Source organism: Trichomycterus rosablanca, chromosome 6, assembly GCF_030014385.1.
Source record: "Trichomycterus rosablanca isolate fTriRos1 chromosome 6, fTriRos1.hap1, whole genome shotgun sequence".
In the NCBI taxonomy this organism is placed as follows: Eukaryota; Metazoa; Chordata; class Actinopteri; order Siluriformes; family Trichomycteridae; genus Trichomycterus; species Trichomycterus rosablanca.
Window position 1 is genome coordinate 9,092,311 of NC_085993.1, and position 144,179 is coordinate 9,236,489.

At 40.2% G+C, this 144,179-nt stretch overlaps 2 protein-coding genes across 2 annotated transcripts; both read right to left on the reverse strand.

Moving 5' to 3' along the window:
* Positions 1–18,029: 18,029 nt before the first annotated feature.
* Positions 18,030–40,058, reverse strand: tgm2b (transglutaminase 2b). Its single transcript, XM_062997373.1, has 13 exons — positions 39,986–40,058; positions 33,398–33,577; positions 29,181–29,399; positions 28,971–29,089; positions 27,529–27,657; positions 26,032–26,212; positions 24,840–24,975; positions 24,409–24,512; positions 24,052–24,291; positions 22,470–22,745; positions 22,204–22,364; positions 21,355–21,491; positions 18,030–18,736 (listed from the first exon to the last, which is right to left on the reverse strand). The coding sequence occupies exons 1-13, from the start codon at positions 39,987–39,989 to the stop codon at positions 18,586–18,588; spliced, it is 2,037 nt and encodes a 678-aa protein (XP_062853443.1). The 5' UTR covers positions 39,990–40,058; the 3' UTR covers positions 18,030–18,585.
* Positions 40,059–43,920: 3,862 nt separating this feature from the next.
* Positions 43,921–95,066, reverse strand: quo (quattro). Its single transcript, XM_062997374.1, has 23 exons — positions 94,994–95,066; positions 78,035–78,232; positions 72,413–74,324; positions 70,130–70,318; positions 68,375–68,498; positions 65,003–65,096; positions 64,800–64,886; positions 63,937–64,053; positions 62,234–62,332; positions 61,996–62,144; positions 61,749–61,887; positions 59,570–59,692; positions 58,527–58,721; positions 57,377–58,407; positions 53,871–54,120; positions 53,153–53,242; positions 52,810–53,040; positions 49,889–50,059; positions 49,574–49,751; positions 49,062–49,178; positions 47,580–47,831; positions 45,957–46,186; positions 43,921–45,858 (listed from the first exon to the last, which is right to left on the reverse strand). The coding sequence occupies exons 1-23, from the start codon at positions 94,994–94,996 to the stop codon at positions 45,817–45,819; spliced, it is 6,021 nt and encodes a 2,006-aa protein (XP_062853444.1). The 5' UTR covers positions 94,997–95,066; the 3' UTR covers positions 43,921–45,816.
* Positions 95,067–144,179: the final 49,113 nt, after the last annotated feature.

The following is a 144,179-nucleotide window of genomic DNA, read 5'->3' on the forward strand; positions in this document are numbered from 1 at the left end:
GCTGCCACTGTAGCCCTAGCAGCTTTGCTTCCTAAAGATAAAGTACAGATAAACCCTAGGTGAATTAGTGATACGAAATTGTCCATGACTGACATTAAAACTTGAAAACCAGCTCTGCCTGCCGGCTAAAACTGAGCGGCCACATGAACAACGATTGGCCTGTTGTTCAGAAATGGGCAGGACTAAGCCGGATGGGGTCTCTCTCTCATAACTGGTGCAATTACGACCTCTGCTGGCTGATTGATGGCACCTGCACAGAGATGAGAAAAGAGTGCTCTCAGGGTGTGTCTCTCCGTACACAACGCTGAGCTGCACTGCACTCATCAAAGTGTAGGTGATAAGATGCATATGGCATGCATGTCGAAGGGGGCGTGGGTTAGCTTCGTTCTCCTCAATCAGAGCAGGGATCGGCATTGGTGGAGAGGAAGCATGACGCAATCGGGCAACTGCACGCGCTAAAAGGGTTGAAAATTCATTAAAAAAAAAATTTTTTATCCTAATAAACAAACAAACAAACATTTATGCCATATAGCAGATGCTTTTATCCAAAGCTTAGTCATGACCAAACAGAATTCAAGCAATTGAGGGCTAAGGGTTCTGCTCAGGGGCCCCAACAATGGCAACTTGGCCATTTTATTGCTTGAATCCGTAACCTCTGATTACTAGTCCAGTACCCTGGTGACTGGGAAGGCCATTAAAGTACACAAAACTTATCAGGGTGGACAAAAGGACACCAAATGGAACCAAGAGGGCAGTTTTCCTTAAGTTATTATGTACACATTTAAATTCAGTTTGCTCATTATCTTACATTTCACTTGACATGTTCATGACTAGCTGGTTTAAAAAGTAAACTATTGTTTGCTTTACACTGCAGGCACCTTTCTTTTATTTTATAAAAGAAAGTTTAACTTTTACTTATAACTTTCTGCTCCTCCTCCTTTCTTTCTTCTTTCTTCAGGTGGGTTTAAAAGAAGGCTGCACAGGTACGAGACATGTGAAGACAAGACACTGTTGCCTTCTAAATCACCCATAATGCTTGGATTTTTCTCTTCTATTCTTTAATGTAACTCACTCAGAATTCAGAGAATCAGACCATCTACAGGTAAGTACAACTTTTATTCCCATGGCTTTATGAGGAACGGAATCAGAAGTCAGTTTTTAGTGACTCAGTTTTTCTCTTATGTACTGTAGGATAGTTCACACACATTCATCTGTTCATATTTTCGTCAAAAAGTTACATATTTACTCACTCACTCACACCTGGGAGAAATTTTGAGCATGTAATGCATGATTCTTGAGAGACAGAAGAAAAAAAAGTACATAAAGAAAATCCAGAAGGACACAGGAAAAACAGTGACTCGAGGCAGGGATTATACCCAGGTCACACTTACTATTGCATAAATCATATAACATCCTAAATGGTTTTAAAAAGAAAAAAAACAATCATAAGTTGTATATATTACCTGTAAAGTATTATTTTACACCAAACATGAAATTAGTTTGGTCAGTTATAATAATATTTCATGTTTGCCTACTACACATTTACAGCATTTAGCAGACGCTTTTATCCAAAGCGACTTACACGGTGAGCAATTGAGGGTTAAGGGCCTTGCTCAGGGACCCAACAGTGGCAACTTGGTGGTGGTGGGGCTTGAACCGGCAACCTTCCGTTTACCAGTCCAGTATCTTAACCACTAAGCTATCACTACCTACTACACAACTGGGAAAATGTATTAATAATGTTTATTTGATGCTACAAATGAATGTTTTTTTAATATTTCAATCAAAATTTTGTTTGCACAGAGATTTTAGGAAGAAGAAACTACAATAAGCGATTCAACATGCAAGCAGTTTTGCTCTTTTTAACTTTGATCATCCTGGTCGTCTTAACTACAGGCAAGTGCTGACTTGTTAGATCTTCTGTTGGTCCTTTGTTAGATTTCACTTTAGTTATATATGCACAGTGCGTTTTAGTCACATCTAATGCTAACAAATCTACAAAATAACTTAGGACCAAGGACTACACTGAACTGAGAGACCTTAATTTTGCATGATTTATTCAATAGCAAATCCACAGTGCTATTTCTGTTTTGGCTCACTGTCTTGTAGATACACTCGGGTGCATGTTTACATACACAGATCAGCCATAACATTAAAACCACCTTGTTTCTACACTCACTGTCCATTTTATCGACTTCACTTCAAGTGCACTTATAGAAGCACTTCGTAGTTCTACAATTACTGACTGTAGTCCATCTGTTTCTCTGCACACTTTGTTAGCCCCCTTTCATGCTGTTCTTCAATAGTCAGAACCACCACAGAGCAGGTATTATTTGGATGTTGGCTCATTCTCAGCACTGCAGTGACACCGACATGATGGGTGTGTTAGTGTGTGTTGTGCTGGTATGAGTGGATAAGACAGCAGCAATGCTGATGGAGTTTTTAAACACCTCACTGTCACTGCTGGACTGAGAATAGTCCACCAACCCAAAATATATCCAGCCAACAACACCCCGTGGGCAGCATCCTGTGACCACTGATGAAGGTCTAGAAGATGACCAACTCAAACAGCAGCAATAGATGAGCGATCGTCTCTGACCTTACATCTACAAGGTGAACCAACTGGGTAGGAGCGTCTCATAGAGTGGACAGTGAGTGGACACGATATTAAAAAACTCATACCAGCACAACACACACTAACACACCACCACCATGTCATTGTCACTGCAGCGCTGAGAATCATCCACCACCTAAATAATACCTGCTCTGTGGTGGTCCTGACCATTGAAGAACAAAGTGAAAGCAGGCTAAAAAAAAGTATGTAGAGAAACAGATGGACTACAGTCAGTAACTGTAGAACTACAAAATGCTTCTATATGGTAAGTAAAGCTGATAAAATTGACAGTGATTGTAGAAACAAGGAGGTTGTTTAAACGTTATGGCTAATCGGTGTATATTTAAATAGTGAAATACAAACCTACCCATTACAAAAATCCCATAGATGTTTCATTTCAACCCCCTGATGACATTAAACAGTAGGAGGGCATCAAGCAATTACTATATACTCTAGTATTTAATTTATGCAGATAGGTTCAGAAATCTAGTTCATTTTATTTAGGCTTCAAAAATGATGACATCAGACCTTGAGATGGATTATGCATTTAGACACCGAGATAGATCAGTTTTGGTCAGACACAGTGGGTCCATGCCACCCAGAACCCCTAGACAGGGAGCCAGTCCATCACACTGCATCACAGAATCATCATTATACTTGGTCACTCAGGTGGCACAGCAGTAAAAACACACGCTGGAACACCAGAGCTGGGATCTCGAATACATCGTATAAAGTCTCAGCTCTGCCTGCCGACTGGGCTGAGCAGCCACATGAACAACGATTGACCCGTTGTTCAGATAGGGGTGGGATTAAGCCAGATAGGGTCTCTCTCATCTATTGCAATTACGACTTCTGCTGGCTGATTAATGGCGCCTGCACAGAGATGGGAAAAAGAGTGCTCTCAGGGTGCGTCTCTCCATACACAACGCTGAGCTGCACTGCACTCGTCAAAGTGTAGGTGACAGCATGTGTACAGCATGCTGCCCACGTGTCAGAGGGAGCGTGGGTTAGCTTTGTTCTCCTTAATCAGCGGGGATCGGCATTGGTGGAGAGGAAGCATGACGCAATCAGGCAATTGGACACGCTAAAAAGGAGGAAAAAGGGGAGAAAATGCATAAACAACAATATATAAAAAAATTAAAAAAAAAGAATCATTATATTCACATCCAAAAGCAGTTAGTTTTTAAAAGATGGGAGGAAACCAGAATACCCAGAGGAAACCAATGTAGACAGGTGAAGAACCTACAGACCTTACAGAGAATAACATAGGACAGGAACCCAAAAAAAAAAAACCCACAAATAAACCAAAAACTTTGTAGGATTCTATTCAGAAAGTGTGTGTAAATATTTCCAAGAATAAATTTAATTCAAAACAATCTCAACAATTTATTGTTATTATTAAAGCAATATTTGTAGTAACGTCATTGGTGTAAATATATTCAGGAAAATATCCTAATTTGCTCTTTTGACCCAACTGTTTCTTCGCAGGTACCAGTGAGGTGAATGTGAGTACTGACAGTTCAGTGATAGCACACTGCAATAAGAAAGTCACCCTGTACTGCAACATCATATTACAACATAAGAATTTTACAGTCGCCAAAATGGAGTGGATAAAACCTAATTCAACACTCTGTGAGCATAATAAAGCAAACACAGATGTTGATGATATCAGCTGCCATTACACAGATAAGCAACTGTTAGCGCTAACCATTCATCATGTGAAAGAAAGTCACAGTGGCATGTACATCTGCAAAATAATGACTGATTTTGGCCACAGCCGGACCACCACCACCCTGCAGGTCTCAGGTAAGTCAAAACTACATAAACTTGAACAGTGTGTTAAGTTTCAATGACTTCAATGATTTTTTTTTTTACTGTAACTGAATGACAACATACCGGACAACAAAAATATACATATGTAAATTAGATGAACTTGATGTAGAACTTGATGTAGAAAGTTCTATAATGTCTTAAATTTGTCACAAGATTACTTAATTCCTCATTGGTGATTATGATTGATTAAAGCTATGATTAATTATATTCTGCTAGCACACCAGCGCTGGGATTCTGAACTCTCAGAGTTCGGTTACCGATTGGCTAGGTGCCCCCTAGAAGGTACAATTGTAAGTGCCTACAGCAGACAAAATTGGCCACCAGTCTGCTGCAAATATACCCTCCTCAACAGCGGATGACTAATTAGCTATGCTACATTAGAAGGTGGCACAGCGGTAAAATACGCTAGCACACCAGCAATACATTGTATCGAATCTCAGTTCTGACATCCGGCTGGGCGGCTATATGAACAATGTTTGGCTGTTGTTCATACAGGGCGGGAGCCAGAGAGGGACCTTATAGCTGATGCAATTACGACCTCTGCTGGCTGATTGATGGCGTCTGCACAGAGTAGAGGAATAATGCTGATCAGGGTGTGGCTCTCTGTGCACAGAGCTGATGCGCATATGAACTCAGCTGGTGCAGGGCAGCACGGTGGCTAAGTGGTTAGCACTGTCACCTCACAGCAAGTAGGTCCTGGGTTCAATCCCCAGGTGGGGCGGTTCGGGTCCTTTCTGTGTGGAGTTTGCATGTTCTCCCTGTGTCCGCATGGGTTTCCTCCGGGAGCTCCAGTTTCCTCCCACAGTCTAAAGACATGCGAGTGAGGTGAATTGGAGACACTAAATTGTCCACTAAAAATGGTTTGATGTAACCTTGTGAACTGATGAATCTTGTGTAATGAGTAACTACTGTTCCTGTCATGAATGTAACCAAAGTGTAAAACAACGTTAAAATCCTAACAAACAACAAACAGCTGGTGCAGGTGAAAAAAATGCAGTTGGCTACTGCTCATGTGCCGGAGGGGACGGGTGTCAGTTCGCTCTCCTCAATCAGAGGCGGGGGTCAGCACCAGTAGAGAGGAAGCATAATGCAATCGGGTAAAAATTGGACACGCTAAAAATCATGAGAAAGACAAAGAAAATGCATTAAAAAAAATATATAATAATCACTGTAAGCTGTACTATAAAATTTTCTGTTCCTTTAAAATGTTGCAGCTATGACATTAGGGAAAAAAACACACCTTTATTTAATTAAGTGGTTTACAATGTAGCACAAGCCTGCAGTGATTTGTACCTCAGTTTACTGATACATTGTTTAACATTTTGAATCATTATATTTGAATTATGACCATGATAAAAAAAAAAAACATGTAATATTCCCATGTCTACAGTTTGCATTCAAATAAATATAACCTAATCTATGCTAAATATTGAACAATTAAATAATATTAAATAAGAAGTACAAAATTAAAAACATTGACATTAAATCATTCTTTTGCAGGCTGCGATGGAACCACTTTTGAACAATACAATGGAAATCAAATGAAAAGCAAAATCGAGAGGAATACATTTAACAAAGCCAGTGCTTCAGGAGGTCAGAGGGCATGGTTGCTGTTTTTACTAATGCCACTTTTGTTTACTTGATGAAAAATGACCCCAAAATGATAACAGTAAACCTGCTACTGAAATGGAAATGTGAGCAAAACATCTGGGTGTTTGAGGAACTTCAAAAACGGAAAATGAACAATGTTTACTTTTTCAGTTTTATACACAGATGTATCCTACTATTTTTTTGTTTTGTACTGGCTGCTCCGATATTAAGGGTTACCAAAGCAGCTCTGCATGCCTGACTTAACAGTTTTACACTGGTGCCCTTTGTGATGCAACCTATTCATTTTATCCATGCTTGGAAACAGCACTGACAAGTGCACTTACCAGTGGCTAGGCTGTTCGGCCATCCACCCCTCTCAGACACAGCCAATCATGTCTGAGAGGATTACATGGCAACCATTTGCTGGACTGAACAAAACAGCATCTAACTATTCAGAATTATCTGAACTCCTGACCATGAGCTTTTGGGAAGTTCCAAAACTTGGGCCATTGACAAAGTTGCCCCCTTTAAACCATGTCTTTATAGACAGCGGAACAAAAACGGCCTTTACTACACTGTAGCCACAAAATTGGACTGCTGCAGCATTGCCATATTGCTACATATAACTTTATGAAATGTTTTGCTTATAAAAGCACTACAGGCTGAGGTGAAAGAAATAAAAGGTTGTCAAACATTAACCTGGTAATATTTAATAAAGCACTGGTCTATAGATACTACAGCAGTTCATGTTAAATGCACTTGGATGCACACTGGGTTGGTTGGAGCCTGAATCAAGTGCATTATGCATTATTAACCAGTTGTTGGTGGCGGATTTTTCTCAATTCAATGTGTAGCTGTTTTTATTATTGAACATTGTGCATGTTCCTCTTTACCTTCACAGCTGCTATAGTATTCAGATACAATAATAATCATGATGCTAGATGGGATGAAACCAAGAACACTGTTAATTGCATCGGTTTAATTGACCTTTAATATTTACATTACATTGTAAATATAGTGATTATGTAAATACACTTGCTTCAAAAGTATTTTGATGAGTGACAGATTATCGGTTCTAGTTCTGTAAAATTGTGGATGTAACCTGTATGATGTCATGTTTATTGTAAATAGAGACACTGGCAATTACTGTGAAATAAATAATTGAAACACAGATTATCATGTTTATCATTTTTCACTATTTTGACTAAACTAATGCATTATATCCACATTTGTAGAATATTAACTGCATGCACAACACACATCTCACTCACCCACTCACTGTCTTAACCGCTTATCCAAATAGGGTTGCGGGGGGGGGGGGGGAACCTACTATGAAAGGTGCAAGGCTACTATGTGCCTTGCACCTTTTCAATAGGTGCAAGGCACATAGTAGCACCCTCCAGTTCATTGCAGGGCAGACACACAGACACACAGACACACAGACACACAGACACACAGACACACAGACACACAGACACACAGACACACAGACACACAGACACACACCTATAAGGCAATTCAGTGTCTCCTATTAACCTGACTGTTTTTGGACTGTGGGAAACCGAAGCTCCCGAAGGAAACCCACGCAGACACGGGGAGAACATGCAAACTCCACACAGAAAGAACCTGGACCACATTTTCCACAATACACATCTCAATTTACAAAAACAATTTAGATATGAATTAGTGTTGGCAAACTATCAAAATCTGGACAACATTTATCTCTAATTCTATCGAAATGCAGTCCACTCTTTGGAACAACCCAATGATCAGAAAGAACATGATGAGCTTGATTTCATCCTAAAATGTGAAAGAGGCAGAAAAATCAAGTGTTTGCACAGTATCCACAGTATCCCCCAAACATATATAACAAAATTAAATTCATCACACTTTACTTTTTGCTGCTCCAGGGTCCAGATTTTGTGCTTCTTTCATTAAATCTTTGAGCATCACGTCTGATATTCAGTTTCTGGATAGCAAATCCAGCTTTGTAAAACTTTCAATGTATCAAACAGGTTTTTAGTTATTTCTGTGTTCAGGTGTGGGAACCATGTAAGTTTGGTGAGCACCTACATTTATTTTGCCGTTCATTCAGTAGTTCAGACTTCAGTGTGATTTATACTGTGTAACACTGCCATCTCTTGGTAACATCATGCCAGCTGAACTCCAACACACACTTTCTTAACTGCTTATCCATTAGAGTCCCTGGGGGGTGCTGAAGCCTATCCCAGCTTTTCAATGGGCGCAAGGCACACAGTAACACCCTGGATGGGGCGCCAGTCCATCGCAGGGCAGACACACACACCCATTCACCTATAGGGCAATTCAATGTCTCCAATTAACCTGACTGCATGTCTTTGGACTGTGGGAGAAAACCAGAGCTTCCAGAAGAAACCCACGCAGACACAGGGAGAACATGCAAACTCCACACAGAAAGGATCCGGACCGCCCCACCTGGGGATCGAACCCAGGACCTTCTTGTTGTGAGTCGACAGTGCCACCACCGAGCTGCCCCAGCTAAACTCTAATTAGAGAAATGTAACAATATACCGTATTAAATATCAGAAAATTTTTTAAACAAAGGGGAAACTATTTAAACTCTCCCTCCAGGGAAAAAAACAGACAAACTAAAAACTTGGTTTCATTTTCTATATTAAAAAAAAAAAAAAAAAAAAAAAAAAAAAAAAAAAAAGGCCCACTGCACCACTCTCACTTCAAAGGGCACTATTACTTTAGACACTGCTTTAATTTGTTTTTTAACCAAAATATAATTGTAATAAAAAAATATTCAAAAGAAGGCTGTAGAGGAAGTAACCCAAAGATAATTATGTTGCCAGCTATTAAAATAGACAGGACTGATTAAATTACATGAATTACATCAAGTTTTTGGTTGTGTATACAGTTACTGACTGCAGCCCATTTGTTACTCTCTACACTATCACTCACCATCAATTAAATGAGACCTCAAAGGGACCCCCATTGACGAGATAATACTTGGAGATATGGTGATAACATGGTAGAGTGAGTTGTAATAGTGTTGGCACCCTGGCCAGTATATTCCTGCCTTGCATCCTGCGTTTCCCAGTGAAACTGGACCCAAATTGAACCTGACCAGGGTAATAAAATGAATGAATGATGGCTCATGTCTGGTTAAAATGTAGGTGCTGCACTGCTGCGAAATAACCCACATATTAAATTCCTAAACAGAATTCGACAATAAATAAGGAAACGCAGACTGTAGTTTTCTAAGTGTCCACTAGTCGGCAGCAGTTGCTTATTGCAAGTCGTACCTACTAACTGCTGCAGACATTCACTCTTGCCTGAGACACCTGAGTAAAAAGTGGAATTGCTACCCAACTTTAGAATAAAACACAAACATCAAGAGCTCTTTATTTAAAATATAAAGCTATGACCATGGGGTAATAGCATCAGGTATTTGTAACGCAAACAAATGAGATAAAAGCTGATTTTTTGAGTCATACAAATTTCAGAAGAGATGAGAGTATGTGAAATGTGAGTTGTCTGGCCCCTTGAACCAAGAAATGGTTCTTTCTGAGCTATACATCGACATGTAGCAAACATAATAATAAAGAAATAATTCAAAATTAACCAAACCCACAAAATGTCAATTAATCCTGAATTTGTTTAATCTACAGTATATAACCATCTCTTCTCAGTCAAACATGATCTGCAAATACAATCCAGCAATGTGTGTGTGCATTTTCAGTAGACATTTGGTATCTGGCTATTGTTTTAGGTCACAGTTTAAGATTCCCTGTTGTACTTCTTGTCCTTAAAAGGCAGTTCCAAAAATTCCAGACAGCTTGCCTGAGGTTCCAGTCCCACCCACTTCTGTCCCATTTTGTTCCACCTTTTAGTGCAGCTCTATTGCCTCATGGTGAGGACAGAAAAACACAAAGTTTAAAGCCAAACAAAGAGGAAAGAATGAAGGCTTGATTAGACTTGTATGTTTTGCTTTTTTAGGCATCCATCTCTAGGATGGTCCAGATTTAAGTACAACATGCTCCATTGCAAACATTCCATTGTGCAAGATGAGAGATTATCACTCACGGGTGGGTGCAGATTTACATGTATATCCCTGTAACTACAGCTGAAGTAAAAAGTTTGTCATATTGTAGTGTGTAATGTCAGTCTTGAACTTTTGATGATTGCTGCAACTGTTCTGGATATTAAAATATATACTTTGTGCCAAAAACAACTTACACAGATTTGCACCCCTAGATTTTGCAGACTTTAATACCAGACAAATTAAAATTGATGGTGCAAGCAATTGAGTGTTAAGGCCTTGCTTATGGGCCTATTAGTGTGAGCTTGGCAAGATTAAGGCTTGAACCAGCAGACTTCTGGTGAATAGTCCAATACAAAAACCACTGAGCTACCAGTGCCCATTTGACATTTTCTACAAAAGTGCTTGGTTCAAATGATAAATACAATACTTTTTAGAAATAAAGAAATGCATTGTTTTTATTTCAACAGCAGCTTGTGACTTCTCTGTGCTCATCTGAACAAGGTTAGTTTACCTGGGTCAAGATGAAATCTGACGAAGTACCATACTTCACGGACCACATCAACTCGGTGGACAAACACATCAAGTTCACAAGGGAGGATGCTAGTAACAACAGTTTAGCCTTCTTAGATTGTGAAATTGCTATTTGAGATGGGAGACATTTGAAAGTAAATGTGTATCGCAAACTGACACAGACGGACCAGTACTTAAGGTTTGACTTCCATCATCCATTGGAGCACAAACTAGGAGTCATTAGGATGCTGCACCACCAAGCAAACAGCATTCCCACAGACACTACAGCCAAGGAAAGAGAGAAATCTCATATCAAGAAGGCCCTGGGTGAATAAGGTCACAATGCCAGCGTGATGGGAGCTATTATTATACAAATCCTCTGCATATCAGGTTGAGGTATTCACCACCAGCTCAGACTGAAGAAGTCACTTGGATGAGTGACGAAATGTATCTCTACAACAAACTCTATCTTGTGTCCAGATGAACTGATTCAACTTTGTGGATGTGTACCTGGATTATTCAGCATGCATCAAGAGAAGGTTAGTTTAACTGTACCCTTCTTCAGTCAATGTCAGAGGAAAAAAAACTGTTAACTTACACTTAGAGGAAATTTGTCAGCATGTTCAAATGTTACCAAGAACCGAGGCAAAACCAGCACACCACAAAGTAAAACATGCACTGCAACTGAAACTCTATGGTCAGCTTTACAGAAGAAGGAACGCCGTCTTAAAGCTTGATAAAAGTTTGTTCTTTAATCATGACAATGTAAAGTGTAATGGTCCAACCGTGGCAGTCTGGTGTGGGGCTACAACCACACCACCTTCCAATTACTAGTCTCCTTAACCTAGAAGAAACTATTATTCTCTTACATTGTTCCAATTTCCAGTTTCCAGAGTCCTAATGTTTTGACTCATCAGTGTATATCCCAAAAGTTTCATTGGAGATAATGGTGTAATATGTTTTGCAGTTAAGTAAGTACAGAACAAGCTGCAAGTTACTTGTTTAAACTCAGTAAAAGTTCTCACCTTAGCAGTGTTACTACATTTCCTACACATTCATTTACAAGAGCTAATTCACTAAATGTTAGGTGATTTGTTTTGTTAAAGAGCTTGTCAATGTCTCTCAAACATTGGAGGTTAAGGTCAGTGTTCTGTGCAGGCCTGTCAAATTCCTACATTCCAAACTTGCAAAGTAATATCTATATGGATCTCACGTTGTCCACCAGACATAAGCAGAAAAAATGAATTCCCTGAACTGTTATCACAAACTTTCAAAAACTGCAGTTCTCTAGATTGTCAGTGTAAGATGTAGCATTGTGATTTATATCCCCCTAAAATGCAGAGAGATTCAAAGCATTACAAACAGTCCTTGAGCATTACTCAACCTCCATGGAACATTCTCCAGACTTCCACCAAGTCCTTTAGATGGTGAATTGTTATTGGTCACTCCAAAGCAGAGGTACCCAACCACTGGGCCACGTACCGGTCATTTATTACACCGGGCTGCACAGAAAGAATAAATAATTTGAGAATGCTACATCAGGCATGAAAACACTGCTTTTATTGTTTATCGTCTCATATCACACCCAGGTGGAAGCAGCAAAAAAAGCTCATTTGTGAGCAGTATAGTTATCCTATTTTAAGTCCCTCCACACATGCCAGCCCCTAAAATTACATTTTATACGAAACTGGTCCGTGGTGCAAAAACGGTGGGAAGCGCTGCTTCAAAGCACATGTTTCTACTGCTTCAGAATCCAATGGTAGCATGCTTTACACCTCTTAAGGCAATACTTGGCACGTTGTGTAGTGATAATGTTTGTGTACACAAGCAAAATAATTCATGAAGCTCCTGACAAACAATTTACTCAATACTGATTGCTGAAGCACTGAGCTACTGCTTGAGTGCTATTATTGCTTACTGATGTTTTCTAGCAGAAAACTGACAGGCTAAAATTGTGGAATTGTACAGCCATGTGCCACTAAATTCCCAGGAAATTCTTTACCTCTTCGGTAAGACCCATTCTGCTTTATTACTCGTCTACAATCTACAATGTTCTGTGCACATTCTAGTAGCAGGTTTGGCCTGTAGGTAGTTAAAACTGGTGTTCACATACTTTTGAACATGAAGTGCCCCTATTGTACTTCTACACACAGTAAGCATTGAAAAGAAGAAAGACAAAGTAAACATGACATACTTTTGTCTAAACATTACTTCATGCTCTTCAGCTCACAAGATCCTGTGCTATGGAAGTCAGAAAGCACGAGTGTGAAAATGATAAATGAAGGTTGACAACCAGAAGCACAATACAAATGAAAGGGCTATATAGCAGTTCAAACATGAGCAGACCTGCTTCATAATATTTGATCCTATTAGGGATAAGGGGTGGAAGTACTGATGAGGCAATCTCAGGTTGCTCAATGCTTTAACTGTAGGTACGAGGTGTGTCAGTGAAGAAATTGGAAATATAAAGCCTCAGTTTGGACAACGTGTGTACACAATGCATCAGGCTGTGTTTTTTATGGGGCAGAATTGAACTCTTATAAAACAATAGAATATTGTTAAACAGTAATGTGTTAATGAACCTCCAGTACACACGAAGACTGAACAAAATATACAGCTGATGAGAAATGAGTGGCATTAAAGTGAATAAAATCCACAATACATACTACATTTAATAGAAACTGACTGAATGTCTAAGCTATGAAAGAGTTCTTACAGAATATTAGGAAAAATATACCTAAGCATGTATCCTGGACAGAAAGCCAGTATTAAACGGCACTGCCCACTCACCGAGTGCATCAGAACATTATTTGATATGTTTGCTCATCTTCTAGAACAATGCACTCAGAAGAATCAAGGAGTTCTGAGTCTTACATAATGTGGAAGTCTTTTGCATCCTTGATGCAGCCTACCATGTAATAAAGTCTTCCTGCCTAGCGCTTATTTTTCAATTATTAACTGATTTAATTCAGACACCCCACAAGTCTCATTTAAACATCTTGGATTAAAGTCATGACTAGCTCACCTTTTGACTAGTATACATACTGCAATGGCAATCATCACTTCCTATATACACTGATCAGCCATAAAATTAAAACCACCTTCTTGTTTCTACACTCATTGTCCATTTTATAAGCTCCACCTATAATATAGAAGCACTTTGTAGTTCTACAATTACTGACTGTAGTCCATCTGTTTCTCTACATACTTTTTTAACCTGCCTTCACCCTGTTCTTCAATGGTCAGGACCCCCACATGACCACCACAGAGCAGGTATTATTTAGGTGGTGGATCATTCTCAGCACTGCAGTGACACTGACATGGTGGTGATGTGTTAGTGTGTGTTGTGCTGGTATGAGTGGATCAGACACCGCAGCGCTGCTGGAGGTTTTAAATGCCGTGTCCACTCACAGTCCACTCTATTAGACACTCCTACCTAGTTGGTCCACCTTGTAGATGTAAAGTCAGAGACGATTGCTCATCTATTGCTGCTGCTCGAGTTGGTCATCTTCTAGACCTTCATCAGTGGTCACAGGATGCTGCCCAAAGGGGCACTGTTGGCTGAATATTTTTGGTTGGTGGACTATTCTCAATCCAGCAGTGACAGTGAGGTGTTTAAAAAAACTCCATCATTGCTGCGGTGTCTTATCCACTCACAACATACACTAACACACCACCAACATGTATGTGTCACTGCAGTGCTGAGAATGATCCACAACCCAAATAATACAGGTCCTTCTCAAAAAATTAGCATATTATGATAAAGTTCATTATTTTCCATAATGTAATGATAAAAATTAAACTTTCATATATTTTAGATTCATTGCACACCAACTGAAATATTTCAGGTCTTTTATTGTTTTAATACTGATGATTTTGGCATACAGCTCATGAAAACCCAAAATTCCTATCTCAAAAAATTAGCATATCATGAAAAGGTTCTCTAAACGAGCTATTAACCTAATCATCTGAATCAACGAATTAACTCTAAACACCTGCAAAAGATTCCTGAGGCTTTTAAAAACTCCCAGCCTGGTTCATTACTCAAAACTGCAATCATGGGTAAGACTGCCGACCTGACTGCTGTCCAGAAGGCCATCATTGACACCCTCAAGCAAGAGGGTAAGACACAGAAAGAAATTTCTGAACTAATAGGCTGTTCCCAGAGTGCTGTATCAAGGCACCTCAGTGGGAAGTCTGTGGGAAGGAAAAAGTGTGGCAGAAAACGCTGCACAACGAGAAGAGGTGACCGGACCCTGAGGAAGATTGTGGAGAAGGGCCGATTCCAGACCTTGGGGGACCTGCGGAAGCAGTGGACTGAGTCTGGAGTAGAAACATCCAGAGCCACCGTGCACAGGCGTGTGCAGGAAATGGGCTACAGGTGCCACATTCCCCAGGTCAAGCCACTTTTGAACCAGAAACAGCGGCAGAAGCGCCTGACCTGGGCTACAGAGAAGCAGCACTGGACTGTTGCTCAGTGGTCCAAAGTACTGTTTTCGGAAATCAAGGTGCCAGAGTCTGGAGGAAGACTGGGGAGAAGGAAATGCCAAAATGCCTGAAGTCCAGTGTCAAGTACCCACAGTCAGTGATGGTCTGGGGTGCCATGTCAGCTGCTGGTGTTGGTCCACTGTGTTTTATCAAGGGCAGGGTCAATGCAGCTAGCTATCAGGAGATTTTGGAGCACTTCATGCTTCCATCTGCTGAAAAGCTTTATGGAGATGAAGATTTCATTTTTCAGCACGACCTGGCACCTGCTCACAGTGCCAAAACCACTGGTGAATGGTTTACTGACCATGGTATTACTGTGCTCAATTGGCCTGCCAACTCTCCTGACCTGAACCCCATAGAGAATCTGTGGGATATTGTGAAGAGAAAGTTGAGAGACACAAGACCCAACACTCTGGATGAGCTTAAGGCCGCTATCGAAGCATCCTGGGCCTCCATAACACCTCAGCAGTGCCACAGGCTGATTGCCTCCATGCCACGCCGCATTGAAGCAGTCATTTCTGCAAAAGGATTCCCGACCAAGTATTGAGCGCATAACTGAACATAATTATTTGAAGGTTGACTTTTTTTGTATTAAAAACACTTTTCTTTTATTGGTCAGATGAAATATGCTAATTTTTTGAGATAGGAATTTTGGGTTTTCATGAGCTGTATGCCAAAATCATCAGTATTAAAACAATAAAAGACCTGAAATATTTCAGTTGGTGTGCAATGAATCTAAAATATATGAAAGTTTAATTTTTATCATTACATTATGGAAAATAATGAACTTTATCACAATATGCTAATTTTTTGAGAAGGACCTGTATATACTCTGTAGTGGTCCTGACCATTGAAGAACAGCATAAAAGGGGCCAACAAAGCATGCAGAGAAACAGGTGGACTACAGTCAGTAATTGTAGAACTACAAAGTGCAGCTAATAAAATGGACAGTGAGTGTAGAAACAAGGAGGTGGTTTTAAATGTGATGGCTGATCGGTGTATTATTAAATGTTATTTTTAATAACAGTGATTTATGTTACATAAGATTCGCATCTCCAGTTTTACCTTTTGTTAGGACGACTCGATGAGGCGTTACAGGATGCAAGTGCAGGTATTGCTTACCTACAGATCTGCAGAAGCAAAGATAAGGACATTCCAAGTCATGGTCAGCAGTCTGAAGCACAAATCGGTCGGTCGACAAAAAACGCAATGAAAACAAGGCGACTCGTGTGGTCGTAGAACTATAACTGTGGTTAAAATGGGATATTCAGAAGATCTAGTAAACCCACTTGATGGCTTTGTATACACACTCATCTCACACACACTTGTCTGCAAGCACAAAGGGGCTTAAATACATGAGAAACACGACAAGTGTAATGCAAGACAGGTGAACACAATCAAGGTGAGCGCTAGAACTGAAAACGGATGTGAAAACAACACTAAACAGCATAGACGGAATACGGGTGGGAAAACAATCGTCGCACACAAATACGAGCACAAAATTTTTAAGCAATTTGGTTTGTTTAATGGTCTAATCATCCAGTGTGACTTTTGTTTACAAGTGTACAAGTGTATATTATAAAATAAAAAACGGCATGAAGTAACCTGTTCTGTAATAAAAGTGGAAGACTTTATGTTTCACATCAAACACACACAAAACTCTTACGTAGAAATATGTATGCAACAAACATGATTATAAAATGTGTGTACTAAGAAGGTACAAGCATTTTTATATAACTAAGCATGAATATTTTTTTATATTTTGGATTTACTAGTTGGCTAGCAAAAGGGCACAAAGCTTTCTTTTACAAATGCACCATTATTTTTTTACAGTCAGCAAAAGAAATAAAGCTAATGCTAAATCCAGAGCTGTAGATTAGCACCTTTTGTTATATGATAAAACAGTCACATTTTATGAGGTTACTGCAGTCTTCAAAACCTTATTATAGGCTGTGTAATATAGGCTGTGTCCAATAAACACAAAGATTTTACAGCCATGTTACAGTATATCTTGTTTTTACATTTCTATTTACCACATGTATACACTTTATGGACATGTGACACCCCTCCTAAATACTGAGTTCAGATATTTCACACTCATTCCTTTTAAATTTGTAAAATCAATTATGTTTAATAAGTTTTAGGCCTCCAAATATGTAGCAACTTCATATTTCATACTATTTGGGAGTTTTTTTCCCCCACCAGAACCATTACCACACTATAAAGTATAAACACCTGATCACCTCTATGTGATATTTTCAGCTATAACAACACTGAGAAGGCATTTCACAAGACTTTAAAGTATGTTTATGGGAAATTTGCCCATTCAGTCAAAAAAGCATTTGCATGTGTAGCATTTGCATTCAGCATTTGCCGGTCACTGATGTTGGTCAACAAAGCCTCAACTGATGTTCTGGTTTATTCCAAAGCTGTTCAGTGGGGTTGAGGTCAGGGCTCTAAGCAAGGTTTTCTTTATGTCTTAAAAGACTTCTGTGGCAGGAGCAAAGCCATGCTGAAATAGGAAAGGGGCTTCCCTAAATTGTTGCTGTAATGTTGGAAGCATATAATTTTCTTTATATAATTTACATTTACATTTTTAGCATTTAGCAGACGCTTTTATCAAAAGCAACTTACACAATGAGCAATTGAGGGTTAAGGGCCTTGCTCAGGGACCCAACAGTGGCAACTTGGTGGTGGCAGGGCTTGAACCGGCAACCTTCTGTTTACTAGTCCAGCACCTTAACCACTGAGCTATCACTGCCCTCCTAATTAATTTATTATACTTTTAGCAATTATTGTGGCTGAAACACAATCAAAAATGAGGAGGTGTCCCCAAATATTGTCCATATAGCGTATATTTATTCTGCATTAAAATGTTTGCTAGCCAGTGTTTAAATGCATAGCTGTATAGTTCCTAAAATATACCTTAATGGATACTCAAAATATACATAGATCTATTCCTAATACACTCACCAAACACTTTATTAGGGACACTTACCATACAGATTAACTTTGTAGCGACATAGATACTGACTGTAGTACATCAGCCACTTCACCCTCCTGTACCCTATTTATGAATCAAAATGGACCACAGGACCCCCACACGCTACGATGACACTAACATGAAAATGGTATGGCTGTGTGTGTTGTTCTGATAGGTTTAGGAGTGTTGTGTAGCTCATATCTAGAATGTGATTTGTCTACAGATAAAGAGCTGATATGGTCCCATTTTTCATCACTCGTTGAGTAGATGAAAGGAAGAAAGAGTCTGATTTGGGGTAGTGAAACAGACAGAAAGAAAATAGGAAGATCTATTGACAGTAGAAGGAAGTAGTGAAAGGTCATCCTAGCTATGCAGAATGTACAAAAACATTACAAATGCATGACAAAGAAATGACAAATTTGTCTTTCGACATCCTTGTGAAACAATGCACAATGTTTTCATCTTTATGTGTAAGTACAAACCATTTTCTTTATCAAAGCTTGAATAGTATTATTTGCATTTGCATATTATTGGCCATTATTTGCCAATTATTACATTTCTGAATCCCTTAACTGTTCCAAGTTTGTCGCTGTTGAAATCCACCAGCAGTTTGCGCATACCATAATGGTTGGGAGTGAAGTAGATTTTGACCTTAGCTTCCTGTCCGGGTGCAATACAGGTCGACAGCCTGAAAAAAATCCAAACATTTATGTAAATTAATCTTTCACTTAACAACAACTGCTCCAGAACACATGACTGTAATAAGTGCACATGGAGTTCAGGGTAAAAAAACTGTTTAATATTATCAATGAATAACTGTTTAACTGAAAATAAATTCTAGAAACACCATGTTTGTTAGAATCCTTTTTTACCAGGACATCAGCATGTAGCCTGTATGTCTAAGACTAGGCAAATTTTCAATAGCTGTGCAGCAATGTACAGGGCGGTCATATAAATGTAAGTCTTCTTTCGCACTTTGCTAGATTTCTCCAAGTTTAAAGCAATTAAAGCAAATTAAGCCCTCTGTGACATTTTCATGCAACATTTCGAGAAATTGGCTCTCAGCATTACTGACTAAAGACCAGAGGATGCTAATTTCACAAGAAAAATACATTTTCTATGTTACTGTGTTTTTCACAGCTCCAGGGCTATATAATGGAGCTCGAAGCTGACTCCGATCGGTGCTGAGTCATTGTTTTCACAAGACAGTAAGTCGGTAAGTTTATGGCCAGTGTTGCATATTCTTTAAATATCAAGAGCGTATTATTCTGAACAAAAAAAAACCTTTTCATCCAAGCATCACTCTAATTTCTCATTCTTGTTTAGTAATACAGTGTATATACACCATTCCGTTTTTGTTCTCTGCTGATGTCATATTCGTACTGTATCTGAGATCCAGATGTATAAAAACCACATGGTTAACACAGCGTTGTGGCTAATTGTTTTTGTCTGAAATCTTGCAGTATTTAAAGTGCTCTGTGGACATGAAACATGTACATGCCATGTTAATTAAGAGCTATAAAAGCTTTTATTTTCAGTCCAGGGGGTCGTTGGTTAATGTATTTATGTGCCTGCTGTGGTGATTGCGGATCCTGTGAAACACAACCTATACAAATACACAAAGTCATTATTGTAAACACTGTCTCTCATATGTACAGTGTATCACAAAAGTGAGTACACCCCTCACATTTCTGCAGATATTTAAGTATATCTTTTCATGGGACAACACTGACAAAATGACACTTTGACACAATGAAAAGTAGTCTGTGTGCAGCTTATATAACAGTGTAAATTTATTCTTCCCTCAAAAAAACTCAATATACAGCCATTAATGTCTAAACCACCGGCAACAAAAGTGAGTACACCCCTAAGAGACTACACCCCTAAATGTCCAAATTGAGCACTGCTTGTCATTTTCCCTCCAAAATGTCATGTGATTTGTTAGTGTTACTAGGTCTCAGGTGTGCATAGGGAGCAGGTGTGTTCAATTTAGTAGTACAGCTCTCACACTCTCTCATACTGGTCACTGAAAGTTCCAACATGGCACCTCATGGCAAAGAACTCTCTGAGGATCTTAAAAGACGAATTGTTGCGCTACATGAAGATGGCCAAGGCTACAAGAAGATTGCCAACACCCTGAAACTGAGCTGCAGCACAGTGGCCAAGATCATCCAGCGTTTTAAAAGAGCAGGGTCCACTCAGAAAAGACCTCACGTTGGTCGTCCAAAGAAGCTGAGTGCACGTGCTCAGCGTCACATCCAACTGCTGTCTTTGAAAGATAGGCGCAGGAGTGCTGTCAGCATTGGTGCAGAGATTGAAAAGGTGGGGGGTCAGCCTGTCAGTGCTCAGACCATACGCCGCACACTACATCAAATTGGTCTGCATGGCTGTCACCCCAGAAGGAAGCCTCTTCTGAAGTCTCTACACAAGAAAGCCCGCAAACAGTTTGCTGAAGACATGTCAACAAAGGACATGGATTACTGGAACCATGTCCTATGGTCTGATGAGACCAAGATTAATTTGTTTGGTTCAGATGGTCTCAAGCATGTGTGGCGGCAATCAGGTGAGGAGTACAAAGATAAGTGTGTCATGCCTACAGTCAAGCATGGTGGTGGGAATGCCATGGTCTGGGGCTGCATGAGTGCAGCAGGTGTTGGGGAGTTACATTTCATTGAGGGACACATGAACTCCAATATGTACTGTGAAATACTGAAGCAGAGCATGATCCCCTCCCTCCGGAAACTGGGTCGCAGGGCAGTGTTCCAGCATGATAATGACCCCAAACACACCTGTAAGACGACCACTGCTTTATTGAAGAGGCTGAGGGTAAAGGTGATGGACTGGCCAAGCATGTCTCCAGACCTAAACCCAATAGAACATCTTTGGGGCATCCTCAAGCGGAAGGTGGAGGAGCGCAAAGTCTCGAATATCCGCCAGCTCCGTGATGTCGTCATGGAGGAGTGGAAAAGCATTCCAGTGGCAACCTGTGAAGCTCTGGTAAACTCCATGCCCAGGAGAGTTAAGGCAGTTCTGGGAAATAATGGTGGCCACACAAAATATTGACACTTCAGGAACTTTCACTAAGGGGTGTACTCACTTTTGTTGCCGGTGGTTTAGACATTAATGGCTGTATATTGAGTTATTTTGAGGGAAGAATAAATTTACACTGTTATATAAGCTGCACACAGACTACTTTTCATTGTGTCAAAGTGTCATTTTGTCAGTGTTGTCCCATGAAAAGATATACTTAAATATCTGCAGAAATGTGAGGGGTGTACTCACTTTTGTGATACACTGTAAACACACCTCTCAGAGATGGTCTTGTTGCCAGTGAGGTTGGCTCCCTCAATGCTAAAGCAGCATGAATCTAATGGTTCCGGCAAGGTGTTCTGCACCGTCAGTTCTGCTGCCAGCTTACGGTTGACTTTAGGTTCTCCCAGGATCTAAGGAACATACATGTGTTAAAGATGTAATTAGTGTTCAGACACTCATGATATATTAAATGTTGTGTTGTTCTTGAACAGATGTTTTGTTTGTGTTTTTGGTGATCATGTGAACTTTTTGATCGATGAGTATCAATAACTGTCATTTATTACACACCATCACACTTTAGTTCTGGTACTACTATTTTTAAAATGCAGTTTTATCCCTTTTTCATTGTTGTATCTCTCTCTTACTCACAGTCTCTTTCTTTTTCATATTAAGACATGCAAAAAAATGCTATACTCAAGTCCCATCAGTACAAGAACAATGGACAGAATATTGATAAGATTGGTCTGTTTAAATCAGAATCATTACAGAACATTCTTACTCTCTAGCATTTATACTTTATACTTATTATATAGTTTATACTTTAAAAATAGACTTAAATAAAGGGTATTTTTCAAATATATTTGCTTGTTTTATAAATTATACCCATCTGACATCAAATTGTGTTGGTTTTAGAAGCCTGTTGATGTAGTTGCTTATAGCCAAGGTCGCTAATTCAAGCTCCACCTCTGCCAGGCTGCTGCTGTTGGGCCCTTAAACAAGGCCCTTAACCCTCAATTGCTTAGACTGTGTACTGTCACAGTACTGTAAGTCGCTTTGGATATGTAGTTTTTGATTTTGGTATTGTCAAGCTAGAGTAAAGCTGTACTGGCAGTGTGTCTGTACCCTTATCTTTATCTCTGGGTTATCAAGGACGATGGTGCGTATGGCCAGGGTGGCCTCTCTGGTGCTGTAGTCGATCAGCAGAGCACCCAGACGAATCAGGTTATCCTGGGTTATCCGGTCACAATATTTACTGTAGTTTAGTCTCAGTGGGACCTTCCGCTCTATAACAAACACATACAAGCAAAATTCATTGGTAAAGCGTCTGATGTACATTCATCACATCAGTTTCACATACAGATGCAGTGTACCCCTCGAACCCAACACACCTCCACCAGGCGGCAGCTGCACATTGAGCAGGTCTTTAAAACCACATTCTTCTCCAATAGCTCCGTCATAGGACACGGCACGAGAGGCAAACACCAGACGACAAGTCTTTTCCGCAGACGTGTTGTTGCTAACCACGGCAAAAACATCGAAGTCACAGCCCTTTCTCATCTCCAAGGAGACCTTAATGCAAACATGGAGGCCTGTGTTGTCCTTCTCCTTGACCAGTTTGTTTTGATGGTTGGCTTTTTCAAAAACCTTCCGCTCCTCTGCAGAACCTGGGGTGAACAATTAAATAACAGCTTCATTATTTATTGTTTATTTATTATGCAGTCACTGTTCAGTTCAACCCTCTTAAGCTCTGGGTTAGGATAACAGAATAAAACATATGAATTGTTGTTAATGAAAACCCACATATCAAATATTTAGAGTGATAAGCATTTGAGGTAACAGTGGAGAATCAGATCTACTTTGCAAAGGCTATGTTGATGCAGATTCCAAGTAAAGCAGTGGAATTGCATGTCTTTCACAATTCACATTTTACTAGTTTACATGGGACTCCTCATTAAAAAAAAAAACTTGTCACTGTTTGCATGAGCAAAACCAATAACGAATATAGATAATGGCATCTCAATTACTATTGTTCAAATGCTTTTAGTTATTCAAAACTACTAAAAGGCTTTTCTAAAAAAATTCTCCGCCTTCTTTTCTTTATTAGAATATCTTATTAAACCATGATGGTTCCCCCGACTTATATTGCATCTCTCCATTTACATTCATTCATTCATTGTCTGTTTTACCACCGCTTTATTTTTTTCAGGGTCACGGTGGGTCTGATTTACTGGGCAAAAGGCAGGAAACACCCCGAACAGGTCGCCAGTGCATCACAGGGCAAATACACACACACACTTATAGTCAGCACGTTTTTGCTGTGAGCCAAAGGTGCTACCCACCAAATGACCATGCTGCCGCTTCCATTTACAGATTAAATTAGATGGATGGATGGATGGATGGATAGATGGATGGATAGATAGAAGTAAGTAAGGCTCAAAGTACATAAGAAATATTGAGTAAGTATTACAGTACAATGCTGGTAGGTAATACATATATATGCAATTTGTGATATAATAGACAAATTATAAAACTGTCCTGTGCATTAAATATCCATATATTTGACAGATCATGCTTCGTGAGTCTGTCCTGGTATTGACTCAGTGAGCAATGATGTTCTGGCACAATGGAGATGAGTTATACAGTGAGATCGCTGTTGGTACAAACGATTTCCTGTATCGTTCCTTCTTACAGCTAAATGAGTCTGTTATTGAAGGTGCTCCGCTGTCTGACTAGGAAGTCATGGAGGGGGTGTGATAAATTGTCCAGTATAGAAATGAGTTTGTTTAAGGACCTCCTTTCGAGCACCAACTCGAAACCTTCCCGTGAGCAGCCCAAGACTGAGCCAGCCAAATTAAAGGGTTAATTTGTTATTATTTTTTTAATAATTCTTTGTGCTTGGCCAACAGATGTTACAGTTTGTGGTTGAAACATAAGTGGTGAACAGTGGTTTGTGAGGTGGGTAAACATTACCTTCTGGGTATTTGTAAAGGTGTGTAATGTCCTCTCGCTTGTCATTTCCAACACTCTTAGTGCTGATTTTCTGACCAACCTCAGAAGTTCCGAGAATCTTCCTTGTGTTGCCGTCTTTAAACTGTAGAAATGTCTGCACATCTGCATTTACCTCCGAAAACACAAATGGAGTGTCATACTTAAACATGAGCTCTCCCTCCTTTATTGCTTTCAGTGGGACTGGCCCACAGCAGAACACTCCTGAATAAGAAGTAAAGAAAAAAAATTAAGTATTTCATTTCATTTACAACCTCAGTTTCATTTATACCATCGGTAAGGATTTATTTAATAACTGGAAGAATACAGGAATGTGTATACCCTCGCTCTTCTCCTGGGGTGTGGGGTCACTGGCCTGCCAGCCATCAAAACCTTCTTTTAAATCAGGACGGGCCATCCAGCTCTCCACCCAGCAATGGTAGTTCCTACAGCAACAAAGAACCTCTACTCATCCAGTTCACATCCACTTATTCGCTGCTATTATGGGGCAGTGGTGGCTCTCCAGTAAAGATTGGACTAGTAACTTGATGGTCAATGGATCAAGCCCCACCACTGGATCTTTAACCCTCAACTGCTTGAACTGTATACGGTTACAATAGTGAATTGAATTTGATACAAGCATCTTTTAAATGCCACGTAATCCTAGATTATTGTTTCAGCTCAAACATTTTACAAACTGAAGTAATCTGTCAGCAAATCATAAGAAAACAAACAGGACATCATTTCTATGACTGTAACAATTTTGATTTTACCAAATCATGTCTCTGCTGGTGTTCAGCAGCGCTCCTGTTTCGTCCACATATCGTTCGATCACTAGGTTCCTGTTGGTGTCGTGGGCTGAGAGATAGTTAGTCACCACTCTGCAGGGGATTCCCAAAGCTCGAGACACTACAATCAAATGATAAAAAGAATAAAATTATATGTTCATTGTGTACTATGTACTATTAAATTTAATGAAAATGCATTGAATGTCAGAATGTATAACTGCATTCATATTACATGGCCAAAAGTATGTAGACCTAAAAGTATGTTAGTAAGTACACCTGTACTTATTAATATGTTTGGTTATTTCAGAGTATAACAAGTCTAGTGGAGTGAAATAACACTACTGTTGGTCTCTGGAGCAGCAGAAATACATTCTCTAAAGCAGCAGTCCCCAACCTTTTTTGCACCACAGACCCGTTTTATATAAGACATAATTTCACGGACCAGCGGGTGCGGGGGGATTTAAAATAGAATAACTATACTGTAGAATGAAAAATCAGTGTGAATCCTGAGCTTTTTCGCCGCAACAAGATGCTGCTCCCACCTAGTGGTGATTGGGGACAATAACACGCGAAGAGTATTGGAAATTTAATTACTCTTGTAGCGATCTCTAATTATTTATTCTTTCTGTGCGACCAGGTAATAAATGACCCAGGAACGGCCTGATGGTTGGGGACCACTGCTCTAAAGTTAAGGCATTCTGACACGCAAATCTGGGTTTGGTGGATGCCAGATGACCACTACACCAAGTGTGGTGGAGCAAGAATACTGGTCTATGGCAGTTTGTTCATAATTTTGGACTGGGCAGCTTCCAGTGCTGTCAGATCTGAAGTCTAGATCACACAATAAAAGCACACATTTTAGAGAATTGTGTGCCTCAAACTATAAAACAGAGTGGGCTCTGCCCTTTCCTGTTTTAACAAGACAATGACCCTATGCACAAAGCAACGTCAGTAAAGAAATGGCTTGTCCACAGTTTAACAGGCCTGCAAAAAGCCCCTATACAACATATTTGGGATGTCTGGGAATTTTAAGTAATTTCCTGCCGTCCTGTTCGGATATCTAGTAAAACTCCCGTCTGTAAGAGTGGATCTGTTAAAGGACCAAGAGAAACAACATTGCAAGCACATTTGGTTGTAATGTTTAATAATTTATGTTAATAATAAACAAGTTTCTTACCAGTGCAGGCAACAGCAGCAAAGACCCAACACTGGCCATAACGCACAGGCAAACAGGAAGTGGAGTTCCAGGTCCTGAGAATTTCCACACTTCCTCTCCATGACATGGGACTTATTCCACCATCAAATGTTTTCTGCCAGCAGCCTTCAAGTACCCCATTATCTCTGTCATTACTGTTTACCTGCAAGTGTGTGTGGTAAAATATTACAATTTTATTACACTGTAAGCGTGTTAAAAAAGTATTCAGCCCCCAAGCTGCACTATGTGTACAAACTGTTGGGGCATCCTGTCTAATTTTAGAATTAGAGGTAAAATAAATCAATTTTATGATCAAATTCAGTACAAAGACCAGACAAACCTGATTTCCTTTGCCAAAGCTTAAATAAGAAGGACATCCATTCATTCATTAATTGTCTGTTTTACCAATACAGAATATCTTTATTCTGGTCAGGGTCACAGTGGGTCTGATATGGGACAAAAACACCCCAGACAGGTCACCAATCCATCACAGGGCAGGCACACACATTAACACAGACACACTTATGGCAATTATTAGTACCTCCAATTGGCCTCGCTGCCAGTCTTTGGACTGTGGGCAGAAACCGGAGCTCCTGGAGGAAACCCATACTTAAACAAGGAGAACATGCAAGCTCCAAACAGAAAGGATCATGGCCCTTTTTGCTGTGAGGCAACCACACTTCCACACTGAACCACTGTGCAGCCCAGAAGGATGTTTGTCTTTTTGCAAAACAATGGCCCAAAGCACAGTGCCAAAACAACACTCAAGTGGTTTAAAATGAAAATCAATGAGTGAATAGCTCAACACCATTCAGCATCTGTGGCAAAACTGCTCCCCAGCCAACCAGGCAGAACTTGAAGGCTTTTGTGAAGAGAATTAATATACTTCCTGTATTCATTCTAATACAGAATACAAAAAAGTATAAATACTTAAGAACTGTACACATTTGTTGTTAAGAATTGGTCAAATTGATGCAGCTCCCAGTCAAAATCATGTACTGTTTGTAGGAATGATGGGCATGACTACTTTTTCAGGACTGAAGTCCAAATTATTTGAGTAGCCGCTCAGGTGGTGCAGCGGTAAAATAAGCTAGCACACCAGAGCTGGGATTTCGAATACGTCGTATCAAATCTCAACTCTGCCATCCGGCTGGGCGGCATTATGAACAACGTTTGGCTGCAATTACGACCTCTGCTGGCTGATTGATGGCGTCTGCACAGAGTAGAGGAGTAATGTTGATCAGGGTGTGGCTCTCTGTGCACAAGGCTAATCGAATATGAACTCGCGTCATGCAGGTGAAAAGATGCGGTGGCAGAGGGGGCATGTGTCGGTTCGCTCTCTTCAATCTGAGCAGTGGTCAGCACCAGTAGAGAGGAAGCATAATGCAGTTGGGTAAATTGGACATGCTAAAAACGAGAGGAAAAGGGAGAAAATGCATTATAAAAATAAAAAATGATTTGAGTAGACCCATTTCTCACCATGGCACTAAGAACCCGGGTGACATATATAGGGTTTCGGCGGCCAGAGCAGTCTTTCCCAGGATTCCTCTGGCATTTAGGGTTCACATCCAGGATTCTCAGGCACACATCCAGGATGCCTTCTTCAAACTAAGAGTTACAGCAAAACACACTGGGTTAGAAAGTTGTAATACAGGGTTAGTAATGATACTATCAAGCCAACATTTTTCATCCAGTTTGTTTCGTCTGGTCATTTCTGAAAATCCCTCGAGGTTTTAAACATGCAAACAAATCTGCTGCACTTCTCACAGACCTGAACCTTGTGTTCCATGCTGTGTTCTTTAAATAAACACTGTGTTTCTTTTATTATTTATTGTTTCTTATTTATTAGTCTTGGCTCTTCTAACACTCTTTTGTACCACCCTGCTGTTTCTCTGCTTTTTCCATATCTTCATCTTAGTCCTCCTTTAAAATTAATAACCTTTATCATTTTATTAATTAGAGGGCGGTAACAAGAGTGTTTCTTTTGGCATGCGCCAACTTTAGGGGGGCATGTTGATTTGGTTGATTGAAAATGAGAAGAAATTTATTTATTTATTTATTTGGGGGAGGGGTCGTATGCATGCCACATAAATATACACTATATGAACAAAAGTATCAGGACACCCCTAACTTTTGAATTCACATGTTTCTGTCAGAACTATCGCTAAGCCTTATAATAAATCATTTATATAAATGATATTATATGCTTCTAACTTTGCAGAAACAGTTTAAGGAAGGCTCTTTCCCATTCCAGCATGACTCTGCCCCTGTGCACAAAGCAAGAACTATAAAGACATGTAGAAAATCTTGATTTACATAGCCCTGACCTCAATCTTTCTGAACAGCTTTGGAATGAACTGAACCATCAATTGAGACTTTCTTGACCAAACATCCGAGCCCAGCCATACAAATGATCTTTTGACTGAATAAGTACAAATTCCCACAGACACACTTCAAAGTCTTGTGAGAAGCATTCTCACAGTTGCTAGATCACATAGAGGTCACTCTATTTTAATACAGTTTGTATTTTAAAACAACAAGCTCATGGTCAAGTGTCCAAATACTTTTGACCATATGGTGTATCATGAATCCACTGTTTATTATTTTATCAACCGCTTTATTTTGGTCAGTGTTGCAGCAGGTACGATAACAGGGGAAACACTAAGCATAAGGTAGAGGTACTTAGGACAGGGAGGCAATCCATCACAGGGCTTCGGCCATCCCCAATCAGACACAGCCAATTATTCAGACATTCAAATCCATATCTTAGTGGTGGTGGGCTGGTGTAATAGATCACTGCACCACCCGAGCGACCAGAAAAGCCTACTTTAATTTTCCAGAGTGTTTGTACTTTCACGTGAGTAAGAAACATCTGGAATGTATATGAGAGACCAAATGTGTGTGTGTGATTCACCGCTCACCTGGCCAAAGTACCAAGCTGAAGGCACAGGATATTCAACACTGCCCCTATAGATGATTCCATCCTGAGAGAGCACATATTCCTCCAGCTTCTCCTCACTGACCATGTACACCACATCCCCTGTCCAGCAAAAAAAAAACAACAACACATCATCCTGCATGAGTCTGCTGGCTTTCATGACTTCATGTGTGAGTGCTCTGCGTTCACTTACGAGGACACCAGGGGTTAAACAGCAGTATCAAGTCAAACTGAATCCTGTCGTCCAAAGACACGGTGTAGCGGCCAGCAGGAGCATCCGGGGCAGAGCTGATGGACAAGAAGAAGAGTTCTGCAGATGGTCTGGTTAGGGTAGCGCTCCAATGAGTGTCATCGATAGCATCACTCAGGCCAAAAACAGCCATCGTACCATACTGCTCGTCAGGCTGCGGCCCTAAAGAAATACAAGGAAAAGGACGTGTTAATGCACTTAAAAAAGAACAAAAATAAACTAGCAGTATTAGTGCTGCTGACTCGCCATGTGCTTTTGCATGTCAGTGAAATCTGTGCTTCATTGCATTTGCAGCATTTAGCAGACACTTCTATCCAAAGCGACTTACAGTTGTGAGTGACCGTATACAATCAAAGCAATTGAGGGTTACGGTCCTTGCTTAAGAGCCCAACAGTGGCAACCTGGCAAATGTGGGGCTTGAACATGCCACCTTGCAATCACAAGTCCAGTACCTTAACCATTGAGCTAAAACGAATCCCCCCCTCCCCCCTCACATGATCTTAATGGTTTCATGGAATATTTTACTTAATATAATAGTACTGGGGCGGCAAGGTGGCTAAGTAGGTAGCACTGTCGCCTCACAGCAAGAAGGTCCTGGGTTCGATCCCCAGGTGGGGCGGTCCAGGTCCTTTCTGTGTGGAGTTTGCATGTTCTTCCCGTGTCTGCATGGGTTTCTTCTTGGAGCTCCGGTTTCCTCCCACAGTCCAAAAACATGCAGTCAGGTTAATTAGAGACACTAAATTGCCCTATGAGTGTGTGTGTCTGCCCTGCGATGGACTGGCACCCCGTCCAGGGTGTTACTGTGTGCCTTGCGCCCTATGAAATGCTGGGATAAGCTCCAGCAACCCCCCCCCCCCCCCCCCCATGAGCCCTGAGTGGATAAGTGGTTAAGAAAGTGAGTGAGTGAGTGAGTGATAGTACTGATAAGATAAAACAATCCTACATTCCCTCATAATTTCCACAGAAAGACCACAACTTGCAGTGATGTGTGGTTTGTGAAAACAAATGCTACAATACATGCATAAAACAAAGCACTTTGAGTCTCTGGGAACTCAGGATGTGTCATCTGACCTTGGAAAAAGAACAGAAAACATGCTCTGAAATTCCTAACACTGGGAACTGTTCCAGGAAATCACTCCTTTTAATTCTTGGCTTGAGTGAAGGTCAATGACACATGTGTGATGTTTATCTTGGCGTTGCCATGCTACTGTTGTATCAGTGGTAGCTCAGTGGTGAAGATACTGGACTAGTGATCAAACCCCACCACCATCAAGTTGCAGCTGTTTAGTCCAGGCCCGTAACCCTCAAATGCTTGAACTGTATTCACTCACAACTTTGGTGACTTTGAATAAAAGCGTCCACTAAATGTCATAAACATACCATAATACAGTCAGGATTTTAATAGTTATATATACATTAAGCTCTCTTTAAACTTGTGACTATAGTGTTACAATTGGTTTGGGGGTCAGAGAGAGGGTCATCGTCTTTTAGCACTCTTCAAAACACTCAAGAACTCCAGGTCTTAAAATAATAAGCATGACCATGATAGCTCCTAGATTCAAGCATAACAAGCAATTCCATCACATGGTGGTTGAAAAAAAGTGGACATGCTGTACTGAAGAAAAGCCAAACACATTTTTATAACTATCCATACGTTATGATGATTAAAAAACAGTTTAACAGTTAACAATTAACAGTAGCTGCTGAATAAGTTCAGATGTTAGCCACATTAAGAGCCCTTCTACATAGCCAGCTGGCTGGCAAAGGGGGCATAGAGGCACAGATATTTGATGAGTCAGTTTCTCTTGATTGAGGATCACCTGCACCTTGTTAGTGTTAATTCGCTCCAGGTGGAAGTTTTTTCTATATATCATGGTTTCTCTGTCTCACACTTGCCAGCTCCTTTGTTGGCAAACCTGCTTTTCACTGAAACCATGATTGGCTTGCTCTGGTCTTGTTTTCTGCTGGTGTGCAATGCCATTGTGTTGTATCTTTCCATAAACTCACTTGGTGTTGTGGTATTTTGGGCCTCACAATGAAACCCCCCTTGGGGAGTGGATTGCCTCAGAGGTGACGTCCCATCATGCAACTTTTTGAACTGGTGCAAATGAACATCCCATTCTGAGCATAGTATACCACAAAAATTCTGACCAGGGTTGCGGTGGGTGTGGTTCATTGTGAGAAATGAAACACGCTGGACATTTTGCTAGTCCATCACAGAACAGACACCCACACTTAGGGCAACTTTGAGTAGCTTGAGTTGGCCTGACTGCATGACAGAGAAAACCCACACAGAAAATCCATGCAAACTCCACACAGAAAGGTCAGGGAATCAAACCCAGGGCCTTCTTGCTGTGACCTACTCACTATGCCATCAAGTCGCCTACTTAGTAACAAACAGTTTATATAATGATTGTGACAATATACAAGTTTTAACTACTTCGTCACTTCATCGTTGACAGTTTGGTTATCTCGGACTAACCAGACGCTTTCCTGCCAAATGCCACGATTTCCTGTGTTGCAGTTGTTTAGAAACATTTTTGCTTTATTTATACCCAAATGCTCTTTTATCTGTGAGATAAATTTTTAATTGTCACATTGGTTTGACATTTTGTTCACTAGGAAATAAGATCTGCCGAGCTTCTAGTCGTAGTAAAAATTTAAAATAGGCAAACTCGGGTTGATTCTTGAGTTCTGTGATATAATATTCCAAAATTCTAAAAAATTCTTTAGCTGACCGATACAAACATCCTCCTTCTGAGTGTCTAACAGCAGAGCCAATCTCTAGTCCACATTTAATGGGGAATAAAACATATTATGTTTCATCATTTTAATGAAAAACTTTTATGCTGGTTAAATTAAGACACTTTTTATTTCATTTACGATCTACATGAAGCCTTATTTTTTATAGAAAAAACAGAATTTTAGTTTAAACTGTAAATATACACTGACTAGGCATAACGTTATGACCACTGACAGGTGAAGTGAATAACATTGATTATTTCTTCATCACGGCACCTGTTAGTGGGTGGGATATATTAGGCAGCAAGTGAACGTTTTATCCTCAAAGTTGATGTTAGAAGCAGGAAAAATGGGTGAGCGTAAGGATTTGAGTGAGTTTGGCAAGGGCCAAATTGTGATGGCTAGACGACTGGGTCAGAGCATCTCCAAAACTGCAGCTGTTGTGGGGTGTTCCCGGTCTGCAGTGGTCAGTATCTATTAAAAGTGGTCCAAGGAAGCAACAGTGGTAAACCGGCAACAGGGTCATGGGCGGCCAAGGCTCATTGATGCACGTGGGATACAAAGGCTGGCACGCTCGTCCAACAGACGAGCTACTGTAGCTCAAATTGCTGAAGAAGCTAATGCTGGTTCTGATAGAAAGGTGTCAGAATACACAGTGCATCACAGTTTGTTACATTTGGGGCTGCAAAAGGGGGACCAACACAATATTAGGAAGATGGTCATAATGTTATGCCTAATCAGTGTAAGCCAGTTCATTCCAAAGCTGTTCAGTGGGACTGAGGTCAGGGCTCTGTGCAGGACACTGGACTTTCTTTAAACCAAACTTTTCTTCATTATAGAGCTTGCTTTTTACAAGAGGGTAAAGTGAATTCAAAAATGACCAGGAGTGTCCTAATAATTTTGTTTATATGGTTTATGGAACATTACTGCTGTAGTTACTTATTATTCCCTTATTTTTCTCTTTGTAGCTTTTTGCCCTAATTTTACCAGACTGTGTGTATTTTTACACAAGTAAGAAACATCTGGAATGTATATGGAGACCAAATACTGTATGTGTGTTCACCACCCACCTGGCCAAAGTACCAGGCTGACAGCACAGGATATTGGACATCGCCCCTATAGATGATCCCATCCTGAGAGAGCACGTATTTTATTTCATTCTATTTCTTTATATTTCACTGTGTTTATCTCTGTCCTTCTCACAGACAACACTAATCATATAGAGCCGCAGCAGACTGATTTTGAGGACAGGGACAAAGGTAATGTTTGGACGTCTAGTTTATACACTGATATTATTTCATTTAATCAGACAGGACTGTCATTGCTTAAAGCAAACAGTACAAGTGTCCTGCTAGCCTAGCATACACAAATCACTCCCACTGCTCTACATAAAAGCAACATAATCTTGGCAGTGTTACCTGTCTGTGCTGTGATACGGAGCTGATCAACTCCAGGCTCGCTGGATCCAGAACAAAGTTTGAAATTGATGGTGAACTGCTGTCCTCTCCTCACGATCAGACGGTCGGTGCCGTTCAGGTCCGTATGGTGGGCTGTGTTGTTGAATGCACACGCCAGGTCCAAAGTGCCGACGTCGAAGGCTGAGAAGATGAAGAATGAACAATTGAGGATGAGTATAGAATATTGAATGCAATAAGGTAAAGTCAGCAGCCAAGTACACAGGTCAGCTGGCTAACAGCTAGATAACTACTTATTATTAGTATCCCAAATTTCCTTTATTATATTTAATAGCAACCGAATGTCAAAATACACCACAAACACCAACATTGTCCATATGTTTTGGCGCACATATCTAACAGGCTGGAAAAGGTGAATTAGCATTCTCTCATAATTCAACTGAAAATTAGATATCCACTTTTTAAACTTAAACTTTACTCTATTTAAAAAGTCACTTTTTTGCTTTTTGTCATGATGACTAGCTTAATTCAAAAGCAGTCTAAATGTTTAAAAAAGGAATAACCACATTGCGTTGGGTCTGATTTATTGGGCGAAAAGGCAGTAAACACCCCGGACAGGTCAACAGTCAATCACAGGACAGGCGCACACACACATACACACCCCTAGAGCAATTTTATTACCTTCAGTTAACCTGACTGCATGTTTGTGGGAGGAAACTGGAGTGCCCGGAAGAAACCCACATGAACACAGGGAGAACATGCAAACTCCACAAAGAAAGGACCCTGGCCAAGGCAATGGAACCCAGGACGATTTTTCTGTAATACGATAGCTACCCACTGCGTCAATGTGCTACACATTATTGAGTTCAGCTATTCTTAAAATAACAATCATGAGGCACCCAGGTGGCACAGCGGGATATCCACTATCGCACCAGCACAGAGATTCTGAACTCCTCGGTTCAGCGTTGCCACCGGTCGGCTGGGTGCCATCTAGTGGGCATAATTGGCAGTGCCTGCAGCAGACACATTTCTGCTAGGGCGGGATGACCGGACTATGTGGGTATGGTCTTCAAATGCTTTGTAAGAACCCTGATTAGCAGATAAAGAGGCGCCTGTGCAGAATGCATGGGTGAAAAAGGGTTCCGCTAAGGGCTGCATACTGGTCGGAGGAGGTGTGAGCAGCAATATATCCACCTCTACTGCAATCAGGGATCCCCCAGCAGCGGAAGACAAACTGACTACACTAAATTGGAAGAAAAACGCATAAATAAAATAGAAAAAAATAAATGAAATGTGATATTGTCTTATGAACTTTTTCAAAACATTTATATTTAATTCTCTTTTTTATATCATTAATTTCACATGTTTGCTGGGTTGAGTGAGGCAACTTGGTGGGATTTTGTGAGGCTGCTCTTCCAAATGGCACTTTGCTACTTTGCTGCACCACTAGACCAGCACAGTAATGTTTGTATTATCAAATGTGTTTTTACTTGAAGTCAGTTTAAAGTAAATAAAGAGAAGTGTCTTTGTCTGTTACATGGCAGTTGGCTGGAGAGGTGTAGGTTTTTGGCCAGACGGGCCTTGTTATGGATCATACTAATGGTGCTGCTGTTATAAACTAGACATTCTTTACGTGTAAACAGTAGACTATAAATGATGGGTCGGTTCCTTTTAGAAAGTGCTGTTTATTTTCCATAGTTGATTCTGTAGTTATCTTATCTCTCATGCATTAATGGCATTTGGAATAAGAAGAACACCTCAGTGGTCTGTAAAGGAGTATTTAATTTTCAAATTATAAAGAAGTAGAAGGGACATTAAGTCACGTGAGTATGTGCCTCTCCTGTTTCCTGTTGTCAGGGGTTTATTGTGATCAAGTTTTCTTTTTAATAGGTCAGGCAAGTCTGGAAAAGCTTGAAAAAGAAGAAACCGTCGCCATCTCACATGTGAAAACATTTACTCTGCTTAAAACAGCTTGAGCTAAGACATGCATCATCTTTGTAATCCCTTTAAACTGTTAGAAGTTACTGGCGGTCCTGTCTAGCAGCTGTTGCACTTGTATCTACAACCACAAATCAGAAAAAGTAGGGACAGTATGGAAAACGCAAATAAAATAAAAATGCAGAGTTCCCGACATTTACTTTGACTTTTATTTGATTGCAGTGAGAGTTTGAACCCAAAATTTTTCATGTTTTATCTTCTCAACTTCATTTCATTTATTAATATACCTCCATTCCTGCATTTCAGGCCTGCAACACATTCCAAAAAAAGTTTAGGGCTGGTAATGAGGTGAAAAAACTAAATAATGGTGTGATTCCAAACAAGTGATTGTAATCCTGGTTTGGTACAAAAGCAGCATCCAGGAAAGGCTGAGTCTTTGATGAGCAAAGATGATCAGAGGATCTCCAGTTTGTCAACCAATGCATGAGAAAATGATTGAAATGTTTAAAAACAATGAACTTTAAAGAAAGATTGGAAGGGATTTGCATATTTCTCCCACTACAGTGCATAAAATTATTAAACGATTTAAGGAATCAGGAGGAATGTCAGTGCGTAAAGGCCTAGGGCGCAAGCTTAAGCTGAACGTCCGTGATCTTCCATCCCTCAGACGGCACTGCATCAAGAACCGCCACTCAACAATAGCTGATATAACCACATGGGTGAGGGATTACTTTGGCAAACCTTTGTCAAGCACTACAATACAGAGTTACATGCACAAATGCCACTTAAAAATTTACTGTGCAAAAAAGAAGCCTTATGTTATTCCAGAGACGGCGTCAATTTCTCTGGGCTCAGAGGGATTTAGGATGGACAATAGAGACTGGACAGTGGTGATGTGGGAATGTTTTTTTCTGCTGCAGGAAAGGGCAGTATTGACCGTTTGACTGGCATCATGGATTCACAAAAAATACTGAGCCATTTTGAGATGTTTACCAAGACATCTTGTTATTTATTTTTATTTCATTCTATACACATCACTATAATACCTTCCATTTAGTTGAGAAGGGGTGAGGGGTTAATTATTTCTGGCCACAGTTGTGGCCTAGTGGTTAAGGCACTGGACTAGTAAGCCAAAGGTCACTGGTTCAAGCCTCACCACTGCCAGGCTGACACTGTTGGGCCCCTGAGCAAGGCCCGTAACCCTCAATTGCTTAGACAATACACTGTCACAGTACTGTAAGTCGCTTTGGATAAAAGCGTCTGCTAAATGTCGAAAATGTAAATGTAAATGTAAATTTCTGATTGCAAATTGATGGTTTGAGAGAAATAAGTATCTAAAATGCATGGAGCTTTTCTTTAAACAGTTTAGAGAAATGGCAAACACACACACACACACACACAGCATTCCATAATAATGAAGGCTGGTGTACAAACATAATCTTCCCCCTTTTGGTAATGAAGTAGTAAAAGCTCTATACAAGGATGAAAATCTGGATGTCTTTAAATAAATGAGTCCTTGATGATTTTGGCCAGTGGACACGTTATTTTCCTTGTTAATATTTGTGAAGCCTGTGGATGAATGCATGTATCTGAGTGTGTGTGTATTGCCTCTGGTTTACTTCATGTTTGTCTGTGTAAACTACAGTCAATGAGCTGGAAACAAAACACTCCACATACAGAAATGTGATTGAATGAATGAAAAAAGGTGGTAAAGGAAAGACGTGGTTATGGTGTAATTTAGTTAATTTTATTTTTAAGGGAAAAACAAAGTTAGCTTATAACATTCTGTTTCTCTACGTTTGGAAATGTTTATGGAAACAGCACTGCTGTATTTTTCCATCAAGGTGTGGGTGTGTTGGTGGTGTTGGGGCTTGAATTGGCTGATTACTGGTCCAGTACCTTAGCCACTATGCTACTACTGCCTGTTTGAAACCACCTATTTATAACATTAAAACTTAATTTAGCTTTTTTTTTTTTAACTACACACTGAGTCAGGATTAGACTACACTCTAACCAGCCCTTTGCTATGAGGTACAAAATTACCACAGCTAATATTATGAAGCTACACTATATGAACAAAATTAACCAAAGTGTAACAAACTTATGGTTATGTGACCATATACTTTTGGCCATATAGTGTAGCTCTGCTCCTCTTTGCATATTTTGGTCTAGTTTCTTAACAATGTGTTTGAGCACCCATTGTGTTACAATTATCAAAAATGATAAATAACAAAATCAGTGGTCCTTCATAAACCAAAAGCCAAAATAGATCACAGAGTAAAATAATAATAATTAAATCATCACATTTTAAACAGGCACAAACACGAAATAAACTTGTACACGAATGCCCCCTTGTGGGGGCTTTATGTTACATCTTGTACACCACAGTGGGACCAGACTGTCACCATTTTTATTAATTAGGTATAAAATAATGGACAAAATGTGGGTGGGCAGCATGGTGGCTTAGTGGGTAGCACTGTCACCTCACAGCAAGAAGGTCCTGGGTTCGATCCCTAGGTGGGGCGGTCCAGATCCTTTCTGTGTGAAGTTTGCATGTTCTCCCCATGTCTGCATGGGTGTCCTCCGGGCCAAAGACAAGCAGTCAGGTAAATTGGAGATACTAAATTCAGAATGTGTTTGACATTAAACTTGTGAACTGATGAACCTTGTGTAATGAGTAACTACCCTTCCTGTCATGAATGTAACCAAATAGTGTAAAACATGACGTTAAAATCCCAATAAACAAACAAAACAAACAAAATGTGGGTTCCTTGAAAAAAGTATGAAAAACCCTGTTATAGCCTCATGACAACAAAGCCATTTAAAAGAGCTTGGTGCTAATCAAAATTACGAATCCGTGTCTCATTTTTTAAGAAATACATTTTGAGATGTATTTAAAAAAGACCTTTAAAAGAGTTCTAAATATGGAGTTGGTAAAAACTTTAAAATTGTACATGAGCAGATGCAGGACACCATAATACAAATGTAGGCATATTTAGATGGTTCAAGGTTGGCATGTGACTTAGACTTAAATTAGGCTGTCTGACATTCAGGTCTGACATATCCAACATATCTGTAATGGACTGAAGCAAGTTCACAAGCATTATTTAGATTTGCCTATTAAAAGCAACACAATCTCAGGGGAGCTGGCGGCACCTCACTGCTCTGCAGCTGCTGAGACATTTTTTTTTAATGTTACTGTAGTAAAGCATGTAACAAGAAAGCTGAAACAAGCGCAGAAGCATTTATATACAAGTTTACTTTTTTGCTGTTTTATGTTCCTAGATAAGCTATTCGGATATGTGATGTAGCTAACGTGCTGAACTAATTTTAACATATTACTAGCTTATATGTTTGAAGAGAACTGGAAGGGCTCAGAGAGCATGGTAGACAGCTGACCCACCTGTGCCTCCAACCATCGCAAAGACATGACATTGTAGTGATGTGATTAGCCTATAACTTGTTTGTTGGTTTTATCAGGGTTCTAATATCAAGTTTTACACTTTGGTTACATTTATTACTGGAAACTGTAGTTACTCATTACACAAGATTCATCAGTTCACAAGGTTATGTCAAACACAGTCATGGACAATTTAGTGTCTCCAATTCACCTCACTTGCATGTTTTTGGACTGTGGGAGGAAACCAGAGCACCCGGAGTAAACCCAAGCAGACACGGGGAGAACATGCAAACTACACACAGAAAGGACCCGGAGCGCTCCACCTGGGGACTGAACCCAGGACCTTCTTGCTGTGAGGTGACGGTGCTACCCACTTGGCCACCGTGCCACCCTAGCCTATAAATAAACTACGTAAACTAATTTACTTAACTAATTTACTTTATCACTTAATGATAACTTGCTAAAACAGTTTTAAACCACTAGTTTCAACTAACTCAACCTAACAAAATCTTTTAAACAATCAACAATTAATAAAAAATCATTACAACCACCTAGCCTGCCGTATCAAAATGACCGTAAGAAATTACATTTGACTATGGTTAACTGACCACATGCATTAGACAGTCACAATCATTACAGTAGGAAAGTTTAGGAAGATCTGCACAGACCTCAGACTGTAATTTTTACAAGTCAGGACTGTTACTGTCATTTCTATGCAAATTCAGATGATCAGTACAACCAATAGTGTGCAGGTACAAAGTGCATGAAAGGGGACTTTTAAGGGGACAGTAATCCAGCAGTAATCCAGAATACAACATTTACTGGTGAACCTTCCACAGCCTAGCAAGCTTTACAGCACCAAGGGGTTAGAGGCTACTAAACATGAAAGGAGCCCCTGCTCCGAAATGAGCTTTTGGAGCTAACCTGCTGTTTTAATTTCAATTTACTTTCTACTACCAGCAAATCTGCCAAACTAGCTGCAGCTAACCTGCTAAACTAAATTCAAATCATTACTGTACTTGCAATTAAACTCTAATTTGTAGAACTTATTTTAAGCCACTTGTTGCAGCTGCTAGATTAATGCACATACTTGTAGCTAATTATTACACTCAGCAGATTATTGGACCTGTTGACCTGGCTGAAGTTTACATATCAGCAATTTAACCTTAGTATCTGCTAAGCTAGTACATTATTAACTGCCTGTAAAGAGAATCTGTTTTATTAAATATAAAAATTGAGAGCAGTTAACTTACCCATGATTGTGCAGTGAAGTGAAGTGCTGTTGGATAGTTGAACTGAGCTCTGTTGTGTTCAGCTGTGAACTCTTCATCCAGCAGAGCTGCACTTTATCTGTAGTGCCACCCCCCATACCCCCCAAGCTCCCCTCCCAAATTACTGCTAACTACATTGTGTGTGTGTGTGTGTGTGTGTGTGTGTATTAAGGGAGGGAATGAAAGGGAAAGGGGTGTGTCAAACCGGAGGTCATAAGTGTCTTGAGTAAAACCATTGTTCAAATTTGTTTTGTTCAGTGTGTTAACATGAAAATATTCTATTTTATTCTATTCCAACCTAAACAATTGTGCAGTTACACCATGTACTAATTTACGCAATGTAATTGCAGCATCTATAACCACAAATCAGAAAAAGTAAGGACATTAAAAAAATATTTCTTATTTTGTTTCAAAATTCTCATTTTACATATGTCTATTTGTGACAGGTCAGGACTGCTGGCAGGCCAGTCCAGTACCCGTACCCTCTTCTTCTGCAGCCATGTCTTTATAATGTGTGCAGCATGTGGTTTTGCATTGTTTTGTTAAAAATGCATAGACATCCCTGGGAAAAAATTTTATACTGAAGGCAGCAAATAAATTACTAAATCGTCTCATCCCAACTTCTTTAAAAATGTATTGTAGAACTGAAATGCAGGAATAACTTTATATTAACAAATGAAATTAAGTTCACCAGACAAAACAAGAAATATATTCATACTGTCTGCAATAAAATTAAAGCCATTGTAAAAATACTGCATGTTTTATTTGAATTTTCCATACTGTCCCAACTTTTTCAAATTTAGTTTATGTAAGTTAATATGTAAGTTAAGTCAGTGGTGGGTTAGTGTAATATACCTCTTTGTGTTGTTGCTGTCTTTAATTAAATATGTAAATATATATATTAACATGATTTCCAAATAATTGCATTTTCAATTTACATTTTATTGTATATGTACAAAATACAATGAAATTCAATGAAAATGATGGAAATATTTTATTTTTACTTTACCAATTACACTTTAATGTATATAATTAACATATTTTACAGTACATTAATTTGGCTTTAATGAACACAAAAAAACATGAGTCATATCGAGTGTATAAATCAGCAAACCTTTTGCAGTTCATTAAAAACCTTTCATTTTTATTTTGTTAACAGGCTTGTATAGCAAAAATGATTTTCATTATACAATTTATTTGAATATAAAGCTATTAATATAGCAATTGTAATAACTTGTGGAATTTACAATAACATCCACAATATAACTCGTCTGTATTGTTAATCATTCCAGACTGAAACTCTTGGATTTGGCACTGAAATGTGAACAGAAAAATGTGGGTTCATGTATCTCACTTCAACCCACATTTGTGGTACAAAAAAAGTTTAAATAAAACAAACAGAATATCTACAGTTAAGCATGCATGTATTTAGAGCAAAGCTTAAGACCATACGTGTATTTAATGAAAATTATAAACCTGCATTCAAAAGATTTGAACTCCTTTGGTGTTAGTCATGTTCCATATATAAACCAGTCTCGCTGGGCCAGTTACTCTGATGAGGAGTCTGAAGAAGCTGTCCAGTAATGTCTCTTTAAGGTGGAATTGCATAAGCCAATCAATGCCACCTGCAGGCGGAACCCTAAACTACAACTGCATTTAAAGCGGCTGTGTCTCAAATTGCACGTTTCTGTTCTTAATAATACTTTATTAGAACCTGGGTTTTGCACTTTGAATGGTGTAGTTACACACTACGTAGCACGCAGGATGTAGTTTGAGATGCAGCCAGGAGATCACTTGCAAACAATGTCCGCATTAGTAAATACCACTAATACCAATAACACGATAGTCGAGCCTTCAACCAAAGGAAAACTGTGCAGTAAAATAATTATAATTATTGTGAGATATAAACTTTGGACTGTTCCGCAATTCTGAAACATTTATTTGGCTTGTTTATTTCAGTTTGGATTCTCTGCTTGTGTTTTGGACTGAACTTAATCAGAAATACTGCAGTTGTGCTTGGTTTTTAGCACTTTTCAAGACCTTTTATGTTTCCCCCACAATTACTGCCACTCCTGGTAATGTGTAAAAAAGGGTTTTATAAAATACAAACCCTTACAATACTTCTGGTGAATAAGCTTCTATCCAAACTTTAGTTAAAGCAAATCCATACTGAAAATAATAATAAAAAAATCACTCATCAGTTAACAACTATTTGTTATATACACCGATCAGCCATAATATTAAAACCACCTCCTTGTTTCTACACTCACTGTCCATTTTATCAGCTCCACTTACCATATAGAAGCACTTTGTAGTTCTACAATTACTGACTGTAATCCATCAGTTTCTCTGCATACCTTTTTAGCCTGCTTTCACCCTGTTCTTCAATGGTCAGGACCCACACAGAGCAGCTATTATTTAGGTGGTGGATCATTCTCAGCACTGCAGTGACACTGACATGGTGGTGGTGTGTTAGTGTGTGTTGTGCTGGTATGCGTGGATCAGACACAGCACTCACTCACTGTCCACTTTATTAGACACTCCTACCTAGTTGGTCCACCTTGTAGATGTAAAGTCTGAGACGATCGCTCATCTATTGCTGCTGTTTGAGTTGGTCATCTTCTAGACCTTCATCAGTGATTATAGGACGCTGTCCACGGGGCGCTGCTGGCTGGATATTTTTGGTTGGTGGACTATTCTTAGTCCAGCAGTGACAATGAGGTGTTAAAAAACTCCAGCAGCGCTGCTGTGTCTGATCCACTCATACCAGCACAACACACACTAACACACCACCACCATGTCAGTGTCACTGCAGTGCTGAGAATGATCCACCACTCAAATAATACCTGCTCTGTAGTGGTCCTGGGGGAGTCCTGACCATGGAAGAACAGGGTAAAAGCAGGCTAAAAAAAAGTATGTAGAGAAACAGATGGACTCAGATGGAGGCAGTAATTGCAGAACTACAAAGTGCTTCTGTATGGTAATTGGAGCTGATAAAATGGACAGTGAGTGTAGAAACAAGGTGGTCATAATGTTATGCCTAATCAGTGTATATTTTATGCGTTTTTCTCCCATTTTCTCCCAATTTAGTGTAGTCAGTTTGTCTTCCACTGCTGGGGATCCCTGATTTTTTGCAGTTTAGGAGGGTATATTGCTGCTCACGTCTCCTCCAACCCATGTGCAGCCCTTAACGGAACCCTTTTCCACCCATGCACTCTGCATAGGTGCCTCTAACCACCAATCAGGGTCCTTACACAGCGTTCGGAGACCCCGCCCACATAGTCCAGTCATCCCTCCCAGCAGGCACTGCCAATTATGCCCGCTAGATGGCGCCCAGCCGACCGGTGGCAACGCCGAGTTTCGAACCGATGAGTTCAGAATCTTGGTGCTGGTGAGCTAGCGGAATATCCTGCTGCGCCACCTGGGCGCTGCAAAGATTTTTAATGTTATACCTCAGACAAATGTTGTTAAGACAATGACCGCTAGTCAAGCCTATACAGTTTCTTCCACAATTACTGGCACTCCTGTTAACGATGAGTAAAAAAGGGTTTTATGACATTCGTCTTCTGGTAAATATGCTTCTATCCAACCTTTAATTAAAGTAGATTCATTCTGAAAATAAAACAATCCCTCATCAAGAAATAATTATTTTTAATAAAGCCACATTTGCCATGATTATTAGCAGCTTTAGAAATGTAGCAATTTTGTAACGTCTATAAAGAGGAGTGGTCTTTATAGACTGCTTTGTATGTGCCAACCTTATAGGATATTATAGGAGAAGACTAAGTGCTGTTTTATTGGTGAAGGGAGGTTCTACAAAGTATTAAATGATGCAGGGCTGTAAATAATTGACTGATTTCTAGCTGATTTTTTCTCTAAATAAATGTATGTCTATGAACCCTTTTTTCTCACCTGTACCAGGGGTGCCAATCATTTTCAAGCGATGTCTGTAAAGTAATGAAGCCCTGCAGATACCTGATTATTGCTCTTCTCTTCCTTTGAATATGTTTATTTTCACAGTTACAAAAAAGCCCCACTTTGGTTTGATTGATAGACTCTCCAGGAGTGAAAAACCTCTCACATATCTTTTTGAATAATGTTAAGCATAAAACAGGACAGACTTTTGGCAGCTCTTGTAGTGCATGTGCACCTCCACCTGTCAGAATCACATATTTATTTTATTTCTGTGGAGGGTTCATGCAATCTTTTATATGATTTTTATATACAGTAGAAGCCAAAGTCTAAGACCACTAGCGCAAATGCTTTAATTTTTACATTTTTGTTTTATTTAATGCAACTTTTTTGTTCCAAATCTTAAAGCTTTGCAACTACTGACTGTAATTTGACCTAAAACCCAACCAACATTAATGGGGGAACTTGAGGACATAGAAAGCCAATAATTCAGTTCCAAGGTGCTTTTTGGAATATTGTGAAATCATGCTGGAAGAACATGGACCATCAGATTTTCCACAAACCGAGTCCACCCCAAACACAAGATGTCCCTGCAGCAAAAGGGGGAACATACTAAATGCTATGAAATTCGAAATTGTAGACCTATGTAAATGCTTTAAAGATTTGAGATTTTGCTCAAACTGTTATGTTGAGTATTTGATCTGTGGTGCTCTGGTGGCACAGCGGTCTATTAAGTCAGCTCACCAGAGCTGAGATCTGAAGTTTTAAAGCTCAGTGGTGGTATCGGTCGGCCAGGCGCCTACACAGACATGATTGCCTGGGTCTAGGTGGAGTGATGACCAAAGCTCTGAGATGGGTTGGTGTCCTGTTTGTGGTGTGTTACTGCTTTTGCACCAAGAGTTTTCCAGTGAAACCAAAACAGGGTGAATCAGTGAATAAAAATGAAATAAAATGACATATTTCATATTTACAGTAATGGTCTCAAACCTTTGGCTTCCACTGCGTGTTTCGGCAAGCATTAGTATAGGGTGTCCCAAAATAAACTGACATTTTAATTTTTTTATAAAACACATTCAAATGTATTTGCTTTATTTAAAAGTAAAGACATGGAGGTTATGTATAAAACAAAACATCTGACAAATGACCCCCTTGACCGTGGCAGCACGTTCACTCTTTTGATGAAACTTCCCATGACACGTTGACATTTCAGCAATGTTGTGTCGAACTTCTTCTTTGACGTCCTCAATGGATTGTGGTTTGCTGGTGTACACTTTATCCTTAAGATAACCCCAAAGAAAGAAGTCTAACGGCGTCAAGTCACATGATCTTGGCAGACATTTCACATCACCATTTTTAATGTGAATTTTTACAATTTCTACACGTTGTTCAATTGTGTACCATTTCATGATTTAACCTCGACATTTACTAATGACAGCAATTTAAAAATCTCTAACTCAGCAAATTTAAAATGTCAGTTTATTTTGGGACACCCTGTACTTAAAAAAGGCACATCATCAGAAAAATAAAATAATCCTGTAAATACATGTATAACATGTCTCATCATTACTGATTTGTCATCACACACACACTCATACACACAGATGGACACAGACCTATGACAAACCAACAATTTGGCAATATCCTAGACTTAGCAAACATTTTTAAAAGGTTAGAAATAAGGTATTGCAATGATTTAGCAGAAACTACAAGTTCCCACAAAGACCAATTAAAGTTAATAAATATTAAGGTTGTGCATACATCCACCACTTTCTTAAATCAGTCCCCCTCCTAAAGTCAGCACTTTCTGTGACTGTCAGAGCAACTCAGCATTTTCTTATGACACTGTAAAGCACCGGCATAAATTCAGGTCTAAGGTCCATCGTGCTAACAGCATTCAAAGTTCAAACCTCTGTTGATTTCTCTCTGAGATTATTCCCTTCAACCTGCAGTGTAAAGAAACAAGAGGAAATGATCAGAACCATCTTCATACCACAGATATCATCTATAAATCTGATAAACATTATACACCACAAAAACTCACAATGTTTAGTGGTTGTTCCCTTTTTTGCTTCTGTGGTTTAGGGGTTATAAGGGGCTTGTTATTGGGATCCAGATTATTCTTCTCGCTTTTGAGCGGGCATGGATTATTCCCACCAACGACTGGCACCTCTGGGAGATGTTCTTCATTGCTGCCAACAATCACAGACTGGCAACTGTATGCAGAACTGCTGAATCCACTCACACTTTCTCCTGAAGATTCTGAACTCTCCACTGGAATTAAATAAATAAAAAGTGATCAAACTATATAAATCATTGAAATAATAACACACTCCTGTGCAAACAATGGGCCAGACATTAAGACCTTGACCAATGGTGGACCTCCTTGTGCCACTTGTTCTAAAGTGGAATGTTTAGGAAAAGCTGGATGCATATAAATTATTTGAATAGTTGCCTTGAATGCAAAAGCCTGTGCAAAAGCCAGTGAAACCATAATAATGGATAAAATGTTCAATATAAAATGCAAAGTTTTCCAAAAATGTTGCGTGTAAGAAAAGATCTGTGAGGCATAAAGTGGTCATGCAAAGATGGCCACTATCTGAAATGTACAACTCTCAAATACAGGACAAAAGACTAAGACTAATACTATCAGAAGTGTTCAGATGCCCAGAAAACAAGACCAATTTTAAGAACATTGTTGAGCAGAAAGTTCTGCAGGTTTCCATGAAGGTTATGCAAGTTTTCTGTCTGGTAAAAATTTTACTCATTAAAAATAATGACACGTGTGCAGTAGCCAACTGAAACTTTCACCTGCACGAGGCGAGTTCATATGCAGATCAGCTTTGTCCACATTATTCCTCGACACTGTGCAGACGCCAGCAGAGGTCGTAATTGCCTCAGTTATGAGGTACCTATCCAGCTTCCACCCTATATGAACAACAGCCAATCGTTGTTCATGTATGAACGAATGAACCGATGAATGAAATGTCAGCTCTGGTGTGCCAGCGTGTTTTACCACTGCGCCACCTGAGTGCCCCAAGTCAAGTTCATTTAAAGGGAAGGTTTTCAGAAAGTTCTAACTTTCTTTATCTGTTTAAGGGATTTTTGCTCATTTCTTCATAATATTTTGTTGTTAAGACCATTAAAAGCCTGGCCTAATTGTTGCATGGGTGTGAACAATGTATACCTTTACTATACAGGTAAAGAGTGACTTATAATGTAAAATATGTGATCAAAGGTATATGGATACCCATTCGAAATTAAAAAGCTTAGCAATTCCAGCCACAATCATTGCTAACAAGTAAAAAAAACAAGTATACTATGCAATCTCTAAAGCATGGGAGTAGAACTACGCCCTTGTGAATAAATAGAAGTAAATCCACACATATGATCCTGGCTCCACCAAGCAAAGGCTGTTGGGCCCAGGGGGTTGTATACTGGCTGACCCTGTGCTCTGACCCCGGCTTCCAAACATGCCAGAACATGCCAAGAAAAGAATTCCAGTGTCCTGTACAGGTGTAAATGACAATTAAGGCATTCTTCGTTCTTCTCTGGACGTCATTTTGAAGTGTCCAGATACTTTTGACTATACTAAGTATTTAAAAAACAGAAATCATGACAGTTTGTTCAAATGGAAAAAGGCATTATATGTTAAAATGAGTCTTACCAAGATTCTGTCCGCCATTTTCCCGCTCTAAATCATACTCCTCCAGTCCTCCCGGATTAGAGAATCTTCCACGGTCAACAGCTGGGGTTTCTAATCTCATGGCACCAGGTGAGACGGAGCCACGGCCTGAGGAAGAGGAAGATGAATGGCTGCAAGATGACACATAACTGGCTGAACTGGTAGAATTTGGCCTCCAGACAGAAAATCCACCCTGGGTGTCGGACATTCCAGTAAAAGTTGTTGCTTTACATTCTGAGAACAAATAAATTCAGATTTAAGTCATTAATTGTTTAACTTTGACCTAGAGGATTAAATGAATCAGTCCCTGGCAACAAACAACAAAACTCGACATGGAGATTATGTCAAGAAAAATGTTTGGGGTGGTGTTTGTTACTTTGCACACAATTTGAACATGCTTAACCTCATGTAATGTCACCTTTGTTGCTTGAGAAGGACTGTAGGCTAACACATGCTTTCTCCGGCACATGTAAAACATCTCAGAACTTACAGAGAACCACACTCTTTCTGGATTCTTCTGCTGCTCATGTCGTCTCCCTACCAGTCAGTAGGAGTTGCTATTGAAGCAGCAAGGAGAAGGACTTCTCCGACTCTCCCTTAAGCATGGCTATTGGTCTGTTTAACGTCTGTTTATCTGTTGAGCTTGGTTAACTAGCACCCTAAAGCCAAGGCTTCAAAACATTAGAAAGGCAACTGCACACCCTTTTGTCTGCAATAGTTCTAAGGTACACTGGCATCATATTGCCAATCAATATTTTTTTGTGTTGAATTTATTATGTGTTCCTCTAGCCCACCGACCAGAGATCCAGGTTTGAATCTCAGCAGTGCTGTTGGCCTGCCGGGCGTCCACACAGGCATGAATGCCTATGTCTGGGGGATGGACGAAGCCCTGCAATGGGTTGGTGCCCTGTCGGAAGTATTCCTGCCTTGTGCCCAGTGTTTTCCAGGGGAATCAGACCCTGATCAGAATAAATCGCCAATAAAAAGAAAGATAAAATAAAATGAATTTAATTTAATATAACTAACCTAAACAATAATGCTTTCTCCACTATGCTTCACAGTTTAGAGTCAATCTCTAATGCATTTTAACTTCAAACAGAACAATGACCTCCATCTCAGACTTGGTGTTTATGATTCAGGTCTTTTGTTAATTTTTTTTTTTCATGATGCCCCTTCATTACCACAATTTATTTAAAAAAAGATGGTTTTTCTTTTACATTAACTAGGAGGTTCCAGAGATCTTTTTCAGCAGGACACTTTTGATGTGAACCTCACTGCTGCATACATTTGTTTTTCATGGCTAGGCAGCCACACACAAGCTGAAACACTAGCCACGAGGTTCACATTCTTTCCCCAGTCTGAACTAATTAATATATAACAGATTAATAAAGGTGCTTAATAAAGACAATAAATGTAAAGTTTCTATGATCATTAAATGTACATTAGGCAAATGTTGCTCTTTACCTCGTCCTGTTGGTGCACAGTTAACAGCACGGTCGCAAATGGCGGCTTCACTTGGCTTAATGTCCATAAAAGGCCTGCTACCAATTCCCATGAACACCCTCTCTTGCATACGTATGTCTGTGTGAATCAATCAATTAAAAAAGGTGAAAATTAGATGTTATGTGGAAATATAAATATATATAAAGTTTAATGTGAGCATGAACTGAAGCTTTTGACCCATGTCTGTGTGGGTTTATACATTGCTGATGCCACATGACTGGCTGGTTAAACAACTGCATGAATGAGCAGAGGTACAGATATTCCTAATAAAGTGGCCCATAAAAGGGAAAGACAGAGCTTAAAAGAAAAGACGGTAAGTCGAATTGCAGGAAGTGCTGAGGCTATTTGCTGAACAAAAACAGGAAGTGCTGAGGCTATTTGCTCCTATAATGATTTTAGATGAGAACAAAACATAAGACACAGGGTCAATCTAGGTTTTGGTAATGTTAGGAAAGTCCGGTCTACTGACTGACCCCTGTTGTGAATAGCCTGCTCCCACAAGATCCTCTCCAGGTCTTTGGTCCACGTGTCCTTCACCTCTTCACTTCTTGCCTGGAATGTGTACGTGTCATGTGACTTTCTTCTCCGAAACCAGATCTCAAAGCACAGCCCACTGTCACCACTGTTATGGGTCATTCCAATGTCAGATGTCTGGCAAATGAGACAGATGGGTAGATGGGTATGGAAACAAAAATTGGAGGAGAGTTGAAACAAAATGAATGTAGTTATGTTATGTTGTTTAATAGGTAATAAAATGATAGCATGGCTTCTGTATGTTGGACAAGTACCTTGAATGACTGTTTGTAGATATAAGTGTCATTCCCAACCTCTGTCTTCTTGGTTTTGCTAAAGAGAATAAGATCTTGGAAAAGGAATATATGGCGGTAACATTTCTTCTTCCTATAGGACACCAGGAATTCATCTTGGTGAATCAGCTGCCCTTGTTCTTTCAGATTCACCTATGTGGACACATTTTAGTCAGTTCAAAGATCTTTAGAATAATGTAAAACACTGAAACATTTTTTAACCACTGGCTGCACAATGATGCAGTGGTCCGCAACCACGGACCAGTACCGGTCATTTATTACTGGGCTGCACAGAAATAATAAATAATTAAAGATCGCTACAAGAGCAATTACATTTTCAATACTCTTCAGGTGTTATTGTCCCCAATCACCACTAGGTGGGAGAAGCGTCTCATTGTAGCGAAAAAAGCTCAGGCTTCACACTGATTTTCCATTCTATAGTGATTCTATTTTAAATCCCCCGCCCCCACCGGTCCGTGAAATTATATCTTATATGAAACTGGTCCGTGGTGCAAAAAAGGTTGGGGGCCGCTGCAATAATGGTTTAAATAATAATCTCTCAGATGCTTAGGTGGTGCAAAAATATATTACAGTAGCTCAGAAATCCTGTGCTATCGGCCAGCAGAGCATCTACACAGACATGATTGGTTGAGAGGGGAGTAGACGAAGTCCAGCGATGGATTGGTGCTCTGTCCATGGTATTTCTGCCTATGCCTATGTGTTTCTGGTTGGAGCCTGACCTGCCGCAACACTGTTTAAATAAATTATGATTTTAGTTCAGCATAATGCTAATATAAAATGCAGTAAAAACAAAGTGCAACTCTTTTGTTTGAATTATGGGCACAAGCAAACAGTAATATTTGTCATCTGGATTTGTAGAACTGGAGTTATGTGCTCTGTCCAAGTATATAACTGTGTATCAACAGGCGTCCAGACCCACCTTGAAGATTGCAAATCACAGGGACAGTGCAAAAAGACCCTGACTGACCTTTCCTCCCTTAAACATGACCAACTGCGTTTGTGTGGAAGCCCAGCCTGGCTGGTGGCTCTGCTGAGATTCGAACTTGTGACTGTGCTAGTGCATTAGACCACTTATACAAAAACACTTACTTACTCACTCACTTTCTTAACCGCTTATCCAATTAGGGTCACGGGTTGGGGGTGCTGGAGCCTATCCCAGCTTTCCAATGGGCACAAGGCACACAGTAACACCCTGGATGGGGCACCAGTCCATTCCAGAGCAGACACACATAAACACACCCATTCACCTATAGGGCAATTCAGTGTCTCCAATTATCCTGATTGCATGTTTTTGGACTGTGAGAGAAAACCGCAGCTCCGGACCGCCCCGTCTGGAATCGAACCCAGGACCTTCTTGCTATGAGGCGACAGTGCTACCCACTTAGCCACGGTGCTGCCCTATACAAAAACAATATTTCTAAAAACAGATTTTAGCTAAATTACCAACATTGTAATTTTTTTACTTTTTGAAAAAAAAAATTTCATTAATTTTCAGTTAACTGCTTTATCCCGGTCAGGGTCATGGTGGGTCCAGCTCCATCCAAAACCATTGAAGGCAGACATTTACGTACTCTGAACAGGGCACCAATCCATCGCAGGGCTTGGATTGTCAGCATATGTTCATCTTAGCATTAATGGTGCCTTTGCAGATATATAGGTTACCCATGCCACTGGCACTCTCACAACCCTGTACCATGACAGACACTGGATTTTGAACTATGCTTTAGTAACAGTGGGGGTAGTACTTTTCCTCTCTGACCCAAAGAACATGATGTCAAATTATCTCCAAATAACAATTTGAAAGGTGGAGCTGTGGGATTCAACACATGTTTTCAAGTTAGAAGCTTCAATCCAAACTGATGTGCTTTCTGGGAAAATGAACCAATATATTAAACAGATTACATTATTTGAAGATGCTAAAAATGTGATCATGATTAATGAAAGTTAATTGTGCAGCCCTAGTGATAATGATGCTGTTCAACAGCCAAACACAATAAAGTGCTGAACAGTACAACAAAAACAACACTGTTAGCACCCACTTACACTGAACTCACCTTACAGTAAAGGAAGAAATAGTGTGTTCTAGATGACTGCTGAGCCAAAGTAAGCAAGCAGCCTGGTGTTGAACAGGACAGTAACTGAACAACTTTTTTGTCAGTAGGAAAATTTAAACCATTTATCAGTCAAGGGTCATTCATCTCTCCTCCAACCTCATTTTTATCATTCTTTCAAGTACCATGTACCGGTTTGATAAGCAAAATTTGTATTTCAGGATCCATTACTTGGATATGATATTTGGTATGATGTACGGTAAACTCAATAAAAAAAAAAAAGCACGTCCATTTGCCCCATTGCATCATGCTTCCTCTCTAACAATGCCGATCCCCGCTCTGATTGAGGAGAACAAAGCTAACCCACGCCCCCTCCGACACGTAGGCAGCATGCCGTATGCATCTTATCACCTACACTTTGACGAGTGCAGTGCAGCCTAGCCGCGTGTACGGAGGGACACACCCTAAGAGCACTCATCTCTGTGCAGGCGCCATCAATCAGCCAGCAGAGTCGTAATTGCACCAGTCATGAGAGAGAGACCCTATCCGGCTTAGTCCCACCCATATCTGAACAACAGGCCAATCGTTGTTCATGTGGCCGCTCAGCCTCAGCCAGCAAGGTAGCGCTAAGATTCGATACGATGTATTCGAGATCCCAGCTCTGGTTCCAGCGTGTGTTTTTACCGCTGCGCCACCTGAGCGGCTCGGTAAATTTTTTACTTTTATTTGTGCTTAATAAAGTTTCAGTCAGGACACACTTTTCTTTTTTTGGCAAAGATCAAGCCTGCTCTAGGTTTCACCTGCTAAAGATAAACTGTTTTCTTCACTCACATCACACTCCTGGATGTCATCCATGGCAAGCAGGTTGTTGCCATGACGGAGCTGGAACTGGATAACCTTCAGCGCAGCCTGAATCTCAGCTCGCTCTGAACCTTTGCGTAGCCCTGAATCACACTCATGCAGCATGTCCTGCAGAAGCAGGCTGTATTTACTGATGCGCTGGACTGGTTTCAGCAGGTATGAAGACAGGTCCATCTTATCCCCCAGCTGCTGCTGTTTCTGCTGCAAAAGCACCAAAGAAGTCACTGAGCAAGAGGGCAGTTTTTCGGGTCATTGAGCAGAGACACGAATTATTAAATGTTCATGTTTTGTTCCTAATTTGTGTGGATCATACCTTAAAGAATTCTTTTCCATGGTTAATTAGTAGCTGGTCTGAACGAGGCTTGTTTTTGCTGTAGAGGGCATAGAGACCGAAACTCTCTTTCTGGATTCAGAAGAAAAAAAAAATCAATACAGTGTTATTATAGTTTTTTCCCCACAATTTTCTCCCTTAATCTAGTTGTATCCAATTACCCTGATTGCGACTTTTCACTTGCACTAGGTGAGTTCATTTGCAGATCAGCCTTGTGCACGGAGAGCCACACCCTGATCAGCATGATTCCCCAACTCTGTGCAGGCACCATCAATCAGCCAGAAGAGGTCATAATTGCACCTGTTATGAGGAACCCTGGTCCGGCTCATCCCACCCTGAACAACAGCCAATTGTTGTTTATGTAGCCGCCCAGCCCAGACGGATGGCCGAGCTAGGATTCAATATGATGTTTTCGAAATCCTCTGGTGTGCTAACGTGTTTTACCGCTGCGCCACCTGAGCGGCAGTGTTATTATAGTTAACATTAAAACATTATAACCACCTGACAAATATGTGTCTATGTACAGACATGATTGGCTGTGTCTGTAAGGTGGTTGAGGCGTGACCACTGATTCCAGGGAAAACTCATAATAAAGCGGCCGTAAAACATTAAATTGATGATGATAATATATCAACACTGGTCTTGGAATGTGTAAAAATGTAGAGCCAGGGTGTAAACACACTTACAAAAACGTACTTACATGTCGTAAAAAACAACGACCGACACGAAAAGGCTCCTTTAGGCAAAGTTCCAGCTCTTTAAGAAAGTGGTGTTGATGGAACTCTCTGAGCTTTTCCAGGTTTCCAAAGATGCTTCCCCTCTGGCCCCTCAGGTCTTGCGGGACATCCTGGCGCTCCAGCTCTGGAAAGTAGTGCTCCATGACGTAGCCCAGTGCTTTCACGTATTCTCTCTCTGTCTGCAACAACTCCTCTATGATGTGCTGCAGTTTACTGTCCCAACAACACACAACATATGACCAAGTTAAAAAGCTTCATGATCTCCTATATGAATAAATATATAGGCTCTCGGAACAGAGCTCGTTTATACGTAAAGTGGGTGGCACGGTAGCTCAATGGGTAGCACTGTCGCCTCACAGCAAGAAGATCCTGGGTTCGATCCCCAGGTTGGGCAGTCAGGGTCCTTTCTGTGTGAAGTTTGCATGTTCTCCCCGTGTCTGCATGAGTTTATTACGGGAGCTCCGGGTTTCCTCCCACAGTCCAAAGACATGCAAGTGAGGTGAATTGGAGATACTAAAATTGTCCAGGACTGTTTAACATTAAAACTTGTGAACTGATGAATCTTGTGTAATGAGTAACTACCGTTTATATCATGAATGTAACCAAAGACTAAAATATGACGTTAAAATCCTAATAAATAAATAAATCATACATAAAGGATTAACTGTAAATGGGTGAACTATCTCTCTCTGAAAAAATCCAACCTTTAAGTAAATTTATTCAGATATTTTTTTAGCAAATCCACTATTATTAGCACCTTCACATTTAATACTCTCCTATAACATTTTATAAGGTTGGAGAACAAAGAACAGAAAATTTAGAACAACTCCTCATTACAGAATCTATCCAGATCGATCAGGATCCCAGGTCTTCTCTTGTGCACTCTCCTCTTTAACTCAGCTCATAGGTTTTTTTTAAATCAGGGGACTGAACTGACCGTGAAAGAGGCTTGATTTTGTGATCAGTAAACTATCTTATAGTCCTATTGGAATATCCAGCAACAACCCATATTTAGTTTCTTGGCAAAGGCAGAGAGATTTTAATTTAACATATCCTGGTATTTCTTGTAGACCATGATCTCATGTACACTAACGAGGTTCCCAGGGAACCTGGGGGAAAACCACCACACTTAACAGCAGGTTCTTTTCAGCGTAGTCGTCCATCTGTGTTTATAGCCAAAAAGCTCAATTTTCACTTAATCTGACCAAAGAATGTGGTTCCAATCACAGTCCCAGATGGGTTTAGCAAACTCGAAGCACTTATGTTTGTGGTTTGTTGACAGCAAAGACTTACTTCTGACAAGCCTTCCAAATAATCTGCTTGCAGTGAGGTGCTATCTAATGACAGTTTTGGAGACTTGATGATCAAGACACTATTTCATTTCTAACTCTCCAACAGTGATGATTGGGGATTTTTTTCACCCCTCCTACCACAATATGCACTAAATGTGCAGGCAAGTTTGTCACAGTTCTAGTTAATTGGAACTTTTTTGTTTAATACCCTGAAGATCTGGGTTGATCAGTCAAAACATTAGGACCACAATAAAATTGCGATTTTGTAGCAATTATGCATGACAGGGCCAGAGACATGAAAACTGATGGAAGTTCCTAGTAGTTTCCGCATTGAATGCAGCAGATATGATCAGCATAAAGACCTAAGTGACATTGATAAGACCCAGGTTTTAAATGTTTATGGTCAGATGACTGAGTAAATGTATCTCTGAAACTTCAAGGGATGTCACAGGCAGCCCTGGTTAGTACCCACCTACAGTGGTCAGAGCAAGGACAAACCACAAACCGTCGACAGGTTTTTGGGTGTTCAAGACTCAACGATGGCTATGGTGTCTGCTTTATCGCACTAGTTTTCATGAGTTCACATTAACATATTAGTGCTGGGCAAATTTTAGGATCAGAACCTACAGGTATGAAATAGTGAAAGTTATTTTGACCATTTTAAAAGCCACACAGAAACATGCACAGATACTGTATGTTAGATCTATTTCCACATCTATCCATGCATTCTTTCCAAGCATCTGCTGCAAAGAACACACAGTTCCCATAATGTCTGGTTATTTTCACACACAACGCACTTAATTGCTAGCATATGTTTATGCTGATAAAGACAAATGAAGACCTCACTGCGGTTGAATGATAATAGAGCACATTCCTAACAAATGATTGGGGGAAAAAATATTGCATGGGTGTATGCAGGCATTACTCCAAACATACACCGTATAGACTAAAGTATTGGAAACCTGACCATGATCTTGTTGGACATCCCATTCCAAAACTATAGGTAATTATATTAAATTGCTCTCTTCTTCCTTTGTAGGTTTAATGTCATCCAATCTACTGGGAAGCCTACAAGTCTACAAGACTACAAGACTTCAGAGTGCGTCTGTGGGAATTTGTTGGGGGGATACCAAGGCTCTGTGTAGGTAACTGGAGCTTCTTTGCACACTACTAATTAAACCATGTCTTTATGACTAAACTAAATTGAACCAAATTGTTTGTTTGTTTGTTTATTGGGATTTTAAAGTCATGTTTTACACACTTTGGTTACATTCATGACAGGAACGGTAGTTACTCATTACACACAATATTCTTCAGTTCAAGTTTATATCTCTAATTCACCTCACTTGCATGTCTTTGGACTGTGGGAGGAAACCGGAGCACCCGGAGGAAACCCACACAGAAATGGGGAGAACATGCAAACTCCACACAAAAAGGACCCAGACTGCCCCACCTGGGGATGGAACCCAGGACCTTCTTGCTGTGAGGCGACAGTGCTACCCACCGAGCCACCGTGCCGCCCAAATTGAACCAAATTCAATCATTAGCAGGGGTGTCCCCATACTTTTCAACATATAGTGTAACTGTGATCACTTTATGAATCTTTTCATTTTGTGCTTAGGATAAAGCTCATGGATCAGCAGTAGCCTAGTGGTTAAGATTAAGACTGGACTAGTAATCAGAAGGTCGCTTGTTCAAACCCCACCACTGCCAGGTTGCTGCTGTTGGGCCTTTGAGCAAGGCCCTTAACCCTTAATTGCTCAGACTGTATACTGTAACTATAATGTAAGTCGCTTTGGATGAAGGCGTCTGCTAAATGCAGAAAATGTAAAAATGTAAATGTAATTCATGACATGCTAAATAAAAATTAATGACTACAAATTATGTAAACCTATTAAATGATATGAAAAACCCAACAGCCACATGTAGGCCAAACTCATCTATATTTCTGGGTTTAAACAATTTATTTATTATTTTTGTGCCCTGCTTCTGTTAGAATATTAAAAATAAACTATAAACAATATGTAGGGAAGGTTTTGCTGCACAAATTACACTATGAAAACTATAAGAAGACCCTTTAGTTTATGTTTTCATAGAATCGCCATCAAGCACTATGATAAAACAAGCTAAATTAATTTTATGTTGGAATGTGGGAGTGATTTTCACAAAGTACTCACAGTACATTACTGCTGTTCTCCAGTTCTGAGGAATCCTGAAGCCTGCCTGAACTCCTAAGCTCTCCAGAGAGGGAGTCTGAGACGTTTAGGTGGATCCCACTCCTTTCTCCCTCCTCCATCCAACCCTGTCTAGGGCTGGACACGCTGGAGCAGAAACTCTCCTGCCGAGACAACTGAGAATCCTGGTCATCCAGAGGGCCCATGCTCAGCGCTTTGTCTCTAATACCCATCTGTGTCCAATCTAGTTGCATGTTAAAAAAGTCTGAGCACAAGCTACCTTGAGGACATGCGGCACATTTCTGGTTGCCCTGAGACACTTTGGGGTTGCCAGGGGAATGGTTTTTGCACTCACTGTCTGGAAAAGGGGTTGATATAAAATTGACCAATCTGACACAGGAACCTTCGCTACGTGATCTTCCTAAAGCTCGGCTCCTTGGTGTCCTGTCACTCCTGCTTGGAAGTTCCCTGCTCGTAAGATCGGCCTCACTGTGGTGTTCTCGGGAAAACATTTCTGTTTTATTTGCCATTGCTAAGTCATTGTCTGTGCTTGATCGTTGGACTGGGGGTGGATGTTGGGGCTTTAGTGGGAAGATTTGGCTCTCTTTTATCTGCATTTCTGATACTTTCTGTTGAATTTCTGAGACCACCAAGGGTGAGCTGACTCCCTGCATTGGTTTTCGGTCAGGTTTGTAATGGCAATCAAAATGGCCTACAGCATGCTGTGTGTTTCCAGTATTCCTCAACACCTCTTCACCCTTTTGTGAAAATTCTGAAGAATTGTAGTTTCTTTCAGCCTCTGCAAGTTTTTTCCTGACATGTTGGCACACAGACCAGGCCTCACTCAACACTCGTATTTCTCTTGGATGTTTCTCAGACACCACGTAACTCCTCTCCTCCGCAAAGTGCTCAGGCAAAAAGGCTTTAAATCTCTCCTGAAAGGAGTGCAGCTTGATTATGTTGGCATTCCCTGGGCAGCAGCCCATGTCCATGTTTTTCAGATAGTAACTGCATTCTTCACTTAGAGCCAAAGCCTGACAGAGCAAGAATAATGAAACCATTTTGAGTTATTCTATCAATTGGCTAGAATGTGAAATAATATATTATTATCTAGAATGTTACACTGTAATTACAGTATAAAAGATTTCCCAACCTGCTCACAGAAATGATGCAGACGGATAAAAGCCTCCAGGTCAGATTTACACTGTTCAGCCTGCAACAGGAAGGCTGCTATGCTGGTTTTGAACTTTGTCACATTGCTGTGGAACACGTCAGTCTCCGGATAACAAGTATCCTGAATCCTTCTCGCTGCATCTTTTATCACTGACATACCTTTCTCTTTTCTCTCCTATGAAAAGAAAGAATCAGTTAAGTTTTCGGTAAATGTGACTATTTTGTAAAAAAACAAAAAAAATTCTGCATGTATTTTTGTAAAACCCTTTGCCACGATTGCTCAGTCTGATTTTTATTCATTTTTATTCATACAAACACATTCTTTCTAATCCACCAGTCTTTCACAATGGTGAGGAGAAATGATCGCACCTTTCTGGGATTACATACACTGCCCACAGCATATAAATAGGGTCAATTCAGGTTTTAGGTGATACACCACTACCATGCCATGGAAAATGGTTCTCACTTCATTTCATTTTCATTAACATCATTATCCAGGTCAGGGTCGGGGCAGAGTACAAGGCGGGAATACCCTGATCAGGGCTTCAGCTACCTCCCCTTCCAATTTCAGACATGGCCTGGATGTCTGGTGGCACAGCATAGATTCAAACCCGAATCTCAGAAGTGGAGAGCTAGCGTAATAGACCGCTGCACCAACCGAGCACCTTCTTGTAAATAAAAAAAATATCATTCCGAATGACTGCAAAGCAGCACCAAACTGTGCTATTCCCTCGACCATGTCCTCCATGACCTCATTGCTTTGTGATCAAGAACATAATCATGCTGAAAAAAAAGGTGAATTCCCCAAACTGTTGCTACAATGTTAAAAGCATATAATTTACCTCATGTCATTTTTAAACACCTAAAGAAACAACTAAAGGTGTTCACATACTTTTGGCCATATAAATGTAAGTGTAAATGTATGTCGTATTTTTAAAATGATTAGTAATGTCATTTATGCCAAGTCCCTCACAAGCCACCTTTGCAGTCATGGTTATGAATATTCACATCATTTTACTCTACCTTTCCCTGAGTGAGAACAGCATGAAGATCCTGTAGTTTTTGCTCTAGTCTCTCTCTAGTTTCTCCTGAAAGGTCATTGTCCAACGTCCATCTTCTCGTTTTCTCCTGACACCACTCTATACTCTGTAAAAAACAAAAAAAAAACACATCCATCCCATTAACTGAGATTACAGGTACAATATCCGCTAGATTACGTACAAGCACAGCCAGTTGTTAGCATGTTAGACACCCAGTCAGGTCGAAAGAACTGCTGAGATGTCAAACTGAGCTGTGGTGGGTTAGCACATCAGACAAAGCAAGTTTTTAGTTTACATATAGAAATAAAAAGGGTTTTAGTGGGATACTGGGTCACAATGAGTGATCAGAACAGCCTAAACTCAAAGAAAGAAAAAGTAGTACAAAATCTTCTACTTCTAGTACTACAGATCTTTAGATAACAGATAAAGAATGCTGGCATATGCATCGCTGCAAAGACCAGGCTGAATCAAGCTTGGCATCACAGTGTAAGAAAAGAGACAGAGCAGGTTACAAGAGAAGCCAGCACTGTCTGGCAAAAAAAAATCAAATTTCAAATACACACCACTTCACCCGGAGCGAATAAATGCTCAACAAGGTGCAGGTGAAAATTAGAAAAGAGACACTGGTAGATCCATCACCTATGCCTTCCTGTCCCATCTGAGCTGAGCTACATGGCAGCTGGGATTGTTACATCTGTCAATAAAAAACTTTAAAAAAAATGATGTTTCAGTTAATAGTAAACATGGCCATTTATACATGCCTTGAAAATCCAATCCACAACATAATAAAGTGTGAAAGAGGTTATTGAGTCTAAAAGTTTTTACATTTCTGAATTGACTGAGTATATCCAGTTACTTTATGTCAGATAAACTTAAAAAATGAAATGGTAAAAAAAAAGAAGGGGTCACGAACAGTTCATCTAGGATGGCCAGATGACCTTCATTTCTGCTGTGCCTACACTTTTCTAGACAAAATATATATTAATATACTCAATCATACTTATTACTTCCCTAATCTTTATGCATTACTTCCCAAAAGACTACTCAAAGATGAAAGTTCACTTGTGGGTCATTGAGTTAGTGACAGTTGAAAGAGCAGAGTAGAATGAATAATAAAAAGTAAAGAATTTGTGTTACAACGATATAAAATATACAAAATACCCTACAAATAAATTGTGCACATATGTGGAAGAGTAAGGTAAAGGTAAAGGTAAAGGTGAAGATGACTGTATGATCTGGCTGTCACAATGAATCAGTCATGATTATTTAGATTTTTTTTCCATGTTGATAAAGTTGATATTTTGTGATACACCAATGAGGCATAACATTATGACCACCTTCCTAATATCGTGTTGGTCCCCCTTTTGCTGCCAAAACAGCCCTACAACTGTGATGCACTGTGTATTCCGACACCTTTCTATCAGAACCAGCATTAACTTCTTCAGCAATTTGAGCTACAGTAGCTCGTCTGTTGGATCGGACCACAGGGGCCAGCGTTCACTCCCCACGTGCATCAATGAGTCTTGGCCGCCCATGACCCTGTAGCCGGTTTACCACTGTTCCTTCCTTGGACCACTTTTAACAGATACTGACCACTGCAGATCGGGAACACCCTACAAGAGCTGCAGTTTTGGAGATGCTCTGACCCAGTCGTCTAGCCATCACAATTTGGCCCTTGTCAAACTCGCTCAAATCCTTAAGCTTGTCCATTTTTCCTGCTTCTAACACATCAACTTTGAGGATAAAATGTTCACTTGCTGTCTAATATATCCCACCCACTAACAGGTGCTGTGATGAAGAGATAATCAGTGCTATTCACTTCACCTGTCAGTGGTCATAATGTTATGCGAGGTCGGTGTATATTGTTTCATCTTTTTTTTGTGGGCTGTTACCGCATGTAACAGACAGTTTATTAATCAATGCTTTCTAAGCACTGTCCCGACTTTTTTGGATTTGGGGTTGTAAAAGCAAGCCTCTTTTGAGATTCATTTTTTGACTGTCACACTTGCTTTCAGAGTTTGCTGATATTAATTAAGACACTGCGTAACTACATGTATGCACCATAAAATTCCTAAAAATAATCAGGATTTATGTATATAATTGTGATTAAGCAATCGTATAATGATAGTGACTGGCCAAATTAGCATGCAATCAGTTCCTACAGTGTTGAGTTGTCTCTCTGTTTCTCTCAGTAGAAGCACATGCTCCAGATGCTGCAGTGATTGGTTGGACCTCATCACTAAAGTATGAACGCCCTCCTCCACCTGATTATAAAGTGTCATTATAGCCTCAATCGAGTCCCTGTGGAAGACAGATCAGAAGAGAGTAGTCACTGTGATGGACTGTTTATGGAAGCGCAATGTACAATTTCACAACCATGCTTGTTTTTTTAATATGACAAGAGTTTACCTGTAGTCTTCAGACTGGACAAATTTACACTCTTCCTTTCGCATTCTGGCCAGTATAGCACCACCCTCCCTCTGAAGAGTGACCATTTGTGTGTCTTCAAGTACCTCTTTCATGGAGCTTTTCTGTTCTTCAATACAGCTTTTCACATCCTGTTGAAGTGAGGTGGTTAGACTAATCATAGACAGCTTCTAGTCTGGAATAGAATTTGAAAGAAAACACAGTAGCGTTTTTTTTTTACCTGGGCAGTGTCTATTTTCTTGTTGCTGTCCAGTTTCTTTATAGCCCTGTGCAGTAACAGTGCTGCTCCCTGCAACTCCAGCTCGAAAAGGGACAGTTTCTGTTGGCGTACGTGGACACACATATACATACAGTTAAGAGAATGCTAACCAAAAACTCAATAATAAAATGAGAAACACACTCACATTTTTTAAAGAGACTAAATGTTGATGGATTTTACATTAATTTACTTCAACCTCAATAGTTTGATCAAAGTCATAAAAACAAACATATTCAGCCTATGACTCTCAAACATTTATTTGTTGTTTTTACTGCACATAACCATGTTAAATCATGTACAAGACGTTGGGTACGGGCACGGTGGGTAGCACTGTCGCCTCACAGCAAGAAGGTCCTGGGTTCGAGACAGGTTTTGTCTTTTGCCCACACTAATAACTTTAGCTTCTGCTAACTGAAGTTTTTTATGCATACTGATCCTGATTGTGCACAGGTGTCTAAGCCATGACACACAATTGTGTTATTTCTGCAACCCTCCAATTGTTTATTGTTACAGTAGTTAAGTAGTTTGCCTGCTCAAGGAGGACATACATCATAGCTCTTCTCTTCAAAGCACCGAAGGGATCAAGTGATGGAATAAACTTTCCTAATCTCTGCTACTTGCATTTACATTTACTGCACTTAGAAAATGCTGCTCAGTGGCCCAACAGTGGCAACTTGGTGGTAGTATGGCTTGAACTGGCAACCTTCTGATTACTAGTCCAATAATGCCAAGTTCACACTACATGACTTTCCAAGTCGTCAGGTCGCTGTACAGTTCACACTACACAACTGGATTAGGCTTTCACACTACACGACTGATCGGTGATAGGGGGTTTCACACTACACCATCTATCACCAACTGGAATCGCAGGCGAGCTTCTCTGATCTCCCAGACTACATTTTGTCACAGAAACAAACGCGAGAAGTGACGAGGGGTTTAATGATACCATGTCCAAAAATGCACATCAACAAGTAGCGAGCGATCAAAGTTTGTGCGCTGATGTGCAGCGTAAAAGCAAGGAGAAAAAAATTAATGAATCTGAGTGAATTGGGCTATGTGACCAGCAAGGGAGAAAATATTTACTCAGGGAAACACTTTTCTTCTGTGAGTAGCTCTGGATGGAGCATCTGCTAAATTCTGTAAATGTAAAAATGTCTTTTAAAATTCTATCACTACACAACTGTTACGCACACTTATAATCAACTGTTTTAAAGCTCCCACACAGTGTGGAAGAACATTAATCTGTAATATATTTAACATCCTGTATGGAGAAATACTCCGGCTGTTGCAGGAAGGATGTTGAATAAACTGTGTAGGTATAAAAGGTGTGTGTGTAGGTTGCACTGTTACACTTGGCATTCCTCCAGCTTTGCCAGTAATAATGTCTTAATGTTACCAGTTCTAGAGAACTTCTGCTGTTCCTCTTTGTTTGCATTGCCTATACTGCTCTTAGTGTCATTTTTGTGTAGTAAAAACTGCACTAAATGTCTTAAAGACAGCTTCTTCTATTATAGCTTAATGAACACCCAGGTCTTTTATGGCAGTGGTAGCTCAGCAGTTAAGGTACTGGATTAGTAATCAGAAGGTCACTGGTTTACGCCCATCACTGCCCGTTTAGGTTGGCACTGTTCGTAAAGACCAACTGGTAGTTTGCATGTTCTTACTTGGTAAAACTGTAGCCAATCCATATGATTATACGGAAAAGTTCCTCCAAGTTCACTGGTCAGCTGCTGTCCATCCACATGCTTGTGAAGAGCTTTTAGTGAAGTAACAATATCCATCTGCAACGATTCAAGGAGAAAGAAAGACCTAAAGTTAGATCACAATTAGACTCACAATTAACACAACTGACTGCAATAGTTTGCACCCCCCATGGTTTTTAATTGAAACAGTAAATTCGTTTTCAGTAAGCACTTTACCCTGATTAGCCCATCCAAAAACACACTAGATGTAAGGTTACACTTACTTCCTTATTTACTCACTTACCCACTCAAACTTATAAAATAGCCATTCCCCTCACTGGCAGGTTTTTAGGATGTGATCGAATGCTTAGGCACTCTGGTGGTGCAACAATGGTGAAGCGATGTTAGCTCACTACCACTGAGATCCAGGGTTTGAATCCCTACCTCTGCAATCGGTCCATCAAGCATCTACATTCAGACATGATTGACTATGTCTGAGGCAGTAGTGGCCAAGGCCCTGTGATGTCCGGAGTGTGTTACTGCATTGCGCCTAGTGATTCCAGGGAAACCGGACCCATAGTAACCCTGACCAGTACCAGCAAAGCTTGCTGTTGCAGTGGCAATGAGGTAAAACTTTATCCAACCTTCATATCCAATCTCCCTTATACACAGCCAGTTGTGTCTGCTGACTGACTGGCCAAACCAGTAACACCACTAAGACTCACATTCAAAAGCTCAAACTTTCTGTGGGAGTGGGCTAGAGCATTAGACTGTTATAACACCTGAGCTCCTGCACACACAATTTCCATTTTGGCAAGTTACTACATGATAGAATTCACTGTTACCTGTAATCCTGGTGGTCTTTCTGGTCGAGGACTCTGCTCTTTATCCACCAACAGCAAGACACTGTTTACAGCGTGAGGAGTCTGTTCCTACAAATCCCATGGTGTGTGTATTGGTGTAAGATTTGCAATTAGGTTTATATTCTGGTCAGTAAGATTGTCAATGCTGATTACAATGATACATTCCAAGATGTCGTTAAACTTACCTGCACTATAACCAGGGCTTTATAGAGCGCTGAGGGTAGTGAACCAGTCCGGCTGTCAATCACAACTGTTAATCCCATTTCTTTCACCTCTCGCCTGCAATTTTTAAAAAATAATTATTTTATTAAACAATTTGCTTTTTTGTGAGCTATTACACTTATTACGTATATGTATGCATAGTGAGTATGTACGTATATACAGTGTATCACAAAAGTGAGTACACCCCTCACATTTCTGCAAATATTTCATTATATCTTTTCATGGGACAACACTATAGACATGAAACTTGGATATAACTTAGAGTAGTCAGTGTACAGCTTGTACAGCAGTGTAGATTTACTGTCTTCTGAAAATAACTCAACACACAGCCATTAATGTCTAAATAGCTGGCAACATAAGTGAGTACACCCCACAGTGAACATGTCCAAATTGTGTCCAAATTGTGCCCAAATGTGTCGTTGTCCCTCCCTGGTGTCATGTGTCAAGGTCCCAGGTGTAAATGGGGAGAAGGGCTGTAAAATGTGGTGTTTTGGGTACAATTCTCTCATACTGGCCACTGGATATTCAACATGGCACCTCATGGCAAAGAACTCTCTGAGGATGTGAGAAATAGAATTGTTGCTCTCCACAAAGATGGCCTGGGCTATAAGAAGATTGCTAACACCCTGAAACTGAGCTACAGCATGGTGGCCAAGGTCATACAGCGGTTTTCCAGGACAGGTTCCACTCGGAACAGGCTTCGCCAGGGTCGACCAAAGAAGTTGAGTCCACGTGTTCGGCGTCATATCCAGAGGTTGGCTTTAAAAAATAGACACATGAGTGCTGCCAGCATTGCTGCAGAGGTTGAAGACGTGGGAGGTCAGCCTGTCAGTGCTCAGACCATACGCTGCACACTGCATCAACTCGGTCTGCATGGTCGTCATCCCAGAAGGAAGCTGACGCACAAGAAAGCCAGCAAACAGTTTGCTGAAAACAAGCAGTCCAAGAACATGGATTACTGGAATGCCCTGTGGTCTGACGAGACCAAGATAAACTTGTTTGGCTCAGATGGTGTCCAGCATGTGTGGCGGCGCCCTGGTGAGAAGTACCAAGACAACTGTATCTTGCCTACAGTCAAGCATGGTGGTGGTAGCATCATGGTCTTGGGCTGCATGAGTGTTGCTGGCACTGGGGAGCTGCAGTTCATTGAGGGAAACATGAATTCCAACATGTACTGTGACATTCTGAAACAGAGCATGATCCCTTCCCTTCGAAAACTGGGCCTCATGGCAGTTTTCCAACAGGATAACGACCCCAAACACAACCTCCAAGATGACAACTGCCTTGCTGAGGAAGCTGAAGGTAAAGGTGATGGACTAAACCCAATTGAGCACCTGTGGCGCATCCTCAAGTGGAAGGTGGAGGAGTTCAAGGTGTCTAACATCCACCAGCTCCGTGATGTCATCATGGAGGAGTGGAAGAGGATTCCAGTAGCAACCTGTGCAGCTCTGGTGAATTCCATGCCCAGGAGGGTTAAGGCAGTGCTGGATAATAATGGTGGTCACACAAAATATTGACACTTTGGGCACAATTTGGACATGTTCACTGTGGGGTGTACTCACTTATGTTGCCAGCCATTTAGACATTAATGGCTGTGTGTTGAGTTATTTTCAGAAGACAGTAAATCTACACTGCTATACAAGCTGTACACTGACTAATCTAAGTTATATCCAAGTTTCATGTCAATAGTGTTGTCCCATGAAAAGATATAATGAAATATTTGCAGAAATGTGAGGGGTGTACTCACTTTTGTGATACACTGTATGTACATATGTATGTATCGTGTGTATGTATAGTGTACATTTATGTACATATACACTGATCAGCCATAACATTAAAACTACCTACTTGTTTCTACACTCACTGTCCATTTTATCAGCTCCACTTACCATATAGAAGCACTTTGTAGTTCTACAATTACTGACTGTAGTCCATCTGTTACTCTACATACCTTTTTAGCCTGCTTTCATGCAGTTCTTCAATGGTCAGGACCCCCACAGGACCACTACAGAGCAGGTATTATTTAGGTGTTGGATCATTCTCAGCACTGCAGTGACACTGACATGGTGGTGGTGTGTTAGTGTGTGTTGTGCTGGTATGAGTGGATCAGACACAGCAGCGCTGCTTGAGTTTTTAAATACCATGTCCACTCACTGTCCACTTTATTAGACACTCCTACCTAGTTGGTTCACCTTGTAGATGTAAAGTCAGAGACAATCGCTCATCTATTGCTGCTGTTTGAGTTGGTCATCTTCGAGACCTTCATCGGTGGTCACGGCGCTGCTCACGGGGCGTTGTTGGCTGGATATTTTTGGTTGGTGGACTATTCTCAGTCCAGCAGTGACAGTGAGGTGTTTAAAAACTCCATCAGCATTGCTGTATCTGATCCACTCATACCAGCACAACACACACTAACACACCACCACCATGTCAGTGACACTGCAGTGCTGAGAATGATCCACCACCCAAATAATACCTGCTCTGTAGTGGTCCTGACCATTGAAGAACAAGGAGGTTAAAAAGCATGTAGAGAAACAGATGAACTACAGTCAGTAATTGTAGAACTACAAAGTGCTTATATATGGGAAGAGGGGCTGATAAAATGGACAGTGTGTGTAGGAACAAGGAGATGGTTTTAATGTTATGGCTGTTTGGTGTATGTACGTATAGCATCTATATATGTATGCATGTATACTGTGTATGTATATATGTATATATAGTGTGTTAAAAGACAGTAAAACACAGAAAAGAGACAGGCACAACACATTCTTCTGAATCATTTGGATTCTTCTGAATCCTATCACATGAATAAATGATTCATTAAACAAAAGACAGGCTCAGGCAACATTTTTTAAAAATAATATTTTAAAAGTATGCATTAGGTGCACACTGTATGTTAATCGTTGAGAGCGTTAAAATAACACAGGACGAATGAACACATATTCGCCATTGTGTGTTAATTCTGCCATCTAGTGGTCAAGAAGATCAAATTTATTTTTGCATATTCGATGTTGCACAGATGACTGGTTCAAAGCACATAGTCAGCTATTTACTATATGGCGTCTTTGGTGCCACAAGGGTTAACATTGGCCGTTTAGCAGGGCCAGGAATTGAACCATCAGTCTTTCAGTTCATAGCCCTTAATTAAGGGGCCAGATTATAAAGTAACACTGGGTGAATGACCTTCAAACCTCCCTTAAATTCTTTGTCAAGTGGGATACTGACCAAGCACCAAACATTGAAGCGATAAATCATCAATCATTACTTTTTTTCATATGTTGTCCTGCTATTCACATTTTAAATTGTGTAAAGAGCACAAAGAGCCAGTGTGTTACCTGGGAACAGAGTGAAGGTAGAGAACAAGTTTGTAGAGCTCCAAAGGAGAGAGAAGAGAGGACGCCCAGCCTTTCTTCTTCCCGTGGACCTCAAGCACAGCTCGGCCTGTTCTGTCACGACCGCCTGCGGGAGACACAGCAAAGAAACCATTACACAAAGAAACAGTAATATATGAGTATACACCAATCAGCCATAACATTATGACCACCTCCTTTCTATACTCACTGTCCATTTAATCAGCTCCACTTACTATACAGAAGCACTTTGTAGTTCTACAATTACTGACTGTAGTCCATCTGTTTCTCTGCATGCTTTGTTAGCCCCCTTTCATGCTGTTCTTCAATGGTCAGGACTCTCCCAGGACTACAGAGCAGGTATTATTTAGGTGGTGGATGATTCTCAGCACTGCAGTGACACTGACATGGTGGTGGTGTGTTAGTGTGTGTTGTGCTGGTATGAGTGGATCAGACACAGCAGTGCTGATGGAGTTTTTAAACACTTCACTGTCCCTGCTGGACTGAGAATAATCCACCAACCAAAAATATCCAGCCAACAGCACCCCATGGGCAGCGTCCTGTGACCACTGATGAAAGTCTAAAAGATGACCAACTTTACATCTACAAGGTGAAACAACTAGGTAGGAGTGTCTAATAGAGTGGACAGTGAATGGACACGGTATTTAAAAACTCCAGCAGCGCTACTGTGTCTGATCCACTCATACCAGCACAACACCCACTAACACAACACCATGTCAGTGTCACTGCAGTGCTGAAAATGATCCATCACCCAAATAATACCTGCTCTGTAGTGGTCCTGTGGGGGTCTTGAGCATTGAAGAACAGGATGAAAGCAGGTTAAAAAAAAGTATTTAGAGAAACAGATGAACTACAGTCAGTAATTGTAGGACTACAAAGTGCTTCTATATGGTAAGTGGAGCTGATGAAATGGACAATGAGTGTGGTCATAATGTTATGCCTCATCAGTGTATGTGTGTGTTTATATGTACAAAGAGCAGCTGAAAGAAAAAGGTCTTGTCTGATTACTCTGCCTTATTCAATAATATTTCTAAATTAATGGATTTTGTAGAAGGGAATACAGCGCCACCTGTTGATACAGAGATTAATTGTAGAGAAAACGAAAATGCATTTGCTTATTATGCCATGTGTAAAACATTTGCAAAATTAGTAGCAAAGCAAAATGTCATATTTGTGGACGGTGTAGTTTTTGGTGGTCACTGGAAATGGAAAGGAAAAACACCAGCAAGTCCAATGACACACAGTCAGGTCAACTGGAGCTACTAAAACTGTGTGTGTGTGTGTGTGTGTGTGTGTGTGAGTGTGTCTGCCCTGTGATAAACTGGCCTTGCCCAATAAATCAGACCCACTCGACCCGGCTCTGTGATGGATTGGCACCATGGTCAGAGTATTCCTGCCCTGCACCTAGTGTTTCCAGGTGGAACCAGGCCTGCCGCAACCAGGATAAATTGGTTGATAAAAATGAAATTAAATAAAAAAAAACTTATTAACAGAATTTTCACCATTTATTATAGTGCTTTGCAATGTCTTACTATACTAATATAGCTTTTATCATAAGCATGCATTTCCTTGTGCTGACTAAATTCATACATACATTTAGAGGAAGGGAAGAAATGTATTCTTACCTAAACTACTGTATTAAATACAAAGTGCTATTTAATTATAAACAAATAAATGCTTCAATGTTAATATTGCAGCACAATGCTCTGAACAGTTCACCTGGCAGACAGATGATGCCCAGCTGGAGGATGTTCTTAACCGTGGGGTCCTGTGAGAGGTGAGTAAGCTGACTTCCATGTCCAGGACAGAGGACTTGTGACTGAGCTGCTGAGAGGATATTTAGTGGGCTTTTGGTTTCTTCTCCATGTACATCAGAAGGAATTTCAGACGTACCAGAAGAGGCAAAATCTTAAATGAAAAAGAAATAAACATTCACTTTTTATTCAGCAATTTGTAAACTTATTCTAAACAACATTGTCACTGATATCTGACCACAGAATCAGCCAGGCGGTTTAAATTATGTGTGAATGCTTAGCCTAATAAACCCTTTTTAGAATTTCTTAATCATGAAAGTGCATCTGATGTGGTAATGTGTAATGTATGTATAAAAAGTATACTGTATATATTTTTGCATTATATGCTTAAAACAAAAATTAAAAAGACCTACGAATACAGTGCATATTTGCCAGCAGCCAAACAATGCAACATTTACTAACCACAATTATGCACAGAGGTACAGTATATAAAGAGCCTTTATGAATACTAGGTTCAGGTGTCTCAGCCACACCCATTGTTACATTATTAGGTGTAAAATAATGTTTAAATATTATTTGCTTTCCAGCATTTAGAAAAAATTAAGGAAATTAAGGAAGGGTTCTTTTCTTCTCCAGCATGACTGTGCTGCTGTAAACAAAGAGCGGTCCATAAAGACATGGTGTAAAGGAAATGATTAGGGATGAACTGTACAGTTCTGCTCCACTAGATGGTGCACTTATCCCTTTAACCCCCAGGACTGCTTACTACAACTGAGCCGTTTTTATCGTCCAGTTGAAGACGACATCCAGCATCTCTCTTTTACAGAGAACAGAAAGAGAACACAGTTATTTCAGTCTCTTCATGCTGGAATGTGTGCCAGCATAAATGGCCCCATTCTGCTGAAGTGGGAGGAGAGGAGTCAAGGAATTCCACGCTAGAACTCTGAACATGCTCTCAACCTCTGACTCTTGACCTCAGTGTCATCATGGCTCTTTTTAGATTATCTTTTCAAATGCAAGTACAACACATTCCTTTTTTGTGGAGGTAGGTGGGTCAAAGTTGTCTGTAGAACAGTTGACTCGTAGGGGACCGGTTTTTGTTGTTAGGGTGTAATATGACATTGTGCTGATCTTTTTGCCGGATGCTGACCAGACACATACTACAATGATGCAGTGCAGTCTTAACCACTCACCACACATACTTGCACTATAGGGTTACCAAATTATTAAATGAAAATTGGGGGTTTTTTTTGTCGTTTTGCTGGGATATATAAGTAAAATAACCGATGTTAATAAAGTATTAAAAATACGGAATTTCTGGTTTTAATAACATCTTACTCACTAACTCCCACTAACTCTGGGAGTTATCGCCAGTTACTGTATATTTTTTTCATTTTCTACTTTATTGTCATGTTTTACCACCGCTCTATCCTGGTGAGGGTTGCGGGGGCTCTGATTTCCCCAGAATCCCTAGGCAAGATGTAAATAATGGAGCATAATAGAGCCTCAGCCTCTCCCACCCCTTTCAAGGGTTCTCAGACATAGCCAAAGCATGTCTGTATACAGACGCCTGACTGGTTGGTAGCACCACTGGGGATTCAAACCCTGGATCCTAGTAGTAGATAGTGAGCTAGAATAATTTACCACTGCACCACTCAAGTGCAGTAAATATAATTACTGTAGTTATTATTACTGTAATTATTCTGTTAATTGTGCTTAAACTATGACATTTAACTTTTTATTTTAAAACTGGACAGAAAATAATTGTAAAATAAGAGAATAAATAGCGAGATAAAACGATCATTAATATCTCTCCTTCGTAAATATGCTGACACATTAAAAAGCTGAAAAGAGTTCTGACATTTTCTTATTAGACGACTGAGATTAATTAATCATTTTTTTTTCCGTCAACCGGTTTATCCTGGTCCAGGTCACAGCAAGCCACAGCAAGAAGGTTGCTGGTACAAGCCCTCTGAACAAGGCCCTTAAACCTTAATTGATTGCATTGTATTCAGCAACTCGGTTTGGATTGTAGGTCACTTTGAGTACAAGCTGCTGAATGTGTGAATATAAGTGTACATATATGCTTAGGAAAAACCAGGGACATGGGAAATCAGGTACATCTAGTCACCCTTTTGCACAAATTTGAATTAAATATAAGTTGCCCAATCAAATCACCTTCCAATTAAAGTGAATTAAGGCGACTTACATGAACCCTTTCTGAGTGGTGAGGAATAAAGCTTTGTACCATTTTTTGCTGCTTTCCGTCTGTCGAGTTTTGGAGACACCAATCCAAAGGCGGAGAATTTCTTATTTGGCTGGACGTGGACTCCAGACACCATGGAAATAATCTCTGGACAGACATCACTGCGACTCCTGGTGGTAGGTCTGTCCTTCGGGAGACACTCTTTGGCTGTCTCTGATAGTGAAGACGCAGAGCGGGTTTTATATCTATTTTTACTTAAACGTTTTAAGACCTGTGCAGAATTTCCACCCATATCCAGGTTCTGACAGAAGGGTGAGTGGTCCATGTGATTCTTATGATCTTGATGTATGTTTTGATTGTTCTGTGAGTAATCAAACAAAGGTCTCTGATCTGTTGGCTGTTGGAAGGGGTTATGAGGAGATGCTGGTCCACAATGAAACTGATTGATCTGTTGCACACCTGAACCTTGACATCTGTAGGCGTAAATTTTTTGTCTGTGGCTTCTACGGTCAGGCAAAGCCCCCAGTCCCATTTTGGGCAAGTTTTGGGATTTGGGGTGTTTCTGAACATTGGTCTGGGTTTGATGGGGGTCTTGCCATGTGCTTTCAATCAGGCATTGTTGTTTGTTAACTGCCCTATATTCCTGAATAATTTTATGAGAATCATCTGGAAGTTTTTCAGTAAAAAAGTGCTTTGGCTGTTGAGAGGTGTGAGTGCTTAGTTGTTTATGGTGTTTTGGGTTCACATTCATTTGAACCATGTTCTGATCTCGAGTGGTTGACTCCTCCTCACAGTCCTGCACAAAGTCTTGCCCAGGTTGAATTGACCTATTATTAGGCGAAATGCTTGAAGAATCTATTTCAAGGTCAAGGCCTTGTGAGTGATACCCTGGTTCTCCTTCTCCTAAGCCTGGCCAGGTTTCATCCAGAGGTACCATCACACTTGTTTTCTCAAAACATACAGGATTTCGAATGGCTGCAAGGTAAGACTCTCGATGCCGGCCCTTGGATTCTAATTCTTTCTGTAGGTCATACGACAACTGATGGTTTTTCAAACAAGGAACACAATGCTCGTCCATCGCTCCTAAAGCCTGAACACGTGAGGTGCCGTCTCTTTTTGGATGTGGAGGAGCAGGCCTGAGAAGCATTGGGACTGAAGGTAAAACAGCAGCTTTAAGGCCCAGGGATTCCTTTTCTTTGGCAAAGTCTAATAGGTCTACATACTCCCCTTCCACCTCTCGATTACGCCTGCTGTCCCAGGAGTTCGGAGAAACCCAGCCAACAGGTTTGCCCACGAGACTGCTCACATGTCCTCCTGGATCCACTTTAACCAATCTGTTGCTACTTTCTGTTAATCGTGTTGAAACTGCAACTCCATCTTTAGCCTTAGGGATCATGGTTTCTGTTTCTGAATACGACAGGTTCACAGGATACTCTGAATGCGCTTCCTGCTCAGTACAATAATTATCTTGCTTCATGAGCACTGCAGATGGGCATGATGTGATTGTTTCACACTTGATCTTAACCTTTGGCCTGTCCAGAAATTCTGGGTTGATAACTTCAGTCCAGGGCACCTTCACAATCCCATGATCAGAAGAAAGTACACACTGGTGTAGTTTATTACCATCACGCCCCTCGTTTACTTCATATAACCAAGCCTCCGTAAATATACACGAGTATGTTGTCTCTGGGATGGGTGTCTCCTCTATGGCTGGGCCGTCTTGCGCCCTAAAACCTGCTTGTAATGCCAGATCCTCCTGTTCCAAGAGGTCCTCCTGCACAAGAAGGCTCTTGAGAACTATGCGGGCTGACTGTTCTCCAAAGGCCTCCACTTGTAGGTAGAAGTCTCCAGGACGTAACAGTAATGGATTAATGGGAGCCAGCTGGATCACCACACGTTCTCCCAAACAGAGTGGCCAACCTTCACACCGAAACAACACATCAGAGTACTCGGCCTGAAGAGAGAGAAATGAATGTTACTTTACAGTGGAAGTATTATTGATACTCAGAATGGTAAATATATTTAGGGCATGATTGCCAGTAGTCATATTTCAATATTCCAAGAATACTGGTACAATGGAATTTATTGGAAAGTGGTTTACGTGACGAGAAGTGTGTCAAATGCATTGTATGATCCTCAAAACCCAGTTCTAGCTGGTTTAAACCATCTTTCACTGTCCTACAAGGTCACTTAGAGTATATACACCGATCAACATAACATTATCACCACCTTCCTAATATTGTGTTGGTCCCCCTTTTGCTGCCAAAACAGCCCTACAACTGTGATGCACTGTGTATTCTGACACCTTTCTATCAGAACCAGCATTAACTTCTTCAGCAATTTGAGCTACAGTAGCTCATCTGTGGGATCAGACCACATGGGCCAGCCTTTGCTCCCCACGTGCATCAATGAGCCTTGACCGCCCATGACCCTGTCGTTGGTTTACCACTGTTCCTTCCTTGGACCACTTTTGATAGATACTGACCACTGCAGACCAGGAACACCCCACAAGAGCTGCAGTTTTGGAGATGCTCTGACCCAGTCGACTAACCATGACAATTTGGCCCTTGTCAAACTCACTCAAATCCTTACGCTCGCCCATTTTCCTGCTTCTAATGTTCACTTGCTGCCTAATATATCTTACCCACTAACAGGTGCCATGATGAAGATATAATCAGTGTTATTCACTTCACCTGTCAGTGGTCATAATGTTATGTCTGGTCGGTGTAAACTCTCAGTATAAAACTCATTTCTACTCATAATCCAGTCTCTGAGGTATTTCATTAAGGGTTTTGCCACCACATGAACAATGCACAATTAAATCTGTGTCGCTTAGGTCTGGTTGGTATGAAAACCTGTCACTACTAGTCCTTTGGAAATAAAACTGAGACCAAAGTTGTAAATGTCAAACCATTTAATGCTTTATTCAGTTTAGCCCTGTGGTGTTCTGTTTATGATCATGGTGTAGTGAAATGCCTACAGTCCTACAGTTATTCTAGTGTTAAAAATCCTGGTATCAACGTCAATTTATGACAACTTCAATAAAACACTCTAAAAGAAGCAATCAAAAGAATAGTGAGAGTCGGCTGTGGGCTGAATTGGCCTTGTCAGATGAGGTTTCTGCTAATTGGTCGAATAGCGACTTCTGCTGTCCAGTCAAGGTAAAGGAATACATCGAGCATAGAGTGATCCTCCGTGTGCAATACGGCTCTACTACTTACATTTACATTACATTTTCGGTATTTAGCAGACACTTTTATCCAAAGCGACTTACGGTTAGGACTGAACACAATTTTGAGCAATTTAGGGTTAAGGGCCTTGCTCAGGGGCCCAACAGTGGCAACTTGGCGGTGGTGGGGCTTGAACCAGCAACCTTTTGATTACTAGTCCAGTACCTTAACCACTGAGCTATCACTACTACTTAAACATGCTTTAATTCTAACTTTACTTAAAAGTATATTATTTCACTATTATATCTTTTATTTTCCATGTTTTAATGACTTAAATTTGTTTATTCTGTTTACTAGAGGTGAAATTAAAAGAAAGGAACGGTGCAACTGTATATACAGTTTGGGAGGGAAAGGGCATTTCTTATTGGCAGATACACATTCTATCAGGATCAGAGCCAAAAAAAGGAAAATGAAAACTGGATTGGGACATCTGTATGAATGGCAAATAAATCAGAACTGAAAAGTCGTTACTGTCCACTTTCATGTTTTATTGGATTTTTTATTGTGTATAAGACTTTTCAGATTGATTTTATTATTCCACACAGCGAGGTTTCTCACTGTTACTGCTGTGCACACAGGAAAATTCCTATGCCTTACTCAGAGGAAATGCTTCGGATGACTGCTACTTCTTTTGGAGATTAAACAAAATGAAAACGATCTTGTGCAGAGGGGATAAAAACTTGCATGACTGAATCTGAGCCACAGAAATTTACAGGGACTAAAGGAAAGTATAAAAATGGCTTTGGAATTTCCTAGTAGCTTTCATATGATAATAATAATAACAAGAAAAAGAATTATAACAAATAATACATACACACACAATACATGTACACACACTGATCAGCCATAACATTAAAACCACCTCCTTGTTTCTACACTCACTGTTCATTTTATTAGCTCCACTTATTCTTGTAATTGTAGTTCTACAATTACTGACTGTAGTCCATCTATTCCTCTACATACCTTTTTAGCCTGCTTTTACCATGTTCTTCAATGGTCAGGACCCCCACAGGACCACCACAGAGCAGGTATTATTTGGGTGGTGGATCATTCTCAGCACTGCAGTGACACTGACATGGTGGTAGTGTGTTAGTGTGTGTTGTGCTGGTATGAGTGGATCAGATACAGCAGCGCTAAAAACTGCTGGAGTTTTTAAATACTGTGTCCACTTACTGTCCACTCTATTAGACACTCCTACCTAATTATCCACCTTGTACATGTAAAGTCAGAGACGATCGCTCATCTGTTGCTGCTGTTTGAGTTGGTCATCTTCTAGACCTTCATCAGTGGTCACAGGTCCCTGCCCATGTGGCGCTGTTGGCTGGTTATTTTTGGTTGGTGGACTATTCTCAGTCCAGCAGTGACAGTGAGGTGTTTAAAAACTTCATCAGTATTGCTGTGTCTGATCCACTCATACCAGCACAACACACACTAACACACCACCACCATGTCAGTGTCACTGCAGTGCCTAGAATGATCCACCACCCAAATAATACCTACTCTGTGGTGGTCCTGGGAGAGTCCTGACCATTGAAGAACAGCATGAAAGCAGGTTAAAAAAAGCATGCAGAAAAACAGATGGACTACAGTCAGTAATTGTAGAACTACAAAGTGCTTTTATATGGTAAGTGGAGCTGATAAAATGGACAGTGTGTGCAGAAACAAGGGGGTGGTTTTAATGTTAGGGCTGATCATTGTATGTGATATATGGACAAAAGTGTTGGGACTAATAACAGGTCTAATCAATTAATTAAAGTAAATCATATTGTTCCAACTCTTTAGGGAAGGCCCTTTCCTGTTCCACCATGACTGTGCCCCTGTGCACAAAGCAAGCTCTATAAAGACATGAAGAAAAGCTTTAAAGAAACCTCAGTGACCCGCACAGAGCCCTGATCTCAACTCCACTAAACAGCTTTGGAGTGAATTGGAACTTTAATTAAAGCTTTCTTGTCCACATCAGTGCCCAGCCATACAAATGCTCTTTTGACTGAAAGGGCACAAATTCCCACAGACAAGAAGCCTTCTCAGAAGAGTGGCTGTTGTTATAGCTAAAAACATTACATAGAGGTCACTTGATTGTAATATCATAAGTTCTTAAAATGGGATGTCCAACAAGCTCATGGTTAGATGTTCAAACACCCTGATGAAGTTGAGGCACCCGATTTACAACAGCTGTAGCCTAGCGGTTACAGAGGACAGTTGTAGCCTAGCGGTTAACACACTGGATTAGTAAGCATAAGGTTGCTGGTTCAAACCCCACCACTACAAGGTTGCTGCTGTTGGACCCTTGAGCAAGGCCCTTAACCCTCAATTGCTTAGACTGTATACTGTAAGTCGCTTTGGATAAAAGCGTCTGCTAAATAATGAATATGTAAATGTAAAAACACCATGCCATCTGTTTAGTCCTTCGTTGGTATGAATGAATTGTACTCACACAGGCAGCTTGTTGCACACTTTCTAGGATGTGTTTGGCTGGAATGAGGAAATCCAACAAGCACTGAAGTGCATCTCCATGGTAACGCTCTTCAATGGTCCGAAAAAGCTGGCTCAGGACCGTTGGAGCAGTGGCTTCAAATGGAGGGAAAAGAGATGACAGGGAACTCTGAATAGTCCAGTCCAGCGATGAGGAATCCTACATACACAGAGAATACACAGAGAGAAATAATAAACACACTTCATAATCTCTTAAAATACTATATTTAATTAGACATCACAAGCTCTACCATGAGAGAAAAGAGCAATGATAGGCTGACAAAACCCATTTTTAAAAATCACATCCCTGTTTAAGATTTATCAGAGATCGAGAGCAGGTCCGCTTAAATAAGGCAGGTGGAAGAAGCACATGGTTTCACTGTTTTGCTTTTATCAAAGCTGACATGGCGTGCTGAGTTTAGTTCTGTTTGAGCAAAGATGTTTTCCTGGAATATTGTGTTGTTTTCCTTTCACAGCTCATTTGGGACGGCAAACCACACACAGATTGGAATAAAGCAAAAAGAATGTAGAACACAAATCACAAGGATGTAATTAAGTGCACATTTTTGTAGATCACTTCAAGTGAGAGAGCATGTGTGTATTTACCAGGGTTTACCAAGGGTTGTTGAACCCCTAGGGGTTTGTGATGGCATTGCAGTGTTATAAAATGCAAATGTAACATTAAAAAGCAAGCCAACAAGAATTATTGATTTATTGAGTTAGAAGAGTTATTGATAGTTTTTTTTAATGCATTTTCTCCCCTTTTTTCTCCCCCTTTAGCGCGTCCAATTGCCCGATTGCGTCATGCTTCCTCTCCGCCTATGCCGATCCCTGCTCTGACCGAGGAGATCGAAGCTAACCCACGTCCCCTCCGACACGTGAGCAGCAGCCGTATGCATCTTATCACCCACACACTGACGAGTGTTGTGCCACCTAGCGTTGTGTATGAAGAGACACACCCTAAGAGCACTCTTTCCTCATCTCTGTGCAGGAGCCTTTAATCGGCCAGCAGAGGTCGTAATTGCACCAGTCTGACAGAGAGACCCATATCCGGCTTAGTCCCACCCATCTGAACAACAGGCCAATCGTTGTTCATGTAGCTGCTCAGCCTCAGCCGGCAAGGCAGAGCTGAGATTCGATACGATGTATTCGAGATCCAGATCTGGTTGCAGCGTGTGTTTTTACCGCTGCACCACCTGAGCGGCCGTTATTGATTGTTAATAGTCGAAAATTCATCTTCATTGCTAAAAACATCAACGGACAGATAGCATGCCAGTCTAAAAAGATTACCAAGTACACCATGAACCACAGTTAAGTAGTTGAGATATCAAGACTCATCAGTGCCAGATGACATGAAGGCCATGGTGTCTGGTACGAATCAACAGAAAATCTGCTGTGGCTCAAACCACCGCTGATTTTAATCCTGGTGATGAGGTAAAAGTGCTACAGAAATACCCTGGAGAGAGCAACAATTAATCACAGGGCTTTTAAAAATAACCTCCTCAGACATAGCACTGCTGAGATCAAACCCTGATCAAACCCTGATCTCAGCATAGGTGGGCTGTGCCGTCTGAGCATTCTGTAATGATTATTAATATTATTATTATTATTACCCTGGTGACCATATGGACAGTGTTTCTCCAGACTCTCCTGTCTTCTGTTTAAATCATCAAGCTTTTAAATGGATCATTCATTGTTCCTCTAAGTGTATCTATCCATTTTTAAGTTTTATGTAATCTGTAGACAGATTTCCTGGCCAAAGAATGATTACATTTTACATTTCCTCTCTTACTTTAGGCCAACAGTTTAAGGACACAAATCTATTAAAACCAGTTAGAAGAAAATATGTTTCAGCTTTGTTATGTACCATTGTACAGGAAAACTGGGCCAGTCATGTCACTGTTCTAGAATTTCCTTAGAAACAATAATCTAAGCATTTTTTTTAAACAAGATCCTAGACAGGAAATTATTTGTTTGTCTGGAACAGAGCATCAAACAGCGAAACCCCGAGAGAAAAACTACACGAGATGTAACTTTCAGTAAGCTGTTATCTACGTACATTATGACATCCTTTAACAGTAACACTGCTGGTTCAGCTTCGGTCTGTTAAAAACTACACATACACACACACAAACACACACACATTTGCACTTAAGCAGATTAAGCATATATTCAAGCATATATTCTTTAAATAAAATGATCACTGCAATGGGACGTATAAAAAACAACAAAAAAAATTTTTAATCACATTTTTGTACCATCAGTACTAAACAATACAGGAATTGCAGAACTTTTCCATATGAAATTGGAAGATGATATGCACTATTTTTTACTATTACGCATAACTTTCCCCAAATATTACTCTCAATTTAGTCATATCCAATTACCCACTCACATTTCCCCTCCTCTAATGCTGCACACCAAGGAGAGCCATGACTAACACATGCTTTCTCGACACGTAAGCAGTAGCTGACCGCGGTGGGTTCATATGGGGATCAGTATTGCACATGGAGAGTCAAGCACTGATCGTGGTTACCCCCCGTCACTGTGCAGTCACCATCGAACAGCCAGCAGAGGTCAAAATGACCTTATCCAAGTTGGTTGTTTGCAAGATAGGCTAAGTGCATTTCTAAAATATAATTACAACCATTATTACCTCGGATTACCTAAAGGCTACCTGAAGATTATCTAATGACTTAATTAATGAAAAATAACTACACCGATCAGCCATAACATTAAAACCACCTCCTTGTTTCTACACACACTGTCCATTTTATTAGATCCACTTACCATATAGAAGCACTTTGTAGTTCTACAATTACTGACTGTAGTCCATCTGTTTCTCTACATACTTTTTATTTAGCTTGCTCTGTTCTTCAATGGTCAGGACCCCCACAGAGCAGGTATTATTTAGGTGGTGGACCATTCTCAGCACTGCAGTGACACTGACATGGTGGTGGTGTGTTAGTGTGTGTTGTGCTGGTATAAGTGGATCAGAAACAGCAGCGCTGCTGGAGTTTTTAAATACCTTGTCCACTCACTGTCCACTCTATTAGACACTCCTACCTAGTTGGTCCACCTTGTAGATGTAAAGTCAGAGACGATCGCTCATCTATTGCTGCTGTTTGAGTTGGTCATCTTCTAGACCTTCATCAGTGGTCACAGGGCGCTGTTGGCTGGATATTTTTTGGTTGGTGGACTATTCTCAGTCCAGCAGTGACAGTGAGGTGTTAAAAAACTCCAGCAGCGCTGCTGTGTCTGATCCACTCATACCAGCACAACACACACTAACACACCACCACCATGTCAGTGTCACTACAGTGCTCAAAATGATCCACCACCCAAATAATACCTGCTCTGTAGTGGGGGTCCTGGGAGAGTCCTGACCAATTAAGAACAGCATGAAAGGGGGCTAACAAAGGATGCAGAGAAACAGACGGACTACAGTCAGTAATTGTAGAACTACAAAGTGCTTCTATATGGTAAGTGGAGCTGATAAAATGGACAGTGAGTGTAAAAACAAGTAGGTGGTCATAATGTTATGGCTGATCAGTTCATAATTCAAATCATTCCAGTGATATCAGCCAGCCAGGTGTCTACACAGACAATTAGCTATGTTTGAACAGGATAGCCAAAGCCCTGCAACAGATTGGTGTCTTGTCCAGGGTTCTCTTGCCTTGTGCCCAGTGTTTCCTGGTGGAACCAGAACTGCCGCAACCCAGGCCAGGATTAAGCTGTTAATGATTGGTGTGTAAGAAGTTAGTTTTAGAATCCTGAAAGCAGGATTTTGTTTATTCAGGTTAAAATTTAGTAATGATCTGGTTTTAATGGTTTTGTGGTTACTGATTTAACCTAAAAACAAGTTCAAAAGCTTTATTTTGTGCACTACAAAGACCCGGTCCAAAGCCAAGTCCTGAGAGTGAGGTTTATTAGTCATACGTATAGCAGACCACAGCGTCTAGGAGTTCATGCTTTCACCTCACAAGAATGTTTGCAAATGTGTTCTTCCCAAGCTGGTGTTCAGCCATAATGAATCGATTTGATAGAAAGTCATTGAGCTTTGTTGATATGTAGACTGTGGAATGGAATCCAGTGACTGGGTTGAGGAACATAATGCATTGCAGCTGTAGCCAATGAGATCTTTTGTTTGTTCTTTCATAAAGGTCTGGGCTTCTTCAGCCAAACGTCAAAAATGTGCAACGGCACATTTCTAGTCTTCTAGAAATCTAATAATAAACGCACACACCAAAAACCTTTCCCAGCTGGGTTATACTTGGACGGCCCACGCGTGTATCCAAGTACACTGGGGTGATATTGATTATACCTGAAACATCTGTACAAATACAGCAAGATGTACTGATGAGCCAAAACGTTATGACCACCCGCCTATTATACTGATGAAACATCTCTGACTCACCAGTACATGGACTCTGCCAGACCTTTGAAGGTTTCTCATGGTATCTGGTACGAGGACATAAAAGCAGGTCAAGAAAAACTTTTGTTTATTGCAAGTTTGACTGTTTTTACAGTTATTGTAAAAACTGTTGCCATCTTGTCCCTGGGTAAGTGACATACAGGTGATCTAGGAATCCATTGCTCCAATGTCCAGTTCTGACATCAGGAGTTAGCATGGGCACCTTGTCCTGCACCTACACAGCCCTATACAAAAAAGTTTGATGCACTGTTTGTTGTGAGACACTCAGGGTGCATTTACACGAGAAGCGGCAAAACGCTTTTGTGCCAGCTGTGCAGTTGTTTTCTGTGGTGTGTGGCCTTCACTTAGCAGCACGCACCGCGCACTTTTGAAGCATTGGGTTCGCAATTTTTGCACCGGTCACACCGCACAAGGTTAATCTGATTCAGCTGCTGACCTTTTCAAAGCACCTCCAATAAGTCGAACTGTTTGATACGACGTGGTAAAAGCAACCCAGGCAGTACAAACAAAACTTAATGTAAACAAAACTTAACATGACTTATTGTATTAAAAGAACCGAGGAATTTCATTAGTGAAGAGAAATTATGACCAGTAATAACTGAGATAATTTTAGTTTTCCTATGTCGTTCTTTTAGTACATTAAACCATGTTAGGCTTTTTTTCATGATAAACGTTTTATAACTCTTGGAAAAAGCTGATTCTCAATGTTTCTTAGCACCCCGAGCTATAACACAAGTTTAAAAGTGAAACAGTAAAGAAAATACAGTTAAACACAGATGTATGTTGACGCTTTTAGAGTGGATATAATGGTTATTTTACACAAATGCATATTCGTGTCGTGGAACACTTTGATGACGTTTAACCGCACCGCTCAAGCCAAGCACTGAGCAAAGCGCAAACGCTTCTCATATGAATACACCCTCACTTCCTCACCAGTATTAAAATGACCTCTGGTTTGGACCACAGTAGCCCTTTTGTTGGTCCATATCACATATGATGACCTTCACTGTCTTGGCCGCCCAACACCCTGTCTGTGGTTAGTATTTTTTCTCTCCTGGAGCTACCCTCGGTGGGTCCTCACCACGGCTGCCCATTAGCAGCCCTGACTGGACATGATGATTTGGCTTTTAGGTCTTTGCGCTCCACTATCTGCTCCACTAAACATGAGTACACAGAACACCCTTAGACCAACATTTAATACAAACTCCATTTTCAAAAAAGTTGGGACATTTTGTGATTTCTTAATTCATATGAACCTTTTTTTAACTGACTAAAATACAAAGAAACGATTTCTAATGTTTTCACTGACCACTATTAAACTAATTATCTAATTTCTATTTTGTAAATATAAAAAAATTTTGTATTTAATGCTTGCAACACACTTAAATAAATGGGACAGAGGCATGTTTACCACTGTGTTAGGATACAAACTTACATTTTTGCAAGTACAATTATTTGACACCCTCACCTCTCTTACCAATTCATTTGCTTGTTCTGGAATGGTTTCAAACAGTGTAACTGGCATTAATTTCTAAAGTAATTGGTCAGCCAAAATATTAAAATGTATTACTTTGCACTTTTGTCAGTTAAATAAAAGTCTTTATTGCATTTTCTGTCCCAACTTTTCTGAAAATGGGGTTTGTATATCCCCGACCATCAACAGCCATTTCCATTTGCATTTTAGGGGGGAATAATAACTTTTTGAGCTTAGCAGCATATATACAATGTTTCAGGAACAGAACACCTCCCAAGGATTACCAAATACACAGGCAACCCATCAGATGAACTCCTGGTGGGAGTTTCTATTTGATTTGCTTGGCTTTTGAGTCTGTTTCCAGGGTGGTCCTTCTGATGCAGTGCAGAAGAACTATAGCTGACCCGTTCACCCATCATACTTAAACCTAGCACTCTGTAAATTACTCAGAAACTCAGTACACAGAATGCTTGTGATTTAGTTTCTTGTAATCAATTATTAGGTCATCAATTTAGCATCCAAGTCTTCAAAAAATAAACGCAAAAACAAAACTGCCAAATAACACCACCCATGCTCTCAAAGCTTCCCAACTATCAGCAACTAGAAAATCTGGACCAGAATGTTGTAGGGTGAGCTAGGAACTATAAATCAAAAATATAAATCAAAAGTTTAATAGGTATGTCAAGCTAGATCGGCTGATAAGCAGAAGACTGATATGCACTGACATGACAAATACAATAGGTTCCTGAAACCTTCTGTGAACTACACAAGACTCCTGCCAAGAAAAAAGAAAAACCTGATGTCATTGGCAAGCCAACATTTCCATGTGTTTGATTCATCTTCAAAAAGACCGAAATGCAAGATTTTCATTTTTTCAGCAGGACGAGTCTTGTACTCTCAGCTGTCTAATTCTTGCAGCCCCCCTCCACACATGCTCTCTGTTCTCAGCAGGTATCTCCATTCTCATCCAGCCTCTCTTCTCTTTCTTCTAGGGGACAGTGTTGTCTTTGTCTCAGAGCCACTCTTCTTTAATTCCTCACAGAGGGAGTTTTGACATAATGCTCCTCATTCACGATGTTAAGAGTCCCATTTTAAATCTTTCTAACGTAGCAAGACAACAAAGCCAGAGCACCCAAATCACATCAGTGTCCGATCTAGAAGCAGCAGTCACATTTCATCTCTACAATTTTCTTTTTTTACCACCGGACAATCTGATTTAACTTCTAAAGCCTGAAATACGTTTTAACAAAGTGGTGCTTCTGAGTGCAACCTGCAACCTGAAAGACCAAAGCTATTTTTTATTATGAACCAAATTCCAAAAAAAGGACAATAAAAAACACAGTCTGCCTTTTACAGGTACTTAATTAATAACAGCACAAAAAAGAATTACCCAGAGTTTTACTTTCAACATTCCACAAAAGTAGGGACGGGGCAATGTAATCAAAAATGATCAAAAAAAGCTTTAATGAGAGACTCTGTTGTTGAAAGTAAGATTAGATAGATAGATAGATAGATAGATAGATAGATAGATAGATAGATAGATAGATAGATAGATAGATAGATAGATAGATAGATAGATAGATAGATAGATAGATAGATAGATGTTTTACATCATTGTAAGGAATGTATGGATTTTACTGTCTACTGTCCATAACATTATTAAAAGATAGAGAATCCAGAGATTAATCCGTCAGACGGACACTGGATTAAAAACACATGTGCTGCTGTACTGAATATGACTGAATATAAGTGCTCTGGAATACTTTGGAAAACCTTGGTCAGTAAACACAATTTGTTGTTGCATCTAAAAATGCAAGCTGTAGACCTTGATATATTTGGTACGCAACAGTGAGGCCATTAGGGTTCACTTGACAACCAAGCACAAACAAGCACACACACACGCGTTTTCTTCTTTTCAATAGATTTAACAAACTACAGCAATGTGGTATTATTAACATCACCTACTGCTATTATTACCGTCACCAAATTATCATTGTAACCATTATCATAGCAGTGCACTTCTGTTCATATCTCCACCAAGTGACTGGTAAAGGAGCGCTCGCAAATCAAGAATGGAATGCACGCCGCTCTGTCCCACAGAACGTTAACTCAATGTAAACACAGCATGAAATACCACCAGATCAAAGCAAATATTTCAAGCATAACTCATTTTATTTAAAATAACCTGAGGTGCCCCTGCACCCCTCCACTCTCCAAGCTTGTTTTTACTGAAAAGTGTTTTTTACTTTTGCACTTGCATGCGAGATGCTATTTCGGTAAGTGTAGATGTTATTTTCATGTCTGTCATTCCCCCTTTAACAAAATCCCTGCTGCATGTTTGCAATAACTGCACTAACCAGATTGAAAAAACAAATATCTGCCAATATTAATTAGACTACTATATTGTGCGTCTTATACTGAATGGCATTTTAAATAAGCAAATTTTTCTAATAATTTAACATGCAATTATTTATAAACTAGTATTTTTTTCCCAGCATTCAGTGCGGCACAGCTTTTCTCACAAAAAAAAAGACAAATATGGCGGCCAGATGTAGGGCAATGAACTGAGTTATTTTCAAGCGTAAATAAATGATCATTGATTTTCATAAATGTGCACAAGTGTCATTTAATTTGCAAATTCGGGCTTGTCAGCGAATTTAACCGGTTTGAAAGGCCTGAGGCTAACTGTGTTAGCTTAGTAAGCGAAAACTGGTGGAATCGCTGTAATCTCTATCTAAGTAGTGTATTCTAATAACCTGACTTAGAATCCTCTCTACTTAGGCAGCTGCCTACGTGGGCAGTAAGACAGCAAGTCAGCTCACTAGGTTTTTGAACAGACCCAGGGTTTTGGGTGGCCAAGACTCATTGATGCCAAGATTTAATTGCTGACAATCAAATCCCTGTGATATACTGGTGCTCTGTCCAGAGTGTTACTGCCTTAAGTCAAGTGTTTCCAATGGAACTGGACCTGCCACAACAATCACCAAGAAAAGCAGATGAAGATGAAGTGAGGCAAAACAATAACATGCCACACAAACTGCATATCAAATGCCCTATAGTCTGCTGTTTTTCTCCCACGCATGTCTGCTTAGTTATGGAGGTGCTGGCATAGCGCAGGAGTCTATTACGCAAGCCCACTACCAAAGTCTGAATCTCAAGGGTGCTATCAACCGACTAGGCATCTAGACAGACATGATTGGCTATACCTGAAGAGGGACAATCAAATCCCTGTGATATACTGGTGCCCTGTCCAGGGTGTTCCTGTCTTGTGCCCAGTGTTTCCAATGGAACTGGACCTGCCTCAACAAATGAAGATAAAGTGAAACCAAAAATAACATGCCATGCATATCTTTCTCCCATGCATGTCTGTTAAAGGAAGAAAGGCTGTGAGATACCAAGCACAGGGTCTTAAATTTCATTTGATTTTGATTTGTGTTGAAGGAATGTGCTATCCAAACATTTACTCTTTTTATATTTTTTTTAGTAAACATAAGCCTCTCTATAAAAGGAAATTGTCGAGACTGCTTGAGGCGGTTTCGACACCTGAGAATTCAAACCGCTTGACAAAAGGTTCAAAATGAGCGAAAAGCCCATGTTTAACATTTTTATCATTTTATAAATTCAACACGTCTGTTTGCACATTTGGAATAACAATGCAGACTCAGCACCTGCCTTGATATGTGTGCAGGTCTGAAGAGACAAGCATAATTTGCAAGACGTAACCACTGCTTTACCATGCAAACTGCAAGCTTCGAACCTGGTTTCACAATCCTGGCTACACCCTGCACTTAGTATTCGACACCAGGTCTAAACCCTGATTAATTCTGTCAAGTGTGCCAGCTAAACCCCAAAAAGTGAGGCGGGTGAAGACCTAGGAGTGTGTGATTTTTTTTTTTTTGGCGGACGTCAGTGGTTGAACATCTGGCTGAAGGCACTGCCAAAACTAAACATGTTTGGGTTGTTTTTGTGTGGTTCTGTCTTTCACAGGATTTAATTTAGAACACTTGCCGCATGTTGTCACTTGTCTACTTCTGACTAAGAGAAATGATTCTTGAGTAGGTCTGAAATGTGGGTCGCTAAACAACATTCTGCTATTTGAGACATAAACCAGAACCACATTGTCTGAATAAAATCTCTTTTCTACTATAGGGCAGAATTGTTTTGAGCATAAAATGTAACAACTTCAATGGCATTTCCATCTGGACAAAGTTTGGCACCAAGCACTTAGAAACTATGCCCAGAACGATCTGAAAAGGACTGTTCAGTGCAGCAGAAGCATTAAGCTGGAATGGCTTGAAGACAAGGTACTTACTGATTGATTTTACATTTACAACACTTTTGTGAAGCCACAGTGTCTTTTACTTCCTTTTTCAGAGTTGTCAGCTCAGCTCAGAGATAATGATCAGATTCCCTTAGTTAAAGCCACTGAGTATTACTGTGTAGCCGGCATGACAAGGCTAGTTTTTAACATGCATATATTTTTTACACACTTTGGTTACATTCATGACAGGACAGGTAGTTACTGGTTACACAAGACTCATCAGTTCAAGTCATGGACAGTTTTGTATCTCCAATTCACCTCACTCGCACGTCTTTGTACTGTGGAAGGAAACCCGGAGGAAACCCACGCAGACACTGGGAGAACATCCAGACCGCTACACCTGGGAATCGTACCCAGGACCTTCTTGCTGTCAGGCGACAGTGCTACCCACCATCTTGTGCAGTCACTTGTAATCTCACGGTTAGACTACAAAAAAAAACACCACTAACTTTAGGTTCTAACAGAGTTTTTAGCAGATTTGTGTTCTTGGACTGTTGTCTACTTAAACTAGAGTAAGGTAATGTTTACTACAGAAGCACTTCTGTAAGTCGCTCTGGATAAGAGCATCTGCTAAATGTTAAAAATGTAAATGTAAATGTTTTATTTGAAATCCAGAGATTTATGTTGTCATGTTTAGCATGGGTACCGGGGGCCTGGGTCCTATCCTTTCTTCCAGTCACTGCCTGTAAAGAACTTCACCCCAGTTCTGTCTGTGTCCAGATACACTGGTTGTCTCTCACATCCCATTTAAATGCATTTAATAACTTAGATAAATAAGGAGCAGCCCAGCATTACAAAATCATTGAATAAATAATGTAATATATATGTCAGGATTATATTAAATGATGGGCTGGTGTCTAAGGGCAGCCCTGGCGAGTACCTACCGACAACAGTCCAGGAGGGTTTTGGTTGGCCAAGACTCATTGAAGCCAGAAGTCAAAGAAGACGTCGCATCTAGTGTAGACCAACAGAAGAGCTATTGTGGCTCATTTAATAATAATTATGAGACAATGCGTTGCAACACACAGGACATGTGGTTGCACAGTTGTATGCCAGTCGAAGTGCTCATGCTAACCCCTGTCTACCACGCCTATAATGCGCACGTAGGCATCGGAGTGGGACACTGGAGCAACAATAGAGCATTGTCTGGTTCTATTATTCATGTTTTCTCCTAGATCTTGTGGATTACCAGGCACAGAAGGATAGTCCACCTTGCAATATACTGAAGATGTCGCAGGTAGCAGATACTACAGAACAGCTTCAATGGTCTTGTGGGGTTCATCCCTTAGATATTCCTTAAATAAACAATGGGATAACCTAACTGATCATCAAAACACTTGAGGGTAAAGATGGTGTAGAATTTATATTCTTGAGCAGTTAACGATAGCAGTTGTACTTTTTGGCCACAAGCATTTCCTAGTCAGAGCTCACTCATAACTAAAACAAAAACCCCCAGCAACATCAGCAAAGATTCTGACAACACCCCTTTACCTCCTTTCGCATGTATCTGAGTGCTTAATACTTTAATTTAGCAGTGGCATCCAACAGCTAGATCTAGCCTGTGAGTTTACTACAGATTTCAAAGGTAATTAGTAGACCTAGAGTAGCAGCAGAGCGCTATACTTTTCTCTTGCGTCTTGGCTGTCACTTGCTCAACAGATGTACTTAAGCAGTTAAATTAGCATGACAAAACAAACTCATGTAGCACCAAAGTTTCTCCTCCGCACTTGTACCCTCAAGCTGAAACCCATCAGCTTTATCAGTTTGCTTTTAAAACAATTTTAGATGTTTTTTGTCATGCATGGCAGACATGCCAGAAGTGTGTGCACTGGCGTTTAGAATAGATTAGCCTACTTTAAAGCATACTTATCATCCCTCCCTCGTTCCAGCAAGTGTTTGCACTGATTTACCTAAGGGGGTTTGTTTAAGGACTTCTGTGGCTTTGTTTTTATCTCATTTAATGAAAACCCTTGCTATTCATGACTGGATGGCTATCTGATAATGTGTGTTGTTTTTTGGGTATGCCTGCATGGGCATTTTTTAAACTGTGTGTGTGTGTGTGTGTAAGAAGAGACATGCCAACTTTGCACAGAGACTAACAAAGTATCCACTGCCCAGGTTTGAGGTATCGGTGGTGCCACTGGCCTGGCCAAGAGCTAAACAGACACTGTTAGCTGTGCCTGAGGGAGGAAGGGTCTAATGCTGATTTGCCTCCTTGTTGCAGAAACAGTGATTTCTACTGTAATGATAAGGAACCAGTACAAGTGTTGAAAAAATGAAGAGAGCAGCACGGTCTTAATTATTGCCAAGACTCATATGGTGGAAAAGGTGGCTTCACATGTATTAAAGGAAGAATGTGTCAGCCTGTGGCCCTCCACAGCCAGTGAGGGAGACATGCATCAGGCACTGTGGAGAATAAATAGGGTACATGGAAAAGATCCAGGTTTGAATCACAGTGGTGTTATCAGCCAGCTGGGCATCTACACACACATAACTGGTTATGTCAAGGCTGAAGCCCTGTGATGCTTTGGCACCATGTCCAGGGTATTCCTGCCTTGTGACCAGTGTTTCCCATGGGAACCTGTTTCATCGTGACCCTGAGCACAATGAAGCAGTTGATAAAAATAAAATGGAAGGAAGTGGAAGTGGAAGGTAAAATAAGAAGAGGACGACCACGAATACTTCTAGAGGAATAATTATCGAGCAGTTAAAAAGCTTGAAGACCCAAAAAGAAGACAGGATACCTTTGAGGAAACACTGTCCATACAGCATGGCATTTAATAATAATACATGTTTTTCTTTTGTCTGCTCATGTATTTAGGGGTCACCACAGTGGATATGGTCTACATACCAGACTTGCTGATGCAACCCTCCTAATTTTATCTGGGCTTGGGACAGGCACTGAGAGTGCACTGTCAAGTGCACCTCCCAATGACTAGGCTGTATCTACCACCCCTCCCCCAATTCCCCCATGGTCAATCATGTCCGTGCAGACCCCTGGCTGGCTGATGGCACCATTAAGAGTCAAACCACGGAACTCAGAAGTGGGCAGTAGTAGGCCAGTGTACTTAAACAATAATAATAATAATAACTATACAAATCTGGGGATTAAATGCACTAATGTTTTGATTAAAAAAATAAAAATGAGACTCCTTGTATGTGAATACTAAAGCTCCACATCCCACCACACCGCTAAACAGCATGCTTATGCTTAACAGTTCTGTCACACCATTTTTGTGGGTTTGTGGAGTAAACAATTATCTGGAAATAAAAAACAGCTGCCTCCTACATTCTCATCCACACATGATGAGCAGAACCGTGAATCATTACTAAAGCCAACCATTGTGGCTTCCTGCATTCCTTGAGAGGTCGGGCCCACTTACGATCTGGAATTACCCAGCTGCATTAATCAAAAGATTGTATAAAAGAGGGAACACACCAAAGATAGACAAAAGTTTGTTTGGCTTTAGAACTGTAAAATGTGTACTGTACCTGACTTCACTTAAAGCACCACAGCACAGCTTTATTGTGTCACATTGCTGTGGTTCTTTAACCTCTTAAAGCCAAGTACCACCCATAATTAAATTAAAACCTCTAGGTACCACCACATCCTTTCACAGGAGCACAATTAGTCTGTTTGCACTATGACTTTCTATTTTATTTATTTTAACAGTATAAGTAAATCTCTGAAGGCATTTCTGATTCTTGCTGACACCTGCAATACTGTGTCAAAATTAATATTTGATGTTGCACGGCCAACCATTCTCCTCATTCTCAAAAGGCGTGTCTGAGCTGGCATTATTCTTACTGGTTTCCTTTGCCCATGATAGTGAACGTTAATTAAAGGGGTTCATTACATTTTCCTGTCAAAAGTGGTATTAACAACATAAAATTTGAAAGTCTTGAGATGGAGAAAATGTGTGTGTAGTGGAGTAGGTGTTTTAAAAGATTTAGACATTTTTACAGATTTTTTACAGATTTAGCACTGTAAAATGTGTACTGTACCTGACTTTACTTAAAGCACCACATCACAGCCTTATTGTCACATTGCTGAGACGCTTGAGAAAAAAATATAACAGCTGTTTTTAAACTTTTTCAAGCCAAGTACCACCCCTAATTAAATCAAAGACTCTAGGTACCACCACATCCTTTCACATGAGTACAATAAATCTGTTTGCACTGTGACTTTCTATGTTATAACAAAATAAAATTTAAAAGTCTTGAGATCGAGAGTGTGGGTAGTGAAGTGGGTGTCTGCATAGTCACCCAAATATTAATAATAAACACAAAACACAATAATATTATTTGAATAAAAAAGGGGTTGTAGCAGTCTATTATACTAGTCTTGTCCTAGCAGTGCTGTTAGTCCTGCTGTGCACTCATCAGATATGACTGGCCTTGTCCAAGGAAAGAAAGGTTAAATTGAGTTTCTCCCTATTTCTGCTGCAACAATAACTCTTCTATGTTGAAAAGGGTTTTCAAAAGCTTTAGGGAGTACAGTGATACTTCTAATTAATGGGTTAAGTGCTGAGGAACACTGCGACTGTCTTAAAGAAAAGTTGTAGTCAGCAAGTGAACAAATTGGGGGAATTCTGGAGACAGTTGCACTTTTATATCCCCGAACAACTACCTTTTAAAAATGTGTAACAAAGGTCAAAATATTTCTCTCAGAACTGATAAGTTCAGGAACAATGCACAGATAATACCTTCCTAGTCTACCAACATCTTATTTAATATTTTTACACTTAATAGTTGATGGGTCCACTTGTCTAGATAAAAAATCAATACATTAATTAGAAACTGTTAATTAGTACAATACAAGATTTGTATTTTGTGAGTGATGTTTTTCACGTGGTATCAGATTATTGAGAATAAAAGCAGTTTATTGAGCATAAGATGCCAATCCTATATGGAGCTGCCTTCTCAGTCACCAGATCACAAAAACATCCTTTATTTTATTAATTTATATGTGTTTTATTTATTTGTTAACTTATTTTATTATTTATTTATGCATTTATTTATTTATTTAGAGTCCAGGAGACTTAAAAATCAAAGATTAGATAGAATGAACTCTATGTGATCTTTTTAGCTACAACAACTGATGGCTCCTTACAAGAATTTGAAGTATGTCTGTGAGGATTTGTGCCCATTCAGTCAAATGAGTATTTGTATGGCTGGGGACTTGATCAAAAAGGCCAGTTTATTCCAGAGCTGTTCAGTGGGGGTGAGGTCAGGGCTCTGTGCAGGTCACTGAAGTTTCTTTAAACCAAGTTTTTCTTCATTTCTTCATAGAGCTTGGTTTGCGTACAGGGGCCCGATTAAGCTGGAACAAGGAAGGGCCTTCCCTAAACTGCTGTTGTAAAGTTAAAAGCATTAAATTTCCTTTACATAATTGTTTTCATTTACATTTGTGACATTAAGCAGCCACTTTTATCCAAAGTAATTAAGGGTTGCTCAGGGCCTCGCTTAGGGACCCAACAGTGGCAACTTGCCAATGGTGGGGCTTGAACCTGCAACCTTCTGATTACTAGTCCAGCACCTTAATTACTGAGCTACCACTGGTAAATTTTACCATGGGGCACTTGTGGCTGAAACACATGAAATACTTGGAACAGCTCACAAATCAATTATTTCTGTTTTCATTTGCATTTTACCTACAGTCCCAACTTTTTAGGAATTAGGTTTGTATAACAGGCCTGTGTTTGTTACTGCATGTGTGCAGAACTAATATTAGCACTTAAATATAAACATGAATTCTGCTGTGTACAGTTTGAGCGGGTGTAAGAACTGTTTTATTGATAACACGACTTCAGTTGGCATCGTGATGGCACGGCTAATAAGTTAATAAATCTCTCCCACAGGAACTGGGCTACGACCTTGTCTTATTCCAAAGGCAGCACATGCGTCATGTTTTTTACAAGGGGCGACACGGTGGCTCGGTGGGTAGCACTGTCGCTTCACAGCAAGAAGGTCATGGGTCCGATCCCCGGGCGGGGCGGTCCGGGTCCTTTCTGTGAGGAGTTTGTATGTTCTCCTTGTGTCTGCGTGGGTTTCCTTCGGGAGCTCCGATTTCCTCCCACAGTCCAAAAACATGCAGTCAGGTTAATTGGAGACACTGAATTGCCATACAGGTAAATGGGTGTGTGTATGTGTGTGTGTATGTGTGTCTGACCTGCGATGGACTGGCGCCCCGTCCAGGGTGTTACTGTGTGCCTTGCGCCCATTGAAAAGCTGGGATAGGCCCCAGCAGGTTAAGAAAGTGAGTGAGTGAAAAAGTGAAAAAAAGTTTTTTTACACACTGGGAATCAAACTCAGAAGTTTCTTGCTGTGAGGCAGGAGTGCTACCCACCAAGCCACCGTGCCGCCCCCTCAGTAAAATACTTGCACTGCTGTGTACCACAAATGTTTGATACCGATGTAATGAAAGTGTTTTTTTTAATCCACTAGTATACAAAGCAGTTTAGGTAAATTAGGATCTGGTAAAGTAAACAATCCAGCGCTTCAGTCACTGAGTGTGCCAACAGATTCCCTGTGCATAATTATGTTCTGCCAATTTAAGTCTCATGAAGCAAAATATGTGAGTTAATATTAGTGTAATTTCTAAAACTCTGAACAAACAGCCAGATCAGGATTGACCAGGACAACAAACATGCATATGCACAAGATATAAACGCATCATTAACAGACTTACCATGTTGGCAGTAGTACCCTGTTATCCAGCTGTCATATTTGTTTATCCGTCAAAACTGCAGCTCAGTTTTACAGACGGACCGACACTACTTCCATGCTGCATTACATCCAAAAAAGACGTGCATGCACTTCTGTCCGGTTTGGAAAGTGTGCAGTACTTTGGCAGAAGTGACTTGTTGCCATTCTAAACCCGGGCTCTGTACCATGAACCATGTCTTGCAGCCTGTTGCTCGGGTTGCTACAGTGTTGCTTCCTGGCTGCTTTTCACAGAGAAGGCGGGAGACAGGGAGGAATTAAATGAGGGGGAGGAGAAAAGCTTTTTCTCTCAGAGGAAATCCCCTTTAAGGCTTTTCTTACTTTTTTCTCAGTCACTGTTCTGGACCTTATATCCCCTGAACCCATACACATCACACACTCAGGCACAACACAGGCAGACACACACACACACACACACTTTATTTATGAACAAAACCCCCTGAAGGTTCACTACACTTTTCATTTCCTCTGCTTGACTTCTATGATCTATTCTCAGAGTCTAATGCATTTAAACGTCTCGGAAAGTGAGGGAGATTGAAACAGACAGAGAAAGCCAGGGTGAGAAAGAGAGCAGACCCCTTGGAATGTCTGGTTACACCCCTCTCTCGCACAAACACACACTGAGACACTGGAGCTTGTGTGCGAGCATAAAACCTGTAGATATTTTTCATACGTTCTCCTGCCGTTTGCGGAGCAGAATAACAGAAGACTTTGTAAACCAAAGCATGTAGAGTTTTTTGTCCTTTTGTTCACATCTCCCTACTGCGCTTTGGTAATCTGTCTCTATTTTTCCTTTTCTTGGCAACAAGTTGTTGCAGATGTTTATATCTGAGCAAGCATCCTGTGAGATAGCCAGATGTTTTGTCTTGAGATAAAAGTGACCAAGAATCAGCACTCCACATCTGTCATCTGACTTCAAAGTTTTGACTATATTTGGAATATCAGGGATATGAATACAGGGAGGCGCTCGGGTTGTGCTATCTGACTTGTTTGACACAGTCTGAGGAATGGGAATGGCGGAAGCCCTGTGACGGATTGTCTCCCTGTCCAAGGTATTTCTGTTTTGCACCCAGTGTTTCCTGGTGGAATCAGACCTGACGTAAACCTGACAAGGATAAAGCGGTGGATGAAAATAATATGTTCTTAATATCAAAAGGACGTAATTAAGCCATTTTATATTATTTTATTTTTTATAAACTACATCTGTACTGAACATCTATGTTTACCACAAACAATAACTCTTACATCATTTTCCTGAACTGATAAATAACGGATGGCTTTTCGGTGCAGCAAGTGGTATTGGTGCCAACCAGTTTCAGGATTCTAGTAGTCCTGGGTTTAGTTATAGACTCCAGTTCCAGTGTTTAAAAACAATGTACCTCAAAGAAAGATTGGAAAGGATTTGCATATTTCTCCTCTACAGTGCATAATATCATTAAACGATTTAAGGAATCAGGAGGAATTTCAGTGCGTAAAGGCCAAGAGCGCAAGCTGAAGCTGAACGCCCGTGATCTTTTATACCTCAGACGCACTGCATCAAGAACCGTCACTCAACAATAGCTGAAATAACCACATGGGCAAGGGATTACTTTGGCAAACCTTTGACAAAAGCACTACAATACGGAGTTACATGCACAAATGCCACATACAAAACGACCCCGTACTGTTGCACATCTTAAGAAGTGTTTGCAGGAAGAATGGGACAAAATAAAAGCTGAAACACTAAATCACTTGGTATCCTCGGTGCCAAAACGTCTTTTAAGTGTGGTGAAAAGGAACGGCAACATTACAAAGTAAAAAATGCTTTACTGTCCCAACTTTTTTTGGAATGTGTTGCAGACCTGAAATGCAGGAATGGATGTTTATTAATAAATGAAATGAAGCTGAGCAGATAAAACATGAAATATCTCAGGTTCATCCTGTCTGACATCAAATAAAAGTCAAAGTAAATGTAGGAAACTGTGTTTTTAATTATTTTTATTTTCCATGCTGTCCCAACTTGTTCTGATTTGGGGTGGTACCTTTTACTGTTTGCAAAGACAGAAAAAGCAGGTTCATCAAACAGCCAGCAAGGGTCCAATGTTTTTATTTCAGTGACCGTCTGATATCCAGAAATGAGAAAGGCTGGATGCCAGATAATGACTTCAAAAGAGGCGTAATGCAACAGACATGCAGGCTCAATGCATATCTCATGTAAACCAGATGTGGAAAGGGTAAGAGAGAGAAGGAGAAAGCTAGACATCGCACATAAAGAAAGGTTAGAGAGCTTCTCAGAACAGCAGATTCTCTGGACACAGATTAAGAAAGATAACAGCTCAGAAAAGCATAAACCTACTCAATTCTCATCAATTCTCAATGCTCAGCTGAATAAAAGAGGAACTGGGTTAGTGAATGGAAATAGAGTGGACGAGCCAATACTGTTTAAGTGTCCAGCACAGAGAAAGAAGAGGGTGTTCAATGCTGTAAATCTTCTTAACCTAAATGATCTTAAGAACCCTTTCATATACATATATATATTCACCGATCAGCAATAACATTAAAACCACCTACTTGTTTCTACACACATTGTCCATTTTATCAGCTTCACTTACCATATAGAAGCACTGTGTAGTTCTACAATTACTGACTGTAGTCCATCTGTTTCTCTGCATGCTTTGTTAGCCCACTTTCATGCTGTTCTTCAATGGTCAGGACTCTCCCAGGACCACCACAGAGCAGACCTGTATTATTTAGGTGGTGGATCATTCTCAGCACTGCAGTGACACTGACATGGTGGTGGTGTGTTAGTGTGTGTTGTGCTGGTATGAGTGAATAACACACAGCAGCGCTAATAGAGTTTTTAAACACCTCACTGTCACCCGCCTCTTCAAGATGAAAAGAAGTTTCAGCAGTTGCGTGCTTTTGGAGGGAGCATGTGACAGCCTTAGCCTCCTCGATCAGGGGTTGCAGCAGCAGCAAGAGAGAGATAAACTCCAATTAAACTGGATTGGGTGAAAAGGGGAAAAAACATCATGGACAAGACACCAATCCATCACTGGGCCTATGCCATCTACCAAGACAGCCAATCATGTCTTTACGTAGACACCCAACCGGCCAATAACACAGCTGGGAATTGGAACCCTTGATTCCAGCATAGATGGACTAGCATAATTTACCATTGTGCCACCCAAGCACCCATTCATCAAGTTTTTTATTAAGCAACAAAGATGCCATGCCGTATTTACAGCACTGTCCCGCTTGCGAGCTGTGCAGCTCTTTGTGATTTATTTTACCAACAACATATTTATTTATTTTACGTGATTGTTCAGGCAAGGATTTAAAGCTAAATATATTTTATAGATGGTTGGATGAATGGATGGATGAACTTTATTTACTTACCAATGGACTTAGTCTCACTTATGAATGTTAACATGAACCTCTGGGGGTTCCTGAACCCCTGGTTGGAAAACCAACAGCTATAGGCTGTGATTACAGCTGTGGCTTTCACTATAACACAAAGGTCTTGATCTTTAGCAAAGCCTTCAGGCCATCATGGCCCACTGAGCACACTGGGTTCATGTACATGCCCATATGTTTCTAAGTGTGTGTGACAGTCAATGCTGCTCTAATTAAGATACATTCTTTTATCTTTTCAGAAAAGTAAACAACACTACAAAGACGGACAATCAAAATCATGTGTTTACATTCTGTAATCCCCCAGTAATCCTTACAGATGGGATTTGACATGGAAAGAATGACCACAAACTTATGGCAACACTAGACTTCCGATACATCTTGCATTAAATAAACACTGGAAAACACTGCCCTCTTCTTTACAGATGATCATATTTAATCAGTACCTGCTTGTGCTGAATTGAGCAGAGGAAGTCTTCCAAATAACTACTCAAGTAAAAGTATAAAAAGTATAATAGAGGTTGGCATGTTCTCACTGTGTCCCTGTGTGTTTCCTCTAGGTATATTTTTCCCACCTGAACTGCTAACTGTATACTGTTCCAGGGTATAAATGAGCAATGGACTGGCTAACCATGATTAAAATATAATTCTTACTACAACAATAAACTGAATCAAATCGATTTAGAAAAACTTAATGAAATGAAATAAACTCACATAAAATCATCTTTTTTAATGCACTGGCCCACCACCAATGAGATCTGATTGGCTGTGTCTGGCGGGAGGGATGGTCGTAAGGAATTCCTAATTACTGCACAATTGCACAACATTTAGTGACTTTCATTTACAATCCATTAAGTTTACGATTTATTACACCATTTACCAGTTGCTGTGACTGAAACACATTAATTAAAAAAAAAAAATACTTTTGCCCATGTAGTGTTTATGAAAAAAACTAGAGTTCATGAACTGAGTCATTAAACATGTGGTATTTGTACAGTTTTCAATGAATACAGGTCAAAAAAGAATTTGCAAATAATAGCTTTGTGTTTTTATTTACATGATTACATGAGGGCAGTTGTAGCCTAGTGGTTAAGGTACTGGACTAGTACCGCTCAGGTGGCGCAGCGGTAAAGTACAGCTAGTGCACCAGAGTTGGGGTTCTGAATGCATCGCATCGAATCTCGACTCTACCTCTCCGACTGGGTTGGGCGGCAGCATGAACAACGATTGACTGTTGTTCATGGTTAGAGGGTAGAGAGTCGGATCATAGGTCCTCATAACTGGTACAACTGCGGCCCCTGCTGGCTGACTGATGGCGCCTGCACAGGGCTGAGGAATACACAGTGCCCATTAGTGTATGAACTCGACTCGTGCAGGTGAAAAATGCAGTCTGCACTGATAGCGTACCGGAGGGGGCGCAAGTCAGTTGAAAAGCGTCCTCAGTCAGTGGTGAAGGGTCGAACCAGTATAGAGGAAGCAATCAGGGTAATTGGACACGACTAGAATAGGGGACAAAAATTGGGGGGGAAAAAAGTGGAGAAAAATAAATAATAAAAAAAAAAAAAAAAAAAAAAAAAAAAAAAGGTACTGGTAATCAGAAGGTTGCCGGTTCAAGCGCCACCACTGCCAGGTTGCAACTGTTAGGCCCTTGAGCAGGACCCTTAACCCTCAATTGCTTAGATTGTATACTGTCACAACTGTAAGTCGCTTTGGATGAAAGCGTCTGCTAAATGCCGAAAATGTAAATTATTCCTACTGGATTTCATACTGGGTTTCTTAAATATGTAGTTTTCACTTTAATTGTAATAATGAAAATATTTGATAGCTGCAGCTCCAGTAATGTTTGAGAACAGCCATCAGCTGAGCCACAAAGGAAAAATCCAGTGATCTGCGGGACTTTTACGGGTGTGTTGATGAGAAGTAAGATGGCACAAAGCGTCGTTCTGTTTGTTTTTGTCTCCTTTGTTATCAGTCTGTCCATCTCTGGCAGAGCAGTGAGATCACTTCCTACAGCCTTGTTCAACTGCCCGTCTCCCATGTAAACACACACACACACACACACACATGCCATGCGCTTACAAACACACACATACAGAAACACACAGACACACATACAGAAACACACACGCATGCACTCACAAACACACAAGCACTCATAAACACACACACACACACACACATACATACATACACACATACATAAACACATGCTCTCACAAACACATACAGAAACACACACATGAACTCACACACAAATACACACATACAGAAACACACACACGTACTCACAAACACACACATTCTAAGTCAGAGCACTAGTAAAAATGATTGTTTTCTCAATCATGTACGTACTTTTTGACAAATTACTAATCATTTCATTGTATTTTTATTTTACTGCAAGATGCTAAAATCATTTGCCAAGCTAAATCAACTAGCATAATTATTGGACTTCTGGATAAGGAGTCAAATCTTCATCCAGGTCATAAAAAGGTTTTGTCTAAACCAGAATCACAGTACTTTTTTACACCTTAATTAAACACGTTGATCATCTGGTAAAAATATCTAAACTTTAAGTTTAGAATCTGGTAGAAACTTTATTAGCAGCTATATTAGTTTTTTGACACTGCTGATCAGACTGCACATTAATAAAGTAAAATTAAGCTCATGTCACAGCATCTTCAGTCTAAACTCTGACTAGGCCATTCAAAAACTATTAAATAAATCACTTCTAATCATTCTGGCTTTGACATAATGTATAAACACATTTTAAACAACTGGCTTACTGCACCACAACATTTCTATTGAAAGCAAACATCCCAGGCCCAGAGGCAGAAATGCAATCCCATCTATGATTAGGGTGGTCACTTCCATCACCCCAAAAAAGAAGGACATCAGTCCCCAAAAAAGAAGGGCATGACAGTGGGTAGTCCAGCACACAAATAGCTATATCAATGAGTGTATCAAAACTTAGTAATCAACTAGCATTCCAGTGCTGGACGTTCCACAATAAAGTGGCGACTTTAAATCAATTAAATACGAATCATTTCTTTTAACATGTATGTAAGCCAATGACAGGCAAATTAATTATGATCATTACAAGCATCCAGTTGCAAAGAGGGACAAAAACATGTCCATTGCACCTGGATGTGGACAGGCAGATGAAAAACTGGTCTATCCACCCAAAAACCGGATGTATGGACACCCTATTCATGATGCTTCATGCACCATGCTTTACAGTTGGCAGTAGGGATGATGTTCTTGTGTGCTGTGTCTTTATTTCTCCAAACATAGCATTGTGTACTGTATGTCTACCAAAAAGTTGCACTGTACAGTGTGCTCTTGGTGTAAGCTTTGCGAGACATATACTCCTAAAGAGAATGGCAGCAGATGTGAATTTGTTGAAAATGTTATTTATGGTGGAACCTGTGTTGCGGCCCTCGCGTCTATGGCATGCGTGTCAACATTTGTTTGTCTGTTTGATCTTGTCTAGTTTGTGTGGTTAATTGGTTGTTTCCTCATTAATTGTACCTAAGGTTCCTGTTTTACCCTTTAATTAGCATGTGTATAGAGTAAACACACTGTGTGTTTTCCTTTGTCTTTACCAAATGGTTGTTGTATATCTTTCTATTAATTTTGAGCTCCATAATCTGTATAATTTCTGATTTCCTTGTCTTATAGTTCCTGTGTGTGATGCCTTCCAGTTTTCTTGTCTCTGTATTTCTGATTATTGCTATGCCCTGATTTTCTCCTGTTAATGTTATATGAAACAGACACGAAAATCTGGCAACCACATGCTGGACAAAATGACATTATGGAGGAAGCAGCCAGTTGTTATAATCAATCTATACTAACAAATGACTTTTCCACAGTTTTAGGGTTTTTCCCTATTGCATGTACTCACTGTTTGGCAGCAGAAACTAGAGCTGGATGAAGTAGTGATAGTTCCTGGTAAAGAATAACAGTAGCACCTAATGGTACTAAAGAAATGGCTAGTAACTCTGATTATTGCAGGCTTGTATGTACGTACCATACACAATATGCAAAATCTTGGGCTGTGCTTACTACCCATACTAAACCATAATAAAAGAAGCACATGGTATACATTATACAAACAAACTGAACATATTTACTATACCATAGATGTACTGATACTACCTGGGCCGATTTCACTGCACGCTGTCAAGGGTATATATGACATTTTATTCCCAATGCAATGTTGTATATTTTTAAAATAAATGTGGTGGTAGGACACAGTAAAAAAACAACTGAGAGAGCCAGAGCCATTATAAATCTCATACAGTTCTTGCTCAGAATGATGATACATGTTAAATCATATCTGATTATCATTGTCTACATCTAATATATCGGGCATGTGTTTATATGTAGTGGGCGACAGTTGTGCTATCAGCCATTTGGCCATCTACATATATACAGACATGATTGGCTATGTCTGGGAGGTGGGTGGCCGAGGCCCTGTGATGGATTGGCCTCCTGTTCAGGTTTACTGCATTGCACCCAGTGATTCAAGGAAACCAGACCCAGTGCGACCCAGACCAGGATTAATCAGTGGTAAAACATAAAAATAAAATTAATAACAAATATATAAACACTGTTTGAAAATTTTTAAGGGCTACAGTGAGCACCCTGGACACCCTGATACTACTGCTAAACTACTGTTAAAAATCCTAACAATGGTGTAACATGATTAGAATAACTGAGAGTGCCTACAATGATTTGGATGTAAAATATTAAACCATTCTACTATGCAGGCTGGACCCCTGCGCTCAGTTTAGCATAGTGGATACAACACAACATGATACAGTACATAAATGGGACATAAATGGGCCATACAGTACATAAATGGGGCAGTGGTAGTCTAGTGGGTAGGGCTTTGGGCTATCAACTGAAAAGTTGATATATGCAAAGAATTTCGATGTACTGTACACCTGTATATGTATATATGACAAATCAAAGCATTAAAAACAATGGTATACCTTTGAATTTCTGTTGGGCCAGAACCAGCACCCAACAAGTCAGTGTGTGCAGACAGTAGTGAAAAAAACACAAAGGAAACAAATAATTAAATTAAAAATAAAATGTGTGCCTGATGAGGGTACTCATACATTGCATCATTACTACTGTAATTTCAAGATGTCTCTCCAAGTTTGTCTAGTTCTTTGTAGCTTTAAGGTCTGACCTGGACCTATCTGTTGATATTGCAGTTACCATTTACAATTCAGGCAAATGAGAATTAAGGGCCATGCTCAAGAGCCCAACAGTGGAAACCTAGAAGTGGTGGGGCTTAAACAAGCAAACTTCCAAATACCAGTCCAGTACCTGGTGTTACACTGCTCTTGCAATTACGATCACCGTCACTGCTCTGCCACAGTTTGACCGCTGCTGAATGCACTAACACGGTTCTTGCACATTGATCCTAGCACCACTAACTTGTCATTAATTTGTTATTTATGAATCACACATCCACACACACATACCAAAATCTAACATCTGAACATCTGGACACTTTTATTCAAAGAGTTTTGCAACCAAGACAGAAAAATCTAATCAAATAAGGATTTAGGTCTTGCTCAAGAACGCAGCAGCAGCAATTCTGAACAATGTTCCAGTAGTTTAAATGCCTAGCCACCCCCTGCCCACACATGCCCTCAGACACAAATCCAACCACACACACACACACGCAGTCTAATGAAAGTCTGAGGCAGACGTTGTGGAGACTTCTTGAATGACATTTTACGAATATTTTACAATATTCTCCAAGTGTCATTACTCCAGACAATTCGTCTCCTTCTGTCTGGTGAATGAAGTATTTATAAGACGGATTTTAAGAGCAAACAGCGCCCTCTGCTGCCTGCCCAAAATCTGTCAAGTGACTAGAAGTGAGCTATACTGTAAATGTACTACTGGAACACCTTTACTACTGTATATGTAATTAATATCACGATAATAGTGATGTAATACATACATCACGATATAGGTTTTTTAACAGTGGTATATTATTAAAATCTTAATGTACCCTGCCAGGCTTCAATATGAGTATATTAATATGATATATAATTCATTGAAGTAAATGCTTTTCTATCATGAGATAGCTCATATTATAATAATACCCAGCCCTATTACTTTTTGAGTGCTATTTATTTTCTTTCTTCGTTGTTTATTTCCTCCACTGTATTTGTGTTAAGGGCACTTGGTTGGTGCAGCAGTAAATTCTGGTAGCCCACTACTGCTGGGGTCAAGGGTTCAAATCCCCAGCAGTGCTCTCAGCTGGTTGGGCATCTTCATACACACATGATTAGCTGAGGAGGAATAAACGAGGCCCCACACTGGATTGGAGTTCTGTCTGGGGTGTGTTACTGCATTGTGTCCAGTAAATCCAGTACCACCTCGACCCTGACCAGAATAATGCGGTGGGAAAACATGAAAATTAAATGTATTTGTTTTTGCTTCAACGAAGCAGAGAGAGAGTGGTTGTGTTTTCTAAGGCAGAAATTTGACTCACCTGCCTTCATGATCATTTTTTAATGTTTACTCTGTACTTAGTGCGTGTGTGTGTGTCCACACTGTCATTAGACACACCTGTCCTCCTGACTCTCTGTATGGATGGTATTTAAAGGAAAGAGAGATGAGCTGAAGAAGCTTAGCTAAAGGCCTGCAGTTAAGGACTGACGACTTACAGCACCAAAAAAATTTTTTTTCTTAAAACGGAATCACAAAAGCAAGAGAACAGAAAACACTCCTGTAATATGTACTGCAGACTTACTACTTTGTTATAAGCTTAATTTCACAATCAATCACAATTTTTTATACATTAATTACCCCATAAATGATTCTGAACTAATGTAATTATACTAAAGAAAGAAAGAGACTGACTGATGAGTTAGAAAAGGTCTGGCCAGAGAATTTCACATGATAAGCATTTTGCGCTTCATTTACTGCATGACTGGGCACATATTGCTGTGTTAAAGCCTTTCACATGATACGCGGCCATAACGCTTTCTGCAGGCTTTCCCACAAGCAGCGAGCTTAAAAACAATCCACCATACAAACTGACAGTATGGATGATTTATTCACATGCAGTTTTGTATGAAATGTATTTTCATTTATAAAAGAACGTTACACAGCCTCATTTGGAAAGATAAGGAAACGTAGGATTGTTGACTAAAATCCAAACCTCGTTTCACATCTCACAAGTTGGTATGGCATATTTGTTTCACAGCGTTGTGCTAGATTTAAGGTGGACTGAAACAGTTCAGTGTTTTGTAGAACGGTGAGAATGAGTTGCTCTCCGCCATGTCTGTTCTTCACTTTTTTCTACTCCATATAAAAATGACGGCGCTTTGAAATGGTCAACGGCAAACTGGGTCAAAGTTCAACGGGACTCAACTTTGACCCAATCTGATTGAACTTTAAGTGCAGTGACTAGCGGTCAATACAGATTGAGGGTAAAAGCTATTCTGAATGTGACCCCCACAAGCACTTACATGACCTTAGCACATGTGGTCTGCAGGACACACACATATGGGTCTTCTGAGACACATACCCACTGCTTATGTTCAACAGATGTTCTAAGCTTTAACAAACAGGTGGAGTTGTAAACTCTGTCTAGGTGTTCATTCAGTTCACCCACAACGTCAGTAAAAGATTATTATTTTGCTAAATGTCTCGTGTAACCTTTCTTCCACCCACATTTTAATGCCAAATCATTGTTTTTAAAACTTGAGGCCTGTGATGAAACAAGAGTATTGTTAGTATTAAATAATCAATTGCATTGCATCAGAAAAGTTCTTCTTTTAATTGAATTGAGACTCAAAGCATTCATTCTAATCAGGGTCCAGCCTACCTGGAAACACTAGACACAAAGCAAGAATTCACCCTGGACAGAACAACAATCCATGTCACTCATTTTCCAACTACATGTGGGCTAATTTACAGCAAATCCAACCCAGGTCTCAATGACCCTAAAGCCGTAAATTGTTTGCACCACCTGCTTATTAAAATCTTAAAACTGCATGTCATGTTATTGACCATCCATTCCACAGCTCATAACCACAGATGGAAGGACAACAATAATTAGTCTGGTTTAACCAACAGTGGATAATACAGACAGACCAGACACATGGTAGACATGACTTTACTCTGAGATGCACAACAATGAGATAATATTCAGTTGAAGTCAGGGATAAGTAACACAAACATACCATAAACAACATCTGCAAAACACAATTGTAGCTCATTTACTCCAAAATAGGTGACCAAACACCACAATGGCACCAATATGAACTGCAATGACAGGGGTGTACGGGAGGGCTGGACTTTGCCTGGGGTGTGCAAATTTACCACCAGCAACACACAGCAATGAAAACTGTAATTAAACATGATCATGTTCAAGTTGAGTTATTTTCAAAAATGTTTTGATGATTTTATCATTACCAAAGAATAAATAGCAGTGGTAGCTCAGTGGTTAAGGTACTGGACTAATAATCAGAAGGTTGCTGGTTCAAGCCCCACCACTGTTGGCCCCCTGAGCATTTACCTTTAACCCTCAATTGCTTAAAAAATCATGTTTAATCATAATTGTAAGTCGCTTTGGATAATTGCATCATGCTTCCTCTCCACCAATGCCGATCCCTGCTCTGATCGAGGAGAAAGGAGCTAACCCACGCTTCCTCCGACACGTGGGCATCATACCGTATGCATCTTATCACCTACACTTTGATGAGTGCAGTGCAGCTCAGCGTTGTGTACGGAGAGACACACCCTGAGAGCACTCTTTTTCTCATCTCTGTGCAGGCGCCATCAATCAGCCAGCAAAGGTTGTAATTGCACCAGCCATGGGAGAGAGACCCTATGTGGCTTAGTCTTGCCCATATCTGAACAACAGGCCAATCGTTGTTCATGTGGCCGCTCATCCTTAGCCAGCAGGCAGAGCTGAGATTGGATACAATGTTACTTCAGTCACTTTTTAAACCAGAAAGTCATTAAAACATGGACATGAGCACCTGGAAACACAACTTCAAGTATGAAACCACATATGATATGTTTTCGTTTCATTTACTTATTTTTCTATTTATTTATGCACTTCCTCTTTTTTTCTCCAGATTTAGCATAGTCAATTTGTCATCCACTGCTGTGGATCCCTGATTGCGTTAAAGGAAGGTATATCGCTGCTCGCGTGTCCTCCGAGGCGTGAGCAGTCCTAGTGGACCCATTCTTTAAACCCGTGCTTCTGCACAGTCGCCTCGGCCTGCTAACCAGGGTCCTTGCACAGCGTTTGAAGATCTCACCCACTTGGTCCGGTCATTTCCCCACCCAGCAGACATGGTGGCCGGTTTGTGTCTACTGCAGACACTGCCAATTGTGGCCGCTAGATGGCGCTCAGCCGACCAGTGGCAGAGCCAAGATTCAAAACGAAGTGTTCAGAATCTTGGCACTTTTGTGCTAGAGGAATATCCCACTGCGCCACCTTAAAAATAATAAGGGTACTTAATTTGAGGAGCAGTATTTGGGTCTGACACTTCTCACACACCTCCTAGACTGGAAACTGATTGACACCAATTGTTGTCGCTTTTTAAAAAGGCAGCTTAAAGTCATGAATTGTTTTACAGCATCAACGTAGCTTCAGTACAGCTGATGGCACGCTCACTCACAGCATCATTTAAACATAATAATATAGGATAATTCCATAAACGTTGGGTTTCCGGTGTTTTGTTTGTTGAGTTTTAATTTTTTTAGATTTCCATAAGACTAAGACTTAACAAATTCATCCTAATCCACAGAAAGTAAAGTTCAGCCTTTTCTAAACACACTTTCCAACCAACATTAATCTGTTAGAACTTGAATAGAAAAAGCCCAGTCGAAAGTAAATACAAAGTCAACAACGAAATTCAATAGACACTACCTGAGGCAATGGGTTTACTGTATAGAGAAGCCTGCTTTACTAGTTTTGCTGAAACAAAAAAAAAAAAGCCATTCAACACAGAAATACAGCTATAGGAGAGTGATCGAGAGAAGAAAACTCAGCTATAATTATTTGCTGATCCTTATGACTAAGGCACTGTAACTTTAATTCCAAATTTGCCAGGTATATTGGTAAAATACATTAATGGTTATTTCAGTGGTACTTTCATTAATGGTTACTACTGTTTGCACAATGCACAGTGCACTTTATTACATTACTTTTTGCACAATACTGCACAAGTAACTTTAAAGCAGCACAACAACTGCTTTTTTCTTTAAGAAAGTTGTGTGTGAGTGGAGGAATAAGTAAGAATTTCATTGTACAGTGTAATTACCAGTTACTGTGCATATGACAGTAAAACAACTAATTACATATTATTGTATTAAAAATTACTTTTAAACATGTTCATTTACTCATTCACGGTTCGTTTTACCACCGCTTTTGGGTCACGGTGGGTACAATTCACCAGGCAAAAGCTAGGACAAACCCCAGACAGGTCACCAGTCCATTCCAGAGAAGTATTCAAATAAATTTTTACTAAAATATATTCAAAGTTATTTTTTATTGATTATCACTAAACTGGCCCACCACTGCTTTCTGTGGCCAATGGTCTACACCGACATGATTAAAGCCTTGTGATGGATTGGTGCCCTGTCCAGGGTATTCGCAAAAGCGCAAAAGCTATTGTGCCGCTTCTCATGTGAATGCACCTTTACTGAATGGAATACGGTATTCCAAGATCAAGCATCTCCACAACTAAGAAGTGTAAGGAAACAATAAAGAAGTACAGGTAAAGTGAAGGTTTTATTGTAATTTTAACTGTTTTTAGTTGTATTTCAGTGTTCAGTGTCGAAAACAACCCTATCATTTTACATAAGTCTAAAATATATGCAGTTCTACTGGACCATGGAACGCATTAACAGGTTTCCCATAGCACTGTCGCCTCACAGCAAGAAGGTCCTGGGTTCAATCCCCAGGTGGGGCGGTCTGGGTCCTTTCTGTGTGGAGTTTGCATGTTCTCTCCGTGTCTGCGTGGGTTTACTCAGGGTGCTCCGGTTTCCTCCCACAGTCCAAAAACATGCAAGTGAGGTGAAATCGAGACACTAAATTGTCCATGACTGTGTTCGATATAACCTTGAGAAGTAATGCACCTTGTGTAATGAGTAACTACCGTTCCTGTCATGAATGTAACCAAAAGTGTAAAACATGACGTTAAAATCCTAATAAACAAACAAACAAATCATACATACTTATGGGAAAAATACCTTAAAACTCAACGCCTTTTAAACTCAGCCCCACTCCCAGAACCAATTGAGGTTGAGTTTCAAGGTACCACTGTATTTCTAAAATACATAAAGCTTAAAAGCTATTAGAAGAGTTGAAAGTTATTTTACAATATGTATTTATTCAAAATACACTTATAGTTATTTAAACATAATTTATTACCAAAATACATTACAACATTTTCAAATGATTTATTCAAAAGTATTAAAAAACTAATAGAAAAACTAATATTTCTCTAATAGAAAAATATTTAAAAGTACTTTGTGACCAATGTGCATTGAACAATGGTTAAATTACAGTATTTTCTTATTATCTACTGCTAAAATACATTAATAGTTCCTTTAAAATAATGAATAAAGAAAAACACTAAAAGATATTTGAAAAATTAAGTAAGAAACACACCTACCTGTAGCTCTCTCTGGTTTACACTGTGTGATGTTATAAACTCTGAGATCAGATTCTTGAGTCAGATTATGTAACAACACACTTGGAAACACTCTGACGTCACACTCTGAGATTTCAATCCAAAACTTGACACTGATAAAACTTCATTATAGATTCTTACTCACGACAGAAGATAATATTTTAATAAGAGATTCTGTAAGCGACAGTAAAATCCTAAAGATTGTCGTGTTTAATTAGACTGTAAAATTTAATCATCCGAATATAAATCCGAACAGCAGCGCGAGCGCGTTCCGTTGGATTTGGAGAGGATTTAAAATAACAGGCGCGAGCGCGCACTGAGTCGAGCTCGAGCTTCAGACGTTACAGACAGGTGTGTGACGCCACTGCGCGCTGTGATTGGACGATGAGTTCAGGGGCGGGATCACAGCTAAAGTTACTGGGCGTTAGGAGTCAATTCGCTGATTCGATTCATTAGAACCACGTGTTTGCTGAACCGAACTGTATGTGATTGAGCTGTGATTTGATTCACCATCCAGAAGAACACGAGAAAATCTCTCTCACTCACTCACTTTCTTAACCGCTTATCCAATTAGGTCGCGGGGGGGTGCGGGAGCCTATCCCAGCTTTTCAATGGGCGCAAGGCACACAGTAACACCCTAGACGGGGCACCAGTCCATCGCAGGGCCGACACACAAACACACACCCATTCACCTATAGAGCAATTCAGTGTCTCCAATTAACCTGGCTTCATGTTTTTGGACTGTGGGTGTAAACCGGAGCTCCCGGAGGAAACCAACTCAGACACGGGAGAACATGCCAACTCCGCACGGAAAGGACCCCACCGAGCCATTGTTAATGTTTTCATGTTATTATCACTTGTTATTATTATCACAATGTTATTAACCATACAATCCATATTTCATCTCTACTGAAAGATTAAGACTGGTCAGGGTCGTAGTGGGGTCATGGTGGGTCCGGTAGCCTATTACCTTAAAACACAGGGCATGCGACGGAAATACACCCTAGAAAGGATGGCAATCCATCATAAGTGCATCATTTTAGACAGTGGGAGAAAAGGGGGCAGGGGCGGCTCGTTCCTTAGGGCGATCGGGCGACGCACCACCAAAGGATGAAAGGGAAGAAATTTTTCAATCACAGCTGCGACTGTTCTGGACAGTCTGTCTTGGCTCGAAATATCGTAGTCCAATCAGCGTCGAGTTGTGTTCCGTACAGTACCGCCCCTTTTGGGGCGACTTCAGTCTGACTGAAAAATCATGTTAAGGCTCTTTTTTTCTAACTGCAGGCGCTGCAATACAATCTGAATGGGTTCCGGGAGGGCTCGCGCTTGCGTCACACGTCGGGGGTCATATAAGTTACAAGTAAATTACAAGTAAGTAATGTAATTTTTAAATAGTCAATTGTGATTGCACTTATTGTATCTCCCCAATTGTTTAATTGTACTTCTTTATTCATTGCACATCAGCCCTGATGCCAATCTTTATTCTGGATCTGCTGCACCTAAAATAAAATGCTATCTGATGAAGACTGAATTAAATTGTTAGTGTGAAGGCTTTACTTAATTTTATGATTAATGGTAAAGCTGGTCTCTCTCCATGTTCAAAGTTATTTGTGAGGGCAAACTGACAGATGACTTAAGATGTTAATTATTTAAGCGTTAATTTACCCATTGAACGGGTCACCTTGGCCATCATCACAACAATTCCCCCCCCCCCCACCCCACCCCCCCCCCCCCCCCCGTGAGAGATTTGGCAAAAGCCGCCACTGAAAGAGGGTATAAAGAAGAAGCCCACGTGCAAAATTACAGCGTCTTAGCCAGGACGTTAGAAACCATCTTGTTGTGCCACACCCACTCCCCATGTTACCCTGTTTGATTTTGGCAAAAGCAGACTGGGCTGCCGCAACTTCAACATTCCTCCACAAGAGGACGCCATTGGCCATTGATTATTAAGGGCTGCAACATAAAACGCAAGAGTTTCACACGTTAAGCATTCACCATAATAAGAGGATTAATGCACAGACTACCCTAGGCAGCCTTGGGGCCCATGAAGGCGTTGGAGCCCAGTGATTGGACAAATGTGTTATTATATATATATATATATTCAGGCACGTGCACAGATATTTTTAGGGGCAGGTGCTCAAGCCAAAAAAAGGGCACCCATCGCCAAAATTATTAATAAAATAAAAAATAAAAAAAAACAGTAGGATATTTAATATATTTATTTTGTTAACACAATCAACACACATCTAATCAAATAACTCAAATTATCAAATTGCAAAAATTAAGGCAAAAACAAGGCCATATTGTGCACGCTTTTTAATAACCAAACAACTGATACTGATACATCTTCCTCATTTGCTTTACTGGTAGATGGCCTAATCCAGGATACAAGAGAGCTGCTACCCTGAGCTGCTTGCTGTAGTATCCTTTTCTTTCTGCTTTTGTAACCTTTCTTTTCTTGGCATTATGCTGCAAAATTTGTAAATGAGATAAATCAATGTTGTGCATGATAATCAAGAGTGACTTACTGAATCTCCATAAAGGGGAGAACACAGTATACATCATTTTACTGTTTTCTGACAGAGCTGAAGCATTACACTAATAGTATACCATTATTATTATTAATTTACCTCAACTGTCATGTAGCTCAACTTAAGACCTACCTTTGATTTAAAATCAGAAACCCACTTTGGGTAGTTAATGTTAACAATGGACCTATTATTATGCCAATAAAATCAAATAGACAGCTAAATAACATTTTCCTATTTATTCATCATTTTTTGTATGCTGTTCTATATCATAGAGCATTATATTTAGCCTTGTACATATATTAGTTTGTAATGTTAATTACCTAGCAAAATTATTCCTCATTTGTAAACCTCAACTGTTGAAGTATAAATGCTTGCATGAAAATAACTCCTTGACTAAAGGTGACTTTTCCTACACAGCGTTTTGGCCAGGATGCTGTAATTATAAAATACTGTATGTTTTTTTATCTATTTTCAACACTTTACTGTGAGAGCTACTTGACATTCTCCTGCAAAATGTTTGTGCTCATGCTTTTTTTTCTTCTTGCTTTCACATCAAAATAAGTCAGATTTTAAATGAAACAAAACTAGTGAACTTGTCTAATTTGTAAAACAGTAAAACTGTCTTTAAATTCTCTGTCTGTCTGTCTGCTGCAGTTTGTCCCCCTCCCCCTTCATTAAACATGACAAACATCAGTAAACAGCTGGACAAGGCTTTGAAATCACATATTTCAAGATTGCTGAGTGTTTAACGTGTAGGCTATGTGTTATGCATGGATGCTCTTTGTATGAAACACTGTCATTACCTGTCTGTCTGATGCTGCGGGTCAGAGGAGAAGTGTGTAGCAGTGGTTTGGCCTGGCGCTCAGCTCTGCACGAGTGCTAACCGGAGGAGGAGGAGGGAGGGGCAAGGCGGGAGCTTGTGCGCACCGCGGATCAGATTGGGGCAGAATTCTCACAAGAACTCAAATAAATGCCCCTCAGATATCAAAACACTTTTGGGGGGAATTGATGACAGAGAGGGTAATTTTAATTTTTAAATATTAATGAATGTAAAAAATAATTGGGCTCCAGCAAAAATGGCACTTTTCTCATCCAGGGCAAAAGGGCAGGTGCTTGAGCACCACTAGGGGTCTATCTGTGCACAAACCCCCACTGGCCCTTTACAATAATGAACACCTTCTGAGTTCAGGATTGGTTGTTTGGAACGGTTCAACAAGTCACATATTGGTGTATTCTACTTCACTGTTTATTTACTGGCTAAACAGTTCAGAAGTGGTGCTTAAAAAAGATTATCAAGTCAACTAAAGACTAGAAATGGATTAGAAGTATCATGCAAACAGTGACATTCAGCGAACATTTGGGTTTTTGAACAAAATCCTTGTCATATCGACACATGATTTACAGATATTAGCATCTAATCTCCAATAAAAATATGCAGGTGACATTTTGAAAAAATTAGCCAGTTAAAAGCAGTTGTTCAAGCAAATGTGCATACATCGGAAAGAGCACTTCTACAACACCTAAGGAATAGGAACCTACAGTCAGTATTCTCAAATGTTGATGTTGCTTTTAGACTTTTTCGAAACCGGCGCTGGTAAAAAATAAGTTAAGGTCAACCATGGATCAGATCAGGTTAAATCAACCGGCCCTGATATCAATAGAGAGTGACATCCTTCATAAACTGGATTTCACCAGCCTAATAAATGCAAGAAAGGAAACAAGAAAGGAAACATTCCAAAAGTAGGAATTTGATCTTGTGTATTAAAAGTCTTTGTGTTTCTGTCATAACTGGCTGCGGTAGACTGTTATTGTTATACATGAGTATGTTCATGATCATGTTCTATGCCAAGTAGGAGGAGCTTAGTTGGCATACTTTTTTTCTTGATCCTTTTTTCTGTCTGATAGTGGATAGATGCATGTTTTTGCATGTTTGGTGTATGTGTGTGTGTGTGTGTGTGAGTGTTTGGTGGGGGCCCATTTAAAGTGTAGCCTAGGGGCACCTGATCACCATATCCTTCCACCTACCACAAGGCTGGGCTTTCACACAATGCATGGCAAAAAATGCTGTTTACCAGAGCTGAGATCTCGAACACATCGTATCGAATCTCGGCTCTGCCTTCCGGCTGAGGCTGAGCGGCCACATGAACAACGATTGGCCTGTTGTTCAGATAGGGGCGGGATTAAGCCGGATGGGGACTCTCTCTCAGACTCTGGTGGCGCCTGCACAGAGATGGGAAAGGAGTGCGGTAGAGGGTGTGGCTCTCCGTACACAGCGCTGTACTGCACTGCACTCGTCAAGTGTTGGTGATAAGATGTTCGATTGCTGTGCACGTGTCGGAGGGGGCGTGGAGCAGCCTCGTCCTCCCCAATCAGGATCAGGGACCAGCATTAGTGAGAGGATGATTGACAGGTAGAAATTGGATGCGCTAAAGTGGAAGAAAAAGGGAAAAAAAATACTACTTTTGTTATCAAATACAACCCTTGGATAGGTGTAGCATGAGTAGTATGAATAGTATATCATTTTCAATACCCTCTGTAAATCTGTAATTGTGTGGGCTTATATGTTCCCAAAATATAGAACACTGGAGTCAAATGAACTGCCCTCAGATTCAAGTGTATACATCTGAAGACATAAGGATGTAGGTTACATATAAATGCATCATGACCCAGCCTCATTCACAGCTCCCACTGGGTATTCCAGGTTTGCACAGAACTGCCTCAGCTGATCAGAAGCTTCTAGAAGAAAGTGTAGTGTCCTCTTTAGAACAAATATAGCTGGTTAAGATCACATGCGGAACACTGCGGCACGGTTCTTCAGAGGCAGCACGTACCAGACCTCCACCTGCCTGTCAGAGAGGGGGGTAGTATTTGGGTCAGAGAGACATGGTAGAAAGCATAAACACGCACATACTGTGTTTTTTAAAGCGGTACCACAGCCAGTGAGGATTAGTGGCGGCGTGTTTGTATCTTGATAATAGTCAAGGATTCACACAGCAGATGTAAAAACATCATGGTGTGGCAATGACTCAGACTACGCCGCAATATAAACTGCCCCAGGTTTCCTCTGGGTCTCATTAGGTCTTAATCCTAACAGTGTTACTGCCATCCTGACAGAAAAGGCTGTTTAATGCCAGCGCTTTAAACCTTAAAAAAAAAAAAAAGCACATACTGTGTTTTTAAAGCTGTACCGCAGCCAGCGAGGAACAGTGGCGGCGTGTTTGTACCTTTATTGTTGTGAAATTAACATAAGGATGCAACTAGAGCATTTGATCACTTTGAGCAAATGCAGTGGGATGACAATGATGCTGATGATGACGACAACAGGCAAGTTAAAAAAGAATCAAATGATGACGATGATGCCCTGATGACAATGACAACCCTGCTGAAGAGTCCCTAAAGCCAAGAAACCTTTTTACCACCTAAACTAGAAAACAATTTTACTTCTGCACTCCATCATCAGTCTTCTAGTCTTCAACTAACTTGGGTGGTGTTGGCCTAGAATTCTGGTGCTTAAATAGGTCAGCATGCATGCCTGACCTAGCAGAGCCACGTACTATAGTGAGTCTCTTACTCTTTTGTTTTCTAAAAAAAGAGCATGTTCTCTCCACCACAGTCTCTTTCTGGGCTAGATGATGAACTTAGCTGTCTCACATCCCTTATTTGCTACTGTATTTTTCTACCTTTTTTAAAGGACCACATTAAAATAACTGCTTTTTTGGCTTTTTACACATTTATTACAGGGTACTGGAAAATCTGTCTACTTTTGACATTCATTTAATTTACATCAACTGCTTCATCCTGGTCAGGGTTGTGTTGGGTCTAGTTCCACTGAGAGATACTGAATGCAAGGTAGAGACACCCTGGACAGGGTGCTGATCCATTACAGGGCTTTGGCAAGCCCCAAACCCATGTTTAGGGCTGGCACCGATCCGATACTCTGTATCGGTATCAGTCCGATATTTGCCCAAATCACTGGATCGGATATCGGAAGAAAAAAACGTGTAATCCAATCCGATACTGTTGCTTATTTGTAAATAACACTTAATGTAAATAACACTTAATGTAAATAACACTTCATGTAAATAAGGCCATTGTTTGTGTGTAAAGCAAATAACACACGAAGATACTTTACAACAGAGTGCCGTTTATTGCCAGCTCACTCTGCAACTGCCGTAACAAGGTGCATCTTGATGACATCATTAACATGTGCCACTGATCTACAACTCATCCGCAACAACCATTTAGAAATTAAAACACACTGATCTACTTAAACTTTTAGCATTGTAAAAAATCATCTAATACTGCCACATCTAAAAACACAATAAAAACCGCTTTATAAATGATAACTCACTCACCTGAGATAAAGAAAACTTGGAGATCTCTCACATCCTCAATAATTAACCCATTAATGTTATGACATAAAACAAACTACACCGTTTCCCGTTTAGCCACAGATGTCCTCTTCAAAATCCAGCAGGGTTTAATCATCTAAAAACATGACAGAACTTTAACGGAAAATCTCAACGCTGCGTCAATTCTAGTTGGTCCATTGTGTTTGATTGACATCCACATCTTGTTGTAGGTTATGTCTTTATTTCTTTAGAATATTTGTTTCACAGTCTGGGCATTGTTATTTGGATAGCTAGTTTAACCATGGTGCATTGAGACATGTATTATTACTGCTTAGTTGTTTGAGAGGAGAAATGACGGTATTGGATTGGTATCGGTATCGGCAGATACTCAATTTGCAGTATCGGTATCGGACATAAAAAAGTGGTATCGAGCCAGCCCTACCCATGTTGAGCCCTGCCCTACTCAGTCTATTGAAATATTGTGCTGTGTATAACTAAACTTTATAGTTATAACTAAACTTGTTGACATTTTTAATCCTCAACCAAATATTTCACACCCTCCTGAGGAATCCCCAGATGTTTTTAAGCCAGTTATAAAATCTAATCCCTCTAAAGGGTCCAAGTAAGATGTGCCTAAAACCCAAACATGAAATTTGTTTTAATAGTGCAGTGCACATAGGACAGCAAGTTATTTATGCCTACATTACACCAGCTAGTAATTTATTTCTTTTTTTATTAGAATTACCCTTTTATACTAGTCCACGTACAGTATCCATGTAAAAAAAACATTGTGTACTGTGTATGAACTGAACTGTATTCACACCCAGGGGCAAAAGTAATCAGTTCACATACAGGCAGGTCTTTGGGAGGTAAAAGTTCCAATAGGAAACCTACAGAGACCCTGGAAAAACATTCTCACAGTCCATGCTGTGCAGTGTTAAACTTTCTTGTATGGCACCCTGTGAGCCCAAGCAACTGTAAAGCTCACTTGACTGTAGAAAGTGTCAAATTGTAGCAGTTTTTATTCATGCCATGACATTTTGGATGCTTTCCCTTTAGGGACAATGAGTCATGGGTAGATGCTGCTCTACTAGGTTAGTTATGCAGTATGTGGGACTGAATGAATTTTTGCGTTTTTTTTTTATGTCGCATTTCTTCACTCCTTCAGATTCTTTTGAAGTGTAGAAAGATATTCTGACTAGCTGATGTAAGACCTGTGACCTATGTCAATGAACAGTGTATGCTATACATACACCGATCAGCCATAACATTAAAACCACCTCCTTGTTTCTACACACATTGTCCATTTTATCAGCTCCACTTGCCATATAAAAGCCCTTTGTAGTTCTACATTTACTGACTGTAGTCCATCTGTTTCTCTACATACTTTTTTCAGACTGTTTTCCTGAAGACCCTGTTCTTTAATGGTTAGGACCCCCACAGGACCACCACAGAGCAGGTATTATTTAGGTGGTGGTTCATTCTCAGCACTGCAGTGACAATGACATGGTGGTGGTGTGTTAGTGTGTGTTGTGCTGGTATGATGGACACAGCAATGCTGCTGGAGTTTTATGTCCATGTTAAGTGCCATGTCCACTTACTGTCCACTCTATTAGACACTCCTACCTAGTTGGTCCACCTTGTAGATGTAAAGTCAGAGACAATCGCTGATCTATTGTTTGAGTTGGTCATCTTTAAGATCTTAATCAGTGGTCACAGGACGCTGCCTATGGGGCGCTGTTGGCTGGATATTTTTGGTTGGTGGACTATTCTCAGTCCAGCTGTGACAGTGAGGTGTTTAAAAACTCCATCAGCACTGCTGTGTCTGATCCACTTATACCAGCACAACACACACTAACACACCACCACCATGTCAGTGTCACTGCAGTGCTGAGAATGATCCACCACCCAAATAATACCTGCTCTGTAGTGGTCCTGGGAGAGTCCTGACCATTGAAGAACAGCATGAAAGGGGGCTAACAAAGCATGTACAGAAACAGATGGACTACAGTCAGTAATTGTAAAACTACAAAGTGCTTCTATATAGTAAGTGGAGCTGATAAAATGGAAAGTGAGTGTAGAAACAAGGGGGTGGTTTTAATGTTATGGCTCAATATGCAACATGAGGCAGTCTTAGTGTAACAGACCTATGTGGTGTAGTGTGCTGACAATGTTTGATGTATGTGTTTACTTCTTGAGTGCATTTTGTCTCTTTGGGGATTCCATAGTCAATGAAAATGTGTGCTTCTCTACACACGTGATCATCTCTGTGCTACACCTCATAAAAACAAGCCAGTAAAGTACTATGCTCCCAATAGTTTGTCTATGTACAGTATATTTCTTTCTTCATAAACTCAGCAAACTCTAAAGATGCTCGGTTACATTAGCAATTGGTTAGTTAAATGTCCAAGATGTCGAAGTCTAAAACTGCTAAAAATATGATCCGGGTAACTGAGTTTGGAAAACTCCCAACCAATTCTGTGGACGCAGAGAGGGGAGTGTGTCAAAACACGGACAAGAATTTTCATCTTGTAACTATTTAGGTAGGCTGTGTTGTGTATTGTAGCTTCCATTGATTGTATCATTTAATTTATGTATGCTATTTAATGACTGCCATGAAGTGTGGCAGTTTTTTTTTATTTAGTTAATTTAGTAGGGCCCTATACATATGCATGTGATACATTTATCACAATAAATCTGCTGGATTATAATTAAGGATTTATGTAACAGATGTAAAAACAGTCATGGTGTGGCTATGACTCAAACCACGACACAATTTAAAACTGTCCCAGGTTTCCTCTGGGTCTCATTAGGTCCTAATCCTAACAGTGTTTATGCCATCCTGGCAGAAAAGGCTGTTTAATGCCAGAACTTTAAGCCTTAAAAACATTTAGAACTTAAAAAGAGGAAGGAAAGTATTTCACTGATGTCACTGTGTCTGTATAATGCAAAATAAGAGCTCAGCTATAATCCCCAGTCTTTCTTAGCACTTCTAAATCATATATCTCATTATGTTTGCTGGTGCAAATACCAGCTATCAAAAATAAAGGACTTTAATGGTTGCACTTTTTTTTGACATTCTTCGTATAAGTAGTTTTGAGGTTTAACAATGCAGTTCCACACACTTCTGTCCCCTTTGAAAGTTGGTAATATTTACTGGTGCTCTTCAAGCTTGTTTTAAATGCACTATTTTTTGCACTACAAACATACAGGACAGAATTGTGGTACTAGTATCTAAATTTAATCATCATGTAGCCAGACAAGTGTTTCTTTAAGCTTGCAATCGGGGTCAGATTTTGTCTTTCTCATTTACACTTGTTCTTTTTCTTTCACTTCACTGCCACATTGGCCTCAAATGCCACATGAAGCTATAAATATAAAAGGTAAAATAAAACAATTAGTTAATGGAACATGGAGAGGACAGAAAAGATCATCGGCTAATCTCCTTTTTAAACTGCACCAGTTAATCCTGTGCTGGCCTGGTAACAGGGAACCCCAGCCAAACCTCAGTCATTCCATGAAATTTGTAATATGGTCATGTCATGACAAATGTTGTCAGAATGTCATTTATTGCTGATTTCATTAGATCCTTAATGTTATTTAAATTTACTTGGTTTTAATTGTTTTAGTTTAATAAACATCTTGCATCAACAACAGCTCTACAATTACTGACTGTAGTCCATCTGTTTCTCCACATACCTTTTTAGCCTGCTTTTACCCTTTTCTACAATGGTCAGGACCCCCACAGGACCACCAGAGAGCAGGTATTATTTGGTGTTGGATCATTCTCAGCACTGCAGTGACACTGACATGGTGGTGGTGTGTTAGTGTGTGTTGTGCTGGTATGTTGTGCTGGAGTTTTTAAATACCGTGTCCACACACTGTCAACTTTAGACACTCCTACCTCCTACCTAGTTGGTCCATCTTGTAGATGTAAAGTCAGAGACAATCGCTCATCTATTGCTGCTGTTTGAGTTGGATATTTTTGGTTGGTGGACAATTTTCAGTCATACCAGCACAACACACACTAACACACCACCACCATGTCATTGTCACTGCAGTGCTGAGAATGATCCACCACCCAAATAATACCTACTCTGCAGTGGTCCTGGGAGAGTCCTGACCATTGAAGAACAGCATGAAAAGGGGCTAACAAAGCATGCAGAGAAACAGATGGACTACAGTCAGTAATTGTAGAACTACAACGTGCTTATATATGGTAAGTGAAGCTGATAAAATGGACAATGTCTGTAGAAACTAGGAGGTGGTTTTAATGTTATGGCTGATATATATATATATATATATATATATATATATATATATATATATATATATATATGATTCCACCATATACAACTTGAGCTCCAGAATACAAGTCTAAGTGATGCTACCTCCACACTCAACAGACAAGAAAACAACAAAGTTTCTCCTCATTGCTGCTACAACAGCGACTCCTGCTGTCTGGTCGAGGCATCAGCAACATCAGTGAAGCAACACACTCTCTGTGAGACTTCACCACTGGCTGTTGTTAGTCTGTGACTCTCCCTGGCTAATGTAGGAGGGGTGCAGGTGGCAGTGTAATAGAAAACTGGAAGAACAAAAAGTGCTGATTAGCAATGGACTGGAAAGTTGTGTTGTTATAACTACCAAGTGTAAAATGCTGTTATTCTTACAGACATCAGAAGATGAGGGGAACATAAGTAAAAGGAAGTGTTTCTCATTAACGAAATGAGTACGTGGTGTGTGTGTGTGTGTGTGTGTGTGTGTGTGTGTGTGTGTGTGTGTGTGTGTGTCAGAGATGCTCAGCTGGGAATAACACATTTTTTCGACATCTGCTTCTGCTGACATTTCCAGTTGGATTGAGAGTAGTTGAGAGAGTGATGGAGGGAGTGGCAGTGCGTTCCAACCTCTTCTCAAACTGCACTGCTATAAAAAGAAGCAGCTCCCACAACACATACAGAAATATTATATATACATTTATACATAAAGATATACTGTACATAAATACATAAAGAAATATAAATTTAGATAGATAGATAGATAGATAGATAGATAGATAGATAGATAGATAGATAGATAGATAGATAGATAGATAGATAGATAGATAGATAGATAGATAGATAGATAGATACAGTGGGGCCAAAAAGTATTTAGTCAGCCACTGATTGTGCAAGTTCTCCTACTTAGAAAGATGAGAGAGGTCTGTAGTTTTCATCATAGGTACACTTCAACTATGAGAGACAAAATGAGAAAAAAAATCCAGGAAATCACATTTTAGGATTTTTAAAGAATTTATTTGTAAATTATGGTGAAAAATAAGTATTTGGTCAATAACAAAAGTTCAACTCAATACTTTGTAACATAACCTTTGTTGGCAATGACAGAGGTCAAACGTTTCCTGTAAGTCTTCACCAGGTTTGCACACACTGTAGCTGGTATTTTGGCCCATTCCTCCATGCAGATCTCCTCTAGAGCAGTGATGTTTTGGGGCTGTCGCTGGGCAACACGGACTTTCAACTCCCTCCATAAATTTTCTATGGGGTTGAGGTCTGGAGACTGGCTAGGCCACTCCAGGACCTTGAAATGCTTTTTACGGAGCCACTCCTTCGTTGCCCGAGCGGTGTGTTTGGGATCATTGTCATGCTGGAAGACCCAGCCACGTTCCATCTTCAATGCTCTCACTGATGGAAGGAGGTTTTGGCTTAAAATCTCACGATACATGGCCCCGTTCATTCTTCCCTTAACACGGATCAGTCGTCCTGTCCCCTTTGCAGAAAAACAGCCCCAAAGCATGATGTTTCCACCCCCATGCTTCACAGTAGGTATGGTGTTCTTGGGATGCAACTCAGCATTCTTCTTCCTCCAAACACGACAAGTTACGTTTTTACCAAAAAGTTCCATTTTGGTTTCATCTGACCACATGATATTCTCCCAATCCTCTTCTGGATCATCCATATGCTCTCTGGCAAACTTCAGATTGGCCTGTACATGTACTGGCTTAAGCAGGGGGACACGCCTGGCACTGCAGGATTTGAGTCCCTCTCGGCGTAGTGTGTTACTGATGGTAGCCTTTGTTACTTTGGTAGGTCATTCATGCAGGTCATTCATCAGGTCCCTCCGTGTAGATCTGGGATTTTTGCTCACCGTTCTCATGATCATTTTGACCCCACGGGATGAGATCTTGCGTGGGGCCCCAGATCGAGGGAGATTATCAATGGTCTTGTATGTCTTCCATTTTCTTACAATTGCTCCCACAGTTGATTTATTCACACCAACCTGCTTGCCTATTGTAGCTTCACTCTTCCCAGCCTGGTGCAGGTCTACAATTTTCTTCCTGGTGTCCTTCGACAGCTCTTTGGTCTTGGCCATGGTTGAGTTTGGAGTCTGACTGTTTGAGGCTGTGGACAGGTGTCTTTTATACAGATAACGAGGTCAAACAGGTGCCATTAATACAGGTAACGAGTGGAGGACAGAAGAGCTTCTTAAAGAAGAAGTTACAGGTCTGTGAGAGCCAGAAATCTTGCTTGTTTGTGGGTGACCAAATACTTATTTTCCACCATAATTTAGAAATAAATTCTTAAAAAATCCTACAATGTGATTTCCTGGATTTTTTCTCATTTTGTCTCTCATAGTTGAAGTGTACCTATGATGAAAATTACAGACCTCTCTCATCTTTCTAAGTAGGAGAACTTGCACAATCAGTGGCTGACTAAATACTTTTTGACCCCACTGTAGATAGATAGAGAACTTTTTTATATATATACACATTTACATGCAGAAATATACACTGATCAGCCATAACATTAAAAACCACCTCCTTGTTTCTACACTCACTGTCCATTTTATATGTCCAAAAATATATCCAGCCAACAGTGCCCTGTGGGCAGTGTCCTGTGACCACTGATGAAGATCTCGAAGATGACCAACTCAAACAACAGCAATAGATGAGCGACCGTCTCTGACTTTACAAGGTGGACCAACTAGGTAGGAGTGTCTAATAGAGTGGACAGTGAGTGGACACGGTATTTAAAAACTCCAGCAGCATTGCTGTGTCTGATCCACTCATACCAGACTACACAACACACACTAACACACAACCAACATGTCATCGTTACTGCAGTGCTGAGAATCATCCACCACCTAAATAATACCTGCTCTGTGGTGGTCCTGTGGGGTTCCTGACTATTGAAGAACAGCATGAAAGGGGGCTAACAAGGCATGCAGAGAAACAGATGGACTACAGTCAGTAATTGTAGAACTACAAAGTGCTTCTATATGGTAAGTGGAGCTGATAAAATGGACAGTGAGTGTAAAAACAAGGAGGTGGTTTTATTGTTATGGCTGATCAGTGTATGTATATATAATAAACATTGTATGTACATACATACATACATACATACATAGACAAACAGAAATATTATACATACATGCATTAATATAGTCATACAGAACTATTATACATACATGCTATATATACACTATATTCCATTTGTCAGATCCTTGTATTTTTCTCTATTTTTTGCTCGCTGTGTCTCTGAGGAGAGTGTGGATCTCACGCTGAGAATAGATGTGTTTGATGCAGTAAAAGTGCAAATTTAAAGGTGATAATTAATCAGATATACAGTGAGAATTTTAGGATCTTTTCTACTCACCATTGCACGTGGTAATGGTGCAGAACATGCTGTTCTACAGCTCTGTTTGCTCTGAAGGACCATGACTTTATATAGGAATGGGCAAAAGAGTCAAAACCTGTAACAATGTCTTGTAAGGGGACACAAAATTCAATTCGGAGGGGGCGTGGGTTAGCTTTGTTCTCTTAAATCAGAGCAGGGATCAGCATTGGTGGAGAGGAAGCATGATGCAATGGGGCAATTGGACGCGCTAAAAAGGGAGAAAAAGGGAGAAAATGCAAAAAGAAATGTTTTCTTTTTAATTGGATGGCGGGCCACAACTGTTTAGACTGTGTATTACATCAAACAACATTTAAATATATCTTGTTTGGCATATTTATTCAGACTGGAACAACTGTCACCAATGAAATCCCATCAGAAATGCACATGTTGGATGTAGATCTGAATGTAAAAACTGTTTTTTCTGTGTAATGTATGGATCATACTCCTTTGGTTGAAATTTCATATGAATACAGAGAAATATACAAAAAGGAAACCAGAACTGTGAGGGACGAACTAAGGTCAGGAATTGGGTCATATGGTGTATGAAAATCAAAGAAAGGAAAAACGAGAAACGCTATCACATTACATTTACACTGCATTACATCAGCATTCAGCTCCAGTAAGGTGTTCTTCTGCCAAGAATCTCTCTTAGGTGTTCAAGTGATCAGTTCTTTTATTATTATGTTTTTTTTGTTTGTTTGTTTTCCAGATGTACAAAGCTTGTAGAGACATATCTACAGACTTGCAGGTGTAATTGCTGTTTAAAGAGTATGAATACTTGTTTAAATTGATTTTTGGAAAACTGACTTCTATATTTTGACTTCATTATTATGTATAATTAAGTCTAGACTGAAGAGTAAATGGAAATTATATCCAAACCTGTACACTGAAAAAGTGTTAGTTATTGGTATTACATAATTTTTAAGCCCAGTTGCATTTTTCTCTTTAAATGAAGCAAACTTTAACATTATACTGTGTTACTTCTGTTATGTGAACTTTACCTTTAATGCATTAAATTAAAATACATTTCCGGCATTTTCATTCTAGCATCCAAAACCTTTTGCCTGCAAGGTCAGACACTGACATTAATTTGATGGTAACTGTTTCTCTGAGACCCATTTTGCCCTCCTCTACAGTAGACTAAGATTAAAATTTGTCCTGGCACACCTGATTCTCCATTAACACCAGAATCTCTAACCCTGACATCCATGTGTCTTGATGCCATCTGCTTTTGACATTCCTATTAATCTCACTTTAACTGAGTCTAAATGGAAATGGGAATGAGAATTGAGGACGGACGTATTTAAAAGAGCCCGACAAAAGCCACTTGATACATAATGCATGTATTATAATATAGTAACGATTTATCAAAAACTCGTACATTTTTGTTATTATTGTTTATTCATTTAGAGTCAAAGTGGGTCCAGGGCTATTTCCAAAAACACAGGATGCAGGATGGGAATAAACCCTGAATCTAGGCCAATCTATTACAGGGTGAGAAAGTCAACTTGCATGCAGGTTTTTGAAAAGTAAAATAAATTAGGAATAGTTGGAGGAAACCTTTTCAAACACAGATAGAACATCCCAAATGTCCAACAGACTGGGAATCAAACCTGGGTCATCTAAGTTCCAGTTATATTTTATGGTGTAAGAAGAAAGAAGAGATAATAACATGTCAGTGTTTATATAAATGTTTTGTCACTCTTTCCTTTTAACATCATTAATAAATGATGTTATAAGATTTTCATGCAATATTTACAGTTAAGGCGGCATGGTGGCTCAGTGGGTAGCACTGTTGCCTCACAGCAAGAAGGTCCTGGGTTCGTTCCCCAGGCAGGGCGGTCTGGGTCCTTTCTGTGTGGAGTTTGCATGTTCTTCCCGTGTCTCCGTGGGTTTCCTCCGGGAGCTCCGGTTTCCTCCCACAATCCAAAAACATGCTGTCAGGTTAATTAGACACTGAATTATAGGTGAATGGGTGTGTATGTGTGTCTGCCCTGCAATGGACTGGCGCCCCGTCCAGGGTGTTACTGTGTGCCTTGCGCCCATTGGAAAGCTGGGATAGGCTCCAACCCTCGTGAGAATTTAGAGTTAAAAAGATTTATTTAAATGTTATTAGTGTAACTATTTACATTTACAGCATTTAGCAGCTGCTCTTGTCCAGAACAGTTTGATGAACAGTTTGCCTCCTCTCAATCTTGAAAGTTACCACATTTAAATTTGGGTTAAAAATAACCTAATTGCAAATAAAGTAAAACTCACCATGATTACTACAGCTACATCTGTCTTCAGTGCAGACAAGTTCTGGTTCCTGCTTTAAAGCATTTTAGAAAATAACATTTAAGCTATCTGTTTCCTTTCAGTAGTGCCTGGTATCTTAGCATTAACCCAAATTTGAGTCACATTAACCCAAATACCAGACCCAGCTATTTCATGTGACTAGACTGTAAATAATAATGATCATCTAATATGACGCTCGGTTGGTGCAGTGGTAAATTCTGCTTGCCCATTATAAAATTCACATACAGTATTTGACATTGGCACAATTTTTACAACACTTCTATTTAGGGTCCCTAGGTTTACGTAATGCCATGCTTCTGTATTCGTGAGACCAGCCCGAGATTTGAACCCCAGGAACTAAGGTGTTGCTGTAACCAGCAATCTGGCTCCTACCATTATGCCACACCAGCTCACCTTTCTCAAATATTTATTTAAAAGAATGTCCCTGATTTTATGGCTTAAAATATTCTTTAAATGACACATTTTGAATTATCTATTTATCAGAAACCTGAAAAGCACCCTCATCCACATCTGTGGCACTGTGGGTAGCACTGTCACCTCACAGCAAGAAGGTCCTGGGTTCGATCCCCTGGTGGGGCGGTCTGGGTCCTTTCTGTGTGGAGTTTGCACGTTCTCCCCGTGTCTGCGTGGGTTTCCTCCGGGAGCTCCGGTTTCCTCCCACAGTCCAAAGACATGCAAGTGAAGTGAATTGGAGACGCTAGATTGTCCATGACTGTGTTTGATATAACCTTGTGAACTGATGAATCTTGTGTAATGAGTGACTACCATTCCTGCCATTAATGTAACCAAAAGTGTAAAACATGACGTTCAAATCCTAATAAACAAACAATAAACAGACATCCACATCTGTAAATGTATTTTTAGGGATGAAATATTTAGCATTTAGGTGGAAATTAAGGAAATTCCATATCAAGAATAAAAGGCCAAATTAGGGGAATAATTTTCATGTTTTGTAGTAGTTGCTAGCAGTCAGCTAACCAGCTGATGTATAGAGCTAATTTCACCTGCAGTGCAGGAACAGCTAACCCTGTCAGTAAGCAGGACATAATAACTGAACTTACTGTTCTGATCTGTCGACATGTCTGTGAGCACATAGCGGTTCAGATTTCCCTGATGTGCTGCTCAGCTGTTTGTAACTGTGCACTACAAAATGGGTAAGACAGCACAGGATGGTTGAGCCAAGGCAGAATTTGTGATTGTAGAAGGGCAAATTATGCACATTTAAAGATCCTGACATTTTCATGAGGGAAAATATGTAAAAATGTTCCCCGTCCACTGTTAGATGAAGTGAACACATACAGGATCAGATTTCACCAATGTGCCTGTCAGCTGTTTGGGATCCAGCATAATATGTTTGGTACTAGAGTTCTGTTTCCCAGATTATTTTAAAACATTTTATATTTTCTGTTTATGCATTTTTTCTCCCTTTTTCTACCGACTTTAGCTGGTCCAATTGCCCGACACATGGGCAGCAGCCGCACGCATCTTGTCACCTACACTTGACGAATGCATATCTCGATCAGCACTGTGTACGGAGAGACACACCCTGATCAGCGCACTCTTTCCTCGTCTCTGTGCAGGCACCATCAATCAGCCAGCAGAGGTCGTAGTTGCATCAGTCATGAGAGAGTCCCGATCCGGCTTAATATCCAATCGTTGTTCATGTGGCTGCTCAGCCCAGCTGGAAGGCAGAGCTGAGATTCGATACGATGTATTCGAGGTCCCAGCTCTGGTGTTCTAGCGTGTGTTTTACCACTGCACCACCTGAGCGGCATTTTAAAACATTTTAAACCAGGAGTGGCGAATTCTATCTTGACAGGACTGATACAGAAACTGAAACCATATCTAATTCCATATATTTAATGATTAGGTCTCTTTTTTTTTTGTACAGCTGATGATTTGTATCAGAACTAGAATGCTTTTATTTCACGAATTTAGAATATATACGGCACAATTTTATTAACATTTTATTTTATAACATTAACACACCCAATAAAACATACTGTATTAAAACATGTATGTAACTATGGTAATAGTACATGGAAAGTTTACGTGTTTATACAAATATAATATGCATAATTATATTTGTACATAGTTCTATCACACTAGACCACCATCGCTTGGATCCAGGATTTAATCTCAGCAGGTCCTATCGTTCTGCCGGGTGCCTACACAGGCATGAGTGACTAAAAAGTACAAAACCAGTTTATGTGTAGTTAATTTAATAGGAAATGTTTAAACTTCAGACAAGATTATATTGTGTTTAGTCAACAAGGATGAAAACATTGTCACTGTAACAGGATTTGTTTAACATTTTTTAAATATATATAATTAGGTCTTCATTAGTAGTCATTTCAGCTTCTGTTTCCTTTATATGGTTCGCTCATTTTATAGCTAGTTTTAATTTCAGTGTGGGGTATCTGCGCTCCACCATAATCTCTGAGAGGGAGATCTCTTGGGAATACTTATTGCTTAGTCTTACACTTCTTTCTTTCGGCTGCTTCCATATTTAAGCATCGTCACAGTGAATCATTCTGGTTTGCATACTTGATTTGGCACATTTATGCCGGATGTCCTTCCTGGCGCAACTGAGAGCGTACTGACAAGTGCACCGTCCAATGGTAGGCTATTCGGCCATCCACCTCCCTCAGACTTAGCCAATACTGTCTGTGTAGATGCAAAACTGGCCGATATCAAGGCTGAGGTTTAATTTGTATTAAATGTGTTACATTGCTAAATGTGTTGTTCAAAATAATGTTGATGAGAAGCTTTGAGCTCCTGAATGAACTGGTTTCTGTGGTGTAAAATGCATGCTGGTCAATTTGTAGCCCAGTCTCCCCTGTCCAGGGTGCTGATCCCTCTTTTTCTCTTTTACTGTCCCCTCCCCCTTCTTTCAATTCAATTCATTCATTGTCTGTTGTACCACCGCTTTATCCTATTAAGGGTCACGGTGGGGCCAAATCACTGGACGAATGGTAGGAAACACCTTGGCCAGGTAGCCAGTCCATCAAAGGGCAAACACACACACACACACACACACATATTCATACCTAGGGCAATTTTAGTAGCTCCAATAACCTGACTGCATGTCTTTGGACTGTGGGACTAAACCAAAGCTTTTGGGGGAAACCCACGACATGGAGAGAACAAGCAAACTCCACTCCTGGGAATCAAACCAAGGACCTTCTTAATGTGAGGTGACAGTGCTACCCACTGAACCGTTTAATAACAAGAAAGCAAAATTGCCCCAGGTGTGAGTGAGTGCTTTGGTAAATAGGTGATTGTGTGCAGCTCTGTCCGGAGTAAACACTACTCTGTGGTCAGTGTTTCTGTATGGCTTTGCACCCACTGTGACTCTGATCAGGATAAAGCTAATATTAAAGCTGAATTAATGACAGATGATGTAGCTCTCTCTCTCTGCCCCAACTCACTCTCTCAATGTCTCTCTCCCAACTCTCTCATTTTCACTCTCACTTACCCCCACTCTCTCTCAATCTCTCATTCTCTCTCACACCCCCACTCTCTTTGTACGCGCTCTCTCCCCCACTCTCTCTCTTTTTCTCTCCCACTCTCTCTTCCTCTCTACCCCATCCTCTCTCTTCCTCTCTCTCCCTCCTGATCCCCGGGGTTTTGGGAGTGTATGTGGGATCAGTGCTGATCTCAGAGCCGCGGCTCTTCGCTGTAGACCTGAATGAACCGGGTACTGATGGAAGTGCTGCTGTAAAGGAGCTGCTGTATCTTCTCCCTCCACACAAAGCCACTCTGAGGAGCAACGTGTTCACTTTTATGTTTCTCTCCTTGCTTTTATCCTGGACTGTTTATGAGGCTTTCGGGAAGCGGAGGAACAAACGGGTCACTTGAACGCAGACTGAAATGCTTGAGGGTCTGTTACTTTCAGAAGAAGGACTGGTGTGAAGTTCTTTTTTTCCAGCCTGGATATTTATCTACACTTATGATTCTTGCTACTCAGTGACACTTCATGGTCGCAACTGAGAGGTAAGCCACCAACATTTATTGTGTATGTATTTTTTTTATAAATTTGGCAACAAACTGGTAGTGCCATATTGGCGGGAGTAGTTGGGTTACTATAGCTTTACTAGTGTTGGTATGTGTTAAATTGCTGTAACACATTACAGTGAAAGTGCAGTACTTTTAAGCAGTTCACCCTTCAAACTCGACCTGTCACACTACATCATGTCTCTAGCATTTAACCTATCAGAAACCAGCCAATCAGCAGTGATTTCCTTTTTTTTGGCAATTGCCGGGTGACAGTTGGGGGTTAGGAGGGTGTTATGGAGTTTGGAATTAAATGGGTGTGTTGATCTCACACTGAGAGTTTCACACTTATGTATCTGCTAGTTTGATTCTAGCTGAGGGTGGCATGGTACCACATATGGCAGAGTGGGTGCCCTTGTAGCAAAGTGGGTACCTGAGGACCTTGGATCCTCTCTTCCAGTAGCTGACTGTGGTAAATGTGGTGTGTGTGTGTGTGTGTGTGTGTGTGATGTCCAGCAGTGAACAGGGTGTACTCCTGCCTTGTGCCCAGTGTTTCCAGATGCCAACAAATCCACCACAACTCTAATAGGGATTAAGTTGTTATAGATGAATTAATGAATGAATGAAGGAAGGAAGGATTTCTGGCTCTGGATGTTTGTTTATTAGGATTTTAACGTCATGTTTTACACTTTGGTGACCATTTTATATACTTTTTTTGGAATGTGTTGCAGGCCTGAAATTCAGGAATGAATGTTTATTAATAAATGAAATGAAGTTAAGCAGATAAAACATGAAATATCTCAGGTTCATCCTGTCTGCAATCAAATAAAAGTCAAAGTAAATGTAAGAAACGCTGTGTTTTTGTGTTTTTATTTTATTTGCATTTTCCATACTGTCCCAACTTTTTTCTGATTTGGGGTTCTATATAAAGTCTGCAATTAAATTATATTAGTGACCTATGGGCCAGATCCGACCCTTCATAAGGTTCCCACCAGCTAATCAAGTAAAACGTTATTTTTAGACACAAATTGAGTTTTTTTTTTCTATTTGTTCTGCACCATTAGTGCTCATAGTTAATTACGAATTGTAGTCCTGCATGCTTGACTAGCCACTGCATTTTCACTTCTCCTTATGTTTGCATGATGTCATTTTCTACTTTGAAAAAGTGTTCACATTTAAAACATGCATTTTATCTCAGATTGTACAGAAATGTACTTGTTTCTTTATGTTGGTATGAAGCTGTCGTGTTTACTGAGCATTAACTGCTTATTAGTGACTAAAGAATAGAACTTCTGCAGACGTTTCAGGAAAACCCAACCTAACTTTATACTGGGCTTCAATACACAACATCAGAGCATTTAGGAACTAGCTTCAGGTTTGTTGCATGATGTTCATAGTTTATTTTTTGCAATCTGGTCCCTGCTCAAAACTACACTATATGGGCAAAAGTATTTAGACACCTGACCCTGAACTTGTTGGACATGTGACCACTAAGTGATTTTTTCTCAGCTATAACAACAGCCACTAATTCAACAGTGCTTATTAAGTCAAATAAGCATTTGTACAGTGATGTTGGTCAAGAAAGCCTCAACTGATGTTTCAGTTCATCCCAAAGCTGTTGAGTCATGGCTAAGGTCATGGCTTTGTGTATTTTCATTTACATTTACATTTTTGGCATTTTATCCAAAGCGACTTACAGTCTAACCAATTGAGGGCTAAGGGCCTTGCTCAAGGGCCCAACAGTGACAACCTGGCACAGGTGGGGCTTGAACCAGTGACCTTCTGCTTACTAGTCCAGTACCTTAAGTCCAGTACACTAGGCTACAACTCCAGTGCAGGACACTGGAGTTTCTTTAAACCAAATTTTTCTTAATGTCTTTATAGACCTTGCTTTGTACACAGAAGCACAATCATGCTGGAATAGAGAAGGCCCTTCCCCAAACTCTTGATGCAAATTTGAAAGCATATCATTTCCTTTATATAATTGATTCACTACACCTGTTGACCTGTTGTGGCTGAAACACATTCAGAATTCTATAATTACTGTGGGTGTCCCAATACTTTTTGTCCATATAGTGTAATTGAAGATCCCTGATATACAGTACTTTGGATGTCTGTGCTTCTATGAGATATAAGCCTGCTGTAATCAGCGCTGCCAGATGTGCTACACCACTCAATAGATTAGCAGTTTGCAAATTGCACAAATTCTAATCTGGAAAAATTAGCCTTGTTGATCTAGAATGCAGCTAAATTATGTATAATTTATGTATAAATGAAAACTTCCAGGAACATTACAGCAGCTGATTTGCAAGATATTTGGGAAAAACAACCTTTGTTTACTGCTTTAGGCTTAGTAAATCAAACAGAATAACTGATAAGGTGTACTTTCACTGTCTCTATATTTTGTGCATAGACTTTCTATATCTGTATGAGGGAGAGATGTGTTTGAACCCAGATCCCAAGGCCTTGGCACTGCTTTACACTCACCCCTCACCCAACTGGCACAGCATATTAGTTTGCTGTATCAAATTTGCCTATTAAATCAATGTAGACCCACAATATTCATGCCCCAGTGCTCAAAACAATCGGAAATGTCTGTTTTAGCCTTTAACAAGAGGTCAATGAAGAAGCCATTTTTATAACACATGGGTCACATAAATCCTACGCCTACATACATAAATGAGGAAACATTTGACATTAATAAATGTGTAAATGGACTTTGTTTGTAGTCCTTGATCAATTCCTTACTGAGCATTTTTCCCGATTCCTTTAACGAATCTAGTCATAGCCAATTAGAGCTAATCTCTTTCTCTCATTGCTGCCGCTGCCCCTGCTCCCAGCTAAAGAGGACTGAGGCCGTCTCGCCCCCTTTAACACGTCTACACCCACCCACAGTTTTTGCAGAGCAATGGCAGGTGAAAGTATTGCTTGCAGAGAGCCGCACACTGCCATCTATGATTGGCCGCCCCCTGTGCAGACGTCTCAACTGGCCAGCAGAGGTCGTATTTGCCCAGTGATGAGGAACCCTGACTTAGCCACTGTCCCTCACTCTACATATGCACTGCCAATGTGTCTGTTTAGGTGCACGGTCGGCTGATAGCAGAGCTGAGATTCTATCTTGAGAGCTTGAGATCTCAGCACTGGACTAACATGTTCTTCTGTGCACTATACACTGATCATCATAACATCAAAACCAACTCCTTGTTTTTACACTTACTGTCCATTTTACCATCTCCACTTACCATATAGAAGCACTTTGTAGTTCTACAATCTATTTCTCTACATATACACTTTTTAACCTCCTTTCATGCTGTTCTACAATGGTCAGGTCCCCCACAGGACCACCACAAAGTAGGTATTATTTGGGTGGTGGATCATTCTCAGCACTGCAGTGACACTGACATGGTGGTGGTGTGTTAGTGTGTGTTGTGCTGGTATGAGTGGATAAGACACAGCAGCGCTGCTGGAGTTTTTAAACACCTTACTGTCACTGCTGGACTGAGAATAGTCCACCGACCAAAAATATCCAGCCAACAGCGCCCCATGGGCAGCGTCCTGTGACCACTGATGAAGGTCTCGAAGATGACCAACTCAAACAGCAGCATTAGATAAACAATTGTCTCTTACTTTACCTCTACAAGGTGGAGTGTCTAATAGAGTGAACAGTGAGTGGACACGGTATTTAAAAACTCCAGCAGCGCTGCTGTGTCTGTTCCACTCATACCAGCACAACACACACTAACACAGCAGCACCATGTCAGTGTCACTGCAGTACTGAGAATGATCCACCACCTAAATAATACCTGCTCTGTGGTGGTCCTGTGGGGGTCCTGACCATTGAAGAACAGGGTGAAAGCAGGCTAAAAAAGGTATGTAGAGAAATAGATGAACTACATTCAGTAATTTTTGAACTACAAAGTGCTTCTATATGGTAAGTGGAGCTGATAAAATGGACAGTGAGTGTAGAAACAAGGAGGTGGTTTTAATGTTATGGCTGATTGGTGTAGAGGTAACTACAATCTTTGTCCATGTCCAAATTTACATAAACAATATTACTGTACATCTTGTAAATGTATTGTGTGGTACTTTTAAAACCAGAGTAAACTCTTACAGTTTGTAGAAACCTAAAGAAAAGAAAGCAAACAACTCCAACTGTGGTGCTGTTTATAATGTCCAGCACAGGTCAATGTCTTTCGACTTTTGCGCTTGTAAAAATCAAAACTAAAATCTTCTCAATGGGCCAGACAGGAAGAAACCAGCAGAGGAAGGAAAGGTCATGATTTGAACTGACAATACTGCCTCGATCAATAGCTTTTTCAAACCTGTCTGACCATATTTCCAGGGAGCTAAAGCCGACTACTCGATTTGAGATTGTCTAATACAGTGACATTTGTGTCGCGAACTAAAAAAATGATTTATTGGCCGTGGTGTTTGCACTTATAAATCTACGCATTTGCACATTGACCTGACAAGCCACAAAAGCCTGAAGAGTGCAATGAAGTCTGTCAGAAAGCTATTTCAGTTTTGATATATCACGGTCCAGGGGTCAGATTATTTTAACTTGGACACTGGCGCACAAATGAGATTTATTCGCTCATGAAAATCCATTGTGGCGTCTTAGGTTGTACAAGAAAATGACATGTCATGGTTGTGTAGGCTCAATCTGGCCAGAGTTAACTAGATGATAAGGCTAGATTTTGGTTAATACTTGATTCTTTGAGCTGTCTGTAAAAATACCCACCTAAAGGCAAGTTTGTGGGTCACATTGTGTATCCCAGCCTGAGGTTTTTTCTATGTTAGGCTGAGATTTATCCAGAAAAGCAGATCTGGCAATAAACAGAAACATACAGTATTTGTAGTATCTGGACACCTGACTATGAGATTGTTGGACATCCCATTTCAAAAACAAATGGTATTAAAATAGAGTGACCTCTATGTGATCTTTTCAGCTATAACAACAGTCACTCTTCTTATATGTTTTTCACAAGACTAGAACGTCTGTGAGAATTTGTGCCCATTTAGTCAAAAATTTATTCAACATACCATGACCATTTAATATTACCTAACATTGCTTCTGTGAGGGGCATAGCCTTAGGAAACTGTGTTTTTCTGATTTGTGAGCTTTAAGAAAAAGACAAAAAGCTTATACAGAAATACTGAATGCAAAACTAGCTACAGTCATGGCATCTATGTTTGGTTTTATAGGGGTCTTGTAGTGGTATCTTGCAAAAATTGAATAAAAATGCTATATTAACCTGCCAAGTAATAAAGGTCAGTTATTGGCTGAAGGAATTTGGCAAAAATGATATCCCTAGTGGGATCATTTGGCTCATCGTCATAAACTGCCCATATCCAAGTGTGTAAACTAACCAATACAAAATGCTTATAGGTGCTGAGGTTAGGATTAGATTAAGTAAAACCCAACAATCACAGAAATACAAATGTGTGTCTGTATACACTATAAGGTCAAAATTATTGGGACATCTGATCATGAGCTTGCTGGACATCCTATTCCAAAACCATTGGCAGTAATACAGTAGACCCTTGAGTTACGAACGGTTTACCATACGAACATTTTGGGTTACGAAAGATCTTTTTCAACTTAACGTACGAACAAATTTCGGATTACGAACCAAAATTCACAAAAAACGTGACGTCACGAACAAGTTAACTCCGACCATCTCTCTCTATATATATACAGTGAGCGAACATTCGAACAGCGGACGGTGTTTTTCCGGTGTTTTCTTTATATTTTGTAAAATTCTATAATAAAATGTCCCCAAAGAAGGTGCAGAGAAAGCGTAGTGTTGAAAAATTTAAAAATCTATTCCATTTGTTGTTGTATTATTACTCCTGCAAGTAGCTTTTACTGTGTATTAGACAGAGGGGACAGTGAGTGTGAGAGAAGAAGGAAGTTATTCTTTCGTGCAATTACCTACAAAATACAACACTATTGAAATAAAGAAGGAGATAATACAGAAATATGAGAGTTATTGTTGTTTCTGGTAGATACATTTTATAAAAAAAAAAAGAAGGAAATTTATTATGGTGTATAGTACAACACACGCACTGAAATGTATGTGAAATGTGCTGTGTGTGTTTTTATGTATAGTACAGTACTACTGTGTATTGTTGTTTATTATTGTTTATTACAGTATTATCTATTCTCTAATTTAAGATTTAAGGGAAATATGCTTATTTATAACAAAAAAAAGACTATTTCAGACATTAGAAAAGTTAGGTAAGGGGGGGTTTGGGAGGTCTGGCACAGATTAATTCTATTTACGTTATTTCTTATAGGAAAAATAGGTTTAACTTCGTAAGTCAAGGGTCTACTGTATGTCTTTATGGTCCTCAACATAAATTGATAATTAATGGTATTTGTAATTGTTTTTAAAAACATAGCGAGCATTGCTGATATCCACACACACAGTCCACTATGTTGCAATAATGTGATAGATAATGTTTCTATTACAGTTTGCAGCTTAATACACCATGTCATGCAGAATTCATCACTGAATTTCAATTGTTAATTGTAAAGTAATTCTTAAAAAATAAAGGTCTAATTTACCTTAGCAGAGTCAAGAAGACCATGTGATAAATTATTCTAACTGCAGAATAACGATGTTCTCATTGCCGACTGTTCTGAAGCTCTTTTACTCTCTTTGTTAGTATCGTTTATTTCCTAATATAAAGGTCATCACAGCCTTAACCTTTAATTCCTTTTTCATTTACGTGGAACTGAAAATGGTGCAGGTGTTCTGAGCCCTGAGGCCTCAGTGGAGTCTTTTAAAACCTTCCTTAGAAGATAATAGACGAGGAAAATAATGTGTTAGGCAGTTTGAGAGACGGATTGGGGTGTATTTTTAGCAGTTTGACCATGGCCTGTTTATAAATGTGGCACATGGCAGCTGGCGAGTGTTGAGTGAGAAAGAAAAAGCACAAACAGGCCTGAATTTAAAGAGCATCTGAGATGCGCTGTTTTCGTAATTGCACCTTTTAGGATCTGTTGCTGCATTTCTCAAACATCAGGGGAATTTATTGTCATGCACAAAATTTGAATGAAATTCTGACTTGCTTGTATTTTTCATGAGACTTCACATACACCAATAAGGCATAACATTAAAACCACCTCCTTGTTTCTACACACAATGTCCATTTTATCAGCTCCACTTACCATATAGAAGCACTTTGTAGTTCTACAATTACTGACTGTAGTCACCCTGTTCTTCAATGGTCAGGACCCCCATAGAGTAGGTATTATTTAGGTGGTGAATCATTCTCAGCACTGCAGTGACAATGACATGGTGGTGGTGTGTTAGTGTGTGTTGTGCTGGTTTGAGTGATCAAGACACAGCAATGTTGATGGAGTTTTTAAACACCTCACTGTCACTGCTGGACTGAGAATGGTCCACCAACCAAAAATATCCAGCCAACAGCGCCCCATGGGCAGTGTCCTGTGACCACTGATAAAGGTCTAGAAGATGACCAACTTAAACAGCAGCAATAGATGAGCGATCGTCTCCTACTTTACATCTACAAGGTGGAACATTTTAAAAACTCCAGCAGCGCTGCTGTGTCTGATCCACTCATACCAGCACAACACACACTAACACACCACCACCATGTCATTGTCACTGCAGTGCTGAGAATAATCCACCACCTAAATAATACCTGCTCTGTAGTGGTCCTGTGGGGTGCCTGACCATTGAAAGACAGGGTCAGTAATTGAAGAGCTACAGTCAGTAATTGTAGAACTACAAAGTGCTTCGATATGTTAAGTGGAGCTGATAAAATGGACAGTGAGTGTAGAAACCAGGAGGTGGATTTAATGTTATGGTTGATCAGTGTATAGGGAAGGGCCAAACTTGGGAACATCTAAAAAAATTTAACTTTTTATATTTTACCTGAATTAAATATGAAGTTTTCTATTACACATCTAAAACAAACACTTTGCCACACCTATTAAAAATTTCAAAGAGTGCAGACTGTCATAGATTTTTCTCCACAGTCACCTGACCTAAACCCCATCCAGCATTTATGTAGGAAAGTGAAAACAGAGAATGTTGAGCATTCAGAAACGTCACAATATGCTCTTTGGAACATTGTAAAATCATGCTGGGAGAACATGGATCATCAGAATTTGCACAAGCGTGTAATCCATGCCAGCTTGAGTGCCTGGTGGCATGAGCGCAAAAGTTCCATGTTCTCCCAATTTAGTGTAGCCAATTTGTCTTCTGCTGCTGCAGTCACCTCGACTGGGGTATCTTGCTGCTCACGCCTCCTCCGATCTGCGTGCAGCCCTTAGCGGAACCCTATTTCACCCATGCATTCTGCACAGGCGCCTCTCTATCTTCCAATCAGGCTCTTTACACAGCGTTTGAAGACCCCATCCACATAGTGCAGTCATCCCGCCCTAGCAGAAACGTGTCTGCTGCAGACACTGCCAATTATGCCCCTTAGATGGTGCCCAGCCGACCGGTGGCAACACCGAGTTTAGAATTGAGGAGTTCAGAATCTCGGCACTGATGTGCAAGCAGAATATCCCGCTGTGTCACCTGGGCGCTAAAATTCAACATTTTGTTCAATTTTTTATGCTAAGTGTTAGAACTGTAATTAAAAAAAACATGCTATTTGTGTATTTTAGGTAATGGTCTTCGAATTTCAACCAGAACTGTACATAACAACCATCAAACTTCCCCAGAGTCCATCTACGCAGTCCATACATTTATTAAACAGTTAAGAGAAGTAAATTGTGAGCAGGGTAATGTGTCAAAGTGACCAAATGTCTACCTGGTTTCTGCCTTCCTACACTACTCTTTCTCATAAGACGTAAGAGAATGTAGTGCAACTTTTGCAGCCCAGAAACTGAAATAATAGAGTCAGATGAGCAATAAATGACCACTTAGAAGCTTATTAAAGCTTATTCTCACTTTGTCAGTACAGGAAAAGAGATTTACACAGAAATATTTAGCTTGTGCCTTGATTTAGCCTCAGTTTACAAGCAGTTTTATCACCTGACTTGACAATCTCACCATCTGTAGGTGGGAATGACGTATAGCCACACTATCCTTTTTTTTTGAGTGTGTAATCTTATCATAATTTGCACTTTCATTTTCAACTATACACTCATAGAAACATCCATTACTTTTTTACCTATAGTGTGTGTAATTGTGTGTGTATGTGCATGTGTGTAAGTGTGTGTTAAAATAGGGTTGTCTAATGTAGATTATACTGTCCCATTTAATAAGAAACATACACTCTATAAACAAAGGCATTGTGACACCTTCTATTTTTTAATTTATCTGTTTAATTTCCAGTTGTTACTATCATGTGTAATAAATCACTTATATAAAGGAAATTAGATGCTTCCAACTTTGTAACAACAGTTTAGGGAAGGGCTTTTCTTTTTCCGGCATGACTGTACCCCTGTGCACAAAGCAAGCTCGATAAAGACATGAAGAAGAGTTTGGTTTAAAGAAAGTCCAGTGTCCTGCACAAAGCCCTGATCTCAGACCCACTGAGCAGCTTTGGAATGAACTGGAACATCAATTGAAGCATCAGTGCCCAGCCATGCAAAGGCTCTTTCGACTGAATGGGCACAAATTCCCTCAGACATACTTCAAAGTTTTGTGAGAAGCCTTCTCAGAAGAATGGTTGTTGTTACAGCTGAATATCGCATAGTGTGTCACTTTATATTAATAGCATTTGTTTTTTTTAAGTTGGGATGTCCAACAAGCATGGTCAGGTGTCAAAATACTTAAGACCATATAGTGTACTGAAGACACAATAAGTGTTACTCTAACCAGCACAACAACGAGCGACTGCACGTTACATACTTCTCACTCACTCACTGTCTTAACTGCTTATCCAATCAGGGTGGTGGTGGTGGTGGTGGTTGGGGGGGGGGGGGGGGGGGGGGGGTGCTGGAGCCTATCCCAGCTTTTCAATGGTCACAAGGCACACAGTAACACCCTGGACAGGGCGCCAGTCTATTGCAGGGCAGACACACACACACACACATACACATTCATCTACAAGGAAATTCAGTGTCTCCAATTAACTTGACTGCATTGTTTTGAACTGTGGGAGAAAACCGGAGCTCCTGGAGGAAATCCACGCAGACACGGGGAGAACATGCAAACTCCACACAGAAAGGACCCGGACCGCCCAGCCTGGGGATTGAACCCAGGACCTTCTTGCTGTGAGGCGACAGTACTACCCACTGAGCCACCGATTTCATACTTCTACAAACCCTATTTCCAGAAAAGTAATGACTGTTAAGGTTTTCACCATGAAGATAGAGTTTTCTGTTACTTTCTTAGGCATGCAAGGAGACTAAACTACTGCTATAAAACATCATGCTTAAGTAACATTAGTTAGTCAGTAACATAACTCTGTATCAGTCAGGGGGCTTAAACTATACACACTGTATGCTGTGGTTACTGCAGGACTAGATCAGACACATGGCAGAATGGGCAATTATTACAATGTCGTTCAAAAAATCTGGAAATAGAATTATAAATACAAAATAATACAGATTTTAATGGCCTATTAGTAAATGATATGTTTGTTTTCTACAATACTGGTGTAACAAATTGAAATATTAAGAAGGGTATCATTTATTTAAAATTTAAATAAACCTGCGGCATTCTATTTTGTACATTTATTTATTCATTTTAATGTGTTTTTAAAAAGAACAATAAGAACATTATGGCCGGAAGCAATGAAGCATGAGGTGAAGCCACACAAGAATGCACAAATGCTTTTAACAAAGTAGAAAAATACTGTGGCTAAAAATCCACTACCAAAAAGGGATCAGACACACAGGGGTGAACGGGCAGTTATTATTTATTTATTTATTAGAATTTTAATGTCATGTTTTACACACTTTGGTTACATTCATGACAGAACAGGTAGTTACTCATTACACAAGATTCATCAGTTCACAAATTTATTATCGAACACATTCATGGGCAATTTTGTATCTGCAATTCACTTGCATCTCTTTGGACTGTGGGAGGAAACCGGAGCTCCTGGGGGAAACCCACGCAGACACGGGGAGAACATGCAAAGTCCACACAGAAAGGACCCGGACAACCCCACCTGAGAATCGAGCCCAGAACCTTTTTGCTGTGAGGCAACAGTGCTACCCACTGCGCCACCGTGCTACTTGGGCAATTATTAAAATGACATTTAAAAAACCCTGCATGGGTTTCCTTCGGGAGCTCCGGTTTCCTCCCACAGTCCAAAAACATGCAGTCAAGTTAATTGCCCTATAGGTGAATGGGTGTGTGTATGTATGTGTGTCCCCGCGATCCTAATTGGATAAGCGGTTAAGAAAGTGAGTAAGTGAATGAATAATACAGATTTTAATGGCCTATTATTAAATGATATGTTTATATTTTGTGCATGTATTTATTCATTTGAATGTGCTGGGTCAGGTGCGGGTCGCATCTCACTACTGAAGCATGAGGTGAAGCTACACACCTGCAAGAATGAAAAGAACCCAAGTGCAAATGCTTTCACCAAGGTAGAACAATACTGTGGCTAAAAAGCCACTAACAAAAAAAGGTGACCATTGCAAATAAATAAGATGACCAAAATAACAAAAGCATCCACAACCGCAAAGCCCTACCATCTAATATGGGAAGTGCGGGGAGGGACAAGTGACCATCAGCTGCCTTGCAGCGTCACATCCTGAACAGGTGGAGTAAGGGATTAAAATGTAGATTAAACAGGATTCATGCATGTACTTATGTGAGCATGCAGTGATGGGTAGGGGTCCAGAGCACTAGTCTGCCCAGTGTTGTCTGGCCATTTAATTTGGCTTTGCTCCACAATTTATCCTTTCTGAAACAACATGGTGGACTTAAAAAGCTCAGTTCAGTTCTTCAGGAGATTATTAAACCAGAATAATGATTTTCATTCACTTATCTCAACACTGGCCTGGCAAATCAGGCCAATTAGCTTGAGACTGGGGACACAAAACTAAATTGGAAGCTGTTTTTTTTGTACCGCTGCATTAAAACTGCACTTCATTTCTATAAGGTGGACAAAATGCTCTATTCATGAGTCAGAACTTTGATAGCTGTAAGGTTTGGATGCACATTTGGATGGTGCAACATTCAAAAAGCACACTAGCCCACCACTGCCGAGACTCAACTCTCAAGTTTGAGACCTGGCTGTGACACCGGCCAGGCCCAAACCCCAACAGACACAATTAGTCGTGTCTGAGGAAGGAAAGGCTAGATGAGAAATTAGATGATAAATTACCTTCTTGTCTCTGCAGTAGCGAATTCTTTTGTCTGGTCGAGGTGCTGGTACAATTAGAGAAGGAATACGGTGAGAGTAGAATCACTCTGTAAGAATCGATTGCTGGCTGTAGTGAAAGATGCAGCCGCCAGCTAAACACACATTGGAAGAGCCACTAACTGCTCCAGAGTCCAATTGCAATTGGTTTTCTACTGCTCCAGAGTCCAATTGCAATTGATTTTCCACTGCTCCAGAGTCCAGAGTGATTTATTTATTTCATTTTTTTCATTTCCGCCTGTGGTCCCGTCTGGGACATAGGCCGCCGACAAGCTCTCTCCAGGCATCACGATTCCGGGCGAGTCTCTCCAGCTGTCCCCACGTCTTGCCCATCTGCTTGGCGTCTGCATCCAGGTCTCGGCGCCAGGTATTTCTAGGCCGTCCTCTCTTCCTCTTCCCTTGGGGGTTCCAGGTGAGGGATTGTTTGGTGATGTTGGATGTAGGTTTGCGGAGGGTGTGGCCAATCCATCGCCAGCGTCTCTGAAGGATGTCTTGGTCAACAGGCTGCTGCTTTGTTCGTTGCCACAGTTCTACATTGCTGATCTTATCGGGCCAGCGGATCTTTATGATCTTCCTGAGGCAGGTGTTAATAAAGATCTGGATTTTCTTCATGGTGGTGACGGTGGTTCTCCAGGTCTCTGCTCCGTAGAGTAATACTGGCTTTACTATGGTGTTGAAGAGCCTGATCTTGGTGGTGGTGCTGATCTCGCTGGATCCCCAGATGTTCTTCAGCTGATGGAAGGCTGTTCGTGCTTTACCGATGCGGGTTCTGACATCTGCATCTGTTCCTCCATGGCTGTCCAGGATGCTGCCGAGATAGGTGAAACTATCCACCTCTTCCAGCGCCTCGCCCTGGACTGCGATGGGTGTCTCGTTAGATGCATTTGTCTTGAACACCTTGCTCTTCCC

Coding starts and splice junctions, on each gene's coding strand:
- tgm2b (XM_062997373.1), bottom strand. Junction 29,090..29,180: donor GTTTAACCCCTGGTGTCCTC/GTAAGTGAACGC, acceptor TTTGCTGGACAG/GGGATGTGGTGTACATGGTC. Junction 18,737..21,354: donor AACAAGACCATCTCTGAGAG/GTGTGTTTACAG, acceptor GATTTTTTTCAG/GCTGTCGACCTGTATTGCAC.
- quo (XM_062997374.1), bottom strand. Junction 64,887..65,002: donor AAGCCCTGGTTATAGTGCAG/GTAAGTTTAACG, acceptor TGGGATTTGTAG/GAACAGACTCCTCACGCTGT. Junction 64,054..64,799: donor AAAGACCACCAGGATTACAG/GTAACAGTGAAT, acceptor GAATCGTTGCAG/ATGGATATTGTTACTTCACT.